At 38.3% G+C, this 144179-nt stretch overlaps 8 protein-coding genes and 1 long non-coding RNA gene across 16 annotated transcripts in view; 3 read left to right on the top strand and 6 right to left on the bottom strand.

The window, feature by feature from the left end:
* The window catches only part of LOC139979206 (uncharacterized), a 4361-nt gene extending 1421 nt beyond the window's left edge, over positions 1–2940 (bottom strand). Inside the window, exon 1 of the long non-coding RNA XR_011797114.1 lies at positions 837–2940. This is a non-coding gene — a long non-coding RNA (uncharacterized lncRNA). The remainder of the gene's footprint in view (positions 1–836) is intronic.
* Positions 2941–8374: 5434 nt separating this feature from the next.
* Positions 8375–11347, top strand: LOC139979186 (uncharacterized). Of its 3 annotated transcripts, none has more exons than XM_071989936.1 (4): positions 8375–8537; positions 9024–9305; positions 9543–9806; positions 11260–11347. In XM_071989936.1, the coding sequence occupies exons 1-3, from the start codon at positions 8406–8408 to the stop codon at positions 9621–9623; spliced, it is 495 nt and encodes a 164-aa protein (XP_071846037.1). In that variant the 5' UTR covers positions 8375–8405; the 3' UTR covers positions 9624–9806; positions 11260–11347. The 3 variants fall into 3 exon arrangements, with proteins under 3 accessions (XP_071846037.1, XP_071846028.1, XP_071846046.1); XM_071989927.1 differs by lacking the exon at positions 11260–11347 and adding an exon at positions 10763–10995; XM_071989945.1 differs by lacking the exon at positions 11260–11347 and adding an exon at positions 10763–10995 and having other exon boundaries at positions 9024–9269.
* An 8159-nt stretch (positions 11348–19506) lies between these two features.
* LOC139979178 (sulfotransferase 2A1-like) lies at positions 19507–29827 on the top strand. Its single transcript, XM_071989914.1, has 6 exons — positions 19507–19860; positions 22227–22453; positions 23195–23324; positions 25380–25474; positions 26198–26390; positions 29691–29827. Exons 1-6 carry the CDS (start codon positions 19647–19649, stop codon positions 29801–29803), a joined length of 972 nt encoding a protein of 323 aa, XP_071846015.1. The 5' UTR covers positions 19507–19646; the 3' UTR covers positions 29804–29827.
* Positions 29828–29965: 138 nt separating this feature from the next.
* Positions 29966–35330, bottom strand: LOC139979200 (NADH dehydrogenase [ubiquinone] 1 alpha subcomplex subunit 7-like). Its single transcript, XM_071989958.1, has 4 exons — positions 35190–35330; positions 32960–33012; positions 31655–31804; positions 29966–31252 (listed from the first exon to the last, which is right to left on the bottom strand). The coding sequence occupies exons 1-4, from the start codon at positions 35238–35240 to the stop codon at positions 31159–31161; spliced, it is 348 nt and encodes a 115-aa protein (XP_071846059.1). The 5' UTR covers positions 35241–35330; the 3' UTR covers positions 29966–31158.
* A 4873-nt stretch (positions 35331–40203) lies between these two features.
* On the bottom strand, positions 40204–80608 carry LOC139979136 (ribitol-5-phosphate transferase FKTN-like). Of its 2 annotated transcripts, XM_071989838.1 has the most exons (9): positions 80438–80608; positions 71355–71508; positions 69795–69854; positions 56451–56642; positions 48732–49024; positions 45838–46100; positions 44746–44879; positions 42286–42410; positions 40204–41049 (listed from the first exon to the last, which is right to left on the bottom strand). In XM_071989838.1, the coding sequence occupies exons 2-9, from the start codon at positions 71463–71465 to the stop codon at positions 40812–40814; spliced, it is 1416 nt and encodes a 471-aa protein (XP_071845939.1). In that variant the 5' UTR covers positions 71466–71508; positions 80438–80608; the 3' UTR covers positions 40204–40811. The 2 variants fall into 2 exon arrangements, with proteins under 2 accessions (XP_071845939.1, XP_071845947.1); XM_071989846.1 differs by lacking the exon at positions 40204–41049 and having other exon boundaries at positions 44751–44879.
* Positions 80609–91274: 10666 nt separating this feature from the next.
* Positions 91275–99534, bottom strand: LOC139972928 (dehydrogenase/reductase SDR family member 4-like). Of its 2 annotated transcripts, XM_071979252.1 has the most exons (11): positions 99434–99531; positions 98629–98751; positions 98034–98098; positions 97229–97406; positions 96277–96354; positions 96036–96059; positions 95480–95550; positions 94840–94903; positions 93549–93683; positions 93031–93104; positions 91275–92317 (listed from the first exon to the last, which is right to left on the bottom strand). In XM_071979252.1, the coding sequence occupies exons 3-11, from the start codon at positions 98087–98089 to the stop codon at positions 92197–92199; spliced, it is 801 nt and encodes a 266-aa protein (XP_071835353.1). In that variant the 5' UTR covers positions 98090–98098; positions 98629–98751; positions 99434–99531; the 3' UTR covers positions 91275–92196. The 2 variants fall into 2 exon arrangements, with proteins under 2 accessions (XP_071835353.1, XP_071835346.1); XM_071979245.1 differs by lacking the exon at positions 98629–98751 and having other exon boundaries at positions 99434–99534.
* A 9977-nt stretch (positions 99535–109511) lies between these two features.
* Positions 109512–117224, bottom strand: LOC139979149 (sialate:O-sulfotransferase 1-like). Its single transcript, XM_071989857.1, has 6 exons — positions 116837–117224; positions 115404–115576; positions 114667–114847; positions 112312–112488; positions 111106–111321; positions 109512–110616 (listed from the first exon to the last, which is right to left on the bottom strand). Exons 1-6 carry the CDS (start codon positions 117045–117047, stop codon positions 110243–110245), a joined length of 1332 nt encoding a protein of 443 aa, XP_071845958.1. The 5' UTR covers positions 117048–117224; the 3' UTR covers positions 109512–110242.
* A 5002-nt stretch (positions 117225–122226) lies between these two features.
* Positions 122227–136444, bottom strand: LOC139979168 (uncharacterized). Of its 2 annotated transcripts, none has more exons than XM_071989893.1 (2): positions 136197–136444; positions 122227–125859 (listed from the first exon to the last, which is right to left on the bottom strand). In XM_071989893.1, the coding sequence occupies exons 1-2, from the start codon at positions 136426–136428 to the stop codon at positions 124034–124036; spliced, it is 2058 nt and encodes a 685-aa protein (XP_071845994.1). In that variant the 5' UTR covers positions 136429–136444; the 3' UTR covers positions 122227–124033. The 2 variants fall into 2 exon arrangements, with proteins under 2 accessions (XP_071845994.1, XP_071846003.1); XM_071989902.1 differs by lacking the exon at positions 136197–136444 and adding an exon at positions 130801–131277 and having other exon boundaries at positions 122235–125859.
* Positions 136445–140994: 4550 nt separating this feature from the next.
* Positions 140995–144179, top strand: part of LOC139979210 (uncharacterized) — a 54694-nt gene continuing 51509 nt past the window's right edge. For 2 of the 3 annotated variants that reach the window (XM_071989970.1, XM_071989990.1), the window contains exon 1: positions 140995–141145. The gene's annotated coding sequence lies outside the window, so the exon portion shown is untranslated. Of the gene's footprint in view, positions 141155–144179 lie in introns of all 3 variants that reach the window. The other variant, XM_071989972.1, reaches the window with a different exon arrangement.

The following is a 144179-nucleotide window of genomic DNA, read 5'->3' on the forward strand; positions in this document are numbered from 1 at the left end:
TATTACTGGGGTACCCCTGCCAGTAGACCCCCAAAATGCCCCCCCCCCCCCTCATTGATCTAGGTCAGCTCATGATTTAACCAGTTGAAAACTACTGGAAAATGATTGACAGGAGTCTATATGTAAGGGATGGACGGACTCTGGCAGTGGTGGCCCACCAATATAAAATACTGGAAATGCCCATCCTTACATATGAAGTGATACCTATCATTTTCCTGTAGGTTTCAACTGGTCAAATCATGAGCTCACCTAGGTCAATGAGGGGATGGGCATATTGGGGGTCTACTGGCAGGGGTACCCCACTAATAAAAATTACTGGCAATGCCCATCCCTTGTATCTGAAGTCCTAACCAACATTTTCCAGTAGGTTTCAAGTGGTTACCTCATGAGCTGACCTAGGTCAGCCTTGAGGGGTCAATTATAGATCACTGGCAGGGGTACCCCACCACCAATAATTACTGGCAATGGCCATTTGTTGCTCTTGGGGCCATACCTGACACATTGTTCTTACTTTGATGTGGTTACCAAGAAAGCTGATCTAGGTTAGCTATTAGGTGACTTTAAAATTGCTCTCCCAGCCACATCCACCACAGTCGGTTTGCCAGTCGTCAGGTTTCATATACAGGAATGCATTGTGAACATTGTGATGTACCAGGCAATTGGTTACCTTCCCAGCTAACCAAACCCTCTGGACTCCCGCTCTACAGATCAGTGAAAATTTGACCAAACTTATGAAGCTTGCACGTAAATGTTATACTAGACTGTTTTTTTTTTAAACAGGTTATGAAAAGTATCTTAAATATCATTAAACAGTTGGGTACAATAGTTAAACTCACTCTTCCATCTTTTTTCTTTATGGTACTTGTTCCTTTGCTTTTTGGACTCTTGGATAAACTCTTTTGTTCTGCGAAGGGTACCAATATATCATCTTAAAACATGTCTTTAAGCCATATATAACACAGTTCTCCTCTTCTGTTGTTGCCTCCACACTGGTGTCGTACATCACAGGAAACCTCACCCTTGACTTAGATATTTGGCTTTTCAATTCCTGCTGGAAAAAAGAAACAGCAAAGTATTCATCATTTGAAAAAAAAAATTAAATAAAGTTGTCACCACAAAGTTATGTGAGATTTGCTTCCACTATAGTCTCAAAAAACAATCCCAAAGTTTGAAGCAGACTGTATAAAGCTGAAAATTTGAACGAGAGTGTCATCACCATTGCAACCAGAATCAAATGCCCAGAATACAGAGATAATAAATCATGGGCTAAATCTTTGTTTGTTTTTATGATCTTTAAAAATATAAAATTTTAGAAACAGAAATGCACTGAGCCAACTTATTTATAGGCCTAATCGTTTTTAGTTGTTATTTTGCTTGCTCACATAACAAGCCTGTTTAGACCTAGGCTAGAGGAGAATCAGTACTTTGTTACACTAAGTTTGTCTTTCGGTCGTTTTGATTTAGTCTTACTAGTAGTACTAAAGTATATAATGGACCGGCGAAGACTAGAGAATACCCAGAGTTTTAGCAACTGCGTTAAACTGTATCATCTGATCTATTATTTACGTCAATGAGTTTCATTCAATCTAGGATCAGAAAGAGAAAACTAATTAATCTTAACCTTTAAACTTTGCTACTAAACAGATATACTTGAATTACAAATAAATGTCAAAAAAACATCATAATCTAAGAATCGATGCATATACATATACATAAACAGAATAATTTGAATTCGCGCAAGTGAACCCTGCACTACATTGGACAGAAAAAAAAAACGTGCAATTAGACCAAACTAAACATACTAAATTTTCCGTTACTTCTACATAAAATATCAATACAAATACAACAACTTACTCTTTTGGCAGTATACTAAAAGCACATGTTATAATAACTTCAGACTATCAAGCTTTCCTGAGAAAAAACGGTTAATACTTCTTACAGTAAGCAAGTCGACCGTGAAGGAATGTCGCAATTGTTTCCTGGGTGTGACCGGAAATTAAATACTAAAAAATGATAAATGAAAAGGTTAAATACAACTGAAGCGTGCATCCTGACTGCTCGCAACATATAATACCGTTGACTATCCAACATAATTTGTTCAGCCTACTGTGACTGTACGTTTGAAGGTCTAGCCTTGCTTATTCAATATCACAAAGCCTACCCATTTAGATTCACATGGGAAATTACAGGAAATCTTTACCAAATGAGTGTAGACTTCAAATAAACTATTGAGCCTTATAGTTCCAGCATTTGTTTGGGAATAAATTAGAAGATTATGTGCCACTGTTCAATCTAGCCCAATACACACATAACACATTGTTAATTGGTGTTTAGAATGCACACTTTAGTGTTGAGAATGCACTGCAGTACCCAGTAGAAGCCTATAGGCTACTCACTGTCATTGCACTTGTGTATTGCGAAACGCCAACGTGACAACGGTAGCGTTACACTAACCATAATACAGTACTAGTGCCAGTGGCCTAACAATTAACTTTAATTTTACCTTCAAGTTAAATGAATAACAGGTAGGCCGATGATGCAGTTAATACCTCCATTCTTCTATAGACCTTCTTGGGTGATTTACGGTTGAAAGTTGCTTAGAGTGATCGTATGAAACTATGCCAAGTCCAGCAAGCTGCCGTTGCCTCTCGGTTTCCAAATTGAAGTGAATCGGATTGGGTTAAAATACATTAGTCCGTCGACACCGACTAAGCTACGATTATGGCGTAAATCGGGTGTCCGTGTCGTTCTTAGTCCATGGGTTAAAATACCTTAGTCCGTCGCCACCGACTAAGCTGCGATTATGTATTCCTTAGTCAGTGTAAACTGACTAAGAAGCAGCGATGAAACGAAGATTTTTGCTAGTTCGTGTGCATTGACTAACGTTACAAACTAATTTAACGTTAGTCCGTGGCAATATTGACTAGTTTATTTTTTCAGTGTAGACTTTGCAAGGGAGTGAACTTAATCCAGAAAATGCATTTTTAAGTTGTTGAGGACCCCTGACATGGCTAACTCAACCATATCATGCATGGACTCCTTAACTTGAAACCCATAAACAAAGGATGCAGTATTTGTATTTCCCTATAGTTAAGAATAAAGAAAAAGACATAGGACTGGCAAGAGAAGGCAGGGCTAGTTCACAAGAAATCCTGTCCTCAACAGGAACAGAGAGAGCACGTGAGTATATAGTGTTTAGTTGTTATGAATAATGACACGATGTTCTTGATTCATGAAGATTAATTGCCGGTTTATTTCTTACTCGTATGTGGGTAGCACTGCCATCTTGGAGAGGGCGTACTTCAAGAATACATATCATAAATACATATCATCTCACATGAAGAATGTCATTACTATAACTGAACGCAACAGAGTACCAGATCTGGGCATCTAGATCGGGTACCAAATATAAATAAAGTCTCGACGGCCCATGTTATAACTGCAACGCTTGTAACATTCATTAAGGATCAACATTTTCACGCACACTTGCAGAAGGGACACAAATATCAAGTATGGGTTACCTCTATCATCATTCGTTCTGCACACATCAAGAATAAAGTACAATAACCTATAATATAAAGGAAGATGAAAATAAGAAGCCGAATCGAGGGCTTATACAGTAATGTGACATAACTCGGTATGCAATGCGCTATACGGAACGGCTAAATGGGGGGGGGGGGAGTGGGGGGAAAGTCCGGCCAATATTTTTTCCACTTTATATTACATTTAACTTATACTTGCAGGAAGTAGATCGATTTTTAGTGAAGAAATCATAGTGAAACAAAATAATAATTATAATAATACTACGATCTTTCAATAGGCTAGTGATATTTGTCATATACATGTTTTTTTAATTGATTGTCATAACCTTGAGATTATATTAATTTTGGAAAGTATATCGCACAGATCGAGATGCTCCAAAAGACAATTGTGAAAGAAACCCTTTCTTCTAACCTCCTTTTGTCAGGATTTTCAGACTGAAAAACAACTCATCAGAATTCATGAACAGCAAAATATATATTTTGAGGATCAATAAAACTCCAAAAAGAAACAGAGCATAGAGAAATAATTTTAGAAAGGTCTCAGTGTAGCCTACTTCTCAATATGACTTGTATTCATTTGTTTATTTGTGTCTAAAAATGAGCATCAACATATACGCGATTGATCAGAAACCTATTCACCAATCAGAAGTGAAGAATCTGTACAACAGCCGCAGTACCAGTTCGTGCTTAATTAGCCTTTATCATGGGTACTGTAGTAGAACGCCCTATATATGCTCAAATACAGTTACGCAATCCTCGAAGGGTGTTTGTGCTATATATATAGAATGCCTGAGTATGAGTACAATTCCACGAGGGGGCTGCCGGCAAGGGCGGCGGAAGCACTTTTAATCTGGGGGGGGGGGGCAGCGACATCAAAGGGCACTTTGCAGAAATTCGATTGGACTGATGCAGCCTAGTACCCTTTATAACTCTTATTGTATTATCTTATTTGCGTATACACATCACTCCATCAACGCACCCCCCCCCCCCTTCAAGGAAAATATGCATACTAGCACTGCAATATCCAACGTGCAAATTGGGAAACAAGGAACAAGTTTTCTTTTGAGACCAAATGAGGTGAAATCATGCTAGTTGATAATGTAGGAATCTTCCGAATTAGAGTTTATTTCTTGTTAATATCCTTAAAATAAAAATCCATTCGAAATAGCTTTGAGTTTGATCCACGGAAATTTATTAAAAGTCGAGACGTAGCCAGGATTTGCAAAGTTGTATGCACGACTATCTGAGCGGAGCGCCACCATCAGTTGGCGCGGAGCGTGTAAGAAAAAATTTGGTTTTATAAACCCCTCAGATGGCCTGAAACGGCCCTTCCCGAGTGTTCATTCTGGTTCCCTGGCCTCTTGCTAACTTGAGACACCTCAATTTTTATGTAGAAAAAGGGCACATTTTTGACCTGAGGAAAAGTGGGGGGCACCTGCCCCCTGTGCCCCCCCCCCCGGTTCCGCCGCCCTTGGCTGCCGGGACTGCGAATAGCAATAATAATGTCACTATACGAGTAAGTGCACGGACTCACTACGAATCTGGTATCATATAATTATGTATCCACAAGTTATATCATGATAATATTTATCTCATCATTTCCAATCTGATCTATAATATAAATACGAATGAACAGCTAACAAATAAGCAGATATTTAATGTATATAGTCTAACAACTTAACATAAACTATACCATCACGACATCTCGCCTGTTCTTACTGTGTCACACTTAAGAATTGACAAACAAAGAAAGTGAACCTCCCCCCCCCCTCCCCCCCCACACCCGCACTTTATATCCACACGGAACCAGGCTACTAGAAAAAATTAGGCAGGAGATTATACAACAAACGATTGGAATGCTACTTAGGTAACAAATAAGTTTTGCGACAATTAGTTTTAATGTTAGCAATGGTAAATACAGACTTGGGAAGGGTCCAGTCAAAGAGTTCCAGATCTTAGAGGTTCCAGATCTTAGAGTTCCAGATCTTAGAGGTTCCAGATCTTAGAGTTCCAGATCTTAGAGGTTCCTGATCTTAGAGTTCCTGATCTTAGAGTTCCAGATCTTAGAACAGATCTTGAAACAGATATAACGCTGAATAGAATTCAAACGATTTACAGGAATGCTGAAAGAATCGTTGAATGTAATAATGTAGTTGTGCACAGACTACCGATTGAACAGGAAAGAGGTTAAAAAACGACGTTACAAAAATGGAACTGTGTTATAACATTATGTGTGCATGGGTACGGGCTTGTTACGCATACGATTGCCTGCGCTATTCACTGATCTAAATTTGCCACCGAGGTCACGTGATTAATCGGGGTCCCAGTAAACCCCACTGAAACCTCGGTAATGCCAGCGCCCTCAAAATAAAGTCTATGAGCGATATCGCCTTTAAAGGTTACAATTTGATGACTGTTGATGTGATCAATATCATTGAGGTTGTTAAGTTAAACGTAAAGAGGACTTCTAAAAGACAAAGTATATATGCATAGTGATCTAACAAACAGAACTTAACCTATGCCGCCATAGTGTGGCCTGTCAAGTTTAGTTATAATGTCATATTTTCACCAAATTTCTTTCTTTCGTTACGGTACTTAATTAATAAAGTTGACGCATACGCTTGAAACAGTTGACATTGCAATCAATAAATATCACCATCGTTATTGCTTCTGCACTTTTTACTGTCATTCAATCATATGCTGCTGTGTGTGCTGATTGATATATCCAAGTATGGATGCAGTCAAACTGGTCATGTTTTTCATCTTCGTGGTGATTATTTCAGTCGACATCTCATCAGCGGGTAGTATGTCACTTTAAAATATATTGTTTTATTTTTTTAATATAAAATGTGCAGAAAAAAAGTAGCCATATTCGTTATTCAATGATGTGTGCGTTTCTTAAGCAAACAATATTGTATATGTAAACGTGATGATTAGAACGCGGGATCATGAATGAAGATCGCTAACGTTTTCTAACAATTGTCTTCCCAAATATTATTAAGGGAAAAGTGTTTCTATGTATTCTATACGATAAGCTGATTCGAGGAGTAAAATAACACACGGAAATTAATTCAGTTGTTGATTCATTTCATGAACCTAAGACACTTTAAAGACAAAGAAAAAAAAGATCAATACACAAGATGATTCTCCCGTATTATTTGTCTCTTATATTAAACTTGATTAAACAAAAAAAAGAGCTTTGTCTTGACACTGACTATTTCAGTTATAATATCATCCTCTTTATTGCATTATATTTCTTCTCTTTCTATGTGTAGTATCTCTTTATACAACACCTAATTGTATTCTGGTCATTTGATTGGTCAATTGCTCGTTGATTGCATGCAAAATCCGCTCTGTTCCACTCTATGAAATAGAACCATGTGTAATACTTTTTTTGATAGCACTTTTTTTTTCAATGGTAAGAGAGCAGAGAAAGCTGTCTGTTCGAAACAATCTGTTGCATGAGTGCATTTTACATCCAATTATATCCAAATTTGAAGGTTTCCATTCGTGCAATAGTGCAAATATTTCATTCGTTGAAAGATGTAATTTGTTCCATTCAACGAGGCGCAGCCGAGTTGAATGGAACATTCCATCTTTCAACTCGTGAAATATTTGCACTATTGCACTCATAACCATTCATTATTTGTATATTATAATTAAAACATAGGCTAAAATTAACTACACAAGCAAAAATTTTAAAGTTAACAAAGATATCAAAGGGATTTTCTTATATTCTCTACTATTGATTTATGTGACTTTGAAGCCCAATTTCCAAGTACTTCGACAGAAGGTATATTATATCCTGTAATGTATAGGCTTAGTGTTTTGTCCTTGGCAGCACTAATTCACTCAGTTGTACTAATCTATTAAATCTTGATTAGTATTTGCCACTGCAGGGGACCAGCGATTAATGTTACAAAGATTAGAATATGTTATGATCAATCTCTTAATTAAACAGATATATGTTTTTCTGCTATTTCGAGTTCTCATTTTGACCAAATAATATATTAAATATTTAAAACTTGTGGGGTTTTTTTTGTGTTGAATTGTGCTAAATAGGATGTATTTGCTTTACCATTTGACGGTGGAGAGATAAATGAAATCCTCCAATCTACAACATGTTATTAAAGTACTCCAAATTTTCAACAGGCATAATTTTGTTTCGCAAATGAAGAAAAACACTAATTTCGCTTTAACAACTCTAATTGAAAAAAATTGCTTAATAACCTGCTAAGTAGCTATAGGGTATTGACTGCCTATAGATCTCAAAGTTAGTAATAAATAAATGACTTCTATTTAAGTAACGTTGTTGTGATTATGTTATAGGTTTAAGGAGAGATGTGACAACGTCACCTATACTGAGGAAAGCGAAACGACCTCTGACCTTACCATTACACCAGGTATTAAATAATGATTTTGATTTTCAACTGATATCACATCGATATAAACAGCATAAGCCATACATTGTCACAGGATTACCAGATTTCATGATCAAACAGCTGCCGTGATTTGACAATTCTTGTTTCTTTCAGACATCGATTCGTGCCCACCTAATCAAGTACTAAGTACCTGTAAATGTATGTATGCATGTATATGTGATCTTCCCGCAAGCAGGAACTCGCGAAAGAAGCAATGGAGGCTTGTAGACTCGCAAGCTGACCGAAGCCAATCTCTCGGCACACATCCATTTAACGTCCATGTCAGGAAGTTGTTATTGAACAACACCCTTGCCAGACGACACACATTGCTGTCGGCGGGGAATCGAACCGGGGATCTCATGACTGGGAGACGCCGGCGTTAACCACTACGCTATACACTCCGCCTAAATGTGAGGGCTCTTGTGCTAATTCGTCCTGCAGAATGGCATGTACTGATATTACAACATGTGTGTGTCCTACTGGTTATTTGATGCTAAATGATGATTGCGTTCCACTTCAAGAGTGTGGATGTTACATGGGCCATGGACAAACAGGGAACGAAACAGTCTTACCGGTGAGAAATTGCACAAATTTATTGTATTGATCATTTGTATCGTATAAAAGAAATTGTTCCTGCATGTTAACCTCAACTTTAAGTTAATGACAATCAAGGGTATAGTAAAGTGTTTGCCAAATTGACTACAAAAATCAGAACCATGGTTATACTTTTATAGATATTTTGTGAGAGCTGAACTGCACAAAAAAACTGCACAAAATAACATCATACAGAGTTCTGATTGGTCTAGTTATCTCGTAGTTTTAGTTTTTTATGCATTCATTGTTTGTATTCTGTAAACGTGCGAGAACGATTGTATGATTTGGGGGGGTTTTTTTTAACCATTCATTTTTACTTCAAACGTGGATGTATAATAAAAACGAATAGTCCTTCACGATCATTATTACACTCTATACTGTTACTACTTTACCCTTATTTTACTATAAAGTAACTGTTAGCGCCTATGTGTCACCAAAAAGTACAGTATTTTTCTTAATTTTTCAGGAAGGAGAAATTTACACCTCTCCAAGTTGTGATAAAATATGTCTTTGCAAAAACGATTACCTCACATGTAATGTCTCCGAAGGTTGTGATCCTAACGAAGATTGTGAATATTGGAACGGTATACCTCAATGTTATGGTCGTCAGGGAAACCAATATTCTGATTGTTCGCAAGTCTTTACTGACGGTAAAGAAGAGAGCGGTGTGTATGAAGTCAAGCCTAATAATTGGACTGGCCCCCCGTTTGAGGTTTACTGCGATATGTCCAATGGAGGAGGCTGGACGGTAAGTCGGGCACACATATTTAGATTGTGACATAGGTAAATTGTCAGCTCTAGGTAATTTATTATTATTACTATTCTTATTTTTATTTTTAAAATGACATTCTTTTAGTGGGAAAAGGGGAGTAAATGATGTTTATATAAAGTGACATGATGAAAATGAAGTGTTTTTTTTTTTTACGTTATAGTCTGCTCGTTAAACGTGTTGATCTTTCTCTGTATATGATCTGTACATTTCCAGGTAATCCAACGACGAATGGATGACGCTCAAGATTTTAATCTGTATTGGAGTGACTACAAAGAGGGCTTTGGTAACCTATAAGGGAGAACTTCTGGCTTGGAAACGAGAAGATCTACAGCTTGACAAATCAAAGACGATACGAGCTGCGCATCGACTTGAGTAATGTTGCCAGCGAGACATTCTATGCCGTATACGATTCCTTTTATATTTCCGACGAATCACAAGAATATACTCTACGGCTTGGAGCATACTCTGGAGATGCAGGTATGTGTCAAAACAAGTTCTCTATTAGCGAACATGCTCCCATGACAGATTTGGTAGTGAGCCTAACGGTTTGGTACTAACTTGACCGTTTTTTTTTATTCTATAAAGAAAAGACATACTGGAAGGCTAATTAAAGTGCTTCATATATAGTTTGAGGATCTTATGAAGCGTTGTGGGCGGACAATGTAACTATACGTAATCCCTGAAGTCTCCGCAAATAATCATACGTGTCTATTATTATTGTACACTATTGCTCACCATGATTCCTTTGAACAGTTCTTTCACGATCATATATGTTAATGTAGATTTATTAGATCTGAATGACGTACATATGTGCAGTTTACTCCTTACTTTAACAACTTGCTTCATGATCAACAACCTCCTTCTACCCTTCCATAGTAATCAAATAGAACACCCCCCAACCCCCCCCCCCCCTCTTATCATGCAGTAATCTTGTACTGTATTAACACAATTTAAAAGAAGAAAGACGGTACGTTACTGTTCTTACTTGCCTAACCAACATACCAGTATATGAAAAAATGTTACCATGGTAATTGGCTAGGTTAATTTACTTTCCACGACTTAATAATCTCGACCATTACATTTTCTTTTCTTTTGTTCATATCAAGTTTGATTGTGCCTCTAATATCTTTGCCTATATTTACAACTGGTTTGAAATTTATCCTGGATTAACTGAACTGAACTGAAAGTCACGATCCTTTGGAGACCTCTCATATAACCAGCACAACTTGCTACCATTGTATATATATATATATATATATATATATATATATATATATATATATATATATATATATATATATATATATATATACATGTAGTCATTTATGTCATTCTAGCCGCAAATATACCTTTGTCATTTTCTCTCCTCTTGTTATGTCATTCTAGCCGCAAATATACCTTTGTCATTTTCTCTCCTCTTGTTGCTGTCATAGGTGACGCATTATCCTACCATAAAAACTACCCGTTCAGCACAAGAGACAATGACAATGATGAAACAGACGACGATTACATGAGCTCGTTTTATAATAATGTAGCTGCTCTAACTCAAGGTGGATGGTGGCACAGAACTAACTTTCAAGAGTCCGGTTTCAGCTCTCTTAACAGCCCCGGTTGGGTTGTTGTGCATGTGTGGGCTACTGGTCCAGGACTCAGTAACCAAATCAATTTTTCCGACATGAAAATCCGGGCAATCGTTTAATTAATCGAAACACAAAAGATCATGAATTGCATGAGTATATATATATATACATCAGACCCTTTTTGGTATTATATGTTCGCTAAATCCTTAAATTGATTAAAACTGTGGGGCTGGCTTTGTAAGTTTTGACATTCATATATCATAATTGTGGTAGTTTTAAGTTTCTTCACAGAAATATAAAGTGATCGTTTATAGCAATTTATGGTAATAATCTTTGATTTATTTATGCAGTTGAGAACACACGGGGATCGGTCAATTTCGCTGACATCTCTACTATATTCCGGTATTTCATGGAGGGCGTATGGAAAGCCGTTTTAACATTTAATAAGGAATTTCAGATATCTCGAAATAATTTCAGATATCTCAAATTAAATTACGGATATCTCAAATTTATTTAAGATATCTACAAATAATTGCAGATATCTGAAATTCAATTGCAGATATCTCGAATTCAATTTTAGATATCTGAAATAGAATTTCAGATATCTCGAATGCAATAACAGATATCTCGAATACAATTTCAGATATCTGAAAATTCCCAATTAAATGTTAAAATGGCTTTCCATACGTGCCATTTTAACATTTAATCGGGAATTTCTGAATATGCATTTCAGATATCTGGAATTCAATTGCAGATATCTCGAATTCAAATTTCAGATATCTCGAGAATTAGAATTGCAGATATCTTGAATTCAATTTCAGATATCTCGAATTCAATTTCAGATATCTCGAATTCAATTTCAGATATCTGAAATAGAATTTCAGATATCTCGAATTCAATTTCAGATATCTGAATTAGAATTTCATATATCTCGAAATCTATTTTAGATATCTCGAATTCAATTTCCGATATCTGAAATAAATTTCAGATATCTCGAATTAAATTTAAGATATCTCGAATTAAATTTTATCTTGAAGATATCTTGAATTAAACTTCAGATATCTCGAATTCAATTTCAGATATCTCGAATTCAATTTCAGATATCTCGAATTCAATTTCAGGTATCTCGAATTCAATTTCGGATATCTCGAATTCAATTTCAGATATCTGAATTAGAATTTCAGATATCTCGAAATCTATTTTAGATATCTCGAATTCAATTTCCGATATCTGAAATAAAATTTCAGATATCTCGAATTAAATTTAAGATATCAAAAATTCCCGATTAAATGTTATAATGGCTTTCCATAAAGGCGTTTCTTTTTTACCTTATACTTCTTTATTTAGAATCTGTACACACAGTTTAACTAAATAATAATGTTTAGTTTGTTGATATTGCTATTTGTCTTGCTTTTGATTGTCTTTTGTTTGTTCTTGTGTGTGTGTTTTTTGGTGTGGGTTCTAAACATGTATAATGATTTGATTGGTTTCTATACAGGCGCGTCAGCCAAGGAGGGGTGGGGCGAAGGGGGAGACTGCCCCCTCTTTGAGCATATTTCTTCTATTATTTTTATAATATCGCTAGCAATTTCAAAATAGAAAATGCTTAGATGCAACTTACAAGGCCTGGGAAGTGCCATTTCCAGCCATCTGGGAGGTATTTTTGGCCTAAATTGTCTTGTACGCTTCGCGCCAATACATGGTGGCGCTACGCTTATATAGTTTGCATACAGGGCTTCGTCCCTCCCTTGGGCAAAGTCCTCGTAGCGAATGTTTCTATATGCGTCAATTATAAATAAGTATAATGTATAATTGTATTCAGGCGCGTATCAAGGATTTTCTAACCCGGGGGGCGCGAATTACTATCTAAGCGGAGCGCCACCATCAGTTGGCGCGCAGCGTACAAGAAAATTTCTGGTTTTGATACCCCCCAGATCACCGGAAATAGCACTTCTCGGGCTTGAAAATGAGCAACCAGATGTACACTTTTGCCTGAGAACCAAGTGTTTCCCAAAAGTTTTTTCCATCCATAACCTTTTTGCAGATTGTCACCAGTCACACATCATGTTCGACCTCATTGCATATCCTATGGATCATTGCTTTTGCAGGTGATTCTACGTCACGGCCACAATATCCGAAAGCCCCACTTTTCAAGGTTTTAAGCCCATTATTTGGTGAGAATTTGAAAATTCACATTTCTCGTGAATAAAATCACTTGAAAACATACCCATAATGTTGCACAAAATTCAATCTATGGACAATATAGAAAAACCTCCTTGAATCCCTAACAGACAGGTCAAAGTTGCACGAGTAGAGGAAAGTATGATGGAGAATGTTGGTGAGGAAATTTTGGAAAATACCGACACAGTTAATTTATTGGTGTAGAAATATTGCAACCTCTTATAATGGCTACTATAAAACTTGGTTGAAGGAAATGAAAAATAGCAGATATTTCCGATATCTGGTATATCGAAACCGAACACTACTCACATAGGCGTAGGTCCCGTAGGAGGCGGTGGCTGCAGCCCCCTCCCCCCCCCCCCCCCCGCAACCAAATTTTTCCCCATCTTTTTCGGGCACCTACTGAAAGAAAAATAAATAGCAATGAATAGGTTAAAAATGATCTCCTTGGTAATTAAAATAAAGTTGTAAGCTTGGCCGATATTACTACTGTAAAAGAGAGTTTTGACATAAATGGATCTGTATGATTTTTCTCCATCTACATAAGACATTTGGTTGTTTACATAGCATCAGTATACTGTGCAACTTTGATGGACCGTGCGGTACACGATGCTATATGCACTGTAATGACCTATGCTTGCTTATATGATATTGGCATTGATATGTTGAACGCGCGCTTCTTGCGCGAAAAATTTTGGCTTTTTTTTCGGGCAAGTCATTACAGCCCCCAAATCCAATTGGGCTCCTACGCCTTTAACTACACACATAGACAGTTTTTGAGGCTGTTCATCGTGGAACATGCATTTCAATGCTCACTGATATGATGTTTTATCTGCTCTTTGCTTTACAAATTCGAACAGGCGTGTAGCGAGTAATTGCCAAGGGAGGGGCGAAGCCTGTAGGCAAACTATCTAAGGGAAGCGCCACCATGAGTTGGCGCGAAGCGTACAAGAAAACTTTTGGCCGAAAATGCCTCCCAGATCGCTGGAAATGACACTTCCCAGGCCTTGTAAGTTGCATCTAAGCATTGTCTATTTTGAAATTACTAGCGATGTCATAAAGAAAATTTGCTCGGGGGGGGGGCGGTCGCCCCCTTCCCGAAATGCGTCATGTACCCGGACGACTCGGTCGAGTTCAAGACCAGCTACAGTTGGTTCCATATAGCACAATTGTTTACAATTGTTTAAGGCGTCCATACACACACACACGCGTTATGATAGACCATATATAGTATTTATATAGATACATTAGTGAGAGAGGAAAAATGGAAACGTCAAAAATGGAGTTGTCGGTGTAAGGGGTAGGGCGAGGCGCACACCCCCTCCGTAATCCTTGATCTGTCACTGGCTACCCTGTGTATATTATAGCGCTCCTATAAGTTTAAATTGATGGCGACGTCGTGCTTCTAAGTGCAGACCTATATGTTACTGCTAATCCATTTTGCTTTATCTTTTATTTATTGCTTTGTCATTTACGAATGATTTGTAATGTACTTGTTTAATATACAGAATCCACATTTTTTAAATGTCATTATAAGCTTAAATATAAACATTATTACAACGACAAAAAAAACATATTTATTGGTTTTCATACAATTAAAATATGAATTCATAACAAAGAAAAACGAAGTTGGAAAAGGAAAAAGAAATATGCAGCGTTGGTAATACTTATGCAGGGAGTAGTAAGTTTGCGAAATACTCGACTCTGCCACTTCGCGTTTAAAGTTTCCTGTTTTCGGTCCTTAATTGAGCTGATGGTTGACAAAAAAAAGGTACCTCAGGTTCCAGTATGAATAGGCTATACTCGATGAAAATGAAGGTCGTTTACAGTACTCAATATTCAATTTCTCCCTTTTCTGAGTGAAGTGGAATTATGAAATTGCGGGGAAAAATCTGCTTGTTACGCTGGCTAAAGTTTCACTGAAATATATGTCATTTTATTTTACAAACTCAAACTGTATATGATTCTTTTTTATCGATGTTGATCCACATGGGTGTATAACCAGAGCACAGAAGCCAACCGTCGATCACTAGAGCCTTGAAACAAGAGGCCATTTTGGAGCAACGGACAAAACTATTGCCTTTATCGACATGGGGAGGAAATCGGCACCTGCGGAACCTTAAACCTGTCGCACATTCTGCGCCTAACAATCGTGTATGGCTGTTGTGCCCGCTGCTGCTGTAGTCAGCCTTGTCACCGTTACCGATCGATTCCATGAGTAACTTGTCACACCTACGTCACACCCAAGTGTGTCCAATTCAAACAGTCACTGCTACTGGGACACAACAGTGCGTATAACAACGTGTCTCCTGCAGCGACTTCCAATAGGGACAAACAGCCACAAACCAGTGCATGCAACTATCTTAAAGAAGACTTGAAGACTCGCCCCAAACCGCGTGCCACGCTCTGAAAAAAGTTAACTTTCCATTGCTTGCAAATGACGTTTTCTTCTTGTCGCTACAAAATGCAGACAGTAATGAAATGTGATATCTTTTATCTAGACCTGAGATGTCCACGCTGCTATGTACACTGCTTTGTGGGTATTGACCGTAGCTGTATATATTGACTGTATACTAGTGTCTAATTACCGACCTTAGCAAGCTGTGTGTGTATTTTCTGGGTTCGATGGTGGTGTCTAACACTTCTGTTACACCTCACATGAAACTAGGTCAGATTACCGGCATGAGACGTTTCTTTGTGCGCGAGTCTTCACAACCTTTAATATATGCGATCTCGTATGTCACCGATTTATACATCACCTGAATAAAGCGAGACGATGGAGATAAACTACCATGCCTGAGGACACAACTCGACATGACAGGACTCGAACCAACTATCCTAAAATCACAAGTCCATTGCCTTAGCCGATTTACCACGCCGCATTACTCATTTATGTTGCGCCATCATCATCTGTTGTCAGATTGTTATCAGTGCAATTTACATAGGCTTCGTGTCTGTGTATGTACTTCATCAATTTCATAAACGTTGGTTGTTTGATTTTTTTCCTTTTTTGCGTTCCATAAGTTTACCACGCCGCTGGGAGTGACTGTGCATGTCGTAAATGTGTCCTCTGAACCTATCAGCTCTATATGGATACATGGGGCGACTGCATAATACTAGTTAGATGATTAGTGGATACAAAGATTTTGACTGCTACTACCAGGGAGTTGTTATAACAACTCCCTGCTACTATGCAGGGTATTAATCTGTATGACAGAAATCTTTAAATTTTTTTTTTCACAGATATAATGAAATATTTTATTGTTGCGTTGTCAAATGTTTGGTGCTTTATGCTTATTTTTAACATTCGCTGCCCAACGTTGTTGAACTGAAGTATTTTAGTTAGCTTCTCCCCCCTCCCCCACCCCCCCAAAAAAAGGAAAAAAAGCAGGATTTTGCTTTAACTGTCGAAATTGGTACGAGAAGATGGTGGACAATTCAACGCAATATGCAGGTGCGTATCCAGGGGGGGCGTTGGGGGGCGCGCCCCCCGGGTAAGGAAAAGAGGAGAGAAAAAAAGAGAAGAAAAAAGGGAAAAGGAGGGGGAAAAAGAAAAGGAGGAGAGGAAGGAAGGGAAAAGAAAAAGAAAAAAGAGAGAAAAAGGAGAAAAGGAGGGAGTAGAAGATAGCCAAGACCTCGGGAACAGAAAGAGGAACAGTCGTAGTTAAAGCGCTGATCCCTATTATATACACAGGGTAGCCAGTGACAGATCAAGGATTACGGAGGGGGTGTGCGCCTCACCCTACCCATTACACCGACAACTCCATTTTTGACGTTTCCATTTTTCCTCTCTCACTAATGTATCTATATAAATACTATATATGGTCTATCATAACGCGTGTGTGTGTGTATGGACGCCTTAAACAATTGTACAATTGGCAATATGGAACCAACTGTGGCTGGTCTTGAACTCGACCGAGTCGTCGGGGAACATGACGCATTTCGGGAAGGGGGCGACCGCCCCCCCCCCGAGCAAATTTTCTTTATGACATCGCTAGTAATTTCAAAATAGACAATGCTTAGATGCAACTTACAAGGCCTGGGAAGTGTCATTTCCAGCGATCTGGGCAGTGGCGGCGGAACCGGGGGGGGGGGGGCTTGGGGGGGGCTCAGCCCCCCATGAAAAAGTTGAGGGGGCAAATGCATGATAAGCCCCCCCCCCCCAATATTTACCAAGGCTCCGAAACGTGCATCTGCCCATTTTTCAATGCATACTTGTCGATCTGTCCGATGCACACGTATACTATATAGGTGTAATAATTTTAGTAAATGCTGGGGGGGGGACTCTCGGCCCGTCCCCTTGCTATAGACCACATTGTCACCCCAACCGCGTCTTCACGCCCCGTGAAAAGTGGAAGCAGTGAGTGTGAGTACCGGTGAGGGCAACACAACTTCGTCCTAGGCCAATGATTTGCCTCATTTCAGCCAGTTCTCCAACATCCCCTGAAGGATATATCCTTCTAATGGTAGCACATTTCCCATGGATATATCCTTCAGGGACATTCCCTTCTAATTGATGTATCTTTCGTAGGGTATATCCTTCTAAAGTGCCTTAAGTGTGATAACAAAAACACAATATTAGCATTTCACATGTACTGTATAGGGTACATGCATTCGTGACAGTGCTTGGTTCATAGAAATTTGTTGGCAACTGCACATGGTTTTGGAATTACCCATTTGTTTACATTAAGAAATGCTTTCTGGTTTTTCTTATGACATTTATTTAATTCAAGGGCGTAGGAACCGGGGGGCTGGGGGGCGCCAGCCCCCCCCCAGTGAAAAATATGGGGGGCGGAAGTATCGTTCCGCCCCCCCGCTCCGCAAGTCAGAAAACCCCTTTTTCATTTCCAAATGAGAAAAAAATCTCATTTGAAGCACCAAATTGCATCTAAGGCCAGGTGAAAATGTAAAATTCTTTACAAAATGGAGTGGGTGTCGAAGTGTGCTATATTGCACCAAATTGCATCTGAGGCCACCTGGAAATGCAAAAAAATTCCAAAGGGGAGGGGGACACCCCCTCCCCTTAGACCCCTCCCCCAGGCCGGCCATCAGTCTTCAGCCCCCCCCCCCCCTCCACTCAAAAGTACCTTCCTACGCCACTGATTTAATTATTGCATTTAACTGCAAGTAGTAATTTACTACACTCAAAAACGTCAAGTACACTACGAGTAATAGCTACTCTCTTAAAACACAATCGAATATACAAATTACAATGTTTTTACAGATTTTTTTTATAAATATTTATATTTATACTGGAAATAAATAAATGAAATAAAAATGAAATTACGTGCAATCTGAGAAATTGCAGGCTTGAGACCCATATTTTTGGGCTAGGTATTCGCAGCATAAAGCACTCGGGAAGTGCCGTTTCCGGCCATCTGGGGGTTTGAAAAACCCAAAAATTTTCTTGTACGCTCCGCGCCAACCGATGGTGGCGCTCCGCTTAGATAGTCTCCACACATTGGCCCCCCCAAAAATTTTCCCGTTCCGCCGCGTCTGGATCTGAGAGGCATTTACGGCCAACTTTTTCTTGTACGCTTCGCGCCAACTCATGGTGGCGCTTCGCTTAGATAGTTTGCCTACAGGCTTCGCCCCTCCCTTGGCAATTACTCGCTACACGCCTGTTCGAATTTGTAACGCAAAGAGCAGATATAACATCATATCAGTGAGCATTGAAATGCATGTTCCACGATGGATAGCCTCAAAATCTGTCTATGTGTGTAGTCAAAGGCGTAGGAGCCCAATTGGATTAAGGGTTGAAGGAGGTTTTTCTATATTGGTTGTCCATAGATTGAATTTTGTGCAACATTATGGGTATGTTTTCAAGTGATTTTATTCACGAGAAATGTGAATTTTCAACAAACAATGGGCTTAAAACCTTGAAAAGTGGGGCTTTCGGATATTGTGGGCCGTGACGTAGAATCACCTACAAAAGCAATGATCCATAGGACATGCAATGAGGTCGAACATGATGTGTGACTGGTGACAATCTTCAAAAAGGTTATGGATGGAAAAAAACTTTTGGGAAATACATGGTTCTCAGGCAAAAGTGTACATCTTGTTGGTCATTTTCAAGCCCGAGAAGTGCCATTTCCGGTGATCTGGGGGCATCAAAACCAGAAATTTTCTTGTACGCTCCGCGCCAACCAATGGTGGCGCTCCGCTTAGATAGTAATTCGCGCCCCCCGGGTTAGAAAATCCTGGATACGCGCCTGATATGCATGTGGATAAAATCAAAAATTCACCTTACGTCACAATAAGTTGGAAATCGATCCAGATAAGTAGTGTAAACTGAACCTTTAAACGTTACCGACCGATAACGTCATATTTGTGAACAAGTAAACCTTGAACTGTATCAAATCTAAAGTTCCTGCAAACAAACCAAGGAGCAAAGTTTAAAACGTGATTTACTGACAATCAAAATACGGGCTAGTGCTATTGTGCTCGATCTGTACTCTGTGTCAATGTAATTCGGAAAATGTAATCGACGCGGTTCTGTCTGTGTTAGATTGATTTGCGAGTCAACTGAAATAACGTGTTTGCCTAGTCTACTAAAATGGTGGTCAGATATTCATTAGAGGAACAAAATGAAATGCAGAGGGAAATTTCCAAAATGTTCGGTGTTCCCGAGCCGCTGCAGAATATCAGTGAGATGCACGAGTATGAAGGAGTGAGGTTTAGCGGTTTTGTACCTGCGAAGAGTCTTGAGATCATTAGAGACTGGGAGACGAGAGACGATGACATATTCATCACCACGTATCCTAAAAGTGGTAGGCTATGTTTACACTACAACCAGTGTACTGTATTGTACTACATTTACATATTGTATATATTATTGTATATTTTATATTTATATATATATATATATATATATATATATATATATATATATATATATATATATATATATATAAGGGTTAATCAACGGTCTAGCGTGCGTTACTCAAAGGATTAATGCACGATCGGGGGATAATGCAAGCGATGCACGAGGGCGGAGCGTAGCGGAGCCCGGGTGCATCCAGCGATAGCATTAACACCCGGAGTGCATTAATCATGTGAGTAACGCACGCTAGACCGTTGATTAACCCCGTTCCTTCATACACTACCATTTGTGTGGAGGGAAAATCATAAAACAAAACATTTTTGGTTACATATAACCAAAGATTTATTAAAGTGATGCCCCGTAAGTCGAATTAACGATTAACAACCAGCATAACAATGTACATGTGCAATTATAAAGTAATACTGAACGATAGTGAATAATTATAAAGGAAACGTCTTTGAAAGGCTGTCATTCATAAAAGATGAACCATAATAACATTTTAACTAATGTTTGGCAATATTGCGGCCATAATACTATTTTTGAAAGGTCTCAATAACAAGGAACTACAAACAATTACTAGTTGGCTTCATCATATCAATACCCTACAACTTCTGGTTCCCATAGCAACCATTCTAGGGACAAACATGTACGTATGGTATACAGTCATACGATAACATTCATCCGCCGGTAATTTTACCGTGCGTTACTCACAGGATTAACAACGGTCAGCTGACCTGAATGGACCAATAGGATTTAGGAATATTTACTAAGTATGAATGAATATATTTATATATATATATATATATATATATATATATATATATATATATATATATATATATATATATATATATATATATATATATATATTGATTGATTGTCTGTGTGTTATAGTACACACATTCGTATACTCCAATCAGTGTATTATATATATAGATATATAAAAAAAAACAGCCTTATAACGGTATTAAGTATTTGTCTAGTCGGCGACAGGTATATTAACATATCTCGCTAGTATGGATTCGGGAGATGCAAACTTGCAATAGTGTCCCCTATAATCAAGCGGTGACCAGCAAGTTACCGATGACTACATCCAAAATTCCGACATCGACACCGTTTGGTCCAGTTTCACTGATTTTATCAGAAAATATATGGATAATAATATTATTATATATAACTGTAAAGTTATATATAATAATGGATGACTGAAAACCTGAGAAAGGAATGAAACAAAAAACGTAAGTTTAATGATAAGGCTCGTAGAACTGGAGACTTCGTTAATTAGGATAAATTCAAAGAGATCATACGTAAAATGACAGATCGTAAAAAAAAACTTCTCAGAAAACTATATCCGTGATATTTCCGACACCCTTGCAACTAATAACACCAAACCATTCTGGCGATATATAAAACCCACCTGCCGAGAGGCTTTTGATGTTAGTCCTCTCCAGAGCACCGGTCGCCTTGCCTCAAATGCAAATGAAAGAGTCGCGAGGTCCTTAATACCCAATTCTGCTCAGTTTTTTACTAAAGAAAATCCGCAAGACCTACCAACAATAAACCGAAGACCATTATATGCCCTATATTACTGTCACTAGTCATAGCTAGCATCGAGAAACTTCTGAAGGAACTTAAGATCCATAAAGCAACTGGCCCGATAACATATCCCGACCGTACGGATTTTGAAGGCATGCTCTTCAGATACAATGGCGCCAAGTCTATCTCCACTATAGAACAATCCCGCAGGACTGGCGTACAGCAAATGTGCCACCCATAGTCAAGATATATAGGGGACCGATCAAAACCGTCAAATTACCATAATCCAGTTACGCTTACTAGTAATAGTATGATAGGCTGCAAGCAACTGGAGCCGCATATTATTGTCAGTAACATAGTACGGCTCATTTTGATCCTTATGCCATACTGGATCATGTGAAAAACAACATGGCTTTAGACGTGTAGTAGTATAGATCTTGTGAAACCCAACTGGCGGTTCTGGTAATCAGCTGCTGGACAACATTATCAAATCCGGGAAGAGAAGGACACACGTCAACAACCCTATGGGCGATATGTGTGGACATCGATCAAGATCAAGATATAGTACAACTAATCGAACAACAGTAGCTCAGATACAAAATACATGCACCCACCAATCCCCCAAAAGACAGTGTGTCTATAATAAAATTGTCTTCACTCAAAAGTGTGAGAGGACCGTTAACTGTGAATATTACCAAGTGCAGATTAAATGAAGCGGGCAGTAAGTTTATTTTTTAACAAGATTGTAATATCAGTAATCTTTGTTCCATATATCAGGTACCCACTGGATGTGGGAAATAGCTCTGCTGGTATTAGCAAAGGGACGTGCAGATGATATCGACAGGATGAAGATGTTTGGGACTGGAGTAGAATTTCTCTTTCCGCCTGAAATGACGACACCATCTCATGAGATATTTGCGGAGGTGGAGTCTCCAAGGGTCATGATTACCCATCTACCCTGGCAATTCTTGCCCAAACAACTAACAGAGGGCAAGAAAGGGAGGGTAAGTTCAAATGAATAAATTGCTCATGAAAATGTTCGCAGCTGCGCATATGTATCAAGCCCCTTAAGCAAACAATCTAAATACAAATTTTCCTAACATAAACTTTAGATTTTTATTTTTTTTAAAACACTCTCTTTAAGAATGTCACATGCACATTACAAGTCCCCTTGTTATCCCAAGGTTCTGTTGTCTATTGTCATGTGTTTTAAATTATTAAATATCTATTCATATGATTTATCATACGTATTGTGTATGACAATGCCAAATAGTAATCACCATCACTGCCACAATCACCACCACCATCACCATCATCGTCGTCGTTGTCACGATCATCGTTATCGTAATTAACATCATCATCATCACCATTATCATCCTCACCAGTATCACCATCATCGCCACAAACACCACCATCGCCACCACTACCATCATCGTCGTCGTTGTCACCATCATCGGTATCGTTATTAGGATTATCATCATCATCATTTTCATCATCACCACTACCACCATTATCATCATCATCGTCGTCGTCACCAACATCATCACCATCATCATCAGCATCGTCATCATCACCACCACCATCATCATCATCATCATCATCGTCATCATCACCACCATCATCATCATCATCATCATCATCATCATCATCATCATCATCATCATCATCATCATCATCATCATCATTACCATCATCAACACAGCAATCGTTTCTTGACGAGGATAAATATTACTGTCTTTTTCCAGATCCTCTACGTCATGAGAAATCCTAAGGATACCTTAGCGTCCTTGAGCCGGTTTATTCTTGCACCCATGGGTCCAGTTAAAGACCAGAGGATGTGGAAGTTTTTCTTCAATATGTTCTTGTCCGGCGAGAGTAAGTTTCAGAATAAAAGACCATGCGATGTGGCCCGCTGTATTAATGGTCGGTCGTTCTAGCTCCATCAAGTTCAAATGTGTCACGTGACTTTGTATCCATAGAAACCCCTATGTTGTACTAGTATATACTGTGCCAAGGCAACCTACACTTCGATTTCGTCGTGTTTCTACAACCTTGTCTACCAAATAATTAGCCCTGAAAGGGTCTTCACCTCCGACTATATGGAAGTAATATAATCGTAAACAGTCCATATCATTATTATTTTATTAGTTGTGTTGAATTCTTTCAGCCTGAAAGTAGCGTTGTTCAAGGGCGTAGGAACCGGGGGGCTGGGGGCGCCAGCCCCCCCAGTGAAAAATGTGGAGGGGCGGAAGTATCATTCCGCCCCCCCCCCGGTTCGCAAGTCAGAAAACCCCTTTTTCATTTCCAAATGAGAAAAAAAATCTCATTTGGAGCACCAAATTGCATCTAAGGCCAGGTGAAAATACAAAATTAAGTTTACAAAATGGAGTGGGTGTTGAAGTGTGCTATATTGCACCAAACTGCATCTGAGGCCACCTGGAAATGCAAAAAAGTCCAAAGGGGAGGGGGACACCCCCTCCCCTTAGACCCCTCCCCCAGGCCGGGCATCAGTCTTCAGCCCCCCATTCAAAAGTACCTTCCTACGCCACTGGCGTTGTTATAACCTCTGAAACACTCTTACAGGTTCCGAAGACAACATTGTTAATGGAAGAGCCCCTTTATTTCCACGAATAAATTCTTTTTCATTTTTAACAGTTAACTCGTACCGTTTAACAGTTACTTACTTAGCGGACATATTGTCTAATAAGTACCACTCAAACTAAAAACATATATCATTTTCCAAATATGTATGTATCAATGCAAGAACCCCTCCCCCCCCCCCCTCCCCCTTACAAAAGAAATTAAAGAAAGTACGAATGAAAACCTAATATACAGATATTTAAATTCGGGAACACTATATAAGGATCCTATCTAGGTAACTAACTTGTAGTACTTCGTAGCCAACTTCTTCGTTCAGGTTAGCGTCCGACCGTATATGGGTTCATCATATATTACAATGGTTACACTGGCACTGCTTACAGTGAAAACTAAGACAAAATAATTTCCAATTTCCACTTGTGTGTCAAATTATAAAGTGAATCTGAAATATATGATTCCATCATTAATTGTGTCATACCAAAAAAAAAAACACCCCATATAGAGTTCAATACGATAACTCAGCGAATTTGTAATATAAAGAGTCAGCTGCAAAATTCACAGAACTAAGCTATAACCTGGTTTTGAATTTTTGAGCAACGTGGGCCTACCTACCTTATGTATAATTCATAAGTACTCTAGTCCATCACGTGACTAGCAACTGACAATATTTTCAACATTATAGAGTGCACCACCTCCGCCGCATACTGTAAATTATACTATGTATGTTGTGAAAATAATAAAAGCTTGATCATTTTCAACAAAATTAAGGGAAATGATTTTAGGTCTACAGACGTTATATGAAATTTCTTGAAAATACATGTGCTTTGTAAGTTGCCGCAAGAATTGCAACATTTCGCATTTAAACATCCTTAATTAAAAGCGTCCCTTCTCCTCCCCTTATGCCCCCCCCCCCCTAGGGCCAACGGCACATAACTTCAACAAATCAAACCAAACCTAAACACATTTTTGTGCGTGCATAATGTGGGCTCTATACCCTAAAACTTTTGCTGTGTAAATAACGAGATGTGTCACATTTAAGATCTAAAAGCATGTTGGCATGCAGGTCAAATTTCTTGAACATTAAATGTTCTCTGTATACGTTGCAAAAGATCGCACTATTTCGAATTTCTCATAGTGAAGAGGGAAGGGGAATGGGAAGCCCCTCCAATTACACCCATCCCCAGGGACGCCAGCCCATAAGTTCAAATCTTACCCCTCCCTAATTGTCCATAACTGTCTGTTGTATATTGTCGCCGATTACTTTTCTAAGAAAGTTTAACTTTTTGTTATTTAAAAGGTACTTAAAAGAGTGCAATAATGTTTCCCTTTTAGTGAGTCACGGAAGTTGGTTCGACCACGTACATACCTACTGGACACATAGAGAACAAGAGAATGTTTTCTTCACCTCATACGAAAAGCTAAAGCTGGTGAGTTGACATTGATTTATCAAGATCGAATTTTCGAAATTAATTAAAGGCTGTATAATTCTAAAGGAGAAGCAAGCCCACCCCCCCCCCTCCCCCCCCCATCATCTTACCCATTTATATCAGAGATGCTTACGATGAAAAATCTTCCACTCACTAGCACACATTGAAAGTTATCTAGGTATTTGTTAAACTAATGCGCTGTAGAATTTCATAGGTCTAAGCTATATCTGCCGTTAGTTTCCGAGTTGCGTATTCTGTACCAAATCCCTGCGGTGTTCTTTTGTTGTTGTTTGTTTTAACTCTATCACAAAACGCGATTTGTAAGTTAAATGTTTCCGGTGTTCATATTGGAAATTGTGAAACTTTTTTTAAGACAAAACTATTGTAAACTGTTAATTAATTGTTAGTTCATTTTAGTTAATAAATTGAAATCCATATATCATGTCATGTCCCTTATTCAAGATGTGGTTGATTGAATGATACCTATTTTGACTGGCCAATTTTACCCGTGCTAACGTCTATGATGTTATCGTGGCAGAGGTTCCTCAAAAACTTTTCTATCCTATCACAATGTTCTTGTTGATTACAAACCGGACGGACGGCAGTATCAAAAAGAATATGTTGTGTGAATAAAGTCATCGTTTGAAATCAGTTGTGTTATTTACGTGATCCGTATATGTTTCATATATAAACTTCACACGTTATCTTCGCTGATGAATACAGGATTTTCAGTCCGTCGCTAGACCACTGTCAAAGTTTCTTCTTGGTGAAGAACTAGACGAGGATTCTCTCAGGCGGTTAGAGGAGAATGCAAGTATGAAAGGGATGAAGAAAAGTTATGACGATATAGAGAAACAGAGAGCCGATGGTGTCATGATTACAAAGGCTATGGGGCGGAGTTCTTTTATACAGAAAGGTATGAAATGTGAAATGTATTACATTCTTGTTATTGTTGTTGACAAAATATCGTTATGTATCATATAGCTACGTCGATTTATTAACGTCAATGTCCAGATATTCAGTGTTAAAGGTATATTTTTATTTCTCTTAAATTAATATAGGTCCCCGGTTCCCGGGGAGACATAAGGTCCCCGGTTCGAGTCACTCCCAGATTAATGTATGTCGTCCAGTTGGACGTTAAATATGAATGTAAGAGACTGACTTCGGTCAGCTTGCGGCTTTGATAAGCCAATGAGGCTTCTTCGCGAGTTCCTGCTTGCAGGAGGATCTAATAAACATACATAATACAAACATATAACAGGTGCGTATCCAGGGGGGGGCGCGCGCCCCCCGGGTAAGAAAAAGAGGAGAGAAAAAAAAGAGAAGAAAAAAGGAAAAAAGAGGGGAAAAAAGAGGAGGAGGAGAGGAAGGAAGGGAAAAGAAAAAGAAAAAAAGAGAGAAAAAGGAGAAAAGGAGGGAGTAAAAGAAAAACGCGAAGACACCGGGAAGAGAAAGAGGAACAGTGACATCATTACATTGAAGGGTAGCCAGTGACGGATCAATGATTTCGTAAAAGTGTGACTCACCCTACCCCTTACACCGACAACTCCATTTTTTGACGTTTCCATTTTCCTCTCTCACTAATGATCTATATATACATACTATATATGGTCTATCAAAACGCGTGTGTAGAATTGTGCTATGAAACCAACTGTGGCTGGTCTCGAACTCGACCGTGTCGTCGGGGAGCATGACGCATTTTGGAATGGGGGCGACCGCCCGCCCCCCCCCCCATTCAGCATTTTGTTTTAAATGATATCGCTAAGTAATTTCAAAATAGAAAGGGCTTAGAGGCAACTTACAAGGCCTGGGAAGTATCATTTCCAGCGATCTGGGAGACATTTTCGGCCAAAATTTGCTTGTACGCTTCGCGCTAACAAATGGTCCTGGGTAGTGCCATTTCCAGCGATCTGGGAGTCATTTTCGGCCAAAATTTTCTTGTACGCTTCGCGCCAACCTATCGTGGCGCTACGCTTAGATAATTTGCCTACAGGCTTCGCCCCTCCCTTGGCAAATTCCTCGCTACGCGCCTGTTCGAATTTGTAACGCAAACAGCAGATATCACATCATATCAGTGAGCATGAAAATGGCGTTCCAGGATGAAAAGCCTCAAAACTGTCCGACTTGCCTGAAAAAATAACCAAAAATTTTCGCGCGCAGAGCGCGCATTCAACGTCTTCATGTCAATATCATATAAGCAAGCGTCGGTTATTACATCGCATGCCATCGTGTACCGTACGGTCCGTTCAAATTGCGCAGTACACCGCGGGATGCTAATGTAAACAACGACATGTCTCATGTAGATGTATAAAAAGCATGGAGGTCCAATTATGTCAAAACTCTTTTTTAAATTAGTAATGGCGAATTAGGGGCTGCACCCCCGCCGCGCAGTGGCGGAGCGTCCATACGGTCAGGGGGCGGATGCCCCCCCCCCCCCCCTGACGGACTCAAATGGACTGCTGGCGGCTTTTTCAGCTCTTTACCACTTTTTACTTATTCTAGATTGACTTTTTTATTGCGCTCTCATCTACTTATTGACATTTGTCACATTTTCTTGGTGTAATTTGGCGATGACACCTTATTCTTCGTTTATCTGCATATTAGCCAGGCCCGGAAAGGGTCATTTTCGGCGATCTAGGGAGTATCTTTACTCAAAAATTTTATGTACGCTACGCGCCAACCAGTGGTGGCGCTCCGCTTAGATAGTGTCGAAAGCGCCCCAACAGACCATTCTCGCCACTCCTGACCAATACCCCTTGCTCCGCCACTGCCGCCGCGCCTCCCACGCCTATGTGTGAAGTGTTCGGTTTCGGAAATATCTGCTATTTTTTCATTTCCTTCAACCAAGTTTTATAATAGCCGTTATAACAGATTTTAATATTTCTACATCAATAAATTAACTGTGTCGGAATTTTCGAAAATTTCTGACCAACATTCTGCATCACACTTCCCTCTACTCGTGCAATTTTGACCGGTCTGTTAGAGGTTGAAGGAAGTTTTTCTATATTGGTTGTCCATAGATGAAATTTTGTACAACATTATAGGTATGTTTTCAAGTGAGTTTATTCACGAGAAATGTGAATTTTCAAATTCTCAACAAATATGGGGCTTAAAACCTTGAAAAGTGGGGCTGACGGGTATTGTGGGCCGCGAAGTAGAATCACCTACAAAAGCAAAGACCCACAACAGATGCGATCAGGTCGAACATGATGTGTGCCGGGTTGACAATCTCCAAAAAGGTTATGGATGGAAAAAAAACTATTAGGAAATACTTGGTTCTCAGGCAAAAAGTGTACATCTGGTTGGTCATTTCAAGCCCGAGAAGTGCCGTTTCCGGTGATCTGGAGGGTTTCAAAACAAGAAATTTTCTTGTACGCTGCGCGCCAACCGATGGTGGCGCTCCGCTTAGATAGTAATTGGCGCCCCCCGGGTTTGAAAATCCTGGATACGCGCCTGTATAAGGATGTTACTTGTGTGTGAAATCAGTTCGCATGCAGGGGACAACTATATGTGAATGTTTCCCATTTCAACTTTATATTAAGAAATGCAGATACACTACGTAACCAAGATGGAATAGCAACTGCAATATACGTCTTCTTCAACCATGAGTTTTGATATGGTTGACGACGGTCCATGCGAATCATCAGTGAACGTTGCCTACTGTGACGTCATGCTTTCGTCACTTATATCGGGTCACTGCTTTGTGAACTCAAACGATATGGCAACCGATGGGATCCCGTAGGTTACTAGACAGGGGAAGGGGTGGAGGGGGTATTGATTGACTACTTTCAAATCCTTTTTCAACTATCACTTGTGCGCATGATCATAGCGCATGATCAACCATATGCATAGCGGAATTGAATTTAGTCGTATCAGTCCGCACCTGTAAAGTTTTGTATATACTGATGCGCATATATACGGTGCAAAAGTGTTAAGTGCACACGTTAACGTATGAAAGAATACAAATGATATATATATATATGTATCGAAATGCGTATAAAATGGATGTGTGTAAAACTTCAATACCTATAATAGGCCTATGAATGAGTGTGTATAGGAATTCATATGCTTGCATAGGCTATGGATATGCGTATGAATGGTCGGTATGCATGGGTGTAACCCTTGCATGCAATCATCAACATGGGTGACAACACTGAGTTCAAATGTAAAATCTCAAACTTGTTGTATTTGTTTTCGTTCTGTCTTTTAATTCAAGGTGTCATTGGATCCTGGAAGAATGTCTTCTCGGTTGCAGAGAACGAGTTGTTTGATGAGGTTTGCCAGGAAAATATGGCGGACTGGGAGTTTAAGCCTGTTTACGAGGGATAATGATGTTGATGGTAGTTGTTTCCGATCGTGTATATACAACTTGACAACATTTCGAGCAACCAGTCTCACGTGCGCAGTTTACTAGGAAGGCTACTTATTGGTATAATAAGATGTTGTCTTGTTTTATTGACAGACGAAATAAATGTAGCACGTCATCGAAAAACAGGTGGTGGGCAGATATCTCTATTAGTGTTGATCGTTTGATCATTTTGACATATAAACATGATAAGTATGATGTATCACAACTTTGTAAAGCATATATAGTGTTTGAATGCTAACATTTGTGAAACAATGGATGAACACAACACATATGACCGCACTGAGGAGCCAACGGCATCAAACGGTCTAGCTTTAACTAAGGCAAAATTCCAGACATTTAACAAGCTACGATATTCCTGAGCAGTAGGCCTATATATGTTTATACTCCAAACTACGTTAGAGACATAAATGAGACAATAAACACAAATGGAGGAGATATGGAGTGGAAGAGAGTGTGTACCTGTCATCAACCACCTTCAACACGAACTTCTTCAGACAGTTTCTGCTGAAACTCCTTTCAACTTTCAAATTCAATTCAAACTCCAGGAGATTCTGATACCAACGTGCACACCATCTCTTAGAAGAGAGTATTTATTCTAGCGACTTGATCGTATCAGGAGGGAAATGGTATAACAGTTAGGCTGTGCTTCTTTCAATTATTCTTTAATTGTAGTAGAGTGAAGTCTTGCTCACACTTGTTCAACCCTAATGACAATGTGGTCAGACCCAAGGTCAGATCAGGGGACCAGAGAAGTAATGGATAAAGAGTAAACTATATACTCATATGGCAGACTTCAAAAGGGCACCACCCCCCCCCCCCCCAGTGACATCATTATTTCCATGGCCTGACCTGCTTCCTAAAGCCACTGGTCACACTGTCTGGATCCCTATAAATTAATTCTTACATTGCAATATTTTTTTACTTCAATCTATGAACAAGACTCACAAGAGTAAAGTAACAAACTTGAAAGTTTAAGGAAAAAAAGAAGCAGTTCACACTTAAAAACAAACACAAACACAGCAACATTGATACCTATTTATAGCAGCACTTTTTATTAAATCTTATATTATTCACAACAATAGAAAAAAATCTTTCTCTATTCACCACAGTCATTCAGATATTTTTTGCACACAAAACTCATACAGTAGTGCTTTCAGTTTTGCACAGACAAATTTCATGACTTCTAGGTAGGCTCTTTTAGTTTTTCCCTATAGAGAAAATGAGGGAAGCTGTTTTGAAGGAGATACCGTTTCATGAGCCATTGGGTTTATTAGGATAATGATGTTCCTTCGAACAGCATCCAGTTGGGTTTTTCTCACAAGTAAGGTTCATCTGTGGATAATTTCCACTGCCTCATACTGCCGGGGGTTACTGGTTTTCTTCCTTCACTTGCAACGGCATCCGATTCACTGGAGGAATGAAATAATAGATAAAACGATGTCATTATTCTATAAATAAGTGGTGATCCTTCAATAAATAGGAATGGGAAAAATTCTTCATTTCAGGTAATTTCAGGTACATGTATACTAAAAACAATCTACATAGTTGATATACAAAGCAACAGAAAATGAAAAAATGCCTCAAATAGAAAGGAACATCTTTTTGGGATGGAGAAAGTTAAATGGACTGGAAAAGTCAGCTACAAGTGACATAGTTTGTCTTACAGGACAGAGATGCTTTCTGATGAAAATGTCTCTCCTTAAAAAGTGAAAACCACATCCAGATAGCATGCTATCAGTTAGAAATTCAAAAAGTCCTTTTGCAGCCATTAACTTCTTCAAGCTTTCTTTAACTTTGTACAATATTCATACCTTCCTTCTTTGGAGGGTTCCTTTAACAATTTTGTCGGTGAGTAGACTACAGTAGGTGGTCCGACTTCTCTTCGGCCATCCCGAGCAAAGTAATAATTTGCTGCCAGCTTGTGAGACACTCCATCTGGTAAGTTTGGTTCTGGTATTGTCCTAGAAATTGCACAACAAATAGCGACTTGAGAAATGTTAACTACAACTTGAACCGATAGACAACTTGATCCGTCGGTGATAAACAGACAAGAATTTAGTTTACACCTTAGACCTCTGTATGCAATCTCAATTTCCTTATCTTTTGAAACTCAGATCAAGAGCTCTGGTTTGATTTCTGGTGTTCCACGTGGCATGTATTCACAAAATACTTAAATGAGAACATTACTTTCCAGTCCCTCCCCCCCCCCTCCCCCAACCTCCAAAGAGATCTACAACGACAGTGTATTTTACACATCATTAGAGGCAATGACTCAAATACTTGACCTTCATTATTTCATTTTAAGAGGTCTTACAGCAAAAAGTTTTTCTAAATGACATGAACAAAAACAAAGATTATTGAGGCACTACGACAGGTTCCGTTGCCATCTGTATGTGCCTGAGGTGTGTTTACGTGATACTCAATTATACGGTAAAGAAATACCAAGTACTGTCCCTATGGGCGTAACAAAATATAATTAACTAAAATTTGCAGTCATGTTGAACAGCTTGCAGTTTAATATGACTGTGTGAAATCACCTTTGTGGAATTTATGTTTCTCTTACAGTTATTGGTAAATATGTGGGATTATATTATTTTTTTATAGTAACTTTATACTGAACCGTTTCCCCCTGGTCACATGACCCTGCCTCCCACCCCCCACCCCCCCCCACAAGCTCAATCTGGCCTTGCACATGATGTCAGTTCTGAGGGGTTTAAAGGCCTTTCAGGGACAATTTATCCAAAATAACATTCCAATATCTTATGCAAAATGGTCAAATTCAAACATGCATATATATATAGCAGTTTTTGTGCACAGGGACCATAGTATTTTATGAGAGAACAATATCAGAGCCCTCAAAATTGCTACACAAAACTAAAGTTGATCATTAAATCATTCCCTGCATTTAGATAAGGGATCAAAGTCAATGACATTTTAGCTGTACAGTAGCTGTTCTGTCAAACAGTAAAATCCAAACCTTGAAAGAAAGAAGAATTCTTCAGCTGATCAACCTGCCATATACTGTATCTTCACACAACTTGGGTATATATTCCCACAATTTAGCAACACTTGGGAACTGGTTTATATGTTAGAAAATTTAACAGTCGTCTACAAACCTTGAAGAAATGTCTGGCACAGTTCTGTTATTAAGTTTTGCTTGAAGATTTCTCTGTGAAATATGAAAATGATAAAATTAATAAAATCAGATTTTAAAATAACACGTCTTTTAATTTTATAGTTGTTATGTAATTTAGTTCAATGATGGTTGATGAATAAGAATATATATGCTTGCAGCAGTTTTCTTCACATTATCTTAGTTTGATCAATTACTATGACGTTGAAATGACAAGAAAACTTGGGAAAACCCTCAGGGCCTATTTTCAGATTAAGGATATTGTTTTATCAAAGTTGAACTTGTATCACAGAAAATGGCAGCACAAGAAAATAGCAGACAGTTTCGATTAAATAAAAAAGAAATGAAAGATGAAATTCACCAAATATGTTAACTTTAAAGCCAACCACAAAAATACCTGTGTCCAGATGGCAATGTGGCTCTCACAACTACCAACTCCAATGGTTTTACAGTGAGACACACAGTTTATGCAGCGTCTAAGAGAAGGATCTCCAAATTTCATGTGCGAAAGTCTTAAGCCATTACAACAACCAAATCATGTTAACATTGGGTTGTGGATCATTTTCATGTGATGAAATAAATGATGGGAGACTTGTGAATTCTCTTTTATGCAGTGCAGAGTGCACTTCTACCTGCAGGCAGTGGCCGAATGTCAAAAGCAATTGGTGGGGCTTATTCGCAGGGCAGCCCTGCGAATAGCCGGACACAAGTTTCTTATTCACTGGGCAGCCCTGCGAACAGCCGGATACAGACACCTTATTTGCAGGGCTGCCCTGCCAACAGCCGGACACATACACCCTATTTGCAGGGCTGCCCTGCGAATAGCCAGACACAAGAATCTTATTTGCAGGGCTGGCCTGCGAATAGCCAGACACATACACCTTATTCACAGGGCAGCCTTAGACTGGGTTAACGGGCTCAGTCACTTTTGGGGCTATTCAAATTTGCTTTTGGGCACCAGCTATCTTTTGGAGAGTCTTAATTGAGAGCCCCTATATTTTGAGGAATTAATTGGCCTTTGGGATTCCTATCTTAATGCTGTTAGGATTGGTTTTGGGAGCCTAGGGCCTTAAGATTGAACCAGTCTAGCATTAGTACTGCCAACATAAAAAATGTCATCCCTCATTTTCACCTTTGTTTTTGCAGAGTGACTGCTCATTTGCATGTAAAGGTGTGGGAGGGGGGGGGGGGGAGTGTCACACCCTTGACCATATTGGCTTTCAGGCAATGTTGGCTTTTGGGGAATCCCAAGATAAGCTCCCTTAAAATAAGCTTTTAAAATTGAACTGCTGGGGTTCCAAAAATTAGCTTATGAAGTGACTAAGACTATTTGGGCCCAAAAGGTTGGCTTTTTCAAGGCCCCTAAACTGACTGGTATCAATAGCAAAACCTAATAATAAACCTATTTTCAAAATCGTCACAGCCCTGCGAATAAGGTGTCTGTGTACGTTATTCGCCGGGCTGCCCTGCGAATGTTCACTTCGAAAGCAATGAGTATTGACTTCAAGCCAAACAGTCAATGGTTTCACAATTTGATAATCTCCACTTTGTAAATTACAGGCAACAATCATCTGTTGTTGCATTTCATATTTTATTAGGATGTTTTCTTTCCATGAGAAGGGAAAGTGGTGGCAGGTCTGAGACGATCTTTGCTTTGACAAAGTGGCTATTGTTACGACTAGTCGTAAGAATAATTCCCGACTACGCATGCGCAGTTGCTATTTTCATGACCAGGAGTACTATTTTTACGACGAGGAGAAACATTAATCTCCGGTTAGGGTTAGGGTAAGGGTTAGGATTGAGGTTTAGGGTTATGTTTAGGGTTAGGGTTACCCCTACTACATGCGCAGTTGCTTTATTTACTTGACTGCGCTTGAATTTGCCTTTGTCGTAAGAATAGTTTAAAAATAATTGTTACGACTCGTCGTAAGAATAGCCACGGCCTTGCTTTGATCCTTTGACAATAAATCATAATTTTGCAATAGTCTAGTTTACAGTTCGGCATACAAACTAAGTTAACAACATACTGCACTGTACACCTATGATCTAGCCTAGGATTAGGCCTACAACTTGGCGAAGCCTAGGCCTATGGTAAGTGCTAATACAATAGGCAACACATTGAGCTGACAAAATGAGTGTAGCCTGTAAATGTACGTAAGACATACCTCTGAAGAAAGTAGACATGTAATCAAGTAAGCAACGATTAAACTTACCCCAACGAGGAAGTTCCGAAGATTTTGTATGAATTTCGTCGCGGTCGCCATCGTCTATTCTGAAAGCTACACTTTGCAGGGTGACCAGAATTTTGACAAAATATGCTAACGATTTTCGTGTTGTAGAACTTGCCAAGGAAAATGTCTAAAAGTAATGAACGCCAAATGGAACATGATGGCAATTTGGACTGCCAACAATGAGCCATAAAAAAATTTAAAAATACGCAGCATATGTGGAATACCTTCACGTCGTGTTTCTTCTCTTTGTGTCTAAATCGTAGAATTTAACTATTATCAAGAATAGTTCATTCTTTTATGTGTGGTTGATGTATCTGCTTTCTTTTATAAAGATCATGTGAATAAGAGCCAGATATGCAGGGTTCATTTAAGATTAGCCTATCCCAAGGCCGGATTAAGATTATGGTATGTTTGTTGGGTCAGTAAAGGTGGACAAAATTTTGCTCACGACCCGACCAAGACCCAACAGTCGGTCCTCGTCCTGACCAAATCAGGCATATCAAACATGTTTGATATTCGTTGTGGCATGGAAGAGTCGTGAAATAAGGTGACGACTACAGAAAGTCAAAATGGCTGCCCCCATATGGAACTGATGAGCAAGAGATTAAACTGTTGGGTTACGTCGAGTCGGGCTAGTGTGCAGCTAACCAACAAGTGCGACGCCGACGTGACTAAGTGGCCAGGACTATCTCCAACTCATTCCCAACAAGTAGTCCAGAAGAGTCGCTTGGGTCGGTGCAAATTGCGCCAGCCTTTAGGCATATTGATGAACACGATTGGTCTATTTTGTCTAATACACAAACCAGATATTAGGTCAATTCATCAGACTCACAAGGAAAACATGAGCATTTTATGGGCTCAAATAACAGAGTTAAGTAAGTAAGTTTTCAATCCAATACAAATTTGTCAAGGACAAGTTGTGTTGAATGTAATGCAAGCATGCTCTGTTGTTAAAGAGCAGTGAAAACAAACATGTTTTGATTGAGTTATTAGTATTTTTATGAAAAAATGAATTAAACAATAACATTTAGAACCCGACATCGCATTGCAGAGATTGAGCATACCTTCTAAAATAGTTGCAGAAACATTTATCAATTTATCAATTTACAATTTATCAATTTATCAATTTATCAATTTACAATTTATCAATATGGAGCTACAATTTATCAATATGGATATTCTGCCTTAATTCACCCTTTAATCTGTTGAACTTCATAATAAAAATTGGCTGTCATAACTGAAATTAAGTGCACAAGGGGTCAAATATTCAACAATAAAAGTCAAATTGAAAAACAGATTGAAAAAAATATATTAAAAAAAAAAACAAATAAATTTAAACAAATAAAAAAAATTAAAACAAAAATCAATTTTTGTATGAACAAAGACAGACAAAAACAAATTGAAACAAAACAGTAAACAAGACAAATAAAAAGAAACAAGAAAGATGTAGACAATAGACCATTATCAGTCTGTAACATAATTTATTATTCCTTTTGATAACAGAAAAGACATTGCATGCAATAAATCGTGCATTAAATTAAATTTTCAATTTGGCAAGATGAATACACCAATTATACTCCAAACTGTGCAGACCATGTGTGAAATAATAATGCACTGCCTCACGATCTTGGTTAAAAACTGCTCACCTAACTCCCCCCCCCCCCCCCATCCTGTCCGTACCTTTCCCTCTATCCTTCAGCATTGGAAAGATTGAGAACCACAGTATGACTTTAGACAGATTTTCCACAAATGGATTTTGAATTCCCAAGCCCCAAAAGATGAAAATTGTTGGAAAAAAACAACAACCTCAAATTTACCTTTATACAACTCTTTCAATCAGTTAATTTATCAGATATACAATGATTATAGTATCATACAGTTTATGGTATCATAAAATATTTGAGCTGACAAAGTGGTTAGTTACAGAATACTCTCTAGATTAGACTGTGGCTTACATTCATTATTACAATCTCTTCAGATACCAGCTAGAACATAACCATCAGAAGAACCAGTAGCTTGAAAACTTTTACAGCTTTTTTAGTAACTCAAAATAATGAGTAATGTTACAAAGTGTTATCATACCATCATATCTGTTCTTTCGGTGGAGCGTAATTGCACATATCACGTTCGGGGCAGGAGCCAGCACATGATTCTTTTGATAATCGCGATTGCACTCAAACGTTGTATACGTAAGGAAATTCCATGAGAAAAGTGACGAGCGAGAATGTTGTAATAAACAAATCCTGTCTCGTAAAAGCATCTGAAAGACCAATCGAGCTATGTTAATCCTTCAGAATAGTAGAGAAACGGCTTTTGATTATAACAAAATACAATTTTAAATTTAAGTTCTTTGCATTTAATAGGGTTGTAAATTTGTGTCACTCATAACAAAAAGATTTCATGTTGGTAAAGTGGTAAATTGTTAAAATAAAAAGATAAAAAATAAAAAAAGACAAGATGGTGATTAATATAGACATAAACCAATTGTTCAAAATTTAGGATGAAAACATCAGGGCTCTCTGATATGTATTTAATGGAGATTCCAGATTAATTCCTCTTTCTGATAGATATTTTTGAGCTTGAAAAATTGTAATGCAAACAAAAAACGAGTCAAACTGTTGCACCTGCTGTGGATTTATGGGCTCAGTTCCTGGACCCCAGCATAAGCCCTTGAATTCTGCCCCTCCCCCACCTCCCAATTAGTAATGGTCACCTAAACCTTACAGTTGTAATTATGTAAGAACTTGTCTCAGAAATGTGAATGTGATATTGATCTACATTAGTTTGTAGCACAAAAGACCATAAACAGATGCTTGGAATCCATGAGAATCCAGACCGTATCTTATCAAACGAGACATCGCTAACCAGTCCAGACCACCTGGAGTTCTCAATGGGCAGCCCCAGTGCCAACCTGAAGTTGCAAAGAGGATTGCAATCCCAACGCCTGAACAAAATCTGCCCAGAATTTCCATGGATGGGAACGACGGTCCTTACGGATTAGCAACCGACCGGCCTACCTGGCATATTTGTCGATCGATATATCAATCGATCAATCAGAAACATTTACATAGCGATCTAGGTACAGTGAGATTTTGTTTCTTTCTGGCACCTTACTTTGCTCCAACCTTAGTAACAACTACAGATTTTATGACAATTTTTATTTGAATTATGCAAGAACAAAGAAAAAGCAATTTTCTATTTCCTTCTCTGGTGTTAAAATTTGGAATTCATTGGATAACACTATAAAATCTGCTGTTACATTAAGTTTGTTTAAAAAAAGACTTAAAAACAATTTCCTGACAGCCTATGATGATGATTGTTCAAATTAAGTTATACACCGTCTCTTTCTCTCTATGCCACAACATCTGTGTTTTTTTTAGTGCTTTCTGTTAACTTTGCATTTAATATTGCCATCACAAATTTGCCTTCACTGTAATACATAAAACAGATATATAACTAGGGAAAGTATTTATAAGCATTTTGCTTCTTTTTTCTCCATTTCCATTTAATCTTGATTTATCTACATATATGTCCATTCAACGAATGTTGTCTCTATTTGTATTGTGCTTTCTGTGAGCTTAAAAATGTTACGTTCAACATTCTTGTATTTAATTGATGATGGAAATAAATGATGTCAATGTCAATGTGTTTCTCTTTGGCCTGTGTAGCAAAAAGGATTTGAGGACCCTTGGTCTAGACTTCACAGCAGCCTGCATCATCTAGTCCCATGGAAGTTTCACACTAACAATGCCCACATGATATCTATATTATTATCGAGTGTGCTTAAAGTATTCAGTTTTATTTAAAGGTGTAGCAGTCATTTATTTTGGTAACAAATGCCATTTTTCCACAAGTAGAAGTAACTTTATAGAGTTTTGCACAGGAAAATTGCAAAACTATCCTTCATCTGCGGATTATAGCAAAATACAGTCAACAAACGTGACCTTATAACACTTGTTTTTATCTAGCAATTTGGTGTCACTTTAATAACATTGAAACAGACCACCAGTCTAGAATTAAGTATTGAATACAGCAAAAAAACTGGGATGTGGCCGAGGAGAGGCCGAGGAGGAAGATAGGGAGCTGACAGGGTAGACTTACCCTCATCCCAGCGCAGCTTTCTCATACTGAGAAAAACTAATCACAAGGAATGATTACACTTAAAATGCAAAATAACAGAGAGTGAAAAAAGGAGTGGTGCGCAATATCATTAAAGGTACTCCCTCTGTGGGAGGATGTAGCTAGGGAATAGACGACCCCTCATAGCCCCCACCCCCATTTTAACCCCCCTCCACCATTACCTTCTTTCTCTGGTCTGGATCAAATCTCCTAATATTTGAAAGTGAATCATATCAGTGTTGACCTGTATAAATCTCTGTGTACAATATTACAATAATATGACAAAATAAAGTATTTACTGTACTTTATATATTTTGCTTCCCCATGCCATCACCTACCAATAACCGTTCAAACATTTCACAATCCTACAAAAGGCCCCATTTCAAAGAGGGGCATTTAAAAAAAACAAGAACACAATTTAAAAGGACTCATTCCTCTCGGTATTCACCTGGTGACTTAATTAAACGACTTCAATCGAGTGAAAGAGAATCAAGACAGAGATGTGATATTTCGAAATTGTTTCCAGAGAAGAAACACAAAGATTGATCCCAGTTGGCAACAATTTAATCAAACCATTAACCATAATAATCCTAGCTGGATTTTTCAAATGTCAAAACTAATTATGGCAAGACCGAACCTCTTTTGCTACAATGACTACAAAATCATTTCAAATTCTTAAAGATTAGTGCAAGTTGTCATTTACAATGGCCAACAAACATTGGGGAAGAGTGGAGGGAATTATAAAAATATTGACTGTGTCAAGCTCTTTAAATTTTGGTTAAAGTTGTCATTTACACCGGACAACAAACATGGGGTGTGGTAAAGGGTGGGTAGGGAGGGAGGGGGGGAGGGAGGGAATTAAAGGGAAAATAAACTGTGGGGAGAAAAGTAAAATGGAAGTACCAAGATGGCTGTAAATGTTTGCAGCATGAGTAGGTTTAATCCTGCATCATTTAAATTATCACTTTTTAGTAACAATTTTGTTGTCGTTTTTTGGGGGGTTTTTTCAACTGCTTTTTAATGGCTTTTTGACATGCAGTAAATGCCTATCTACATTAAGATCCATTTATAAAAAAATATTTGTCACCAATTTAGGCAAGTTTGGCAACCAAAACAATTTATCTCTCACTCATTATGAAGTGCTCTTGAGAATTAAACATTCGTATAATTTCCTCCTTGGCTGTCAGTGTTTAGGATGGAAACCAACCATGTTTTCAACCATTGTTTGGTGTAAAAAAAAATCATTGGCACGGTGTAATAAACAAAGTTCATGATTACCACTTTTTTTCGCTACAAATGGGCAGTTTAATCGCTCTTGTGAATGGACTTTTCCAAATACTTCATCGGTTCTCTTCTCTTTTTGCTTCATTTCAGCAAATCAACGATATTTTCAATCGTTTCTAATACTCGGTGTGATAATCGTTCCTTCTCTTCATACTCCATTTTCCCCGCAAATCTTTACATCTAGTGGATTCGGTAAAAATCTTAACTTTCTTCTACCTCGATAATTTCAAAGACTTGCATGACTTCCGGCCATTCTTCTTTCGGCCACTGACCGTTGGGTATGACATTGGGGGGGCTACTCTTCCAGTTCCAGCTGGTCACCTTGGTGTTCCAAGACTTTCCGTAGTTGGCTTCCACGTACGACAGAGTTTGGCAAGGCACTCTTACTTTGATTCTGACAAACTCAGTCCAGCAGAGATCGAACCATGGAAAAATGTATCTGAAAAAAAAATCCGTAGAAAGTATTTCAGATAGCTATATGCAGGGATTTGCCCAGGATTTCCTGAGTGCCGCGTATACTGATCGCCGTCCTGGGAGAGAGGTCTAAGGAAGAGGGGGTGACCCACTCCTCTTTGAGAAATTTTTCGATTTTTGAAAGTGCTCAGATGCCAAATGCTGGCACTTGTATAGCTTTTTAAGCACATACACAAGTACTAGTTTTGCTAACAATTTGCATTTTTAAATTTTTTTTTAGTGAAATATATTACGTACCTGGTAAAAGATTTTACAAGGGACCGATTGAGAGCTGTAAGTCATGTTTCTCTCATGCGTAACTGATGCATTATTAGTCTGTATGATTTTGGCATAGGCTAGGCCCAATTTATGTTGAATATATTGTTAGGATTGTCGGGATTTTAGATGAAAATAGTGCTGGGCGCGATTCACAATTTTTAAGACAGTGCTGGGCGGGGCCGCCCAGTGCCGCCCAGTGTGGGCACATCCCTGTATATGAAAAGGATTGAGCATAACATACCCCACCCATAAAAGTATTAAATTGTTTAACAACTAGTCCAAAGACAAAGGGATTCCATTATTCCAAACACAACAACTAAACTCAACTCAATCCAACTTGAATGAAGCCCCGAAGCGTTTGTGATATCAAGGCCAAACGATTTGGCCGTGGGAGGGGAAAGAGGGAGGCTAAACATATTTTGAAATAATACAGCTCTATTAGAAAATGAATGACTTTTAAGCAGAATTTTGCACTCAACTTGAAAGGTTCTTCCAATGTAATATTTAGCAGCTCTCTCTAAACTGTTCATCTGTCCTTTCTAATAATCCGGAAATTTCCATGTATTTGCGTCATATTATTTTTGTTGGACTCATATTGGATTATCATTATTGAGGTAAATTTTTCGCTCACTTTGCTATTTTTGAGAATAAAGAGATAAGAACAATGTCTTAGACCAATTTCAACATTTCTGTGTAATATATGCAAATGCATTCGATTTTGGGTGTCAACCAAATTAGCCATACAGTTGACGATAATCGCTTGGTTTTATAAAACTGCTGACCGAAAACATAAAACTTCTTTGCTTTAGAAGCTATTCAGTTAAACATGGAGCCATATCTATCCTCCATTAACAGCCTCCCTTCCCTCAAACAAAGCAGCCCCCTCCCTCCTCCCAATTTCCCCTGCAGTTATGATGCGTCTCCACCTTGTCAACCCTCTTACTTGTATTTCTCTCCGGTGCTTGTGTCCGATCCGCCATTCCATAGAGTATTACCTTCTTCATAGAAAAAGAATATATCCAATTTGAGTTGATCTTTCACAAACGAAAGTTCGTAGCTATCACTCCTCTGAGGAACACAAAAGGCAGAGAGAAAATTGTATCAATTTTTATAGTTTCATAAAATTTATGACTACACTTTATAAAGACTAACATTATTTTTAGGTTCATAGGAAGTTTATCTTGAAAAAGAAATCATGCAGATATATATGCTTAAGTCTCACTAATAAACATATCAATAGTTCACACTGGCCTTTTTTTTTAATTCTGACTTCCTTGTCAATAACAAATTCCTCTGTTTATGTCTCATCCAGTTAGAATATTTTCTGAAATTGCAATTTTACCAATTTTCTTTCTTTTATAGTTCAAATATACAGTTAGTTCATCTTCCATCTACTGATTGCATAATCAGGTACAATTAATTAATAAACTTTCAACTGAAACCCAGGTCTTGTCACATTAGAGCATAAATGATTGCATGGTAACACTGTGATGCAGTTTCTGAAACTCTTGAAACACAAAATATTAAAAGTTGATCGTAGTTTTCATAGTTTCAAAAGGTGATACTCTGAATCTGTATTCATTTCACCAAAAGTCTTGCTTCTCTGAAACAGAATTATTTTTGTTCCGAAGGGGTGTACCTGTACAGGTTTTTAATGGCAGCAACACGACATGTAACCCCGCCTAACTTTGCAGATAAGACGTCTCGTAAGAGCTGTTATTGTTAACATGTAAAATTAGGCTCATTACCAGACAATTGTATCATTCTGGAAAAGTAGAAATTCATACTTTGTGTCCCTCATATTCATATTCTGGTATAATTGCCCGAGTACTTATTGCCCGAGTACTTATTGCCCGAGTACATATTGCCCGAGTTCTTATTGCCCGAGTACTTATTGCCCGAGTACTTATTGCCCGAGTACTTATTGCCCGAGTACGTATTGCCCGAGTACTTATTGCCCGAGTATTTATTGCCCGAGTACTTATTGCCCGAGTACTTATTGCCTGAGTAGTCTTAATCATACATTCGTACTCATACTCCTACTCGGTGCATTTTGGAAATATTGTAGCGATACTTAGAGCAAGAGGACCAACTTGTACTCACATTTTAATAAAGCCTTGTACTCATACAGTATTTGTCCTCATAACAAGGGAATTCTACTCTACTATATTAACTGACACTGTTGTACACATACTCACGTCACACTTGTTGGACATACTAACACTTTTGTACATTCTCACATCACACTGCTGTCCACATACTCACTCTGTTGCACACATATTACACTGTTGTTCACATACTCACACTGATGTACACATACTCACATCACACGGCTGTACACATACTCACACTTTTGTACACATACTCACACTGTTGTGTACATACTCACATCACACAGCTGTACACATACTCACTCTGTTGTACACATACTCACACTGTTGTTCACATACTCACACCACTGTACACATACTCACATCACACTGTTGTACACATACTCACACTACTTGTACATACTCACATGACACTGCTTTGCACATGTACTCTCACTGTCTGCCTTCAATGCACTTTATTACAATGAGTTACAACAGAAAGAACGAATTGTGACAGAACCTACTAGGCTCGTATAATTTCTAGTACTTATTGAGATGTACCACGACCAACTGCTTTAAATTGGCTCGACATTATTAGACGTGCTACTGTATATCCTGACTCATAAATGTAAACCATCCTCCACTTTAGTGTTTAGCCAAATTTACTAAAAGCGTTTTGACAATTATTGGCTAAATCAGCTTCATGAAATCGGAGACACAATCAAGGGGGGCGAAAAAAGGGCTCTAGCACCGTAAAGCGAAGGCCTGCAAGTCCTCACAAGTTGTCACGATTGCTACGAGGTCATGTTCAACTCTCCAAAAAACAACAAAATTTATGTACATGAAATGAGCACCTTGAAATCACAATCTTTAATATGAAGTATCACGTAACTGTGTGAACTGCAGCATATGTCTCGGAACAATTTTTTCTTGGTGAAAAACACGTTGTGAGAGAAGCCTGTTCGTCTTACCAAAAAAAAAAACAATTCATTCCAGTTAGGTAAGTAGAAGATGCAAATAAACTGCTTTGTATCTGTTTTAGAGTTAAATGACAGCAAATGATGTAATGATGACAAAACTGAATTAACATATATATACCACTAATTATCTTCTTTTTTTGTTTTTTTTATTATTTAATATTGCATTTTATTAGTACTAGTTACTGACAACCACAGTGTAGTTTTCAAAAGAGCCAATCCAAAATATCGGATGAAAAACAAAGAAAAGAAACGTTTGACAACTAAAGAGAGAGGAGGAAAAAATTGAAAAATTAAGGATAGAAAATGAATGGGAAAAGTAGTAAAATTTCTTACCTTACCAAACTGATGTACCAGCATCAGTCCAGCCATCTCCATTGCCGGTATCAGACGGACGCTATAGTCTTCTATTTTCATCCCAAAATCTACATCTAAACTATGGCCAATGATACGACATTCTCTGAACCAGCCTGAGGAAGAAGTCAAATAAAACAAATCCTTAAATGACCGCAAAATTGCACTAAAGTGATCTAGAAACCAGCTGTTGTCATGGAAATGATTATAGGGAGCAGTTAATCATTCCAGAACCCTTCGGGGTGTGGGGGTGGGGTGGGGGAGTAAAAGTTTATTCAGGTTAATTGACATACATGTGTAGATTTAAAATGGATACACTGGAGATGCAGGCTGGTGAAATTGGTATGAATGAATATATTTGATAAAAAGTCAATACATTTAGAATAACTGTTTGGAACAACCTACAGTAAATAGGTGCAAAAACAGTCTATGATGTTAAATATGTACAAGAAATCCGATATAACAACATTATCCCACTGACTTCTCTGCTGACAACAAAATTTGTAAGCGTTAACTACGGTAGATCATAGATGTGAACTACGATTCACTTCCGCCCATTCTGCCGATAAATTCAAAGTATTAAAGTGATACAGTCAAACAAATATGTTTTACACACTCAGAAACAATGCTACAATTTCAATGGCATATATGCTGAAGACAAACTCAGCCCTTCTTTATGAAAATAAAAATAAAAATAAAATAATATAAAACTGTTAGCAAACTGCTCATCCACTAAAGTGCCTGTGTAAGAGAATGTGTAAAAGTTAGAGGGCCTGAAGTTTCCATCCTAGCAGGATCTTCTTCAGAGGGGGCTTCAATCTTCTCTATGAAAGAGACATAACTGATAACAGACCACATATCTACTGCAAAGCCTGTGCAGGTAAATTAGAAGGCCTGACGTTTCAAACTGCCGTGCTCTGAAGAAGCTCCCGCTACGCTACACTCATTAAATAGGACGACATTTAATGTGAAGAACTCTACACTTATCATCTCAATGTGAATACAAGAGAAATAAGTAAGAACAAAAAAAAGGACACATTTACTTGCATTTTTTTCTCCTCCTTTCATACTTACTGAGACAAGTGCCACTGCTAAGCCAAAACGGAATCCCTAACTCGTCTAAGACTGCCGCCCCTGCTATCAGGATGTCTTTCGCATTAGATCGAAATCTCTCGCCGACCACGTCGCCGTCGTCATAGTGACGCGTGACAAATTTCGCAGCTCTCTCGTAATTGCACTCCAGGAATGTAGAATGTTGGATCTGATTTAGAAACTTCTTGGGATACTTAGGGACCATAAAGTAGACGTTATCCACCTTGACCTCGGCAAATTCCATTCTGCATATAAACATGAGATGTAAAAGACAAATTGTGAATATATCGCCAGGGTATCCTGTTACTTTATGAATTCTACTTATACAATATACGTCGGTGGAATTTGTTGTCATGAATTGTAGTGATAACGATGGGGACTGTCCCTTTGCTTCACGTCCGCATACATACTTAGACGTACAGTACTTGACATTTTTCTTCTCTTTTTTTTTTCCACTTATAGAGTTAACTGTGTCCTTGAGAAAATTCATCTTCCAGTCATTTCCTTTCCCCCTACCCCCCCCCCCTCCCCCACCCAATTTTTTGAATATTTATGCATATCAAATTCCACCTAAAGAATATGGTTCTTCAATATTAGTGAAATCAGCCAATGCCTATAAACCTAATTTGTACATGATCGGTCAGGACTAAACATTGCAATTATTGCCGTGAGGCAAATAAGGCTTCTTTCTTGCATAGTAAAAGCTGACTTCTGTGAAAATTAGGTTAAAAATGTATAAAAACAAAAGCCAGCTGCACAGCAGACAGCCAGTATTATTTATCTACAGGAGAGACTGCTCCTCATAAACATTGAAAAATCTCCATTGAATTAATAGTTCTATTTTGTCCTTTGAGAAGCTGGTCATCTGCTTTGTCCTTCTTCCTTGTTTAATTATTTTTTTTTAAATCCGTAATTTTTTATTCTTTGTTATCTGTGGGAAGTTGTTTTTCCAGCCTTTTCTGTTACGTTTGTTAAATTTTATGATTCTATCCAACTCTCTCTTTTTTTTGTCTACCTTTTCTTTTATTTTCTATTTCATTATTTTTTGTTTTTAAGTTAAAATCAGATGGTTTGTATATTGACTTTTCCCTTTTTCCTCACTCGACCCACTTTAAGGATGTTCCTTCCCTCTCCGTGAAATCTGCCGATACTTAACCTAATTTCTGCATAAAGTCAGTCAGATCTGACATTAATAAGGTTTCCTGCTTGCAGAACAAACAGCATAATTGAGTTCATACCTTGCTTAGGTGAAATTGTTAGGATGTGAAATGGTTACAATACAAACGTATAAAACATGCCCAGTTTGTGGAAGACATACGTATAACACTTTCTCCTTTTTTTTAAGGGGGAGGGGGGGTGGGGGGGTTTAGGTTCACCAAGTTTATTTAGTAAACCACAATGTTACAGTGGCTATTTCTGATGTACACTACAGCGTGAACTGACAGTTAAAATGTATTTCCACAGGTATCTATTATTCATGTGATGTTGAGGTACTGTACCAATACATGTAGTAATCGATACAAGCCATTTTGGTGAATTATTTCTCCATCTGTCTCAAGCTGTCAAACGAAGGAAACTGTATGTCCACATCCAACTGAGTCTAACAGTCTGTTGAAGCGTGGTGGTCCAATTGGCTAATGCGTCGGACTTTCAATCCAAGGATTTCTGGTTCGATTCATGCCTAGTTCATTACGTTTGTGTCCTTGAGCAAGATGCTTTATCTCACTTGCCTCTCTCCACCCAGGGGTTCAATGGGGTACCTGTGAGGTAACTTGTCATTGGGCGCAGTATATAACTGCTGCCGACTGGAGGGATTGTCTCTGGGATAGGTTATCATTGACCAGGGGTAATATAACGTCTGTAAAGCGCTTTGAGACCTATCGCTGGTGTAAAGCGCTATATAAAAAGCAAATATTATTAAATATTATTATTACACAGTATGCCAGGTTGGCATTGGAAGTATGATGCTACATGATACAGTACAGTACTGGGCTGAAATTATAAAGCCTTCGTACTTGGTGTGTCTCTAGCATGCTTGGGTTCGAGTTTTGCAGCGGTCCCGAAATTTTAGTAGAGGGATTGGCCTGCTGTTCACGAGGTACCTTGTGAGAGCCATCCTTCAGACTGGATACAGGTCGCATTGAACAAGGTCCTCTCTTTGTTTTGTGAACGAGCTCTGTGCCCTTTGTGGAGTTGAAGGTCCATATGATGTTTCAAATCGGTTTTTATGTGAATGCGAATTCGGCAGAGGTATAAAGACAATACAAATAGGAACCTATTTAACAACAATAAACAACAAAGGAGATTCGGAGGTGATTATAGTTCATAGGTTGTGTAGACAGGGAGGGTGGGGGAGTGTGGGGGTGTTTAATTGATACCATTGTGACTTACTTATCATATGCACCTTCCCCTCTGTTCCCATAAAGTTTCTGGTCATGACTCCACTGTTTGGGGATGGTGGGGGAGTGGGGCAGTAGGGGGGTTTAATTGATACCATTGTGACTTACTTATCATATGCACCTTCCCCTCTGTTCCCATAAGTTTCTGGTCATGACTCCACTGTTTGGGGATGGTGGGGGAGTGGGGCAGTAGGGGGGTTTAATTGATACCATTGTGACTTACTTATCATATGCACCTTCCCCTCTGTTCCCATAAAGTTTCTGGTCATGACTCCACTGTTTGGGGAGGGTGGGGGAGGGTGGGGGAGTGTGGGGTGGTTCAATTGATACCATTGTGACTTACTTATCATATGCACCTTCCCCTCTGTTCCCCTAAAGTTTCTGGTAATGACTCCACTGTTTGGGGATGGTGGGGGAGTGGGGGGAGTGGGGGGAGTGGGAGGAGTGGGGGGGTTAATTAATACCATTGTGACTTACTTATCATATGCACCTTCCCCTCTGTTCCCATAAAGTTTCTGGTCATGACTCCACTGTTTGGTCATCCAGCTTCCCGTCTGACTGACCTGGGACCAATCAATCTTCCCGTGCCAGAAGTAACTGTCGTTCCGTAGGTAAAAGACGACCAGCTGAATCAGGTAGTCTTTGTACACGAAGAAATGATGGTATGGAATGTCATGCCTCTTACTTATCCTCATGGGTAGAACCCTCGGATCTCGACCAATCACCTCAAAATGGCTGAATCCAGCTTCTTTGGCACCCTCCAAGAAATTCTGGGTCAACGAAAATCATCACAAATAGAAATCAATGCATGCAAGACAGAGCTCTACAGTGCTCATGTTCAATTTTCAGGACATTTTAATCAAACTTCCCATGAAAGTAATTACTTCAAAAAAGTCAGCGCCTATGTGCCAACAAAGATAACATCCAGCCTTATATATTTTTTTTTTAATAGCAGCTGAAAGTTAAACAATAAACAATTTTAATGACATTGTCCGATATGAAACATTTTCCTCACGCAGAGAGACACTTTTCCACATATCAATATAACTCAAATTATAGTGAGTTGGAAATCCAGAACAGTGAAAAAACTTCCAGCCTAATGAAATGGAGGTAAACGACAAAGGCAAATGAATATACATATAGTTGAAATTGCGGTGAGATTAAAATCCAGAACAGTGTAAAAACTTCCAGCCTCCACCAGGATTCGAACCGGGGCCTCCCGCTTTATATGCAGACACCCCAACCACTAGGCTATAGAAGTATGTCCAGAGGTTCGAAACCGGTAAGGAAGGTCGTAATTTCACTGTAGGCATCTGTCACCTGTATCAAACAATTTACTCGTTCTGTTTTTGGTGACATTTTAGCCTTACTCCAGAGATCAAACATAATGCTAACCAACCAAAGTTGACAGACAAATTAATGAAGCTATTAAATGAGAGCCTGGTTGTGGTAAAGTTTAAGTTTGCTCTAATATTTACAAATATTGGCAAAATGCAACATGACTTCATGTCTATATCTTTAGTGGTGAAATAGTTAATGAAAGCCCAACAAAATAGAACATAGCAGACAAAGTTGATTATCTTTTCTTAGATATTTGATGTTGGTTTCAAGACGATAATCTTTGATGGATATACAGTATTACATTTGGAAGGTATGGAATGCCTCATATTTAAGATATGATAACCCCAAGGGTAGCAGCTGCTGTTTAAGACTAAAATGTTTAATACAATAACCTATTGCTTTTTCTTTCTAATAATCAAGAAAAAAAATGTCAACTTGTAACATGCTGTGATGCATACTGTACTGTGTATCTCAGTTGTCTGTTTCATCAAAACAAAATGACTTGTATCTCCCTTGCAGAGCAGATGAATATTTAGTTTGTTTCAACCAATCATGTTCATGTATTTGTACCAGGCAAATGCGTGATACAGTATGTACTGTAAATGACCTGAAATCAATTTTCTGCAAAAAGTTGGGTATCACTGGATGTTTGACAGAAGGAAAATTAAGTACAGTTTTCACAGACTGTGTGACAATAAGTGTGAATGTCTACATAAACACTGTATATTATAATGTATGAGCACTCGATGAAGATGCAGGATTGGCCTAAAACATCAGATGTCATGTACAGTAGTATGGGAAGATTGACAGTCTGTTACCTCAGGTGACAAAGAGTGTTTATCCAGAAGCAACTTCATTTCAGTTAATACGATCTTAAAGGAGAGAATTTAATACAGATATTAGGACAGCATCTTGTGAACAAGTGATTCAGGTTCCACGTGCAAATAAGTTGCACCAGAAATCATGTGGATGCATGTAGCATACTGTGCTGTATATGCTCTGTTAAATAGCTTGACATCGGATATTAGGCGCTATAGAACATTTCTTGATTGACTGTCTGACTGTCCGACTGACTGACTAGGTGACTGACTGACTGATTGTCTGACTAACTGACTGTCTGACTGATGGACTGACTGACTGACTGACTGACTGACTGACTAACTAGCTATATGACTGACTGTCTGGCTGACTGACTGACTATGTGACTGTCTGACTGACTGTCTGACTGACTGACTGTCTGACTGACTGATAGACTGACTGAATGTCTGACTGTCTGACTAACTAGCTATGTGACTGACTGACTGTCTGTCTGTCTGACTGACTATGTGACTGTCTGTCTGTCTGACTGATTGACTATGTGACTGTCTGACTGACTGACTGTCTGACTGACTGATGGACTGACTGACTGACTGACTGTCTGATGGACTGACTGACTGACTGACTGACTGTCTGATGGACTGACTGACTGACTATGTGACTGTCTGTCTGACTGACTGACTGACTAACTGTCTGACTGACTGACTGTCTGATTGGCTGACTGACTGACTGATTGGCTGACTGACTGATTGGCTGACTGACTGACTGACTGTCTAAACTGATGGACTGACTGACTGACTGTCTGATGGACTGACTGACTGACTGACTGTCTGGCTGACTGACTATGTGACTGTCTGTCTGACTGACTGCCCTGACTGACTGTCTGACTGACTATCAGTTGTTATTCTCACTTTTTCTGACATTTACAATAAATTAAAGTGATTATAATCTTGTTTTTAATCAACCATACATAGCTGCTGTGTGATGTCAAGTTCCAAACATACTTGTAACAAACATCACATAATTTGTAAACTGTTTTTTCTTCTTCTTTCTGTTTTGCAGTTGTCTATTTTGATTTTTGAATTCTTAAAGAATGGCAAGCGTGTATCCAGAAATGGAAAGTGTGGTGAATGAAGGGGGTGAACAGAATGTAAGAGTGAATAAATAGTTTAATCAACATCATTCCGTTGGAAAAACTGTGGCAAATATGACTACAAGTCGCCTCTCCTCCTTTTGCTAAAATCATGATGTATACCCCCAATTAATTGATTTCTTAGTTTTGTAAATGTGGTACAGATTTCTTGAAATTTTGAGGACTATTAAATGAACCCATCTTGTTGTCTACATGGGAAAAGGAATCAAAATTATATTATATTAATGCCAGTACTAACAGTACATGTCACACTACACTGTGCAGCATGACCCACTCTTCATAACTAAGTACTTTACTTTAATGATGAACATTTAACACTTATCAGCTGTAAACTGAACACTGAACACTGTAAACTGAACACCGTGGAGTGTTATCTCAGTGGTTAACGCCGGTACCTTTCAATCATAAGGTCCCCGGTTCGAGTCACTCCAAGATTAATATATGTTGTCCAGTTACAGAGTTGTTGACAATTTAATAACAATTCATTATCATGGACGATAATATGAATGTAAGAGACTGACTTCGGTCAGCTTGCGGCTTTGATTTAAGCCAATGAGGCTTCTTCGCGAGTTCCTGCTTGCAGGAGGATCTAATATACATACATACATACTATATATCAGCGAAGAGGAGCAACCTGAGCAGCGACATGATGGTTTATGCATGCAGTGTGCGCTTTAATTCCTCTCCTCTCTGATGGCCAATAAATCATACAAATCTATGTATGCATCACCTACTGTCGCTGAGAAAGAATTGCAACAAACTGACATAAAACACAGGTTTAGATCACACTCTAGCTAGCTGACAAATCTCTGATGCCTGGAATACTTCAGTTCGTCAGCAGGAAGAAAAAAAACAATACCTATCCTGTAACATATAATGGTCATTAAAGAGACAATTATACAGTGACGTCTGACATCCTACAGTGTATCGACTATTTCTCTGCAGATTGGCTGGGAGATCTACCGTAGATATGGAATAGATCTGAGTCTATAATCAGTGCCCTAACTACTGTATATATGGTGTATACAGTAGCTGGGCTGGGAGATCTACCGTAGATATGGAAAAGATCTGAGTCTATAATCAGTGCCCTAACTATATATGGTGTATACAGTAGCTGGGCTGGGAGATCTACCGTAGATATGGAATAGATCTGAGTCTATAATCAGTGCCCTAACTATATACGGTGTATACAGTAGCTGGGCTGGGAGATCTACCGTAGATATGGAAAAGATCTGAGTCTATAATCAGTGCCCTAACTATATATGGTGTATACAGTAGCTGGGCTGGGAGATCTACCGTAGATATGGAAAAGATCTGAGTCTATAATCAGTGCCCTAACTATATACGGTGTATACAGTAGCTGGGCTGGGAGATCTACCGTAGATATGGAATAGATCTGAGTCTATAATCAGTGCCCTAACTATATACGGTATACAGTAGCTGGGCTGGGAGATCTACCGTAGATATGGAAAAGATCTGAGTCTATAATCAGTGCCCTTACTATATATGGTGTATACAGTAGCTGGGCTGGGAGATCTACCGTAGATATGGAATAGATCTAAGTCTATAATCAGTGCCCTAACTATATATGGTGTATACAGTAGCTGGGCTGGGAGATCTACCGTAGATATGGAAAAGATCTGAGTCTATAATCAGTGCCCTAACTATATACTGTACGGTGTATACAGTAGCTGGGCTGGGAGATCTACCGTAGATATGGAAAAGATCTGAGTCCATAATCAGTGCCCTAACTATATACGGTGTATACAGTAGCTGGGCTGGGAGATCTACTGTAGATATGGAACAGATCTGAGTCTATAATCAATGCCCTAACTATATACTGTACGGTGTATACAGTAGCTGGGCTGGGAGATCTACCGTAGATATGGAAAAGATCTGAGTCCATAATCAATGCCCTAACTATATACGGTGTATACAGTAGCTGGGCTGGGAGATCTACCATAGATATGGAACAGATCTGAGTCTATAATAAGTGCCCTAACTATATACTGTACGGTGTATACAGTAGCTGGGCTGGGAGATCTACCGTAGATATGGAAAAGGTCTGAGTCTATAATCAGTGCCCTAACTATATACGGTGTATACAGTAGCTGGGCTGGGAGATCTACCGTAGATATGGAAAAGATCTGAGTCTATAATCAGTGCCCTAACTATATACGGTGTATACAGTAGCTGGGCTGGGAGATCTACCGTAGATATGGAAAAGATCTGAGTCTATAATCAATGCCCTAACTATATACGGTGTATACAGTAGCTGGGCTGGGAGATCTAGTACCGTAGATATGGAAAAGATCTGAGTCTATAATCAGTGCCCTAACTATATACGGTGTATACAGTAGCTGGGCTGGGAGATCTACCGTAGATATGGAAAAGATCTGAGTCTATAATCAATGCCCTAACTATATACTGTACGGTGTATACAGTAGCTGGGCTGGGAGATCTACCGTAGATATGGAAAAGATCTGAGTCTACAATCAATGCCCTAACTATATACGGTGTATACAGTAGCTGGGCTGGGAGATCTACCGTAGATATGGAAAAGATCTGAGTCTACAATCAATGCCCTAACTATATATGGTGTATACAGTAGCTGGGCTGGGAGATCTACCGTAGATATGGAAAAGATCTGAGCTCATAATCAGTGCCCTAACTACATGTACAGTGTATACAGTAGCACAGTAAACCAGTTCAACTATATGTTAAATGACAAAATGCATTTGTGTTAATAATAGTTACAGTACAAACTATAAATCAATGATATAGTTGACATGAATGTAGTGAGGGGCTGGATGAGGTTGCAACGGATTGAGCTGGATCTCAGATTCCGATCACTCCTGTTTTCAGAATTGGACTTGGATTTGGATGGTTTGGACTCGACTACAACGCTGCTGTTCGATCAGTTGTAAACTACTATTAATGTAAGACACTATGTTGATCTAAACTTTTTAAAAAAACATGATAGAAATAAAATATAATCGAAAGAAAAGGTAATCGCAATAAAACATAATCGAAATATAGAAACTACTATATACAAACTGAGATCAAAATTGATCAAACTACGACACTTAGAGAATTAGAGTCGATCTGGATTTTTGTCACCAAAATTGTAAACGAAGACATGTTTGTTTCTAAATCTTTTGTGAGTTAAAATTGCCATCCAGACATCTTTATAGCATCTGCATTAATTAATTTAATGCAGAAAGACCAGGTCAAATTTGAAGAGAAATTTATGTTTATCCATCATTTCAAATGATATTTGACTAGCCTCATTGTGCAATTTTCTATTCTCTCAGGATATTATTGACAGATTAGAGCACATTATGTGCTGATGATCTATTAATGTGGGACAGAATTAGTCCTAATCAAGACCTTATTTAATTCTCTCATTTTAGGCCTAACTAATTACTAAACAGCAAGCCAGCAACAAGAGAAAATTGTATGGATGCAGAGCAGCTTGCAGGAAAACCTAAATTGCACTGATTACAAAACGGCAGGATGGCCACAAGTGAAAATTTGTGATATGCACACAATGGGACACTCGTACCTAGACAATCTGTGACAATCTTATCCTGATAACCGAAGATATGGCAATTACAATAGCTCACTAAAAACAGATTTTGACCGTACTGCCCCCTTGACAACAAAGTGAGAGGAAAAGTAACTTGGTTGTTGAAGATGTTCATTGACTGTGAAGTATCTTCACAACTGGACAACTATGGTAAATATACATATTAGAGTGTCCGCATATAAAGCAGGAGGCCCGGGTTCGAATCCTGGTGGAGGCTGGAAGTTTCTTCACTGTTCTGGATTTTTCGACTCACTACGATATATTCATTGCCTTTGTCGTTTACCTCCATTTCATTAACAAAGTCTGTTCAAAGTATCTCCTTTGAGATCCGGCTTCAGGAATCACAAATGATTTCGAGATGGTTAGCATCATGTTTGATCTCTAGAGTAAGGCAAAATATGTCACCAAAAACAGAACCCAGACAGGAGGGGTCTGTTTTCAAAAGGTTACCAGTTCACTCTAGACAGGGAGGAGCCAGAGTGCTGAGGTTGTGGGGGGACAGGTAAGTGAGGTGCAGTTATGCCGTGTTCTTTATTTACCATACGATGCTAAGTAGTTTCTTATTCCATTTCTCCAGACAACCAAATAACAAAATATTTTATTATCCTCCATTTCATTCCCGATGAAATGTCATAACGTCTAAACTTATCCATCTCTGAAAGTGTTTTGGAATTTAACGTTATACAATTTATACTGTAGGTTACATCTGGTCGTACAGTACCTTTCACCAAGACATTAAGTCATGTAATATATTCACACATTTATATAACTGATACCTCACAATCTAACTATATGAGAGGAATCTCTGTCATTACAACCCCCGGACCCCTCCGAACTAAAGAGTTACAGAGTGCATAATTGTGCAAATGATGACATTTTCATGTCCCATCGAGTTTTCTGTATCATTTTATAACGTTTTATTCCATTCTCAAGCCCTCTTCAGAGTCGTTGCCTCATTTCGTCGTTTTCTGGCGCAATTTTACTGATTAAAGTGACAGATTACATTTTAAGGCAACTTCCCTTTCCTTTAATGGGGCGAGTAAATTATACCACCCACCGAGATTCGGCAGATTCAGTGCAAGATATATGCTCCTTTAAGCCTCCATCTTTTTGTGTCATTAAGACCTAAAATTTCCAGCAAACTCACCACAATAATTACTGTATAGACATAAATAAATGCAGTATCTGTATCCATTATCGCGGCGGTGATAAACTACTCTGCTACAGTGGCACATTAACAGGGTAATGTGACTGATACATTTGTCACTAAACTGTATGTACAGTAACAGTAACTTACCTTGGAGATGTCAACGTGTGAGATTACGCCAAACTGTGACGCGGTTGCATTGTTACACAGCAGCGTGCAATACTTATTTAAGACCGGGCTAACATCCCTCAGCTCCAAGATTGATTTTAATAACTTGGAATCGATCAAAAAGCCAGAAATGTGGAATCTGATGAGTAGATTGGAGAATTTTGACAGCGCTTCCTGCAAGAAAATGTAAAAGAAACGAATAAATTTGATGGGAGATAAATTAAATTAGAAATTCTATCGAATAAATGTGACCGTATGTAGGTATACATAAAAGGAAAGAACTATGCACCGTACACTGAAACGTTAGTATAGTAACTAGTATTAGGAGAGGAAGGTATTCATTTCTGGGTGGTGACAGATGTGTACAGTTGCACTTGAAGATACAAGTATAAGACAACAGAGTTGACCTGATAAATGGTAAAAGGCACACCAAAAAGGGGAGTAGGGGGTGGGGGAGGGAGGGGGTGTGAATGAAGAAAAACAAACGTATAGTTTGAAACTATTTAAACAATTTAAAGAAAAGGAATGTCTGGTTAAAATTTATAATGAGTACTGCATCTATCGGTAAGAACTATGCGTTACATTTATATATTTATATGTAGAATTAAAACTTGACATAGTCCCAAGATACAGTAACATACACACAAAACGCTAAATTTCCACATAATTAATTAATAATATCCCAATAACAGTGCTGAACATGGTTTACCACAGATCTGCAGTGCGTACTGAACACACTGAAATGTCAGAAGGTAGTTACAAGACAAGTAGCAGGTAACCACTGCATTTAGAAAAACATTTTTTTGGATCCCGTGGATGAAATAAAGGTTTCCAGGACCAGAGGCTGTAAAAGCAACCCCTGGTTCACTGTGCTACGGAACCGCAGGGGCCACTTGAGTGTAACTAAGTGCCTCTTGAGAGTAACCAGGGGGGGGGGGGGGGGATTATTTAGCATTCTTAGTATTGTAATAGGTTGTTTATCAATTTGAACATGCTCCTTTCAATGTACAGCACAGAACTATTATACAGTACTGATTTCGCTTAACTCCCGTTAAAATTCGTTAAAAGGAAAATAACCGAATTTCCACGTTTTGTCATCGAAATTCCCCGATTTTTATCGAAATTCCACGAATTTTAACGATTGGTTATTTCGGTCATTTCCTTCGTGGAATTTTCAACGATACGTTGAAATTCTTTTTTAAACGAAATAGAAGGTCAATGTGTGGTTACGAGAAACGTCGGAAAACGAGCAACTTCGTTTATTAGTATTGATTAGACTTTAGAACAGTCGTTTGAAGGCAGGAATTTTCTCAAGAACATTCCTGTACTTACTGAGTAGTGACACTCAAAGAAACATGTAGTGAAACTGACGGGGGACGTTTTCTAACTGTGAACCCCAAACACAGTGACATAAGTCTTAACTTCGCCAGGACGTAAGAGAGGTTGCAGTCAAAGCTATGTACCACGAGGCACCCTTCCAGATAAATTATGAGTGCTGTTTAACCATTTAAATAACAATGAATGGACATATAAACTTGGTTTACTTGCAGATTACGAAAAATAGTTATTTTTTAGAGATGTAAATTTGGTTTTTTATTAGAGTTGGAGTATGAAACTTTGTTTCTGAGCGAAAACATGTAACTTGAAGCAAAATAAAGATGCCCCGCCCATTCTGCGAGGACGCTTCCATTTTTCGAAAAGGCGTTTTCTCTTTTTATTTTTTCTATTTTGTTTACTTTTAAACATGAAAATTATTTTAAAATATGTAAAGAACTTAGTAATGTACTGCAAACTATCTATAAAAACAAAAAAACGATGTTTTAGGCATGAATAATGTGTTTAATATAACTAAAGTAGTAGGCCAATAGTCATGAGCTCATGATGATAGTGTCGTCAATTCGTTTTCTCAGTTTATATTTGCGACATATCACCCGTGTACATCGATCAATGGCATGGTGAAAACCCCGTGTGAAAATATGTTGACCCCAAAAGACGCAAATGGCCGTTCTAGAAAGTACCGTCATAACATTAACAACACAAGGCCAGTTTGCTCTCTCAGGTCCGCACGTGTACAGCCATTTTTTCACACATGATATTATGCTGTGCATGCATTGCGGGCGCGATTGCGGCAAACATAAAAGAAAATGAATGAAACTGAAAAACTTACGATATTTTTTCACAAATATTGATGCTTAGATAAGTGCTTCCTCACAATCAACGAGCCGCCCTAAAATTCGCTCCGCTTACGGAAAAACTTCTATATATATAACAAATGGAAAAACCCGAGTTTTTACACACATAATTCCAACTGACATTGGTCACAGAACATAAGTAGGTCATTGACATTCGAACTTGGCAACTTGCCCAAGTTCATCGCACCATGGGAACGACACAACACATTGAACATGATGTTATATTCTCCCGCCATCTGGACGCCGAGTGTAATATGTTAATTATGAATGGTACTGCGCAGCGTGGTTAAATCTTAACCTATTGCGACACAAATTTTGGGAAGCTGTTGTTTGAAGTAACTTTTGTATCAAATGTAAGGTACTGTATCATGTATGTGACCAGGGGCGTAGCGAAGGGTTTTTTGTTGTTGGGGGGGGGGGGGTGTGGAGAATTTGATTTGCCGACGGATCTGGAAGTGGTGACTGAAATGGGGGAGGGGTCTAAGGGGACACCCCCTCCCCTTTGGAAAATTTTTAGTTTTGAAACGTCCTTAGATGCAATCTGGTGCATATTTTAAGTCAAATTTGACTTGCCGACGGATCTGGAAGTGGTGACTGAAATGGGGGAGGGGTCTAAGGGGAGGGGGACGGCGGGAAACGGCGTTTAAACGTTTAACCGACCGGCAGGGGATACGGTGAAACGGTTAGCGAAATATCTGATAGGTCACACCCTTATTTAAACACACACAACAAAACGCCCTTATTCAATGAAAATATACTGAAAACCATATCGCAAAAACACAAAATCGCTTATAACTCGAAAACGGAAGGAGACATCGACTTTTGTCGGCTGTATAGGGATTTCCTAAACCGAATTTTGATGCGCTCTATCCACCTGTGTCATTTATGAGCTTCTCTGACGTAAGCTGCAGTACGTAATTTCTCTGTACCAGTTCCGCGAAATTTATTTACGCAGTAAACATCGTTCATTATGTTTTCTTTCACAACGAATATTCAAAGTTGTGCTCCACACGCTTCACAGATATTGTTTTATGTCGTTCATTTTTCAATTCTACTTTAAAATTACATTTTCGAACGATGCATTGCATGCCTTATCAAGCATTCCTGATTAGTAAAACTAAGGAAGGATATTCAAATATATATTATTTTCATTTGACATGATTTTATGAGTTGTTCCACTTGAAAAACGATGATAAAACCGAAAAACAAAACATTTACTTCTCATGTGACGCATACCGGGAGACTCATAAAAACTCCCCCTACTCATTAAAATAAACTTATACATGCCGTCAGGCCAGTTGAAAGCCCTTCCCAGTAATGTTTGATCAGCTCTTCCCAATATACAATACTCAAATAAGCAATGAAAATATATTCATTTTCCACAGAAATCTACCCAACGTGGGCCCCAAGACACTGCTTTATTTTCTTAGTAGTCATGGAAACAATTGTTTGCAACTCTCTTGCTGGCCAGGTGTTTTCAAGTTTTATTAATAGCACGACTTTTGATTGGTTCATTCAAGATAAACTTTCTATCCCTGCTGGATTGTTCTACTTATATATATATGAATGAATATTTGGTTTTCAATTAACTAAGTAACAGATAACATCCATTCCATTACGAACAGTAGGGGTAAAATAATGTTTGCTTCTAGAGGCAGCCAGCCATGAAGGTTCTGCGGTGCTAAACCCCCCACGAAGATAAATACTATGCTAATTTACATAAGGTAGGCGTGAATTTGACAAAGCCAAGTTTATGATTGGACGAAGCCTTTCAAAAAAGTTTGGTGGTGGGGATATCCAGGGTAGGGAATGCACATGTAAGCAGCATACTACAGGTGGCCCAGACCCAGGCTGCGACCTTACCAGGGCAGTCCATCTGCTTTCGCGGGCAACTTACAGTAACGGGTTAGGGGGAAATAAGTTTTTTTTTTTTTTTTTTTGCGTGCATTGAAGTCGGGGGAGATTTTTTGGACGGAATGCGCTCTCAGAAAAGTTTGAAAGTGAGTGCGGTTCTGTAGTAAACGGTACCGTAGTACGTCAAGTAACACAGGAATTTTTTGGAAATAAAGATCTCTTTGATATCCAGCTACGACTGTTTCATTGTTGATATTTTTTTCTTGTTTTTTTCTGACACTGCGTTCCTTGGTGAGTTAACTTAAACTTATCCTAGTTTAATACTAGCCTATAACTTAAGAGTCAAAGAATGTGCTTGCTACGATCGACCAAGACTAGTTTTTATTATCCTAGCCAAATCATTTTTCAAACACCTAGTACAGAACTTACTCCGTCTTATATACAATCACACTTTTGCAACGTTTGTAATATTCCTCGGCAACTTCTGGTAGAGTCTGAAAACGGCTGTAGTTACACTAAGGATTCAACGCAAGTCACAACCTTGATATGTCTAGAATTGCCTTTGCGGTTTTTGATCGCGATAACTTTCGTGGAAATTTCGTTGAAACTTCGTTGACAACCGTGCCCGCAGTAGTCTAAATCTTGTCAACGAAATTAACCGAATTTCAACCTTTTTTATCGATTTTTAACTTTTGTTATCGATCGTTGATTTTTTTTCAACGGGAGTTAAGCGAAATCAGTACTGTATATCAACACAGTTTGTAGGTATGATTTATTTTCCTTCAATGGCAAAACATTTGCATCTGTGATGGGTTGATGGGCTAAGTAAAGGTGCTAACTTAGAAGTAATATGGATCGTAGCATATGTTTTCAGAGATTTACCAGAAGACCAGCTGCTGTAGCAATATTCTTTGGCGCCATTAGCCAATGGCACCTGCTTTAAATTGCAACCGTGATCAAACCACAGAATATATTGGTTTGCTAATATAAATAGCCATAAAAAACAATGGCTGACCTTTTCAGCAGCTGGCAACAATAATGTATGTAGTTACAATCAGGTTGTTCTATATATATATATATATATATATATATATATAAATATATATATATATATATATATATATATATAGAGTTGGTTGGTTGGCGTCTATCTTGGCGCAAAGTGCTCTATGTCCAGTGAACAGAGCGGAATATGTGTTGATACTAGTTGAGACTAGTGGAACACTAGTAGTTGTAACTCGGAGTTTCACGCGTTTTAGCGATCGTCAGACAACTGATAGTTTCAAGTTATGCTCCATGAATATATAGGTTCCTCGTTGGGATTACCGGGGATTATAGGGTTGTTGGTTTTTTGTTCTTCTGCCAGCGTATTCTCTTTTGCGTCCGTTCTGTTGGTGGGTTTGTTCGACTTTCTTTGGTGTTCAGCTGTTGGTGTATTCTCTTTTGCGTCCGTTCTGTTGGTGGGGTTTTTTGCCTTTCTTCGGTGTTCGCTCCTTAGTTGTGTGTGGTTCCCTTGACTGTGTTTGGTGGTTGGACTGTAGTTGTTTATGTAGAACTTGTTTTCGTGGCGGCACTTCGATATGAGCTCTGGGCGTTTGTTATATATACCAACAGGACAGAAAGATCTGTTTTACTGTAGGCCCAACCCTACTGTTATTTCAAATAATAAAATTTTCTTTCAAATTCCCATTTTTCGTCGAAAAACACCTATTACTTACTTAATATGTTAGAATGCATAGATCTACGTAACGGAGAGAAATTAATTTAAGAAATTTGATCAAATTTCAAGTTTGAAGGTTTAAGAATGAAACAACGTTTCGTCATGTTTGGCGTCCTCCTGAATCATGGACCACAATAACGAAGTAAATCTTGTCACTCGAATTGTTAATCTTCCCATTTAATGACCAGATACACACATGTCCCACAACAGTATCAGTCGGGCACTGGGGGCATGTAAAATAACCATTATGCTAGTTGTGTGTACAACACGAGTCACAGTTCTGAGTCGTTTCACTGCATCACCTTAGCATGTACTTTTCCACTGTACACCGCAATCACATGCTTCTCAACTGTTGTAATTTAAATAGCAGTGAGTGTGTATATGTACCTGTAAATCATTATTCACCTCAGAGGGGTAGCCACTTTCTTCTTTTTTACTCCTCTCTCTGTCAGGCAAATTTTAACCATCTGATATGCTAACGACCTCTCAATAATGAAGAAGTGTCACCTCTAAGATTGAAAGTAATGAGTAAATTGGAAAGAGCAACTGCCTGGAGACTCTGGGGATGTTCACAGAATCCTGGCAGACTAATTGGTATGTAAGAGGAGCGAGCTTCCTAGGGCAAGTGTGAGATAGGATGGAGTACTGTCTTCCGCAAACAGCTACATTACATATTATGGATGCCTACCTTAATAACATCACAACAAAAGGGTGAATGAATTTTAAAAAAAAAATCTACAGGGCTCTAGGGGGACCTTAAAGATTGAATTTTATTCTTGTGTGATATCCTGACGGTACATAACATCCTTTTCATTCCTGCACACGTCGACTGGAAATTATGATGTGTTCTTCAATTAAATAACCGTATTGATCTGAATTAACCATGTATGACGTATTTAATCGATTTCAATACTTAAATTTCGGAGAGTGGGATAAAAGAAATCAAACAGAAAAGTCATTAAGTCACAGATCTATATACCTGTATATATATATATTTTTTTTTAAATATATATGAACTCTGTAGATGTGATTTACAGAATAGAATGTACATGGAAGTTTATCTCACATAGGGATTTTAATCGACAATATTTTAAGGAAACAACTTCTTGCATAACTTGTGTGTGATCATTAATAAGTATATTAATAAGTGATCATTAATAAGTGTGGAGTGTAGCTCATTGGTTAACGCCGGTGCCTTCCAATCATAAGGTCCCCGGTTCGAGTCACTCCAAGATTGATGTATGTCTTCCAGTTACAGAGTTGTTGACAATTCATAATCATGGACGTTAAATATGAATCTAAGAGACTGACTTCCGTCAGCTTGCAGCTTTGATTTAAACCAATGAGGCTTCTTCGCGAGTTCCTGCTTGCAGGAGGATCTAAATGTATACATATACTCATGATCACAGAATATCATTCATGTATTCAAGCTCTATTCATTATGTGGACCAGTAATCGCTCTTACCTAGTAAAATGTCGCAGGCAGCTGTCAGCATGCACTATCCCGACTGCATGCGTGACCTGACTCAACTTGACCTTTGTGACCTCTGACACATACGGTACAGTTGTCTTAAGCTTGCCGCACACTGCCCCGACTGATCGACAAGTTAACGACCCGACTCAACTTGACCGTCGTGACCTAGTTTTCCATTGTCTCTTTTTTCTTCTATGACAATTGGTACCTCAAACAACAATTTATCAAACTGTGTATCTTGGATAAATCTGATTCCAATTTGGACTTTAACTAACTAAATTATCTGTTGACAATTTTGAACGACATTAGTAAGGATGATTCAAGCAATTAAGCAATTGCAGTATGTCAGTGAGGAAGAGATCTTTACAAAATGGAAATAAGATTAAATTCACCATGAACGTTTTCGGATCATTATTTTTCCCACGTTTCTAGCGTATCTGCTGACAATACTACCATAACAAGTTACATTGCAAGGCTCATCTTAAGGGTCTGTGTACCTGCACGCAACTGACAGTTGTATAAATTTTACAGTTAAAGAAGGAATTCTCTACCACAATGCATCACTGCCGATATTATTTTGCAAAGTTAGCGACATTAAGTTACCAAGTGCTGCGTGCTGATAAATTATTCCTGTAACTTCAGTTCAGAGCTTCCGAGTGTACCATGACACATTCCTGAGACAGCTACAGTTGTACTATTCTCTCAAGTAAATATTTTTCTTGTATACACTATTCTGTCCATAAGGCATACAGTAATAGACTCTCCTCATATATTCTAGTGGAATGAATGCCGAGTGGCACCGTACAGCTGTCTAATTTCGAGTGTGTTTCAGTCCGGAGAGACCGGTAAATGCGGTAATGTTACATCGTAGCACACTTTATTTTGCACAGACAAAGAATATCAATTTATACTGTCCTAAGGCAAACTTATGTCAAAGAAACAAACAAAAAAGAAGGAAGGAAGGAAGCAAGCAACATTACAAGGATTTGCTTGAATATGGCATTAAATCTCAGAGAATTAGACAGAATTGCTGTACTCAGGCCAAGTTGCAGTACCACAATATCAGGAGTGTTAGCTCAGTGGTTAACGCCGGTGCCTTCCAATCATAAGGTCCCCGGTTCGAGTCACTCCAAGATTAATGTACTGTATGTCGAATTGTTGACAATTGACAATTCATAATCATGGACATTAAATATGAATGTAAGAGACTGACTTCGGTCAGCTTGCAGCTTTGATAAGCCAATGATGGCTTCTTCGCAAGTTCCTGCTTGCAGGAGAATCTAAAATACATTCATAAATACATACATACAATTGTCATATACAGTGGCAGATCCCAGAAGCTCTCAATATCATACTGTACATACTGTATGTACTGTGCACAATGCTGAAAGAAACCTTAAAGCAAGGATTGTGATTGCTGAAGCATTGTGGAAAAAAAAATCTGAAGTTATTTTAATATCAAATTTCGGGCCATCAGAACGTTTTGAACTGTCCGGACTTATCTGACTGTACATATAAAGATACAATACACAATTTACTATTAAAGCGTAAAACACCACTTTCATCTACCAGATGGGATTGAGGTCTCATGTGGTTTTACCGCATACACTACAATGATACATGGTGTTTTAAGTCAGGACCGGTTTCACAAAGTTATATTCAAAGGCAGTGTTCACACTTCATATTGAAGTTCTTGTAGTAAAGTGAGTCCTGTCCATTCTGCCTGTCAAATTCCGAGCGGCTTGATGATATGTAACAGGGATTACAGTGCTTCCTGCTAACATACAGTACTGTTAGGGCTTGGTATTAATTACTGACTAAATGTTGAAGGGATTTTTTATTGGTAGTCCATTGCGTACATGGAAAATAAAACTCCATAATTTTTTCATCGCCTCAGTCCTAGTTTGGGGATTTTTCATCCAATGATTCAGGAGAAGTGAATTTTTGAACCTCGCGCCAACTTTATCTTATATATTTTGAACAGTGGAGAATGATGAGCGACTAGCTGTGACGTCATTGCAGCACTTCGTTTCAGGGGCTGCAGGGACGCTATCATTGGCAAGCTACACTTAACAGTGGCAAAGAAATTTCAACTTTTTGAAAGTAAAATAGCGATTTAGATGGAAATTTCTCGGTTAAGTTGATAGTTTGCAATCTTTTAAAGAGCTAAAACGTTCAAGAATTCCCTAACTCGGTTTTCTCCATAATATGTTGTTTAGATATTTGTTATTTGAGCAATTCTTTTAATCTGAAGCCGCACGCAAAGTCTGTTCACATTCCTGTGTATCGTATCAAGGCCAATCTAAGAGTGAGATCGGAATCGATTCTGATCAATGTGCCACACTGACGTCACGTCTCGACGTAAGTCAGTGTTAGATTCGAATTTACTTGCAGGACGGGCCAACATTTCAAGCACTCTATCACGCAAACTAAAATTCATCACAGGGCAAGGCTTAGGGCGATATGACCGAAAATGACTGGATCCCATTTTTTACTAAACAATTCCTTAAATGGATAAACTTTCCAATGGACAGCTTCAAAATGATAAATTGAGAATCTACATATCACAACATACAGTCTGCCTCTGGACAAAAATGCCAAAAAACCAATAACCACAGAGCCAATTATTAAACAGAACTTGACAGATTTTATGTGAAACTGCACACAATATTTCCAAGTTTTGACCGATGTCAAGGGAGATTGCACTGTTGATGTTGACCTACGTAGATACAGTACATGTCAAGTGCAAAGTTCATCCAACTCACAGTTATCCTTTTACAAGGTATTCAATCTTTGACCTCTACATGACCTCTATTTGACCTTTTAACCTTCACATGGAATGCCAACTGGTGTCTTGTACTCACTAAGGGATCAATATATATGATAACAAGTTCATGAAATTCATCCAAGCTTCACTTTTCTGATTGTTGCCATTTCAGCGGTTGAGCGGAGCTGACCTCCAATGACCTTTGAATGCCACATTTTAAATACTCTCTCATGCTGTTATGGATCATTGTGTCACGGACTACAATCAACAAATTATGCACAACTGGTACTAACTACAGAATCCCTAAACCCAAAAAGTTCATCTAATGTTAGAATCTTCTCATAGTTCTGTGTCATGACAGAAATGGCTATATTTTTGACCCGGTATGTGGCCGATGTACTGTTAACAATGTGGTCATATTGTAAAATAACAAACCACATTCTACTGTACACTGTATATATCAGTTCACATCTATTTATGTCGGGCTACTAAACACATATCTTACGGAACATTTTCTTTATCAGGATATTTGAAGAACATTTTAGGGTGAGCTGTACGAGTACCAAATATCTCAACAGATATGATCGCATTCTGAGCTTTCTCACAAGTTTCCAAAGAGTTATTCTTGTAATGAAGACCTCAATGAGTATTCATGAGTTTACATGAGTTATCTTACAGCAAAAATCTGTTTAAAGTCACTATATTATTTGTACAAATGATCACTGACGTTTTGTTTACAATCCAGGATGAAATTTCAAAACATCATTCATCATCCTACAGTATGTACTCTGTGAGCCGTTCCTTCCATACTAAATCATTTAATCGCATTAGAGAGAATAACAACTTACATACTCTACGCAAGTTGCTGGATTTCATCACTAAATCATCACACGACTGTACAAAATTATCATATTTTGAACTATAATTCACAACAGGAGACAGGTCGCCCTTTCCAGGAAAAAACCTACACTAATTTATCGGTAAGATTGGAGTTTGGTCCAAAAATTGATTGCGAAAAAAAAAAAATCAAAAATTTAATTTGTTAAATTAAATTAAAAATTCTACGGCTTGAAAAACACTTCCTCTGACGGAATATTTCTCAACATTTTGTAATACGGAGGAACCCATAGTTTTGCGCTATCCGACAAAACGTGTGGAGTCCTCTCTGTAAATGCAGGGACAAGCCAATTGAAAGTCAGCAATACACACAAGTGTATCATCCATTCCTACAACAGCATATCTCAGCAAAACTTGCAGCACACATAAAGCACCTTACATGCAAATTGTGAAGTTTGCAAACTGTATTTTTACAAAGTGTATTATTACACAGAAATTTCATCACTTTTAAATTTTTTAATTTATCAAATGGGGTACAAACTCAGACATTCAGAGAATGACCATCTGTAAATATTTAGCGGCACTTCTGAGGATTCGACTTGAAATCGACTTTATGACAGTTCGGCTGAACCCTAAGAGAAACCGACCAAAATTACGTTCTCAAGTTTCACTTCTTACGATTTTCTAACGATACCATCAAACTGATTTACATAAATGTTGTTTAACTAAAGGTTTGTGTCACGTAGTATTAACCAAAAGTGAAAGTAATTTTGCCACTTGGACAAAAATATCCCAATTTGTCTAAAGTGCAGCTCTGGAGTGCAAGGTTTTTAAGGGTGAACTTTAATGTGCAATTACCGACACAGTCTTGCGGGATTTGTTGTTTTATTATAAACCAAAAGACTAAAATTCAATCACGGAAATCCAACCTGAATCTGAAGTGTCTCCGCAAGTCGCACTTTGCCTTTCGTCTGCAATTTTCAAAAACACTACCAACCATTAGCCAAGAAACATTTCGATCTTACTCGATTACATTAATATAAAAAAAGAGACACTCGATTGCATTCAAAAGCACTCGATTATTATCCCAGCAAAGTAAGTCTAAGCTCAAGTCAAATCAAGTCAAGTCAAATCAAAGACTACATTCGATCATGTAGACAGTTTGTCAGCCCCGATAATTCTTCTTAATACAGCTCTGTATTAATTGCATGCAATAGACATGCTGGAGAAACACTTCTTTATTTACTGATATAGTGAAATAAATATATATTGAACATGGTCATTATGGGATTTTAGAATCCAAGTAAAAAAAAAAGGAAATTTTACATTTAACTTAACAAACTTAATAATCCCTAGCTCTTCAATTTTTTTTTTTTTGGGGGGGGGGGTTGGGGGTACTACAGTACTGTGTGAGTAAATAATCACACTTGTAATCATGGGGAGATACTATACCTTTTGCCAACAAATTTGACCCATTTTCAGAGATCCATAGAATGTAAAATTCAAAAAGAAACATTGGTATCCTTCTTTGTGTACAAAACAGTCAAAATCTAAACATTAATCAGATGCATGGTTAGTCTGTCCAAGATCATATCTTTTTGTCAATTTATGTCACAATCAGGCACAAGAAATATGCTTTAACTCTAATTGTAGACTAATTATTAAAAATACAAACAACAGAACCACTGAAAACAGTACCATTATGACAGTTAACTGTTAGGTAGATGGAAAAGAGTGTGAAAGTACAGAGGTGACAGGTGAGAAATCAAAATCATCTGTTGAAGCTGAAAATCATCTGCTAAACGCTGCAAAATATGGACGATTGGTTTACTTACAGCCAAGGTACAAGAATATGTCAACAGCTCTTGAGAGAGAATGAGAATGAGATACCTTGGGTTGATCAGAGGTGACCTATCAGTGTGGGAGGTTGGTGTCAAAGGTTACCAGCTCACTGAATGAGAATGAGATACTGTGGGTTGATCAGAGGTGACTGATCACCCTGGGAGGTCGGTGTCAAAGGTTACCAGGTCACTGAATGAGAATGAGATACTGTGGGTTGATCAGGGGTGACTGATCACCTTGGGAGGCCGGTGTCAAAGATAACCAGGTCACTGAATGAGAATGAGATACTGTGGGTTGATCAGCAGTGACTGATCACCCTGGGATGTGGGTGTTAAAGGTTACCAGGTCACTGAATGAGAATGATATACTGTGGGTTGATCAGAGCTGACCTATCAATATGGAAGTTCAGTGTCAAAAATTACCATGTCACTGAATGAGAATAAGGTACTGTGGGTTGATCTGAGCTGCATGGTAAATGTGGGTGGTCAGTGTCAAAGGTTACAAGGTCACTCTAGACACAGTACAGCAAGTGAGCAGGTGCTGTGAGGAGACAGGTAAGTGTGGAGCACACAAATAAAAATCTCTTGTGAAAAGAAGAAGAGAGATTCTTGAGAGAAGTCATAAAGCGGTCAACACTCACAAACTGGTAGCTCTGTTTCTTTGCCATCAGCGCTGCTTGGTAACTCTTGGTAACGTCTCCCTAAAATCAACAAAAAGATCAACAATACTGTACTTCAAAGTGCAAAAAAACCACATACTGTATAAACAGATATATGACAGAGAGACCAAGTTGTACATTAAGTACTGCACACAATACAGTGGATACAGTTTTACTATTTTAAGTATAGCAGTTCAGTAGCTTTTTCCCTGCAAGGCAATAAAGAAAAAAAAAGGAGCCACTGATCTGCTTTTTAATCTGGAAAAGTTAAAATTCCAGACTTACTTGGTTTTTTCGCTCCAGGCCATTGAACTACAAAAAAAACAGGAGTCATTACATGACTACTGGACGTAACCAACCTGTGGACCCCACTGTGTTAGAGTGGTTGCTCTTTCATTTAAAAAAGAAAAGAATTAAGAGTTAATGTAGATTTTAAAAAAAGAAATATTTCTTTCTTTTGGCAGTGGAAGCAATCAAGATGAGATTGAAAGATTCCGGTTCCTAACACCAAAACTTACAACCGCAAGCACGAAGAGAAACATATGTGCAATAAACTTAGGTAACTCTAACCCTGGTTCAATAGCTTCTGTTTTTGTTTGCCCTTGAAGGCAAAATATAAAGGCAGAAATTGTGTTTGCAACCTGGAAAGAAGGAAATATTCCAGCTGACTTCTTTGAGGCATCAATTACGTGTGTTTGAATGACGGCAACATGAGCCATTAAATATTCATAAAGGGGCCAATGTGTGATTCCACTCTGTTACAATTTTCGGTGTCCTCATAGCATCATAAAGAAAATACAGTACTTTTTAAGGTTTGACATTTCAAATCTATGTCAATTTAATAAGGATAAGAATGGATTTGGTTTGAGTTCTGCCAGGGATGGGAGAAGGTATTGAGACTTACAAAGATTCCTAAAAAACCAAAACTCACAGTCAGTAGTGAATTAAGATTCTAGAAAAGATATATCACAAAATCAATACAGTTTGAAAATTGAAATTGTTTGTTCTAAAGGCAATGCTTCGATTTCTGTGATGAAGTCAATACTTAGAAACATTGGTCCCTGAAGTCTTGAGCCGTTTTTAGAGATAACCTAACAATTGCCTCGGTTAAAACTTAAAAGTACTTAACAGCACCAAAGTGTTGACTTTTAAACCAAAAAATAAAAACACATAAACAAAGGGAATTTAACTACATAATTAACCCTTTTGATGGTCACATAGCCAAACAATCTGTTTCATACCCATCTGTGTCCTGGATGCTACAGAAACTATATCCTCCTGGGTTCTAGGATTAGGGAATGGTTTGGTATGACAGCTGGTCTTTGGTAGCAAAATGGTTTTTTTGGTTGAGTCATTCATCATACCCACTTATCATATAAAGGTAAATATGCTGGTAGTATAAATTTCTTCCATTCACAATGTAAGCTGAATGTATGACAATTAGTTACATATAAAAATATATATACAGTATATAGATATCTCTTAATATATACAAGTACAAAAGAATGGAAAACTAAGCACTGTAGTGGTACAGTAACAAACCTCGTATCTGCCAAAGAGTGGAATGAGATTCAGTTGTATCAGTAGGAAGACCAGACTGAATGTGAGCAAGGTCCCTAAAATGCAGGAAGGAGACCTACGATTCAATCTCATGGCACATTAGTATCACCTCTATCCTTCCATGGCAAGCCATCGTCTGTACATATGATAGGACAAAACAAATTAAGTGTGATCAGTACGGCTCTGGCAAAATACAATATGCTTCAAAATAATTTCATAATTATAGTGCGAAGTTATATATTACTATATTGCACACTGTTTTCAAGTAATCTCTGGTGTATGGCCAGGGAATAATTTAAGTATTCACATGTTGTGTAGTATTTTTCAGGTTTATAATTTTTATTTCTCATAAGATATACTGAAAATAGTACAGTTATGCTTCAGTATACAAACACTATATTTGCCTTTGTGTAGCAATTTGGCCATATTTACTTCGCTCCTTGCTTACTTATCTTCCCGCAACCTTACTACAAGTTACTACAAGTTACTACAAGTTTGGATGAAAGCCATCGACGAGGCCTTAGATGGTCATCCAAAATTTACTTGTGAGTTCAAGTAGTAAAATTTTTGGTAACTGGGGGTACCTTGTAGTAACTTGTAGTAAGGTTGTGGCTAGACAAGTAAGCGTGGAGCGAAGTAAATATCCAACCCAGTAAGTTTTGGAGTTTATTATGCATCTAGATAAATAGGCCCATTGTAGCTTTATACAAAAGAGATACCTGATCAATTATTCACTCATGCCATTGGTTTTCAGGGATGTTTAACAATCTGGGGAATTGTGAATGAATGGTACTGTAATAATCTTGTAAAAAGTCACAATTAAGCAAAAAGACCTAACATGTACAGTACCACACAATATGCTATCATATATACTGTACATACATAGCACTACAAAATATCATAAATACACAGCACTACAAAATATCATAAATACACAGCACAACATAATATCATACATGTACACAGCACTACTGTACATAATATCATACATACACAGTATGCTATATATATTATCATACATTCACAGTATGCTATAAACTGTCATACATACACAGTATATATGCTATAGTATCATACATTCACAGTATGCTATATTATCATACAGTACATACACAGTATGCTATCATACACGTACAGATCGCTACATACTGTACACATATGCTACATACCATCATAAATTACACAACTTATCATACAAACACAGTATGCTAATATAATACATGTACACAGCATGATACATATCATGTAACAAATTCTACAATATTCTCTGTTACCAGCTCTGCATATTTACCAACTGTTTCAGTAAGTTACCTGCATGTATAACTAAATGTGAATTCTGACACAAAGGATACAACTCAACTATATGTACATAAGGAGATAATTTAGTGTTTAAAGTATTTAGTCTCATATAAAATACTATGGCTTCTGTGTACAAAACATACATCTTTGCACATGAACAGCTAATTGCCCATTTCTTGCATAGCACTTTGTGATGCGAGACTGGACACAATATTCTCTGCACTGTTCTCTATCATTTAATACTCACAACAGCTGTTACATTATAATAAAACTACATATACTGTATGTCTAGTAGACATGTCTGTACAGTATGTATCTGCTCTGCAAACCTTCACAAATCGCACTACTGACCGCATGTACTGTATGCACGAAAACATAGCATCTCTCACAACGAGCTGTAAAACACCTGTAGCAAATTGCATACAGTACCAAAAACATTTTAGCATTTTGCTTTGCAATTATATACCAAATATTTCATGTACAAATTCACTGTTTCCACTTTTAAGTGCCATTTCTTTCTACTCTGGGTCCCCTAATAAATTTATGGAAGGAAACCAAAAATACTCTGTTTTCACGTACTGTAACTTGAGTCATAAATTTGCCAATTTATGACTCAAGTTACAATACGAAAATTTGCCAAGTTCATCCTTGAAACCTTTGTCCACAAGGTCATCTGTAATGAATCCACTATATTTTGGGCCGCGTGGACGGGTCAGATTACGCTGGTGAAGTGAAATCAGTTCCATCAATGTCCTTCCATGAAACATAATTCATATCAGGAGATGGATGGTCCAGGAGGGGCCCACTGAAGGATTACATAACAATACTGATTACTCACAAACATCCTCTTCATGCATTGCCTTTTAAGTTTTCAAGGGCAAACCGTGGGCTGAACATCAGTCCCAATTCTTAAAGTACTAGTACGGAAACCTAGCCAATTTGCCCCATATTCAGTAAATTTGTTGTGTGTGATAATCTCACTCAAAATCTGTTTTTTGAAAAGCTGTTGTTGGTTCCGAGATATATTTGAAGTTTTAATAAATCTGGAAACTCAGGAAACGTGTGCAACCTATGACGTGGAGTGTGGCACTCATCAAAATTACTTAATTTAGCTCTGAATGGATTAACCCTTAATTACAAGCCCACATACTGTATATCATTTGAATAATGTGATGTTCTCCTTTTCAAAGAAGATCAATAAAATACTTCAAAAAATTGCCTTAGAGGCCAAAAACCTGCGTTCAGTGTCTTTGTAACGAATGTTTTAAAATCAAAGAAAAATCATAAATAAACTGGCATTAAGAAAAGACTTGTAAAATGATTAATCTTTGAAGGATTTTTGTGGGAGTTGCAGCTATTTTCATGATGCCTAGTGGAGTGATTAGGACAATGTTGTTTATACAGTAGGTGTCCGTAGACCTTTAAATGCAAAGTAGGACAATTACAGGATGGGAAAAAACATCTGGACAAAAGACCTCATGTCAGGATTTCAAGCAAACAGTGCTGGTGCTAGTACTGTTGGTTTCAAAGAGATGGATCATGTACAGTAACCTAACATTACATGAGCGAGCGTTGTTACAGAAGTTACAGGACTTGAAAATAGGTTGTTAACCATAAATCCTCAACATCCTTGGAGTCATGACTTTCTCTATCACAAAGAACAGAAATTGCACTCCAGTTAATATGCATTTTACCAGTAAGCATAAATGTTCTCTATATAATTAAGTATGAAGTTAACTTTATACTTAAAGTACCATAGATCTTATGCAACTACTGTACATTATATAGAAATATAAAGCAACCATGCATGGGATGTGAATCAAGAAGTAATTACATGCAATTAAAATCATGAAAATATATTGAGCAAATATGAACATATTTATTTGTTCAATGCTTGATTCAGTGCTTCAGTGCTTGATCAACAATCCTATAGAATTCACCAGAAGTCACAAAACATGGCATACGGTGGTTCGTTCTATGGGCAAAATTTCGAGAAAAACTGGCTGCAGAACTACCTGTACTTTGAAATGGTAGATATGTAAGGGGCAATTCCATGAGAAAGTGGACATGATACCCAAAAAATTAAAAGTGTGTGACAATAGTAAATTTGGTGTCAAATGAAAGCTAAGAGTCCATATTTTCCAGAATCAGGTTCAGAAATGCAATTTTCATGCATTTTGGAATGAAAATATATGGATAATTGAATATTCATCAGTTGATACAGAAAATTGGATGATTGGTGATAAAAACTATTGGTCACTGCTAATTGATAGGGAGTATATAAATGATATCAGCCACTACCATGTGAGAGTATAGATCATGGAAAACTGAATGGATAATATTTTCGCCCCTTTTCTTCATTGGTTCCGCTTCAGTGGCCTTCGGTATTTTCGCCATTTGAAATGTCCTTCCGTTACCGAAAATATCACTTGTTTTAGTTTTTCAGGAAAAGTTGCAGCATGATTAAAATGAATGTTCATCTTCAAAGCAAGTTTAGATTGGCCAATAAAATGAAATAATTAGTTTCACCCTGGTCCTCTTCGTTTGTTCATTATGATTGATTAAAACCTGTCTTTCCGTTACCATTTTGGTAACGGAAGGACAGTAACGGAATGACAATTTTTTTTCCAGTCAGATAATTGAGTCATTTGCCAATGATTAAAAGTAAATATCATTGCATGCATACATATATATTGTATACAGCATCCTGTGGGAGTTGTTGACTCTGAGAGTGATGTTTATATCTACTAAGGTGGTGTGATTGTATAATCTATTGTTGACTGTCTGGACGCTTTCTAGTCACTTCGCCCAACAACCATTTCGCCCAACTGCCATTTCGCCCAACCAGCCTGGTCATTTCGCCCAACCAGCCTGGTCATTTCGCCCAACCAGCATGGTCATTTCGCCCAACCAGCATGGTCATTTCGCCCAACCAGCATGGTCATTTCGCCCAACCTTATTTTTACTAATATTCAGTCAGAATAATATTACTTTTTGTATTCCACTAGTTCAATTTGATTTTTTGTGGGTTAGGTTACTTCGTAATAGGTAAATAAAAAAGTGAGGTCCGCTTGATATCGATCGGAGTCTGAGCAGTTATTTCGGGTACAATGGGAGGATTACACTACTTTAGGCGTTTACGCATACAATGGAAGTTATATTATTATATAAACACATATGTAGGCCTAATCAATTTAACCACGACTTCAAGTTTCGTTAATACTCGGTTCGTATCCCGTAATGTTAACAATTCCCGAACGTTTACTATCAAACCTAACCCCTAAAACGATGATCCATCCTCAAGATTCCTTAATATTCGGTTTGTATCCTGTAACGTTAAAAATTCCCGAACGTTTCCTTACTAAAGTTATACAAAGTAAAGGACTTCAAGTTTCCTTAATATTCCTTAATATTCGAACGTTTACTATCAAACCTAACCCCCAACACACTGATCGATCCTCAAGTTTCCTTAATATTCGGTTCGTATCCTGTAACGTTAACAATTCCCGAACGTTTCCTTTTGAAGTATCATATTTAATCAAGCATGGGCGAAATGACCAGGCTGGTTGGGCGAAATGACCAGGCTGGTTGGGCAAAATGACCAGGCTGGTTGGGCGAAATGACCAGGCTGGTTGGGCGAAATGACCAGGCTGGTTGGGCGAAATGGTAAGGTTGGGCGAAATGGCAGTTGGGCGAAATGGTTGTTGGGCGAAGTGTCCTGCTTCCGTCTGGACTAGGGCAGCCAACACTTCTTTTCATGTCTCAATGCTAAATGTGTACAGTTTAGCGTTGAACTTGCCACAGTTTATCCACTTCTTCACATAGACTGATGGGGTCCAAGCTTTTTAGTGCCCCTGAATCCCCTACAGTTCAACGACCAACACAGTGTGGGGACTTCATTCTTGTAGAATATGTGGGGGAAAATGAAGTCAGCAAATCATACAAGTTTGTAGCACTTGTCACAGAAGTTCATGAAAAGGAAGTGTTTGTGACCCATCTCCACAAGGGTGATAAGGAAGGCAAAGTGTATGTTGCAAGGGATCTCACAGACAAATATGGAGTGGTCACGGAGGATCAAATTGTGAAGCTGCTACTGTCACCATTCATGGACAACAGGGAGAGATACATTTTCAGTGACGCTATCCCAGAGGGGAATTAGGTTGTCCAGAGTATCACTGATTAACGTTGCATGCTTATGCATGAAGATTGTGTGATTGTTTGTTCCTTTAGATATATAATTACTTCTCATTAATTATTCCAAAAGTAGGATTTCAGCTTCAGTTGACTAATATTTTAGATTAAATTTTGTTGAGTAAATTGATACACTGTAGTTGCCTCGACTTTTTCGGATTCACTTTTTCAAAATTCAGGTATTGATACTGTTAAAAGTAAACGTTATAATTTGTTTGTACTTTCAGATACAATCACTTCCCATTAATTAGCAGGTGATTATTCCTTAAGTAGTAGGACTTCAGCTTCAGTTGATTATCATTTTAGAATAAATTCAGTTGAATATAGTGATAGTTGCTTCAACTTTTTAAGTTTCGCTTTTTCAGTTATTGACATACAGTTAATTAACATAATGTGGTTAGTTAATAATTATAAATAACTTCCATATTTTTGCTTTGGATGGTCAATACATAGTTATAGTTCACATTGGAATGTTGGTTCTGACAATTTTATTATTGTGTCAACATGTGATATACTCTTCTTTGCACACTGTAACTGAGTGGACATATTTTCCTTCCGTTACCGTCCTTCCGTTACCAAATTTAACTTTAATTAGCACAATATTTCTAGAAAACCAAAGCAACAATTTCAGAATTGAAAGTGGTACAGTATAGGAAACAGTATTGGGATAACATTTCTCATGTCTAAAATAATATTACTCCATAGAATTCACAGAGTTTTACAATAAACTCAAGACGTGTGAAAACCCTTGTCCGTTTGCTGTCCTTCCGTTACCGACCTCATTAATATTCATATTTCAAAAATGGGAAGGGTTTGTGTAAAAAAAAATATGTGGAAATTGAAGTACGTAGTTATAGCTAGTCAATGATGACAATTATTTGTTGTAATTAATGGGGATATTCATGATATACTTGTTCAAATGTCAGAAAATTAGTCCCAATGTCCTTCCGTTACCATGGAATTGCCCTAAGGAAAAGCAAGTTGAAATTGATCGCAGTTTTCTCGGTTTGAGACGGTAACAGTGCTAAGATGCAACCAACCACTGTAGGAGCAGCAGATGGGAAAGTGCATGATAAAGTTGGTTGAGAGAGCAAACAAATTTAATTTCCGACTGGCTCGAGTCCCAGCCTTTTTTTCTCTATTTTTTGGGGGGGGAGGAAAGGAGGGGAGGAGATGCTTACTCTCGATTCATGAAATTTCAATCCCTAATATTATTTATCTTCCAGATCAATGATTGTGGCGATCTTCATTAGATTTGACTTGTAAACTGTATGTAGTACAAGCTTTCATTTTCTAGTATACATGTACGTATTATCGGAATGTAAGCTATTTGAAAGAAAGTTTGAAGATTTTGGGGGACTCATGTTCCCCCTATCCCTATTTCCCACCAGTGGCTACGGCCCTGGTGAGGCAAATAAGCACCAGTAAAATCCTCATTTATAACTGATCATTAGTAGAATTATAAGCACAGTATTAGTTCTTATTCAACCCAATCGTTGGGAGATTTAAATGACTTACAGTGCAAAACTGTACTGGAAAATAAAAACCACCTGAAATTCCTAAGCTATCACACAGTCAAATTAACTGCAATGTTGAAACTTGTATGCATTAAAGGCATTGAAGACTCGCGCACAGAGAAATGTCCCATGCCGGTAATCTGACCTAGTGTCGAATGAGGTGTAACAGAAGTGTTAGACACCACCATCGATCCCAAAAAATACACACACAGCTTGCTTGCTAATTAGACACTAGTGCACAGTCAATTCATGCAGCTATGGTCAATACCCACAACACAGTGTACATAGCAGCGATGGACATCTCAGGTCTAGATCAAAGATAACAAGGTATCACGTTTTATTACTGTCTGCATTTTGTAGCGACACGAAAAAAACTTCACTTGCAAGCAACGGAACTTTTTCAGATTGCGGCACAGGGTTTGGGGCGAGTGTTCAATGCCTTTAGAGTGCCACTTTCTAGTTTGAGTCTTCAAGGCTTTGGCAAACTAAACAGAGAAACAGGTCCAAAGCTGTTAACACTACCGACCTAGGTACTCATCCATAGGTGTGTCAATTACCCTTTAGGTGTATCACCCCTTACCGTCACTTGATATTTGACGCCAGTTTATCTCAGTCTATGAGTACTTGACACTGTTTGCCAGAACTACTTTCATGGCAGAATTTGCTAGTCAGTGTAACCTGGCTTGTGTTGTTAAGATCTACTACTTGTCCACAATGGCCATCAAGCTGTACACATATATTAGTTTAGTTATTTATACGTTGCATATAATACTCATGGCAGCTCTCTACTGAATTGGTTTTCCTTTCATAGATAAAATATAAAACAGTTAGTGCTTATGAATTACTGTCTTGATAAAGAGCTTGCCTACATCTTGTTTTTCTTTTCACATTATAGTGTCCTACTCACATGAATCCAGTTTGATCACAGTAGGCCTATGTCGTTATAGGAAATGTGTGTAGAATGAAAGAAAAAATGCTAGTTCACCTCTAGGTGTTGTTTATTGCAGTGCTGTAAATACTTTTTTTTCAATAAAACTAAAGATGCCATGCTGTATATACATGTATGCATAGGCCCTACTTATTTATTTTCCTCCTCCCATATTTGCTTCATCTAGGCCTATGTAAATAATATAGTATAGTCAGTATTGCGAAGTTCGCCATACTGCGAAGTTCGGGCACCCTAAGAAATACATGATTTTCACCATGAAAACCTACAGGAAGAGCCAAATTTCACCAAAAAGTACGAAGCTACAGTTATTTTCTCTCCAAAATGACCTGTGTGCAAGAAATTACTTACATATTTGTCAATAAAATGACGAAGATCTATGAAGTCTGTTATAATTACTGAAAGAGCAACAGCGCCACCAATTTTTACCAGCGCCACACTGTAGGTTGCGTGGCCGAAATTCGCAATACTCTAGCAAGAAATACCAGTTCCACAATCACGAAGAATCTTCTTGGAAAACAACGTGAAAACAGTTTGCAGGAAAGAAAGTTTGGCCGTGTATCGTACTATAACAAAATTCTCCCACCATATGAAGTATATTTTCAAATGATTTATACCAGAAGATTTAGTTTTGGGGTGTTTTAAGTCTTAAGTGGGCGAACTTCGAAGTCACCATCCTACATGTACATGCTCCTTACAGTATTTATCTGGCCTCCAGATGAATAGTATGGGAATATTTCCTTTTATAACGGCAACAGGTGGTATATTACGAGTCATACTGATTGCCTTATGTTAGAATGTTAGTGACATAAATTCATCCTGCTGGATAGAGAGAGGGGGAAAGAGGTACAACAGGACACATTCCCTTATTCTCCAGGCAACTATGTGAATAGTTAAGACACCGCTCCTTATATCGGTTGATGTGGGGTTACCAAGAAGGCCTATTCTTCATTCCGACGGCTGCGGGTGAATAAAATGGTGCCTTTTCACACACTGCTTAGTTTTATTTTGGTGTCGCGAAACTCACTGCTGTACACAGTGAAGCATAGGCTAAAACAGTAACGATAAAACGGTATAGGCCTAACTCCCAAACTACACAACATTTTACTCACCTCAAATTATAGCACAATCCATGATCGGTGCTCAGGATTTTGAAGGAGATAAGAAAGATCGATTGGCGGTAACTTCATGGAATTAAAAGAACACGGAACACAGTGAATGACACAAAGAATAATACAGTTTAGTAAAACTAGAGATAGCCCAAAGGCCTGGTGGACTGCTGTTGCTAACTACAGACAGTTCCGTCACACGTACGTAACTACTGATGACATGATGAATGGTAAACACGAATTTTGTTACCGATGTGAAGTTAGTTACTTATTCCGCGTTCCTGGATCCTGCGATGTTTACGAACCTTTCCTAGAAGATTTGTAGTAGTTTGAAAGATCATAACGTTGGTCCATAAATTGGAAACCTCATGTTGTTTTCTTTCGAAATTTCCACTTACTTTTCTAGATCACGCCGACTTTTCGTCTACAAATTTCGGCATTTGTTTTACTTATTTAGAGGTTTTTTGAGCTTTCTCCATTTAAAAATCCAGCCTTTCACAGACCTCAAAATTGTGACCATTTACAAAATAATTTAATCAACTTCCTTAGTTCTTATCTCAAAGTTTTGACCATAACCTCGTAATTACGTAACTGTTTCCCTCGAAATTTCGACTTTTCATAGAAAACTGTTGACACTTTTATGTCAAAGGTATAAGTTTTTCATCAAAAGTCCAAATATCTACGTGGTAAAATTCCAAGTGATCACGTGGTTTATCTTTAAATTTCTACTTCATACCGGCTTTTTCACCGAAATTGTGATTTTTTGTAACGAAATTTCCACGAAAGTCAGTATTTCGGTTGCGTTAATATTTTTGTCTCTTTATGTTTAAAATTTTGAGAAAAAGTTGAAACTTCGACGGATAATAGGATATGTCAAATGAAAATAATAATTGCCTTATACACCTCTGTTTGATATTGCATTGTCACTCTTATTTGTTTATCATTAAACTGGAGTTTAATCAAACATCGTGGATAATTATCAGTTGATTGCCACTTTCACAGATCGGATACACAAAGTGTCGTGCAATATGCTAGTCTGGTCAGGTGGAAAGTTGCATACGGTTACGGAGTGTATCATTCTTAAAAATGAAACACAAGCAGCATATGTAAGGCAACAGTTTGTATTAATTCTGAGCATTTATCCATTCCATATAGGCGTATCACATTTCAGACAACACATAGATTAATTCTCGTACTTGCAATTGATTCAAATACTTTTGTGAAATTAACAAGAAACAGAGACACGTACCTGTATGACTAACCGTGTATTATAAGGCACGGATAGGTATTTTTCGCAGACACTGGAATTAACTCTAGTCCATATGTACAGAATACGTAAGAAGCTATAGGTCTATGCGGTACGTGGCGCTGTCGGGTAGAGCACTGAGTTAAGAGAATATGACGATCCGGCTTCCGGACTTTTGGCTTTTCTGCCAGACTCCTCCGCATGTTTAACTAAGCTGAGAAGTATATATACCTAACATTATTTAAGAGTGAGTCTTCGAATGCCGGTGGCTAACGACGTTGGTCACTCATATAGGTAGAGGTCGCTATTCAAGAAGACCCGTAAGCTTACCACATAAACAGGAGAAACGTTTCTTCCTTTTACGGTCTTCTGTAATCCAGCTATGCTACCTAAAAGTGACACCAGGCGCGTAGCCAGGAATTTGCCAAGGGAGAGGCGAAATGTAGGCAAACTATCTGAGCCGTAGACACGGCATTGCAAACTACCAGAGCCGTATATAGAGAAACTATCTAAGCGTAGCGCCACCATAATTGACTGAAAATGCCTCCCAGATCGCTGGAAATGGCACTTCCAAGGCCTTGTAAGTTGCATCTTAGCATTTTCTCTTTTGAAATTACTAGAGGCTGCCCCCTTCGCCCCCCCCCCTCCCCTTGGCTACGAGCCTGAGTGACACGCAGGCTTTCAATCGTCCTTTTGGCTAAGATTTATTGCGTTCCCCTTCTGAAGTGGAAGCGTGATACCTACCTGACGATGATCACTAAGTCACGAACCCGATACACACAGTAACTACTATGAGAACTACACGAGAACACAGTAACTACTATGAATGTACCACAGTAAAAAGGGAATCGTGCTATAAATCGGTATCATGTGCTGTCAGTAAGAACTGAGGATATGTGTAACCCCAACAAATCCAGCTTGATGCCTTTTGGGGGGATTACACATAATATACTCAGACCTTACTGTAATCCTACACTCTAAAAAAGTTGGTCATTTTTTTTGCCCAACTTTTAACCAACGCTGGGGAAGTATGTATCCAACCAACTGTTGAGCATTTTTTGCCCAATTGCCGCTGGGTAATGTTTTTACTCATAGTTGGGCATATTATTTTACCCAAAAATAGTAATTAAGAAATTACCCAACTGGCCTGTTGGGCAATGTTTATCATTTGTTGGCGAAATATTGAATACGAATATCATATGGTTGGGTATCCTTTACTACTAATTGGGCAACATAGGGCTATTTATTGGTCGATATTTCGACATTATTTAAGCAGTTTTTCTCCCTTTATTGGGTAATGGATAGTTAATCAATATATTCATAATGATCAATACAGGTATTTCACGGTTTTTTACTGACTATACACAAAAATGTTGAATGATATAAATTAAAATAGGTGGGATGAACATGGAAGGTTGGATGATTGTGAACAAGTATAGCATACACCAAACCAAAAAGACAGATCTAACAACACAGTGTATTGTAGAATGATTTATTGAACATCTACTTTCTTGAAGCAGCATATCAAAACAAATTTAAAGCAGATAAAACAGATTAAAATCATAAAGAAAAAATACACTTATCACATCCCACTTTGCTATTGTAGCATGCAACTATTGTCAATCAATTGTCATAGTAACATGTAACTGTCATCCACCCATTGCTATTATAGCATGCTACTCACGTCCACCCATTGCTATTGTAACATGCTACTCTCATCCACCCATTGCTACTGTAGCATGCTATTTTTGTCTACCCATTGCTATTGTAACATGCTACTCTCATCCACCCATTGCTACTGTAGCATGCTATTTTTATCTACCCATTGCTATTGTAACATGCTACTCTCTTCCACCCACTGCTATATTGTAGCATGCTACTCTCATCCACCCATTGCTACTGTAGCATGCTATTTTTGTCTACCCATTGCTATTGTAACATGCTACTCACGTCCACCCATTGCTATATTGTAGCATGCTACTCTCATCCACCCATTGCTACTGTAGCATGCTACTCTCACCCACCCATTGCTATTGTAGCATGCTACTCTCATCCACCCATTGCTACTGTAGCATGCTACTCTCATCCACCCATTGCTATTGTAGCATACTTCTCTCGTTCACCCATTGCTTCTCCTGTCATTGTTTATCAAAATGTGTTTATTTTTACACTGTGCCTGGTTAGTTCTCAAATTCAAGAAATATATGAGCAGGGAAGCATTACCAACCCATGTAATCAACAGTTTAAGGATCATGAATCAGAAACTGCTATGGGCGCAGGATCATAAATCAGAAACTGTTTTGGCGCAAGTCTAGATAAGCTTTAAAAGATGACCAAAGGCTGATTCCCATATTAAATCTTCTATCAGTAATAGAAAACTAATCCAAATGAGACAGCACAGGTGGAAACACATATCTTATGTTTCAACATTTAATTACATTTTAGTTTTGTTGGAACGAGACTGGTTAGCTAACACCAGATCATTGTGATGCTAAACCAAAGCTATGGGTACCATCATGTCATGTTAGTACTCTATGCACAGGTTTTCCGAAATATTAACTGATTTTGTAAGACATTACTGTGATGGTGTTAATGAATATAATCTATTAAAACAAATTATTTTTGGCTGATTCAGTATGAAATAAAAATGGCAAACACTTAAACATGAATGATGAAACCAAGTTAACTGATACTGTAATTCACCAAATTCCTTGAACGCCAAGCCATGAAAGCTAAGTAATAGAACAATGGAAGTTAAGAAAAATCATCTGTAATTTTACACAGTATTTACACTTTAAATTTGTTCTATCAAGATGTAATGCATGATATAAATACAATGAATAGTTAGGAATAAAAGAACTACTTTGAATCTGATGCGATGAATGCACGCAGATTTCGAATGGAACTTGTGATGCTTGCCTCAGTGAAGTCATAGATCACAACCTGCAAAAACTGCCATGCAATCTTACACGTTGGTTGATATTTAATGTCAAATATGTACATGGCCTTAAAGCATACGTCAATAGCTTTCATGAGTGACTGCTGAGGGAGTGCATTCCGTTCTATGATGACATAAGTTTGTGATGGAGTTATCCGACTTCCCCTGCACACAACATATGGCTGTGGGGTTTCTGTTGCTTTGAGGGTCTTTACATATTGGTCTATGTCAAACACTTCCTATGGAAAGAAAGAAAAATGCAATATTTTAAGAAGTGTAGTTATCTACAATTTCATGAAATGACACAAATTTAAAAAACATGAAGCTATGAATATATATATATATATATATATATATATATATATATATATATATATATTTATATATATATATATATATAAAATATAAATATAAATGAGCAGTCTTCAACAATTTTGAGATCCCTCTAAGCTCCCCATTTTACTGGAGCTGTCAAGAAAACTTTCAAAAATTTTACCCAGTGACCTCAAATAACATTTGAACCCCCCCCCCCCAGAAAAAAAGGAAGACTTCTTTTACTGAATATGGTTGATATACACATCAAATATGAGACCTGTCTGAGCTTCCCAGTCTGAGTTATTTGAGTCACTATTTCAAACCTGCTGTTTGAGCCCTGCATTCAAATGGGGATGTAGAAAAACTTACTGTTGCACATCAATGAAGCAGTTTACTGAATCATTTGCTGAGTTGTGACCCTTTCTACCCTTTCCACTCCTTCCACTTCTGAATATGATAGCTAACAGGGAAAAGGCCAGATTCTTTGTTTCTTCTGTGAAGATAAAAACAGTTAAACTGTTAATTATTCACCCCTTAAAACTGGCTAGTTAAATTTCTGCAGAATACAAAATATAATATTTAGGCACCCTTTAAAATTTCTGTTTATGAGAATCACTTCCATTGTTAAACTTTCATTATAGTAATGAGAGAAGCAGTATACATTCTAACCTTTGGTAACGTTAAACATCCAAGTTTCCAAATATTCATTACGTGAAAATTTTTGTATAGTCTCTAGAAAAGGCACTTTGCAGATTTTGACCTCCAGCTGGTGACCTATTTCTATTAACAGGAATAAATTAAGGATAACAACCTCACAAGATATGATCATATATCAATACACAATGGTGCATGTGCATGGACAGATTCACAGAGACACAGTCTGATAAAGGGTTGTCACTGACATGCATGTGCCATTTACATTGCCTGATTGATGTAAAGATGGAAATATTGCCTTGCCGATGTAAGAGTACCACAGACTTGGAGTCCCCCTAAAACTTAACCCAATGTTAGACTTCATTATTAACCATTTAAAAGGTTTTTCCAATTGTCCAACAATAAAAAGGCTCTATTCCTTGATTTTTGAACAGCAATCACCAATCACTAATTTGATGGACCAACAAGTCAACATATGTCTGTTTGTTTTGTATATTTAGGCTTACCCTTTGTGAGGTCATCAAGTTTAGTATTCTGCATACCTAGGACCTCCCTCCAATTTAGCTGTTGGCTGTATAAAATAACTTTTCTTGCCACCTTCTCCCATCTTTGATAGAGTTTGTTTGATCTTGATGGATACAGCAATGCAAAGTCTTGCTCAATCTAAAATGAAAATGAAATAGTTTTTTTAAGTCACCAGTGGAACATGACTCTTTTTGGGAACAGCTGCATGCTATACATGGAAAGACTCACACATTAAAAAGCTTAGAAAATAGTTACTGTGGAACCCAATTATTTGTGGATTAAATGATAACTTATGATAATTATTTCAGACCTTTAACAGCCAAACAACATACATAAAGTAACCCAGGGTAACGATGGTTTCATGAGAACAAACTATCAGTGAACACTGTTTGGCATTCTGCTTTACTATTCCCCCTCAATGTGTAAGAACATAGATTACCTGCAGATTTTACATACACAACTTTCATTTAAGCCTTACAAAAACAAATCAAATTTGTCTATAGCCAGCTGTCTTTAAAGATAAAAAAATATATGAAAATGCCTAACTTGGCTGGAATGAGTGTCAGGTGCAATCATATTAATCATTAAAAAAAAAGCAAAGTATTTAATAGAATTTTACCATTCCTGGGTCCAACAATCACGGAAACTCAGCAATGGTGGTGTTAACACTCCCCAGACTTTCTTTCATTCTCTTTTGGCGGTAGAAAGCTGTTTTCCCCATGAAAACAGTAACTTGGTCTTCAGGTTCCTTGTTGTATTTAAGCCATTGATTCATCATAACAAGTTCTTCTTCATTTTCAGGTGCTACTGGTGCTGAGAAATGAATTGTAAAGTAACTTCTATGTAATTGTTTTTGCTTTGTGCGGGCTTATTGCACTTTAATACTCTTGTATGCTGACTGCATGAACTGGATAGGCTTGTTAATGCTGTTATATACAACTTTAGGTATTCATCTGGATGATGTTACTCAATATGTAATATGTACCTACAGTACCACTATCCTGCAAAAGATGATAGAAATCTATCCTACTAAAACTGAGAAAGGATAATTTAAGTCATGCCTCATTGTTACTATTCTTGTTATAGCTACCCCAAGAAACAGGCAGACTTCACTCACCACAAGGCATCTGTTGTAATCAATCCATTATAATTGTTATAGAGATATAGTCTTTACAAGCTTTTGTAGCCACATAATGTATTAATCATTAGCACACATTTACCTTGACTGCAAACAACTTTGACTCTGCTTTTATTGGCAATGCCATGTACATGCTTGAGGTGGAAAAAAAGTTTCTTGTTGCCTCCTTCTATAGTCCTAAGGCATTTGAAACAGGTGCATGACATCTTTAGACTTACCTCTTCTCGCCGACCCTTTAAAAATGTCAGTCTCAGTCCGACTTTAGGAATCAATTCTTTTATACTTAATTCATCCAACAAGGCGAATGCAGTCACATCAATTCCATTTTCTGTTGAGAAAAAAAAGAAGAAAAAAAATGAACCACAACTTAGCATTGGCAGCAGAGTTTGAAAGCTTCGGGAGTCATAATCATTTGACTGTATAGGACTGGATTTTGATGGATGCTGCCCTATTGGAAGGTTTTGCTTTCAAATTTTAACTTTGAAGTCAGTTTTGAAGGAAGTTCCATATACTATTAGCACATGTTAATTTGTTTGTGGTATTGGGCAATTTATTTTTCTGGTCTAACCTGCAAAGCATCCTCAGTGATAACACTTGTCACAGTTTGCAGCTTTAATTTATTTGCAGGAACATCCCTTAAAATTAATTTATATTGTATATATTCATTATTACGACTGACTGAACAGTGCCCTAACCCCCCCCCCCCCTTTTATGACAGTGGTTGCAACATTAATAAATACAACCATGCACAATTGTGACAACAATTAAATTCATTGCCATCAAGGTATATGAGATGCATGGCTTGACATAACCCACAGCTGAAAGAAGCTGCGCCATCATGCCCTATATATTTTGCCATTAGTGCCCCATCTTACAGTGTTGTACATTGTAAACTTGTATTACACTTAGCCTTGCACTATAAAGTACAGTGCCTAAGTCTGTTGGCTCAGCCGAGCACTGAACATTTTCACCCAGCACTATATCAAAAATCGCCAATTACGCTGTTCACTATATCCATCTGGTGCAAGGAAAACTTCAAATATCTAACCTATATTACTCAATTACTGATAGAAATTTTGGAATTCTACACTTAAAATGTTGTGTTTAGTATTAAATCAATCTTACGTTCTAAATTATTGTGGTAGTTTGCATCGTTAAAGCATCCGTTCATATATAGTTAACCTACATAGGCTTAGCTTATTATCGTTGGCGAGCTTTGCATGTGACCTACTGTACGTACCGTTAGTTAATGGATCTGAATACTGCATTTGTCATTATATGCAAGCGATTTGCCTCATTGAAGCTAGCGGCCACTAAGTTCAAGCGCAGACAGTACTCTGATGCATATATAGCCCAATATCAATGATGAAATGATGAATGCTGTTACAGTGTTAGTGGCTGCTCTTAGTCTTAATGGCTGCTAGCTTCAAGCAAGTAAGCAGTTAACTGGTGCACATATAGTGATCACTAAACTAACGTGGCCCTATTCCTATGCCCATAGCCTACAGGATTTGTTCTCAATCTTACCATTTTTTTTTTAAGTTACAATGTATTGGCTAGGGTAATACAGGCTTAAACTACGTTAAGTGGTTATGTTTGAAGTAAATATTCAAAGACATCGTCAGTTTTAAGGGCTCCAAAAGTAGCATAATCTGGTATCTGATACTGAGCAAATTTAATTTGACTTCCATCCCCCTACTCACGTTGAGTTTGACTCGAGTTGACATTTCCCCTCGTTTTGACCCTTCCCCAATCTGTCACTAGAATAACAACCAGTCCGCTAATTCTAAATTTAAAAATTCCTGGGCACAACCCTAGGTTACTAGACCTAACGTCAGACGGTAGGGTTTGCTTGGTAGCTTAATTTGTACAAATTCGATTGAGCAAATTTGGCATAGCCTAACGTTAAACCTGTGCTAGTTGGCCAGTAGCATATAGGCTAAGTACGTAGGCTAGAAAAGTACTACGTACACTACTCCTACTATCTAGGCCTACGTACCCTAGCGCTTGGAACTTGTACATTAATGAATTTCATGCACGGTTATCTGGTGTCAAGTTAGGTCCCAATGTCTTTCGTCAATATTAACATCAATACAATTCCAATTCGATCGTTGCAGCTACTAGTAGTAGTATAACAATATTAAATATAGCCAAAAGCTAGGCCTAATCTGGACCTAGGCTACACTAGTTAAGTTACGTTTGACCTATCGAGTAACGTTACTCATTATGCTTTTCGACCTTACCTGACGCTATCTCTTTGTATACCAATATTTACATCATTTTCATATCAACATAATATAGGTTTGTAATTTTGTTAGCCTGCTCTTCAATAGTACATTCTTACCTTGAAACTTGTCTATCAGCTCTTCAACCCCCCATTTTTGTAGGATTTCTTCGATAGGCCTGCCAATCTTCTATATTTTCATCTACACTCGTCATGTACACTGTATGTATGAGCTATGCGATGATACGTAACGTACGGTGTTTGTCCATGCAAACACACACAAATGTATAGGCAAAACGTTCATTTTTTCGTCGCAGATGTGCGCGTCGCCCCAGTCAGTACCAGTGACTTTCGATTTGGCGGGACGCTTACCAAATGTTGGGTATATTTCATTCACTTTGCACAGCGGTTTACTAAATTCTGTTTTACTATAAGTTGGTCAACACATAGAGCAGGGATTTTGCCCAATATTGTTAAAGAACTCCCCAACCGAGCATTTGCCCAGAAAATATTACCCATCTTTTTAAGAGTGTAATGCTACCGATGTATCAGATTTATCAGCACGATCCAGTTTTTACTGTTGTGTGCATGAAGCCTGAAAATTTACAGAAGTTACTGTAATCTCTGTGTGAATCGAAGTTGAGTCACAATCTCGATGCACTGGAGGGACTGGGGTTGAGCAGGGAGTTGTTCCATAACAACTCCCTGGGTTGAGCTAGTGGTTTATTCAGTCGTTGATTGGTTTCATAATCAAGGTTCTTTCCTGGGTGATTTTTCTTAAAAATTGTATTAAATCCGAGAAGGGGTGACAATCAGTCGGCGATGCATTTAAAACAACAGTATATAGGATATACCACAGAAGATGGAAGCGGAAACAGCTTTCTAAATCTATGAAAACGTTATTTCTTGTTGCCTCTTGTGGGTTCAGTGCGAGAAAATTCTATCAAATCTTATTCAGGGTGAGGTGGCATTTATGTGTGATAACATGCATCGTACAGTGCAAACCCGTAGCCAGGAATTATGAGAGAGAGAGACACAGACGATCTAAGGAGGTACTGAATACTTGTGTCCTTTACCTTTGGAAATTTTATTCAGAAAATGCAAAGATTTTTCCAAAAAGGCCAACAATTAATTCCATACGATAACAGTTAATACTTGCAGTACACAAATGTAGGACACCGCTCCCTAAGACGGTCATCAGACAACATTTGGTCCTCGCCCCCTCCCCCCCCCCCTCCCCAACACCACCACGACCAATTTCGATATCCGGCCTACGGGCCTGGGATAGTGTACCGACATGGGGTACACTTACCTTTCTGAAAGCGTTATTTATTTGGATAGTTCACACAGAAGTAATGAATGTGACGAAAATAGTACTTGCCGAGGGCGATCAGTATATGCAAAAACTGTGTTCGCCACATCAGAAAGTTCTCAAATACCTTTAACAAATATTCAGATGAAAGAGATATTAGAAATGACAATAGGCCTAGATCAATCAATGCATCATGACAGAACACTTAACAGCGATTACACAAATATATATATATATATATATATATATATATATATATATATATATATATATATATATATATTTGTGTAATCGCTGTTAAGTTAGATCAATCAATGCATCATGACAGGACACTTAACAGCGATTACACAAATATATATATATATAAATATATATATATAAATATATATATATAAATATATATATATATATATATATATATATATATATATATATATATATATATATATATATATATATATATATATATATATATATATATGGGTTAAAATTTCGATGTCAATATACTTTAAACCAAAATATACTTCCCCGCGACGATCATGTGCACTTCATACCTAGCAACCCGACATCAAAAAACTTTCATTAATGATTTTCAGAGAATAATACCCAAATTGTTCTTATTTTATTGTTTACATATTTTTACATCAAAAAAGAAGTCTATAAAATACTGACTAATTACAATTTATTTACAAGCCGTTAAAGTTGTCAATTGGACTTCTTGCCCTATTGTAAGTTTACAATTACATTTTACATAGATTTTTAAGCTGTTCCGGAGGCCGTAAGGTCAGTAACGGCTCTTTGGGTTCAGACAGAACAATTTCAAACAACGCACGAAATTTATCGAGATGTTTCCCTAAGTCTATACACATATCATACACTGCACGAGTCAGCATATACTCGCCGTACTGCATCCACGTGCATTTGTGGTATATGTCAGCAAAAATGCCAATACGAATGTTATATATAATGAGCATAGGATAGACACTATATCTTCTGTTCATGTAAACTGAAGGACATAAAACTAAGGTTTGATCGAGTCAGTTATTATTCCATAATATTTAAATACTAGCACCACAAAAGTTTACATATGTATTCAAGGATTTTAGTTGTTTTTTTTTCTACTCGACGTCATTTCCACCGCCCCACCCATTTTCTTCTCACAATCATATTTTGTCATGCACTTTTCAAAAATCCTTATACTTTCTGAAAAATACTCTCTTAGTATAGCCCTTAAATATGTACGTGAGTTTTGCATTGCATTTAATTTCGAGAGAGAAAAAAAATGTTTTACCGAATTTTGTCAAATATATTTACAACTTTATGTCATAAAGAAGCAACGTTTGTCAGAAATACAATTCTTATGTCTATTTACACACATCTTGTAAAAATTGCCTGATGAATTTCAGAATTTCAGAACGCTCTTAACAGGGGAAATCCTCCTCCAGCAATGAGGATTTGTCCATTGATGTAGGAAGCATCACTTGAGAGCAAGAAAGCTGCCACAGATGCAATCTCTTCTGGTTCTCCAAGTCTATACAAAACAATTATAAGAGGAAACATATTCATCAGGAAAACACAACTTTAACGATATATGCATTATGAAATGAAAACACAAAATAAAGCTTCGATATATATGTAAGATGGTATAGACATTATATTGAAATCGAAATGCTTCAGTGACCTTTTCCCTTTTTCTCTGGGCTACAAAAATATATCGTGAAAAATGTATAGGTGTCGGGAAGCCGAGTTGAAGGGCATGCACTTCGGCCCACACCTCCTCCCCCCCCCCCCCCCACACCCCCAATTCAGAAAAGGGACACTAACTTAGAGGATGCTGAACTAAGTTTTTTATTATGATTTCCGGACTATAATTCTCTTGCTCGTTGGCCCATCTCTTCCAGAAACATGGATTCAAACGAATATTGTTTTCATATCAAAAGGACATAGAGTGAGAAGAGAATGATGGGAAATCAGACGAAGCGGTTGTGGAAGATGGAATTACGCCCCTCCCCAACCCCTCTCCCATCCAACACCGTCTCTGGTGGCTTTATATAATTTACAAAATAACTATTAACAATATTGTGTGTATAACTGTTCGTGATTATAACGTATATATTGTTATTGATACATTTGTTGTTATGTTAAGTTCTTATTTATCGTACATCGATATTATATAAGGACTACTCTGATTTTCTATAATCTTCTTCTTCCTTTTGTTTTAATTTTAATGAAGATAAAATTTACCGAGAGGCAGCATCGACTCCAAGTTTAATTCCGGTGATGTCAGCATATTTCTTGAAATGGCCACTTCCTAATCCCTATGAAGATACGAAAATACAGTGAGTGATCAATACATTAAAACAAATTTTACGACATTTATGATTCCAATATAGGCCTACTTAACATATGTCATATACAAGCATTTCATCTATTTATAATGTAAAAAAGGAATCTCAAGAAACATATGAAAATGAATTTCCACTCAAGTGGCGACACGGCTATGCAACAATTTTTTTTTTTTTTTTTGCAGGCTGCAAGAAAAAAAAACAGTCAGTCTTCCAACGGTTGCAATAACAACAGCCTTATAGACTAATGTATTTGTCGTTGTGTGTAATTGGTGCATGTTATGTGTGGGATGAGAGGACGTAAAACAACGTTGTTATTGCATAAAGTATACTCTATAGATATCGTATGCTATAGTGTGCGACAGCTGTATACATGTACAATATTTTCAGAAATCCAAAATGAAAGACTTCACCTACCCCTTGTAAAAATGGTGTTTTGATGAGACCGGGTGCAACACAGTTTATTCTGATATTTCGGTTGAACAAGTCACGGGCTACGTGCTGCGTCACTGATATCAAACACAGTTTGCTGACGCAGTACAAGAGAATGTTCTGGATTTAAAACGAAAACAACAACAACAAAAATCATGAGATTGAATTACCAGTTAGTAATAATGTATTGTAGGTACTTGATTCGATCTGACACAAAGTGAAATATGGAATGTTATGATTGCTATGATATAGTTTTAATACTGCAAGCAAGACTTGACACATGTCGTTTTACTTATGCATGTTTTTCTAACTGCATGAATAAAATATTAGAATTCATTAAATTCCAAAATGCGATTGGGTTCCCAGTTTGTACGGAACAGTTTATTGTATATATAGCTGTTCCTTGTCAATCTTATGGGAATTGGAAATACGCTTGTGTGTAACGTAACCTATAAAGCAGAACTACACAGCGTTACTTGAACACGAACATGCTAGACTTGTCAAAAGTCGTTTCTCTTCCTGACCACATGAAATAAGTTGTTTTACATTCTCCTACCATGATTCCGCATTCATTTCCTACCATGATTCCGCATTCATTTCCTACACGTTGAAACAGTGTAATAAAGTAACATGAGTCGATCTGATAAAACTAGTGGAAATCGATATGGAATTTTAGCAAATGCATGGAATGAGCAGTAAGCTTGACTCAAGTCGTTTCTGCGCATGAACGTGTCGATTAAGTTTTGTCATCGTTGGCAATCATGCTTTAGTGTCGTGTATCAAATAGCATATACGTATAATATTTATATATAAGCAGTCTCACCAGTCTGTTTTCAATAATCGAAATGGCAATATAAATAACATTTTTGACAGCCACAAAAAGGAATAACAGCATGATTTATGTAAGAAAATGTGGAAAGCTCTTTGGCGATAAGGTTTCATTCCGATATATTAAAAGTTGCACTTATAGTATACTGTGTCTTGTGACAAGTTGATATTTAGTATAAAAAATTATAAACATTATAACTCACTGGTTGATATAGTAAATGGGAATGAAACACTTATCTTAACAACTTGAGTTATTTTATTTGCATGAATTGCTGATTTAGTAAAAACGAAGTATCCGGACACTGTGGGTTGAATTGTATACACCACAGTTATGCGGTATATAACTAAGGGAGGCTAGGGATATTGATGTTTGTCATAATGAACATAATTTTAAAGTTGTATGGTATGGAGTTACCCTTGTAACTATTTGCAAAGATACATGACTTACCTTTGTAACTATTTGCACAGATTCATAAGCTGCAGCCGTTGCATTTGTAAGAATAGAACCACCTCTGAAATAGGACAGGGGAAAAAATCAAGACATGTGTTCTGATGTGTTTGTTTTTACTTTATTTATTTATTTTTGTAGTAAAACAATCAGATATTGCCGCGTTAACGTCATCGCCATGTGCTTTAATTAAATGTATTGGAGATATTCAATAATCGTGTATACTTAGTGAATGAATAGTCATATATACCAAAAAAAGACAAACTGCCCGCCCATCATGATTCGTTATACATATTGTTATAAACATAAATTGATGTATCCCGTTACTGACATGATACAACCAGGGAGCTGCTAGAGTCAAGCTCCCTGATGCAACTGCACCGTGGACCTACAGGTGTCCTGGTTGTCAACACATTTTATTGGTTTAAAAATGTTGTTACTGTTTTGCTAACACTAATTCACCGCTGCATTAAATGTGCCGTATACCGATATATTTTAATTAACATGTCCGATTTCTTCTGAAAATATGCATAAATCATAATTTATATCTGTTAATACCGTACTTTCTCACAGGCATTTAAACTTGTGAAAACAAGAAGAATTTTGGATAGAAAAAAACCACTAAGAATGTATCACTTACCTTTTTGAATCGAACGCTGGCAGACATTCTTGAATGAACTGGAAATTGGCTTTGACGTTAAGGGCGAATGCCTAAAAATGAATGGAGGAAAAGTTAATTGAATCGCCATGGTAACAAGATCTCGAAAACAAATATTTAAAATATTTAAGCTGCCATACGCAGATTTTTCTTCAGCATTGAAATATTGTATTCCTTTATTTGTTTAATAAAGTATCAACCTTCCCCAATCCGTCAATGATTTTGAAAAACGACTAGTGTAAAAAAAAAAAAACTTAGTCTCTAATCAGTCAACTTTTTGGATAGTGTCAGAATATTCTGCAGCTTCGTTAAATTTACAAGCTGTCCTTTATGTAGTGTGTAAGGGTCATTAGTATACCACCCTACACCCACCCGACCCTCACCCCGACCCCACCCGACCCCACCCCACCCGACCCCACCAGACCCCACCCGACAGTATATGCCCTAATATGGTGTAAGTTATCCATGAATTAAACCATGTTTAAGATATCTGTACGGCGATGCCGTTTTAATTACTCTTTTTGTCCATTTAACTTACGTTATGAAATTCCTTCTCTGTTACCTGGGAATTTATGAAAAGGAAAATAAAAATAAATATAAATATAATAACAAGTTATCCAAATTCTAAAAGTAGAGTTGAAGATGATTAATGAAGTTTATGGGGTACATGGGGAATCATATACGTGTCTTGTTTAATTCTAATCAATTTACATAGGTTATAGTTATGATGATTAGCGATTTATTTTTAATTTGTAATTTAAGTTTTAATTTATACTTACATCAAGAAGTGATCCGTTGTGTGGGCTTGACCCTGCACTAAGGAAGACACAGTCCAGCTGACCATATTTATCTAAAGCCTGAAAGAGAATATAACATAATTATATGCATATGTATTAACAGCATTACTTTGTTGGTTACATGATTAAGTTCTGTGTATATCATTTCATTTCTTAGATACATATGCATGGTTAAAGACAAAAGTTGCAATCTTATTTGGTTCAGCCGCTGAATTTGGTGAACTTACTTTTCTCTACATGTCGTAAACATCTTGTGATAGTAACTATGTTACAAAACGTAAGCAAAGCAATTGTGCCAAATATCTGAGGTGTATCTGGATAATACGGAATGGCGTCCTGAGGGGAAAGGTCTCCAACCAATACACCAGCTGCTCGCCGCCGCGATTTTCTGCTGCTGTAAACTGGCAAGTTTTGACTGAAGGTATCATTCGGGGAGGTGGGAAGAGAGCGTGCATTAGCTTATTCCCGTAGTAGTGGTCCTGGTTTTCTTTCCCCACAGAATGCAAAACATCCCGACTGACGATCGGAGGTGGAGAACCCCCCACCATCCAACCCCCACCCAACCCACCCCCCACCCAACCCCTAGTAGTAGTGTTCCTGGTCTTCTTTCCCCAAAAAATGCAAAATATCCCGGGTAGAGAACACTCTCCACCATCCAACCCACGACCAACCCACCCACCCAACCCCAACCAACCCGTAGTAGTGGTCCTTTTGTTCTTTCCCCACAGAACACAAAAAATACCGACTGACGATCGGAGGTGGGGAAACACGGCCCACTTTCCAACCCCCGAAACACCCCACCCCCCCCCCCCCAACCAACCCCAACCCATTCCTTGTGCACTCCACTGGAACTCAGAGCTTCCAGTTGAACGTTTGTGTTTTTGCCAGCTCAAATACACAAAACATATATTAGCATGAATACACAGAAACTTACGAATTTGATTAATTTTTTTCGATCTGCCATCACTCCTTGGTCACTTGCGATTCCTGCTACCTCTATTCCTTCGTCTTTAAGTGTTTTGACAGCTGCCTGGACGTTGACCTCTTTCCGGCTGCTCACTATAACTTTACATCCTTCCAGACCAAGGCGTTTCGCAGACGCCAAACCAATCCTGTGGCAGATGCAAATACTTTCAATGGTGGTTCAAGGTCGCATGGTCGGCGGGAAAGGGTTCGATCTTGGGGTAGGGGTGCAACAGTGAGGGGTAGTGGGACATGTGACTTTGATTTAGGGGGCTAAAGTTATCTCGAAACTTTCGAGCAAAATAGATTCTCTGTGCACTTCTTATACTACAATTTTTTTTCCATGAATGAATGGCACTTTTTAAGTATATTTTGTTTCTGAATGTTCCATAGTTATTCACTTTTGAATTACAATTTTATTTACTTCAAGTAGATGAAAAGGGCACCTATAACATATCAAGAGGCCACCTTTTAATAACGAAAATGGCAATGAGGAGATATTTGCTAAGAAACGTAGGGACTTCTTATTTAAGAAAAGGAACACTTCTTGGGGGTAGTCTAAAAAGTTATAGGGGTAGACCCCATTTTAGGGTGCACAAACCCAAAGACTTATTGTCCACCCGCATACCACCCGATTAGTGCAAGATTGTGTTTCGAATTTTTTTGTCTGTTTGGTCTTTCATGAGAAAGGCCAACTTTGGCCCGCGGGCCATCTATTAAGAACTGCTGGCCTGTTAAGACTACAAAATGCAGGTCAGCATGTAATGTCAACTCACCCGCTTGTAGATCCAGTCAGAATTGCTACCTTTCCTGCGAATCTTTCGAGTGGCATTTTGATTTACTGAAGGAGAACAACAAGGTTAAAGGTTACATATGGGTAACTCTTCAAGTACTGATAAATAATACTTGAATGGGAAATTGAGGGCAGCATTGTCAGTCAGAGGGGAAATGTTCAGTAGGGGGATTTTTTTTCTTCAAAATTCCAAAGTAATTATATTATTAGCAAAAACCTTGCTTTTAGACTATAGTCCTACTGTATGTAGTCTAAATATGCCACATAACGCATCCCTTGACGTCTGTAAACTGTGAACTTTTCCAGAGGACAACCCCCAGACCACACAACCCAAACCCCCACCCCAACCCAGACCGTCCAACCCCCCCCCCCATAAATACCCGTTAAATGAGAGTCGCATTCAACGTGCAGCCAGATCCCTCTTTCGTAACATGTTTTACCGCACGCGTATACAGTCCGTCCATAAAGATTCATGCCCCTACCAGCCGAAAGAAAACTTGAATGCGCCCCCACCCCTCCCCCCTAACCACCACCGGTCACTGGGAGACAGTGAATTAGATTCAAAATATCAATCTTACCTTCGGCAAGGGGAGCTGATAAATCTCTGATGTCACATATGATCATGAATCGATGACTATCTAATACTGTCTCGTGTATGAATTGAACAGCCACAATAAACGACCAATTGATATCTCCTTCTCCTAAGAGAAATTATAGTTCTTTAGCAGGTTTTCCTAACTTAATCCTCCCACCCCCCCCTTTCCCAAGAACCCCTGTAGATGTCAAATCGTGTCTCCAAAAGTTGGGGGCTCGTGGAAAACTCTGACATCTTACGAAGCACTGTTATTAATTTATTATACTATAACACGCATAACAGTGCTTCGTAAAAGATCAAGTTCATAGTGTAATATTGCAATGAAAGTTATTTATCACATGCACGGTACGGTACTACTATGGCAACATATGCGTATGGGACGCGAAAAGAGTTTGTCGATAGGTACGACTTTTGTACATTATTACAGTATACTGTGATATATGATATATCAGATTTTAGTTCAACAAAAAGTACTCTAGGTTTGACTTTCAGATACGTCTCACGAACCCCCTGGGACAGACTCACGCACCCCCTGGGGGTTCATGCACCCCAGTTAGTTTATTGATTTGACACAATCACATATCAATTTATAGAAGTCATTATCATCGTCATTTAATAAGATTGTTGGACTCCGTATATAACTGTAAAGCGGTTTCATAGACTAAACGTTATTTCAAATAGCCGACTGAACTTGAATCGATCAAAGTAAAAGAGTTTTTGTTCTTTCAATTGTTTTATTTATAAATATTTCATAATAAAAAGTTACAAGAAAGAAATGGTTTACTTACGGTTTCTTGCACTTAGAGATACGAAATTACGATGTAAGATGGTTATGCCTTACGTACAGCTGTACAGTGACATCAAACTACGACGTTCTCAGATTTTGGTAAGATAATAAATGAATGATAGTCAACTAGAATCGCTTTATATTATCTCTGTGGTCAATGTGTGGACAAAACTTTGTTTGAAGAGCTAAACTTAGACCACTTTACTTAATCCGGTCTGTTAGGTCACACATGGTGTTCAGTGCGCTTAACTGTAAAGCTTAAAGTGATATAAATTCATATCAGAGACAATGGTGCTATGAGGGCACAAGGGGCACGTGCCCCCACCCCCACCCCCCCCCCAGATATGTAAAACGAAACCCTAAAAACAGTGTTACTTTTCATAAATTAAAAGTACACTATTTTGTTTGGTAACACAATAATGAACCCTTTTCCTCCATTTTGTACGTAAAAAGTGCCAATATTAGAATTTGGTATATATAGCATACAGATCATAGTATAGGCTAATTCCATTTATATAGCAATCTCGTCTTTGTATTAGTGAGTTATTGGAAAAGCATAAACCGCACTTGCTAAAGTCAATTTTCACGTACTGACAATTTAAAGTACTTTCTTTTTTTACCTGCAGTTTATATTGCTGAAACAGCAGTTTATATTTGCTCACCACGATTGTATAGCTAAATCTTCACATTTTAGTCAATATTGAGAATATATAGGCTACCTGGTAATTATTGAAGCACGAATTATTGAAGCAGAAGCTTGCATTCATATCTTGACGATTATTGCATATACCCTCAACGCGGAGGAATTCCAATGAATTAATTAAACTAGAACACATACATCATAACTGTGATACACCCCCATGCAGAAGCATGTGTTTTATCAAGGGAGAAGTATGTCTTTAGAAGCAGGGACGTAGCCAGACATTTGAAAAGGTGGGGGGGGGGGGAGGAGCAGAATTTCCAAAGGGGCACTGTTCACATAGAAAGCATTATTAGAGCCGTGGTTTTACAAAGAAAAATTTTGCCCTAAATGCCTACCACACGTTGCAGGAAATAAACAATAATAAGAGTACTGTATTGAGTAGCAGATTTTTAGAGGAAAGATTAAAGGGTCGCTTAGCTTCCTTCAACCTGAAGAGAGGACCTGCAACAATTTTTCCTGCTTTGCGTTAAATTTTATTTTTCCGGGTACTTAAATGGGTGGGGGGGGGGTGCTTGCGTCCACTGCCCCCACCCCGACTACATTCCTGTCCAGAAGTGTATTTAATGTCATGTTAACATCTTATATAAATATATATATATATATATATATATATATATATATATATATATATATATATATTTATATTTATATTTATATATATATATATATATATATGTATATATATATATATATATATATATATATATATATATATATATATATATATATATATATATATATATATATATATATATATATATATATACATATATATATATGTCATGCTGTGTTGTGTTCCTTTAAATGGTCAACCATATAACGGTATGCTTCTCTTGAATAGGCCTTAAAAGGCAAAAACTAAATGGATAATTGATACCAAAGTCCATAGGTAAGTTTACTTGTTTAACGGACTTGTCCAGAGCTTATCGCTTGTTTTAAGTTTTAAGGAGACAAATTTAGAATCCTTGTTTCTATTTCTGAAAAGTGAATAACAAAACACTTGTGTGTCATCTTAACGAATTGTCTGTATTTGTGATAAGGAGTTAAAAAGTTGTGGGTAATTGAACGGCTGACTATGGAATGCAATAACTTAAAATGGTTACTTTATGTGTAAATCAGTGCCGTGCGCAAGGGGGGGGGGCTGGGTGTCGGAGGGGGGTGTTGGCTTACAAGGGGTCATCCCTCACCTCCATCGTTATTAGTGGCAAAAACGTTCAGTAGGAGTTTTTTCAACACTATTTATTAGCACAACTTTGCGTTAAAAACAAAACAAAAATACTTGGCGTTAAGTCCTGATTTATGGTCAAATATGCTTCAGAATGCACTTGTGGCGTCTAAAGTATTTAGGGGGAGGGGTGGACCCAAGATCTTCATACAAGGCTTCAAAGACCCCACAACTATGCTATGTGTTTTTCTTTATCCGCCTACAGCACGCTAATAAGGTTCAATCCCCCTACAGTAGGGGAAGTTTGGATTTTCCCCTTGCCCCTCCCTCGCCCCCCCACCCAACTCCCGCGCGGACCTTTGAAATGTCTGTGACCGTCAACGATATTAACATGTTTGGGATATGTAAAGAGATGAGTCCAACAAATTAATCCGGCTGATTTTTTCGATAAGTTTCCTTCAAGCTGTTATCGGGATGTTTATACCGTTTGTGTACCAAAAATAAACATGAAAAAATCAAGAGCGCTGTCGAAGAAGTTCAACTACTAAAATATCAGTTATTTCTTCCTTAATCTTGCTGTTTCTAAACAGGGCGTAGCCAGGTTTATGGTGTGGGTGGGGGGTGGGGATCGCCATTCTGGGGGAAGTGTAAAAGGGGAGGAGGTGTCCCCCTTTTGAAAAATTTTGTTTTGCGAAAAGGTCTTAGATACAAAATGGTGCTATCATTTCCATTTTTTGGTTTCGATGAAATCGTAACCTATGCATTCATGCAGGCGGAGAGTGTGTGTATGTGTGTATGTATGTATGTATGTATGTATGTATGTGTGTGTGTGTGTGTGTGACGCCTGGCTTGTAAACACGGTATCTCAAATAGGGAAGCTTGGACCAATCTAATATTTGGTGTATATGAGTACCACATTGAGTAGATGTGCCCTATTTTTTGTGTTGCCTGTGAGGGTCACCAAAGGTCAGTTAGAGGCCAAAAACCAAAATATTAAAACAAGCAATAACTCCCATTGACAGGATCCGACATGGTTGATATTTTGGGACCAGTTGTGAATGGGGTAAGGGATCATTTCAAAACATAACGGTCATGTGATCCAAGGTCAACAAAGGTCAATCAGGGGTCAAAAACTAGTATTTTTGCAATAACTTGAGAACCAAATGTCCGTGAAGGTTGGGAGTTGCGCTATTGTAATCAGGGAGTCGACCCGCATCTATGTGACCTTTGACCTCAGGTTGACCTCCGGTGACCTTTATCAGTTTTTTGGGTTATTTGAATTTTCGTGGCCATAATCGGATCTCAAAGGTACCTTCCGATCAAAATGGTCCATAGTTGACCCCTGTGCGACCTTCGTGTGCGAAGTTATCAGAGGTCAATGTTTTTGTTTTTTAATAAGTACAGTTAGGATGGTCGTACAGACTTGTCATGTTGCTTTTTGGAATCAGCGTGTCAAACTACATCTGATTGCGAGGTCGAAAGGTCAAAGGTCAAATCTTAAAAAATATGCTCATTTTAGGAGATACGGGGCAAAACAAAATAGAACAAAGATAAGTTTAAAAAATTGTTGACATATGATAGAGCTTTTTGTGCTGAATATAGGAAACCAACTCCCGCTTCAATCGGACACCCAGTTCTCAAGTTATGAGGGGCCAAAGGTTGGTTTTGATACATTTCTAGCAATAACATTATGTGTGTACCTTGTAGGCCAAACAAATTTTAGGACAGAGTGCACCTCATCAAGAGAAACATTTTTGATAAAAACCATCAGGTCATCCAAGGTCATTCAAGGTTGATTATGTGCAAAAAACTCCCAACTTATGCTAATTTTTGCAACATCTTCTAGTCACGAAGTCTGACATGGCTGGTAAATTAGGATAAGTTGTGAATGGAGTAGGGACACATTTTCAAAAATAACCGTGATGTTATCCAAGGTCACCAAAGGTCATTTATGGGTCAAAATGTGTTTTTTACCCTCAATAACTTGTGAAACTACCACTGACAGGGTCCGACATGGTTGATATTTTGGGACTAGTTGTGAATGGGGTAAGGGATCATTTCAAAACATAACGGTAATATGATCCAAGGTCAACAAAGGTCAATTAGGGGTAAAAACTAGTATTTTTGCAATAACGTTAGAACCAAATGTCCCTCAAGGTTGGGATTTTAGGACAGAGTGCACATCATCAAGGGAAAAATTTTTGATAAAAACCATTAGGTCATTCAAGGTCATTCAAGGTTGAGTATGTGCAAAAAACTCCCAACTTATGCTAATTTTTGCAACAACTTCTAGTCACGAAGTCTGACATGGCTGGTATATTAGGACAAGTTGTGAATGGAGTAGGGACACATTTTCAAAAATAACCGTGATGTGATCCAAGGTCACCAAAGGTCATTTATGGGTCAAAATGTGTTTTTTACCCTCAATAACTTGTGAAACTACCATTGACGGGTCCGACATGGTTGATATTTTGGGACTAGTTGTGAATGGGGTAAGGGATCATTTCAAAACATAACGGTAATATGGTCCAAGGTCAACAAAGGTCAATTAGGGGTCAAAAACTAGTATTTTTGCAATAACGTTAGAACCAAATGTCCATCAAGGTTGGGATTTTAGGACAGAGTGCACATCATCAAGAGAAACATTTTTGGTAAAAACCATTAGGTCATCCAGGGTCATTCAAGGTTGATTATGTGCAAAAAACTCCCAACTTATGCTAATTTTTGCAACAACTTCTAGTCACGAAGTCTGACATGGCTGGTATATTAGGACAAGTTGTGAATGAAGTAGGGACACATTTTCCAAAATAACCGTGATGTGATCCAAGGTCACCAAAGGTCATTTATGGGTCAAAATGTGTTTTTTCCCGATAACTTGTGAAACTACCACTGACAGGGTTGAGAGTTACGCTATTGTAATACAATGGTCGAACTGCATTTGGGTGACCTTTGACCTCAGGTTGACCTCCAGTGACCTGTATTAGCTTCTTTCAAGTTGATTCTTTGAAGTTTCGTGGGCATATTCCAATCTAACTTGTCCATAAGTGGACTCCTCTGCAACCCTAATGTGCGAAGTTATTAAGAGATTTGGTTTGGTTTTGTAATACTTGGTGTGTGGATTCATAACATTGAGTTCAAGAACCCTATTGCTTTTGATGGAGGTGTGTATAACCACGTACAGTAGACTGACCTGTGTTAGCATGTCATAGTGTTATTGTAACAGCTAGTTCTGGTTATACTAACAAGCAGAAGTCTAGTGCATTAAAGTCATCGAAACCTCAATGCATTTTGCATTCTGGTTTAAACTACATTCGTGTACCAAACATTTTTTTGGGGGGTACACAAACGTTAACAATATGAGGGGAAAAAACGAGAGAATAATGTGGTCGAAAACCATCCGATAATATCACATATGTTTTAGGTAACCGTTCATTACATTCAATTTCGTGGTTTACCCCCCCCCCCCTACCCCCGCACGTATCGCACATATTCTTGAGGTGACTTGTCATTACATTCTCTTTGGTAGTTGACATTCTCCCCCCCCCCCTCATCATCGGCCCCATCCCCCAGGTTCGAGTACATTTAGATTTTGTGTTCCCTTTGATTTTTCACCATCGCCCGATGCGTCCAAAAAAACCCACCCCAAACCCCGCTGGCGACGCCACTGCTTCTAAACTTGAATTATATTACAAATGAATGCATCATAAATTGATTGCACACATGTTTTTTAGTATTGTATTATGCTTAACAACTCCTTCAGTGAAAGTCAGTGAAAACTTATCCTAAGTCAAAATGGAGTGAACTTGCAATAAAGGAAATTGATACATATTTTGTCAATTTTTATCGGTGATAATATTATCTGTTTTCTCCAGATTCTCCTTTTGGTACAAAATATAATAACCATAGCAACATATTGTTGGAATTGAAATGTGTTCCACCACGATATATACCTATATTATACCTTCTATACATTAACAGGCATGTGACAGATCACATATAAATCTAGCATGCATGCAAAGTTATCGACATTTTAGAAGAGTTTAATTTTTTTTTCATACCTTTATTTGCAAACCTTAAACGAGCTACATTAGAACTTAACGAGTTATGGTTGTTTTTGTAAGTTAAGCATTACTTGGTTGTTGAGACTAAAGAAGTGTTTCGCGCCATAAATATGTATGACTACGATAATCAAGAAAGATGCTTGTGTTTAAATCAGCAACCGCTTTTCATTAATTGCATATCTTTAAATTAGATCGATTGGGCGAGAAAACAAATCTCAAAATGGAATGGAATGGTTAATTGAGTATGCTTATAAGCTATATCATTATGTGACAAAATATATATATGAGAGTTTGTGATAGCTTACTTTAAGGAGAAGCAAATACATCCAACATTATCAGTTTATGTGGTAGAGATCACCATATATACATGTGCAGTGGCGGCGCCAATGGGGGGCTTGGGGGTGCTTTAGCCACCCCTCTGAAGTAGTCAGCCCCCCCCCCATTAGCCCCCCCAACTGAAATAGGCAAAAAAAAAACTCATTGAAACAATATAGCCTACCCAAATTTTGTCAGCCATAACGCAGTGCTACAATGGTCAATGGAAATTTTGATGAATTTTTCACATGATAATAGTCAGTGACTCAGTTGTGGTGCAGGAAGCCTTGTTTTGGTGACTGATAAAAACAATTCAGAATCCAGCTTTATCCGCCAGGTGTTACTCACAAAAAAATGCATATTTTTGGAGAAATTTTCAGGTGACAAAAGCCTCGCTAAATGCCACCATTTTGCATGTAGGCCTTTCCAGGATAGGGAAAAATTTCACCCCCTCCCCTTATACCCCTCCCCCAGGACGGCGATCACTCAATCTTGTAAGCCACCCCAAAAGATGGCTCAGCCCCCCCCCCCCTTAGCCTCCCCAACTAAAAATTCCTGGCGCCGCCACTGTACATGTGTGATGAATTAACGACTCAGAAGCAGTCTATCGAAGAACCACGATACTTGCTTGGTATGGGAGATATCGTGTTATCAATATATGTGATCTCATAGTGCACAGTAGATGCAAGGTTGAACCTTCCCCGAACCCTTTGTTTTATTTTCATATCTGTAAATGGCTGTAAACATTATAGGTCTATTGACACTAAAACCAGTACTCAAATCTGAGTTGTCCGTATAGAACACACTTGTTTACACATGTTAAGGTTCCTCTAACCCTCGTTCCCTTTCTCCACCCCTCACCCCCACCCCAATCCCACAACCCCCTCCCTCACCCCAATCCCACAACCCCCTCCCTCACCCCAAACCGACACTATCCAAAGCGCAGGCTTATACACTTATCTGATTTGCAGATTGACAGAAAATGGTTATGGAAAAATGACACAGATCTTCCAGAAAATGTTTATACAGTTCAAGCATGGTTGTTACGTCACAGATACACTTTGCTGCATGACATTCTGGATAGGACAACATACCCATGATGCACTGCGAAACTGTGGAATGCCAATGCATGTTTCAAACCTATACAGGTGTTGAAACGCGCCTCCAAAGACTTCGAAACAAAATGCTATTTGTCATCAAAGCATCACCATACATACCCAATGGTTAAAACTAACATTGTTTTGGTCCACGTTCCATGCCTAATGTCGGTTTATTTACCCAAAATGTGGGAAAGGGTTGGACTTCAGTATACTAATTAATCTCTCTCGGATCAGGGCGCATCGCCGGTCGGTATATTCCACTATTACGAGAGGGGTGCTACCTGTTTGGGTAAAATCTAAAACAGTCGTTGTATGTCGTTCTCAAATTATTTTGAGAATGACACTTCACAACCCTAACCTAGTTTAATTTAATGAATTAATATTATTGATATTATTTTTAACCCCTATAACCTATGCCAACCTTTTACCATGGAGTTACACTTGACGTCAGGCTATTATTGAATGGTATAGTCCAAAATAAAACAGACCGGCGACGAGTAAGACTTGATCCCAAACTGCACTACACCCAGGCTGACTTCTCCAAATCCTGTTTGCGATCATCACAGTTATGGTATAACATATAATATTATGCAGATAAATTGCTTGAGTCTATTCAGTCACTGTAAAGCACTTTCGTGCACAGGATTTCAAAGGTGTAGGGGCCGGAGGACCAAATTCAATATTTCCTTCGAGTTAGATGGATGGACACCACGTATAAAACAAAAGTTCAAGGACCACAATGCAGCACCTTTACTTTATCAATACTTCGCTTCGGGCCCTCCCATAAAGATTCAGATCCGTCTGGGAATTTTGGAGTTTATTATTATTTTTAAGCAAAATATTGCTCTTAGAGCTACTTATATAAACCTAATTTATAGACGACATATGCATCAGGTGACATCCCTATGTTCCGACGTCTCTATGTTCCGACGTCTCTATGTTCCGACAATTTGTTTGGACTCTAATTTTTTTTGACCATAATTTGTTCGGAACCAATTTTTTTTTGGAGTCTAAATCTTTTTGGTCCCCCATTTTTCGGTCCAAATTTTTTGGGGGGACTTAATTTTTTGGGACCCAAATTTTTGGGACCGAATTTTTTTTGGGGGGGACTCCTTTTTTTTGGACCAATATTTTCTTGACCTACCTTTTTTTGGGGACACAATTTTTTGGACGCACCAAATTTTTTTCACGAAATTTAATTGTTTGTACTCAAATTTTTTGGGACCAAAATCAGTTTGGTCCAAGAAAAATTGGGTCCGAAAAAAGTTGGTCCGAAAACATGTTGGTCAAAAATTTTGGTCCAAAAAAAATTGAGTACGAAAAAATTTCGGTAAAAAAAATTAGAGTCCCAAAAAATTGTCGGAACATAGAGATGTCGGAACATAGAGACGTCGGAACATAGAGACGTCGGAACATAGAGATGTAACCATGCATCAGAATCACGTCTGTGTTTTTTTTTTATAGCCGAAGAGAACCCCCTGAACCACTACACGGGAGTCGACGCCAGTAACCCCAGTGCAACACCAGTTCCTTTATAAAAAATCCTTAGACCTCTGGCCCTGTCATAGAGGTTCATGCTGAGAAAGAGGCCTTTGTAACATTCTAGACAGTCAAGAATAATATGAAATGAACGTCACAACCTTGCTCTTACTGCTTAATTAAAATTTGTGGAGGTAGGGATTACATTGGTTCAATAGCTATTTTCTCGTAACGTCCTATCCATAAGCAAATAGGTAGCCCATGTACAGTCGGGTGTTGAGTTGCTGTGCATTTTGTGGGTTCTTTGCTTGATAACGTGCAACCCCTAGCCTATCTTTAATTGTCTGATATCATACAGAATTTAGCTTTTCTCTCGATTCGTGTAACCTTTAGACTTATTTGGATTTGGATTGTGTCGCTTAAAGATAAGAAATCAATGTTAACTCACTCTGCGACTCAATGCTCCACAGGAAACAAAATATTGATCTTTTTTATTCAATAAGGAATTACGCTTTAGAGGATGGCATAATGAAGTAACGGGTCTACGTGACCATTTAATTGGCAATGTTTATGCTATCTTCCTATGCTATCTTCCTATATATATGCTCGTGGCGAAGCTACATTGGTTTCTATAGTAACTAATGTGGCTTTTTACTAGTTCTGTATACCCATGCACGTGTTTTTGTTAGTATAGGATACATCGGAGGTCGTTTCGTTTGCATTCGTTGTCCAAGTTCTCGATTTTGTTTTTTCTATGAAGATACACTTTATTGCCTACTCTAATCAGGGAGCTGCTACGGTTAGAGTTGCTCTAATGAAGTAAATCAAGTGTATAGGAGACGGAGATTTTCATTTCGTTAATATATCAGAAATGACTAAAACACGGTATATGATGAAGGTCTTTATAGTTAGACTATAAGGACATGTTACATATAGGCTTTATGAAAAATACAAATACTTAAAACGTTCTTACTCCTTAATCTTCAATTAATTGCGTAATTAGCGAGAGACAGAAGACGATACATAATTTAATTTTTTTTATAAGTATATTATTTTGAGAAAAAAAAATACTGTATGAGATATTTGAGTAAATTGCTCTTAACTAGGGAACAAACACAAATTGTTGCATTTATTTATAGCCAGCACATGATTGATTCCAAGGACAACTCATGTCTTATTATCAATAGTAATTCCAGAACACTTGTAACGGCACCCACCCCCACCCCAACCCCATCCTAACCCCCACCCCACCCCAGAGACCAGCCTGCTCTTTCCCATCCCGATCTACACTCGTCCGACCATTTGAGTGGCCAGCGAAGTTATGCTGTCTGTTACAATTGATCTATGTTGGCGTCCAATACACGAATATTTACATTAAAAGTGAATACCAAATTTGTAAATACGTCGATATTAATATGAAATATGAAAAATAAATGCTTAATAAGGGACACCATTCCCGAAGCATTAATGTCATGAATTCCTTTGCTACTATTTTAATTATCGTTAGCCTCAAATGAATTATTGAAAAAGCTATGAAATTTCATGGCGTAGATTTAAAAAAATGGAAGTAGTTCAGGCGCGTAGCAAGGAATTTGCCAAGGGAGGGGCGAAACTGTAGGCAAACTATCAGAGCCGTAGATGCGGCATTGTAAACTACCTAAGCGTAGCGCCACCATGTGTTGGCGCGAAGTGTAAAAGAAAATGTTGGCTGAAAATGCCTCCCAGATCGCTGGAAATGGCACTTTCCAGGCCTTGTAAGTTGCATCTTGGCATTTCCTCTTTTGAAATTACTAGCGATACCATAAAAACATTTAAAAACATTAAAAATATGCTCAAGGGGGACGACTGCCCCCTCCCCCGCCCCCCCCCCCCTTGGCTACGCGCCTGAAGTAGTTGCATATGAATGTATCCTCTTACCCCTTTACTCCTCACCAATCTCACTCAAATTATATTCTACATTCATATCAAGTAATCTTCAAAAATTCTCTTAAAGAACGAAATTGGAGATGTAACTCGGGAGAGTCTTCTGTCCGTATTGGGCAAGAGTGGCATTAACCGTTCTGATATGACCTTCGATCCTTTTATGCATCTCATTAGAGAATGGGTCAAAGTTTAAATCTGATCTCTTAGTACCTAGAGAGACTTTGGTAGGTTCCGTCGAAGGGTATTCTTGAACAGCGCACGCTATTCGTCTAACGTTCAACGGCTGGTCGAGAAATTCTAGCATTCTGAGCAGCTGTTTTGTTGAGTCTTCTTGTAAATCTTCGTAGTTTACAACAATCAGTCGTTTGGATCGTCTGATCCAGTTGGTTGCAGTAGCTAACCATTCAAAGGCAGACTTGTCGACAAATGAAGGCCAATCTATATATGAACGAATAACAAACAGACCATCAATGGGAGAATTGAAGCACGATATATCGTTTCAGTTATTCCGATTATTTCCAAAACTTTCTTGGTTTGAACATGTTATTTATGTGGGTTAGAACATTTACGACCGATGAACGTATATATCTCCTCCAAACTGTCCCAGTTAGGCTTAAACATATTTATTAGACCCTATTTGATCGATTTTCTACTCCATCCCTCCATGCCCTCGGATTCGTTCACATATAAACCCGATCATTGACATAGAAGAATGATTGTATGGTATTCATCCTACCTCTCCCACTCTCCTCTTTTCTCTTTTCCTTTTTCCGTCTCCGCACCTCTCCCCTTCATTTCCCTTGCTTTTCTTTTGAGAAGCTGATTTTCCTTTTGAGGCAACATGGTATAAGCTCCCCCACCCCTCGCGACGTAGAAAACCTAACAAAGTAAATTATAACAACAACACTAAGCTAATCTCACTTTTACCTTCGCTCTTCATAAACTCGATAGCTCTTCTCTGCCTGTCGACGTCCGAGGCATACATATATTTATTGAAGACTTCAGTTACGATGGCTGTATACGGATTTCTTATTAGGAGAATAGCGCCACTAGTGAATACATCTACGTGTCTTACTTTGAAGAGATGTGTCATCTGGCATAATGTTGTTCTAGAATAATACGGTAATTGGTCACCCAAAAATGCTGTAATAAGACAGATTAATATAACGTGAATTTTATAAATGAGTTTTATAATTGGACAGACGACAGAATAAACAGGGAAATGTCACAAACTTAAAGAAGCCTAACTGCATTGGTTGTCCCCCTCCCCCTATCTCTCCCCTTACCCCTCACCTTACCCCTACCCCTCCCCTAACTTGGGAATGAAATATGTTCACTGGAGGATACTAATATTCATCACCGTAGGCCTATACATATAATGGGGATAGAAATCTGTGAAGGAAACGTGGTAGATCTGTAGACAGTTGGTATAGTTGGCAGTTCACTAAAAATAATATAAGAATGATGTTATCATTAGGGTCTTTTATCAGGACACCAACAGGACCAACAATTTAGAAGCTATTAACAAACGCTGCTATAATTTTAAAAAATATGAAGGAATCATCGTTTTCTTAGAAGTGGCTAAACCGTTTCGTTGCAAGGCCAACGTGAAGTAAAACGGCGTTTACAATATAAACCGACATAACTTATATATGTATGTATATATATATAGTTCTATATATATATAGTTCTATATATATATAGTTCTATATATATATAGTTCTATATATATAGTTCTATATATAGAACTATATATAACTATGTATATATATAGAACTATATAGTTCTATATATATATATATACATATATATATATGTATACTATATAACTATATATATATATATATATATATATAAATATATATATATATGAGGCTATATATGGAGGCTGAAAGTTTTTTCACTGTTCTTGATTTTCCAACTCATTAAGATTTTCATTTACATATATATATATATATATATATATATATATATATATATGTGTGTGTGTGTGTGTGTGTGTGTGTGTGTAGTTTTATATATATATTTACATATATACATATATATATACATGGCTGCAACCAGTGACTACGTCTATTATAGTTGACATTTTGTAAGAGTTAACTGTGAGAAATAGCATACTAAACATCATACCTTCTGATCTGACTGCTATTTGCCCTTCTGTCTTTGAAGCAACACTTCCAGTATAGATACCAGTTGAGCGTTCCAAGAGTCGCCTAGTCCAGGCATTTCCAGATCCAGGGAAACTTGCCAAAGCAATCAGTGGCATGGAATTCTTCGGCCTCAATGACATTTCGGAACATCTAGTATCTACGTCAGAAATTGTAAGGAAATTAATCCATTCAAAAAAAAAGAAGTAGGTCGAAACAACTATGATCCATAATTTGGGCATTTTAACCCCTTTTATTTACATTCACACATTCTGTTATTAGTAACATTCATCCACTGCAAGTTTTACTGGAACTCTCCGAGGACAGACAATACGGGACATAACCATTGTCAGACAGGCGCGTGGCCAGGAATTCGCCATGAGAGGGGCGAACCTGTGGGTTCAGAGCCGTGGATTCTGCGTTGAAGACATAGGTTGGCGCTACGCGTACAAGAAAATTGTGGCTGAAAATGCCTCCCAGATCGCTAGAAATGGCACTTCCCAGGCCTTATAAGTTGCATCTAAGCTTGAAATTACTAGCGATATCATAAAAACATACAATAAAATATGCTCAAAGGGGGCGGTCGCCCCATTCTCCCCACCCTCCACCTTGGCTACGCGCCTGTTGTCAGAAAAACGTCCATTTCCAGCATCCGCTAGAATGGTGACAATGAGGCAGGGGTAGGGGGGACGTTATAAGGCTATAGGCAGTGGCGTCGCCAAGGGGGGCCAGGGGGCACGTGCCCCCCCCCCCTGGAAAACCTAGTGCCCCCCCCCTGAGTGCCCCCCATCTGAGATTTGGGTTGGTAAAAAAATATATTGTTATATTCAACTCCCATCATCTGAGTTGGTTTTTCATAAGGACAAAGAAGCACAGTAATTCGTATTTTCTTCAAATGAGCTGCGAAAAAATGAACAAGTTTATCCTTGAACGTCGGGTATCGAAGTCGTAACCCGCGCCATCACAACAGGTGTCGATATTTACATTGAATGTGTCAGTGCTCACGCCATACCAGCGGATATACAAGTCCGCTTCGCGAGCTACATGACTGTGAGAAGGGAGGGTACTGCAATATGTTGCCTTGGTCTGAGGTTGACAGGTTAGGAGCTGACGAAATGTGAGGGTCCGCAGGCACCATACTTGCCTATATTTGTGGACCCATATATTAACCCTGTTGTGTAGGGGGTGCAGAGGTCATTTGAGGTCAGATGCTTGTAGGAACAAATGGCGAATGTTCACACCTGCATACTGAGCCATACTCTGTGTGTGATCAAACTTTGGATTGCATGGTGAGATCCCTGATAGGAGCCAATAACGATGCTGGAACCTGTTACTTCTTAATAGATAATGGGCGAAAACGAGAAGGACAAGAAAGGAGTCGGGGTCATGCACACATTAATTAAACAAATGCAGGTTCTATTGATAGGGTTAGGCATAATATCGACAGCATGTGGTTCATATCCTCTGCAAAATTCTGCGCCTTGTTAAAATCATTACCTCAAAAATAGCAATTTCTGGAGATATCTTCAGATCGAATTTAGCATCAAATGTGGCAGCATTTTGCATCTAGCCCATCCTCCGTATGCGAAAATTTTCCAAAGGGGAGGGGGGGGCAGTGGCGGCGGAACCGGGGGGGCCCCTTACTACACTCAAAAACGTCTTTGCGAGTACACTACGAGTAATAGCTACTCTCTTAAAACACCATCAAATATACAAATTACAATGTTTTTACAGACTTTTACGTGCAATCTGAGAAATTGCAGGCTTGAGACCCATATTTTAGGGCTAGGTATTCGCAGCATAAAACACTCGGGAAGTGCCGTTTCCGGCCATCTGGGGGTTTGAAAAACTCAAAATTTTCTTGTACGCTCCGCGCCAACCGATGGTGGCGCTCCGCTTAGATAGTCTCTACACATTAGCCCCCCCCCCAATAATTTTCCCGTTCCGCCGCGCCTGGAGGGGCACCCCTCCCCTTAGACCCCTCCCCATGACATTGATCCGTATCCACCTAAGTGCCCCCCCATCAAATGCTGGTGCCCCCCCTGTGCCCCCCCCCCCAGACTGAAAAGTCTGGTGACGCCACTGGCTATAGGGTTTATAATACTTTCCCTTATTATATCCTCTCTGGTATTATTTCAATCACTGGAATTATTTATAAATCATATAAACGTTTACATTTCTAATCAAATTTGTTAACATTCGTAGTGCAGGCATACATTACCAAATCAATGAACACATAGAGAGAGAGGGGCCAGGAAGGGGTCCATGGTCCCGCACTGAGTTACATAACGAGTGAATCCAAGCCCCTGTAAGGGTTATATTTCATTGTTACCCTTACCCAAAACTCTTGTTCTGTAGAGCGAGAAGACTTTTAAAGTCCCGCCACAGTGGTACAACGGATTCCCGGAACAAGGAGCATCACACATGGTGGTAGGCAAATATCGCAGATTTCTAACAGGTCCAGTAAATATGACACAGTGGCACTTAGATCCATGGAGAAGGCCCGCGTACGTATGTCCCTATAAATAAAAAATGAGTGAAGGAGTGTTAGCTCAGTGGTTAACGCCGGTGCCTTTCAATCATAAGGTCCCCAGTTCGGGTCACTCCCAGATTAATGTCTGTCGTCCAATTACAGAGTTGTTGACAATTAACAATTCATAATCATGGACGTTAAATATGAAGGCAAGAGGCTGACTTCGGTCAGCTTGCGGTTATGATAAGCCAATGAGGCTTCTTCGCGAATTCCTGCTTGCAGGAGGATCTAATATACATACATAATACATACAATTCGACTTACATAAATTCCTGTCGTGTCGCAAGACTTTTAAAGTTATGCATACAGTTATAAATATGGGTAATGAATATGCAAATTGTACCAATACTGTTGACCTTTGACTGATTTCCTGTAGAACCGGATGTCGAGATTCGCATATATTCCTTCGTTCAGATAAATTTGTAAATACTTTTAGTAGTTTCACATCGTGAGTGAACCTTGAGTGTGAGTAGTTCCGTGGTGACCATTTTAGCCGATTAAAGAATTATTGGTGTGAAGAAGACCCTTAAATGTATTTATACCTTTTTATTACATTTGGTAAGACATCTCTCGACAGTCATCTTTGGGCTGATTTCTTCGAATACAATCGTTAAGTTGGTTCCAATGTAGTTAAATAAATTGATACATCCTCGATATGTACCCGGGGCAGCTGAGAAATTAGACCACGTTTGGAATGTTTGACCAAATGCACCACCTATTGAAGAAGAAAAAATGACCATAAATAATAAAATAGCCAGTCTGGTGGGTGACCATATATACAGGACGATCAATATTCCTAGTCTTGCATGTGGAATGCAGGACCCTGCTATACGCAGATGTGTATCACCGCTGTACAAAAACAGACAGTGACGTCAGTTATTTGTACAACATCTTACAGTGAGTGAATAGTAACATATAGCAGCATTTAATTTCCCAGTGCCATTTTATTCCGGAACTTCCTAGTGTCCTTACGATAAAGTAAGGATTCCCATACTCAAGATGGATCCTAACCGAATGGTAACATATATAATCTAACAATAATTCCTTTTCGTAAATATTTAATATATAATATATTGATCCTAATAATATCAAGACCTCTATCGCTATTTTTTCCCCTTTTCTTTTGGAAGCTTCATTATATACATTGCCTACAAGGTTCAATAGTAGAATCAAAATACTATGAGACTTTGATCCACTTCTAAGAGAAACGTCCTGAGGTTTATCACCGTAAGACTATTTACGAATACATTAAGATTATACTTATACTATACCAATATGCACCACCTTGCACCAAAGTCATTTGCTAGCGCCGATATAAAGTTAATACCCAGATTCTTTCAATCTTAAGGTCAAGCAAATACTGTAGTGACCGAGCAGTAACAGAACAAACTAAAACACATGCAACCAACAAAGAATGACACAAGACAAGTTGACAGCTTGGATGCTGGAGGAGCTCTGGTTTGTATTATCCTCTTGTAACATCATCTCCAACATACATAACAAATTAACACTCACATAAACCAACACCCTAGTATAATACAATCCTATTGGTAGGTGGAAGACCACTGACCACTCCCACTTGGTCATTCCATCTCTCACAAACATCTACACCTGTATAACATGTGATATCACACCAGAGTGTGTGCACCTGGGTACTCTCCAATTGACCTGGCTATAACAACTTCCAAACATAACTCAAATTACAGTGTAAACAATAGACAGAATACCAACAATGCCATAGATGGCTATCCTCAGTGGACTAGAACAAACAGTGACCAGAACAGTCTAATAAATGCCAGCAAGTACAAAAGACTGGCCAAAGATAGGATAAATAAGCTAGGACCCTACAATACAACACCAAAAGGTAGCTTTTAAAGATGAGATTCTCAAGTATTTTCAAGCCTAACTGAAAATATTATCCATATATATATATATATATATATATATATATATATATATAGGCCTATATACTTACCGGACACCAGTTCACCGTAGTACTGCTGGCTCCCTTCTCCGGCATGTGCATGTCCCTCCTGAAGCAACCGGTTGGTCCTCCTCAAATACCCCTTGCGATCTACATTTTTCCTTATCTCGGCGAGGAAAAAAATCGGCACGACGAGAGACAGGCTAAATAAAGAAAGACATCCCGCCAACAAGTTACCACTGATTCTATTGGTGTTTACCATATTGCCTGTCACGCATAATATGTCCTGCAAGTAGATTTCATAACGTATGTGCTTAGTTTGAGTCAAGAGTCAAGTATTTAACACTATGTACTCTCCGAAATACCTTTATCTAAACACTATATGGTATACGGCCTTGCCCCTTGACTGAGTGGACTGTGCATGGCCCTAATCAAGCTTTAACCGGGAAAGGTGGATCCAGATAAAAGGACGTCAAACACTAAGGATCGACAAAACGGTATTTGAATGGATGATGGGTGAAGAAAACAAAAATCAATAACATTCAGAATAGGAATAGTAACTAAGGCTTAGGGAACAGTCTATGGCTCTGACGTCACTCTCCAATCTGGAAATCGTTCGCACCACATCCTCCCTTTATTACAATTCAATTTGGTTTCCAGACAAAGGGAGTACACGACAAAGGGAATTTTATAGGGGGATTAAACGCATTAACATTTTAAGGTGATGTTACACAGATAACATTAACTGACCTACCGATTTTACTGAACAATATAATCCTGTCCGAGCTGATTGTCGTTATCTCTCAGTTATTAACACATAGTTATGTCACCATGGAGATATGATACTGTCATATCAGACCTTCTGTGATCAGAAATTGAAGGCGTATTACGTACGTTGTTGAAGTTGAAAGCGTAACAAGCTGTTGGTTAGGCCTCATCTGAAGTATGCTGTGCAGGCTTGTAACCCATGTTTTGCCATGGATAAGGAAATACTCGTAATGGTTTAGGGGGGGCTACTAGGATGATTAAAGAGTGTTCCTTATGATAGGCGGTTGCAACTGTTTAATCTCACTACACTGGAGCTTAGGAGGTTACGTGGTGACTTGATTCAGGTTTTCAAGATTGTGTATGGTTTTGACAATTTATCCTTCACTAACTTGTTCATGGTTGCTAATAGTAGTTGTACCAGAGGTCACTGTCTTAAACTCCAAAAGTCACAAAGGAGGATTATTATTCGGCATAACTTTTTTTCTAATAGGGTTGTGAATGAGTGGAAGGGTTTGTCTGAGAAAGTTGTACTTGCAAGTAGTGTGAATGGGTTGAAGATTGCTTTGGACAAGCACTTTAAGCATTGTAATCGGGTCTGAGTGTTTGTGTCTTCAGTTCTTTCTCTCTCCTATAGGGTTCTTGATGGGGACTGAGTGTCCCTCCTGATCACTTTTTCTACTAAATTTAACTAAATTATTGCGTAACACAACGCTAATATTTATGACATTAAAAAATCCTTGTCCAATTTTTCAAACCCTCATGCATTTAATGCCTTATGGCAAAAGTATGATTTTTATGAAGTTTTAGTGATATTTTGCATCTGACAACAACACAATGATTTATCATTTTACTGTGACAATTTGATTTGTAAATGTTGTTATTTTTCTTGATTACATTGTAAATTATTTCTTCATATTTCAATGATACTACTGCGACAAATGTGTTTTATTTCGATGAAATTCTGGATACTGATGATATTGGTAGCTCAGCAAAGATTTCTAAATGTATCACATATCAAGGGATTTACCACATATCAAGTTTATTACGTAATCACATATCCAGGCTAGATCAGCAAGAAGATAATGATAGAAAAGTAAATATAATGGAAGATTAGCTACCATGCTGATGTATGTATGTGTGTATGCGAGTGTGTGTATGTATCTATGTATTTTAGATCTTCCTGCAAGCAGGAACTCGCGAAGAAGCCATCATTGGCTTATCAAAGCCATAAGCTGACCAAAGTCAGTCTCTTAGATTCATATTTTAACGTCCATGATTATGAATTGTCAATTGTCAACAACTCTGTAACTGGACGACATATACATTAATCTTGGAGTGACTCGAACCGGGGACCTTATGATTGAAAGGCACCGGCGTTAACCACTGTCTGGTTGTCTTGATAGTCTTGTTAAGACCCTATATGGTGGCATACTCCTATTAGAGTCTATATCAATCCGCTCGATTGTTCTCCTTCAGGAAAAGTGCCAAAAAGCAGCAGGAGAACATCTTTTGTGACCTGTTATCAATCATAATCTAGTTTTTTGTGGCTTTCATGTTGAAGAGCATGAATGGAAGCTTACATGTGGTGAAAAAATTGGGTCAATTGAGGCAATTGTAGACCCCTTTAGGCTTCCCAGGAGCAGCGTAGGAAATTTGTTTACCACTGAGTGAAGAGGTTTGTTTACAAGTGACGAAAACTTCCGGCTCGGATAGCAAAAAATTTTCACGGTCAAGGTACGGAAAATTGATGGTGCCATGAAAGGCCAACTTGTCAGCTATCCGGTGATGGGTAGCGTTAAGCTAGTGAAAACTTCTATCTAGACTTAGAGACCACATTACTTTTGTGATTTAGTGTGTAAGTCAATGGGGCTTTTAATGGGCGTATGCTACCATATAGTATGAACAGTTATAGTGTACCTTCTTTTTCAAGAAGGAATTTTGCCCGCAGCTATTGCTATACTGCCCAGAGAACGCCCGCGGCAACGCTTTCGATATATACTCCTCGGGCATGTCAAAAACAGTGGGCAAGCACATTCGTGGTAGGCAGAAACGGACTCTGAGGCGCATATATAGTTGCGCGCGAGAAAAAGAGTTTTACAAACGACTTGGCCAAGTCTACCATGATGACATTACAGACCACTAACTTTGATTCACTTCCCGTATTAAAAGGAAGGGTGTCTTCAGTCAAAAATAGGTTAACATTCAATCACAGATATATCAAATTAGGGACAAGATATTGATGTGGGGTTTTAAACTTATATTATGAAATATATTTCTCTTTTTCGTTTCTCAACAAGGAAAACTATGGAGTCACTTTTACTGACCTTCCAAGATTACTACTCAAAAATGTATATTACATGCCAATGTATATTACGAGTAAAGTCCCTGGGATAAATCTTACGGCACGATGTATGAATTAAGCGTATCTAAGCGTAGCGCCACCATGCGTTGGCGCGAAGCGCACAAGAAAATATTGGCTGAAAATGCCTCCCAGATCGCTGGAAAACTTCCCAAGCCTTGTAAATTGCATCTAAGCATTTTCTATTTTGAAATTACTAGCGATATCATAAAAAAAATATATGCTCAAGGAGGGGGCGGTCGCCCCCTTCGCCCCCCCCCCCACCTACTTGGCTACGCGCCTGGTCACATATCCGTAGTCAATGCATGCTAAGTTCTTCAATACCTCCCTTATTTACGTTCGGGGAAACATTTCATACTGTAGTTTGATTTTTGCTCCATTATCTGCCATCGGAATATCCCTTTAACTTTTAACATATGTTGCTAGCAGTTTCACGACATTAATGCTTGCATGTACAATATTAACCACCACACATCCTCCGGTCTGGTTAAGTATGGTCAACCACTATCATTCCTAAGAAGAAACGACATTCTTTTGACCATCGGTTTTCATTTAGGGGATAAATACGAAGGGAACCGGTCTTAAATTTGATTTGAGACCGATGATGACGTCATCGAGGAGGCTGAGCGGACCGAGGCGATAGCCGAGGTCCGCTGCCCTTCTCGATGACGTCATCAGAGGTCTCAAATCAAATTTAAGACCGGGTACCCTCGTTTTTATCCCCATTCATAAATGACCCTCACAAATGTTAGAAAACCGCATTTTTTCGCAAATTTTTGCTGATCTGTATTTAATTCTCCTAATGCCTCCCTTGATCTTTTTCCAGAATGACGTAATAGTAACCTCATTGTAAAACAGCATTTTCTTCCGACGAACATTAAGAGTGAAAAAAATACGAATGAAGCAGTGTCGTTTGGTCTTAAATTTTTGTACTTTTATCCATTCAAACACTAAAAAATGGAGGCAAATGCAAATTAAATAAGTACAGATGAACAAATTTCTAAAGATAACATTGTAAAACGTTTTTTTGACCTATCAGGTCAAATTGCGCAATAAACAGATGCTGAGTTGTGTGTGTTCTGGAAAGTCCGTAAACACTACAACACAGTTAGGATAGCAACGTTGCTTGTTGCTAACAATCTTTTGAGTAGAACTCGTCTATCCCTGGTCGGTACATGAACCGTTCAAATAAACGTTTACTGGACCTGAGAATGAGCAGTTTTTGAAGAGGTTCCGAGCTCCATTGTTCGACAGGTGTTTTTGTAGTAACCGCAGTGTTATTGCGAGTCTGAAAGATCGTTAGGCCTAGTCCCTGGTCAGTAATGTCATTACTGCTAGTAGTAGTAGTGCTAACGTTATTGTTAGGCTTAGCAACAAGGTTTCTACTGTTACTAGTGTCAACATTGGACGCTTTACGCTTCGGTTCTTCGTTGAAGCACCTCGATAAGGGTGCTGACATTGACTCTAGCCCAAAATTAAGCTCAAAATGAATCCCTAAGTCATTCATGTTACTCGAAGTATTTAGCTGGATGATTTAAGAAGTACGTACAGTGTGTATTGAGACTCTGTGTGTGTGAAAACATATACAGTACTACTGCTGTAACTGATTGAAAGTAGGCTATATATACTGTACAGTGTTCTTTGCAATTTGGAAAATTTCTTTGCCCATAAACATATTTGCATATACTCATTGCATGTCTTCATTTCTTTTAATTATGACGTCATGATTGCCACGGCAACAAACCAGTGTTTGTCTAACATTTCGATCCTGAAGCAATTCTCCTCTCTATACACTCGACCAGTCTCGAATCGCATTCGAGACTGGTCCAGTATACAGGAAGTTTGTTTAGGCATTTATGAATGCAAAGTAACTTATGTTATAAATCATAAGCGTATGATTGCGACGTAGGAGGGGGGGGGGGAGAGTCTGAGCGGACCAGGAGCCTATGCCACTATCCCGAACCTCTTTTTTTAATCCTAGGAATGCAGTCCACGACGTTATTCGATCGTTCAGCTAGCGAACGGACAGCCAGACAATCAATTCATTATTGCTTGAATCTTTTTTTTTTTTTCTTTCTTTTTTTAAGGATATTTAGTAGAAATTCCCTATAATTCGATAAAGTTTTGAAATTATACTGGACATGAAACAGACGAACTACCAAGATATATTCCATGCCAATGAGAAAATTTGACATTATTTAAGAAACTCGTCGAACTTTGGGGATAAGAAGTCGAAATTGCGAGGAAAAATATATAAAAAAAAATAAAACAAATTTCGTCATAGAAAAAAAAAGTCATAAATCTTGAGATAAATTACTCGTAACATTCTGATAAATCAACATTTTTATTTTAAAAATATATATGTAAATTAAAAGAAGTAAAATCAAGGAAAAAGAGAAGATAGTACCTTGGGGGATGGGGAGGGGGGGTGAGATGTTAAGCTTAATTCCGGTGTACGAAAGTCTATGTTTTGAGAATGTCGTCGTAACATGACAGAATAAGGACAGATTTAAAGTTAACGAGACGACATAGCTGAATACAGACACTTCCCCTTGAAGTGCTCAATGCAGTTCCAAACTTAATATCGGAAAATTGTGTTATTTTGAAATTTGAGACTATAGTATTCTCATTTTTTGAAATAAAAAAAACTTCACTAGTAAACAGATTTTAGTACCAAGATTTCCAAAAGCGTTACAAATCAGGATTTTTCAAGGATTTTCTAGTGACAAATATTTCTGAAACTTATATTGAAAAGAAAAATATTCCAAACTGCTAGTTGGAAATCGCCATCTTAATATTTTGCTCCTAACTCGATATGTGATTGATTGAATGTAACCTATTTTGACTGGGTAAACCCTCAACTATACTGAAAGAAGTTGGATCACAGTGGGGGATATGTGATGGCATCTGGGGATATGTTCTCCCGCTAGCTTTACTCAGGATATTATTTCCACCCACGCCTCCCTTAAAAAAAATTGATTTATAATTGTAACCTGACATATCATTAACTGGTAGGTCGCGTGGTCAAACTGATTGATAGTACAAGTTCAGTTTGTTCATACCGTTTTAATTTTGAATAAATTTGACATCATTTGAATCTAAATATCATTTGCATATTTATAATATGTGTGTATGTATGTATATGGGTGTGTGTGTGTATGTATGTATTTTTAGATCCTCCTGCGAGCAGAAACTCGCAAAGAAGCCATCATTTGGCTTATCATAACCGCAAGCTGACCAATGTCAGTCTCTTAGATTCATATTAGACGTCCACGATTATGAATTGTAAATTGTCAACAACTCTGTAACTGGACGAAATATACATTAATCTTGGAGTGACTCGAACTCGGGACCTTATGATTGAAAGGCACCGGCGTTAACCACTGAGCTAACACTCCTACAGTGGTGCGCGCATGGGACGTGGTGGAATGAGGGGAAATCCGACCCCCCCCCCCCCCGCATCCCGGACTGATTTAGATATAGGGGCCGAAATCATATAGAAAGACCTTGTAGAGGCGAATCAAGTATTTTATAAGTATGGGTGCTGCCCTGGAATCATTGAAGCCGTGTACCCCAGAGAGAAGTAAATAATTTATAGACGCCAAGTGATCCATACTGGTGCATAGTTAGACCACAACTTCTGAGCTATATTAGAAGCTGGAACGCAAGGTTATGCTTATAAATACTTCATGTGAGCATCAAAGGGAGAGGCAATGTAACCTGTATATAAGTAATAGATCCTCGACTGAACCATTTTCCTCGGACTGAATCATTGCCGCACGCCCGACTGGCGAGGAGAGTTTGGGATCACCCCCCCCCCCATCCCTCTACCCTTTATTTCATTTTAAACTTCATACAAACACTCCACTTAATAAAATTTAAAATGTATTTAAAATGTAAAAAATATATTCGATTTATATTATAACAAAATATTTAAAATGAATGCTAGTTTATGTATTTATGTACATCACCCCACCCCACATCCCCTCCCAACCCAATCATCCTTTCCATCCAAGAAAATTGCTCAAAAACTACAACAAGCAAAAGCAACATTGCTCATACAGAACGCAATTATGTTCAACACATTGCAATATGGCTGACAAAAATTGCGAAGTACTATACTACTGATTGGATAAGCAAGTGTCGTGAAGAAACTTGTTTAATAGTGACATTATTTGCGCTCTTGTTATGGACATGACTTGAGTTTGATTGAGTCCTAAGGGCAAAGATGTTAATACTCCTGCTTTCAATATGACAGAGATACTGCGATGGGAGTAATGTACAGCTATGGGCAACTGTGAGGGATCTGGCCGTCTCATCTGGAATTCTTTGGATGTACTATTGCAACTGAATGGCACCTGAAATACGGTTTCGACTTGCTCTACTAAACTAAAAATGTCTACTAATCCATCTGACAAAAACTGAGCAAAACATAACATATCTGACACGTGAGGTTTACCTACAGCTATAAAAGTTGGATTGGACTGCCACTCGACTTCACCCATCAATCTCGCCACACGAGTATAATCGTTGCTGGTGCCATATACTAACGCTGGAACAATGCCTTCATAGATGGTAAATGAATCCTTGAAAGGTGGCGAGCAAGCTGGAAACTGAAATGGTAGCACGTCAAAGTCGGACATCCAACCCCCGCCCACAGTAGCCATGGCGACGTATCTCAAAAAGCAAGACATTTCGTATTCTTTTCTATTTATTGTTGGTAACTGTTCAAATTTCGCTCGAAGACTCAGGTAATCTGGGTGTGTCTTCGCGTCCTCTTCGCTAAGTATACGAGGATTCCAACCGGCCAATGTCCACGATTCTGTCCATATTTGTAAGATTGCCGCCTGTATAATGCGCTCTTCTTCAGCGATCGCATTAATCTTTTGGAAGTAAGTATAAATGACACAATTCGTATTATTAGAGGAGGTAATATCGTCGCTGTGGTAGCCTTTGCGGTCTGCGCGCATCTTGTGTGTAATATCGTCCCTTTGGCGTCTTGTAGTACATTCTTGATAGCGCGATGCGAGCGTATCCGGCGTTAAGTCTAACTCTGGGTTTTGCAGCTCCGAACTATCGTGAAGATTCATCGAGTAACCTAAAACACAAAAATCGATCGCGTAAAGATTGGTCAACTTTGCCCAACTAGCTGGGTTGTAGTGTTTAGAACAATCGAGCTGAATCATTTCAGATTGCAAAGAAGATGTGTCCATATTTATTCTGCTGCCGAGGTCAAGGATACTCTGGTTCCAACTTTCAAAGACTAAGAGTTGATCCATATCAAATTTTCCCGAGGAACGGAAAAGCATACCGACTTGTGTTTGAAGATGTTCGTTACTTTCAATGTGAACATCTCCGCCGGGAAAAAGAGATCTTTCCATGAAAGCTTCAAATGACGACGAGGTGACGTCATCAAAGAAAAAGCCCGCCAAATTATTATCAGTTTTATGGTCAATCCACTCTTGAGATAAAACTTTCCAAACGGAGTGCAGTCGTGAACACGGATGACGGACTACGGCGAATTTGTAAAAATCTTGAAAGGCAATCGCGTCAAATTCGTCGATTTTATGGTATCCTCCTAAGGGATGTCCCCCCGTCACTCGTCTTTGATCGTCAAAAAGATATGACGTTTCGATGACGTCGCCACCGGCGAGAGGGATATGAATAAACAACAGTTGGTGCTCTTCTGAGATTTGACTATATTTGGGTGCAATGGGGTATTGGAGGATAGATTTCGATGATCCTTTCTTGCAATATGGATGACCGGCTAGTTTATCAAATCCTGGACCGCAAACCCACGCGTTAGAATTGTCATTACGACATACTTGAGAGGGTGGATTATCTGCGTCACCTTTTTTAATGACCTCTAACGACCAGCCGTTTGGACAGTTTGCCATTAGCAAACCACCGGTACTCGTGGTTTCCACTTGATGATCGGCAACAGTATCTGTGCAATAAAAAACAAATCATAACATCAACCTCAAATTAATATGATAAATATTAGTTAAAAATAATAGTCACTGGTGTTTTTAAAAAATTTCAGAAAATAAGAGAGAAATCATTGTATATATATTTGCCTGCACGATCACAGAATATCATTGGAGGAATCGGAACAACTAGCGGTACAATGTACCGTAAAAAGGGGTAACTTTGGCTGGTTTTAGGCTTATTTGTCGAATAAATAAAGAGTATAATAATAAAAAAAAACACGTTTCTTATGTTAAAAATGAACATTGGCATTCTTAGATATTTATATAGATCAAATTTGATGTAAATATGTGGTGTTCTTAAAACTTATGTGATAAGTAAACCCCAAAAAATGATTTTTACATTTGGGGCAACTTTGGCAGGTATATACAGTACTAAATCAATAGTATAAAAAAAATAAAAAAATATTCAATCAATTTTTTGGACATTGAGGGGGCTGGGATTCGAAGAAAAACTCTCAAAACCAAAAATAATACTTAGAGCGGCAATGGGAGCTTGCACAATATTTATGCAAATTAGCACATTATTTCCTAATTTCAATTGTTTACAAATTATTTCAAATAGTATCTATCATAATAATCATGTTGGCAAAATGTTCTACCCTTTATACCCCCAAACATCACACGAAATCACAATATTGAAACACTGTCGAAAATAGAGGGCAGTCGGTCAATTTAATAAAACCCCTTAACTGCCAATATTACCCCGGGTGCCAACGTTACCCCGTTTTACGGTAACACGCCGGATTATCTTGTAATATTAATATGGGGGTTGGGCGGGCGGATGGAGGAGGGGATCGGAATCTGAAGGCAAGTACTTTTGTGAACACTGTTTTTTTTTTTTTTTTTTTTTTTTGTAACCCGCTAAAAATTGGTTGATATTCATCACATCGCGTAAACGTAAACTAACTTATGTAATTACATTTACTATAAAATTGTATTTTATCTGGGAGGCATTTTCGGCCAAACTTTTCTTTTACGCTTCGCGCCAACACATAGTGGCGATACGCTTAGACAGTTTGCCGACAGGCTTCGCTCTCCCCTTGGCAATTTCCTCGCTATACGCGCCTACTAAGCGTATATGGACATGACGGTGTTACGATACGTGAGTATATATCACGGGTATAGCAAGCCATGTGGGACAAACACCGCATAATATATCAGCGTATTAATTGGAATTTATACGCGTATATTATTAGCCAATCATATGGCTTAAATATATCCGCATATTAATTCGAATATATACACGTATTAATTCGAATATAGACACGTATTAATTCGAATATATACACGTATTAAATAGAATACATATGGGGATTAAATCCAATTTATGCACGGATTAATTCGAATGTACACGAAAACACACTTCCGCTCTTGCTGTGTAAATATATCAACGATAAATATTTTGGCGGGCTTGCGAGATCGCTTCAAAAAGCGAAACTATACGCATGTACAACACATGTATATTCAATTAATACGCGTATATATTCGAATTAATACGCGGATATATTATGCGGTGTTTGTCCCACATGGCTTGCCATACACGGGCCTCTTGGAAGTGTATCTCTACTACACAAGATCAGGGCTTGGGATGTTAAGTATACAATACCGATTACGACGTACATTGTGTTTCTGCCATTATTTGGCATCTATAAACCTCTTTCAACAATCGTAATGTAGCGGTTGATTGATCAGGGATTCTGTTATGTAATTTGAGAGAAACGGTTATTCTAAAAGCGAATTCCATCCGCCGTCGGACTGTCTTTACTATATAGAACAGCATGATTGGTATTCTGGCGAAGAGATGCCTGATAGATAAACAAGTTGGATTATCAACCTGTTTTTCTTTTCCAAAGAGGAAATCTGCTAAAGTGCAAGCCAGGATAAAGTGCGTAGGTTTATTCATCTCAAAATTCCTATCGTTAAAGAACCTTCATTTCTAATTTTGGGCTCCCACAGTCTGTGTACTAGCTATACCCCCTCGCCTTCTACAATTTATTCGTCTACTTTGGGTGATAATTTAGGCACCCGGCATCCACCCCCCCCCCCCTACTTCTTCTACGTCTCTCTTCCTCTCTCTCTCGCTTGCTACACGGCCGAATGTCCCCATATACATAACGTCTTTTTAATGTGGGTCTTACCTAACCAGTAAGTTCACTATCACCTTATAACACCTATAGGAGAGTTAGCTCAGTGGTTTCCGCCGGTGCCTTTTTTTTTTCATACCTTTATTTGCAAACCTTAAAAGAGCTACATTAGAACATATAACGAATTATGGTTGTCTTTATAAGTAAAGCATTACTGTCTTGGTTGTTGAGACTAAAGAAGTGTTTCGCGCAAAAATCTGTATGACTACGATCATCAAGGAAGATGCATTTGTTAAATCAGCAACCGCTAGTCGATCATTAATATCTTTAAAAACTTTTAGGAGTGTTAGCTCAGTGGTTACCGCCGGTGCCTTTCACTCATACGGTCCCCGGTTCGAGTCACTCCAAGATTAATGTATGTCATCCAGTTACAGAGTTGTTGACAATTGACAATTCATAATCATGGACGTTAAATATGAATGTAAGAGACTGACTTCGGTCAGATTGCGACTTTGATAAGCCAATGAGGCTTCTTCGCGAGTTCCTGATTGCAAGAGGATCTAAAATACATGCCATTAAGTTTTTAAAGACCATGGCGACTTTGGAGGAACAAGATCGCATCAAATACCTTTATCAATTTGTTTATCTCAATTGCTTGACAGTATTATGACGAAAATGTGTTCAACACCTCACATTATTTGGAAAATGTTATAAGTCGTACGTATCTTCCAAAAGACCAGCTGCTGTAGAATTTAATATTCCGTATATTATCCGAGGATTTTGTTCTTATAAGCCATTGAAAAGCAATTAATTCTCGTTAAGCCACTGGTCAAGATGGATTCAGTGCCTTTGTTCTCAAATACTCTGTCGAATAGATCGTTGGTAGCTTGACTCATATAATTCTAAACAACACCTATTAGATGTCATGTATATTCCCTACGAAATGGGGAAAAAAAGCGAAAGTTAGGTCAATCTTCAAAAATAATTCCAAGCTTAACATCTCAAACTATAGACCCATATCCATTCTATACCGGTATTACCAGATTATCAGACTTGAGAAAATACAACTTTCACAAAGTACCTTGAAAACTTACTACGAATTGCCCAGTCTGGTTTTAGAGAGAATCATTCATGCGAAACTACCCTCATTAAGATTATTGATAAATGGATGGAAACTAACGACAATGGATACAGTATAGAGCCGTCTTTGTTCAACTTCGAAAAGTCTTTGATCTTGCTATAGGCCTAATCACAAATATCTTGTAACAAATGTGACATATGTATGGCTTTTCCGCGATAACACACTCAAATGGTTCGGAACATACCTTATACAGAAAGGGTGCAAAGTATACGTACATAGACAAAGTTTCTTCTTTTTACCGAATATTCATAGTTTAATTCACCGTTTGAACTGGGATTATAGGACTTCGCATACAAAAGTTACGGTGCCAAATAGCCCCCACAGTGCGGAAAAACTAGGGTTTCCAACAGTGGCGGAGCTAGGGATATTGGTCAGGAGGGGCGAGAATGGTCTGTATAGGGCAATTTCGACATTATCTAAGCGGAGCGCCACCGCCGGTTGGCGCGTAGCGTATACAGAATTTTTCTGAGTAAAGATACTCCCTAGATCGCCAGAAATGACCCTTTCCGGCCTTGCTAATTTGCAGATAAACGAAGAATAAATAGGTGTCATCGCGAAATTACACCAACAAAATGTGACAAATGTCAATATAGGTAGATGAGAGCGCAATAAAAAAGTCAATAATCGCGAATGAGTAAAAAGTGGTAAAGAGCTGAAAAGGGCGCCAGCAGTCCATTTGAGTCCGTCAGGGGGCATCGCCCCCCCCCCCCCCCCCGACTGTATGGACGCTCCGCCACTGGTTTCCAAGTGTACTCTCATTGAAAATGTCCTAAAAAAAAAAATTTCATTTAAAATTGGCGTAAGGTTACCGAAATATATGGATTAAGGCATACACCACCTGAAAGCTAACCGTTTAAGCTTTCAAAATATGGATGGTCCAATATGATTGACTAAATACACATGAGAAGATACAGGTCAAAACACACACAAAATGGCTCTTGCGCTACACAGTTAAAGACCCTCACGGAGTGCCATGAGCGCTATGTTCCGTTATGCAATGGAAGTGGCCTCTGCAGGGTGCCACAACAGGGTTCAATTCTTGGGCCATTACTATTTCGCATCTTTCTTAGTTTAGTTTAGTTTAAAAATGTAAAAAAAAAGGATCAGGAGGGACACTTAAGTCCCCATCAAGGACTCTATAGAGAGAGAGAAAAAACTGAAGACACAAACACTCAGACCCGATTAGAATGCTTAACCTTGTCCAAAGCATTCTTAAACCCATTGACACCTCTTGCAAGTACAACTTTCTCTTAATGACACAGTGGCCCTAAGCCTACACCACTGTCTTGTATAGGCATGTACGCGGATGACACAACATTATATTTATTCGATACTAATATTCAGGAACTAAACATGAAGATACGGAGGAAGATGTTTCTAACATAAAAAGAGTGGTGTATAAACAAAACCAATGGTAATGAATTCAGTAATGAATGTTAACGAAACGATGTTAATATCTTCAAAGCTCAAATTTTCATAAAGCCCACAGTCGCATCATTTTTTTTCTACTTCGTTTTCCTTCATCTTTATATTCTGTTGCTTTTTCTTTCTTGCTTTAGTTTTTGGCTATTTGTTTACCTTAGTTTTACTTTTATGGGCATCGGGGGGAGATTAGCATTCTAGCTAACCGAGTTTTACCCTTCTGTCAAAAGTTAAATAAATATATAAATTACCTGCAACGACTGTTAGTTCACTGGCACTTATCATTCTTGTTATGCTATTCAGTTTAGCGTGTTTTTCTTGGCGATTAATTTTCCCTCCATGCAAGAAGGAACCTTCGTGGTTAAGAGGCAATAATGTTGGTCGTTCCAAGATTGTTAGGTAGAGAACACCGCAGAGGAACAACAAACACAAAAACAAATCCTTGAGATCAATACTATGGTGATATAGTCTTGCCATCTCGGAATGTTCTAGTATGTAATTAACTTTTAACACGAAGTATAGGTCAGTTTGACTTCTGAACGTTTTGGAAAGGCAGTCCAACGAGGAGTTGTGAATCGTAACTAATTCTCAACGAATTCTCCAGTCCAGCGTGTGTTAGTCCCCTCTACATAAGGATTCCTTTCGGCATTATACTGGTCTGGTCTGCATCTGAAGTTTATGCACAGCAAACCACCTGTATACGCGCAATTTAACGACGCACCCCTTTGTTGACACGAAACACTCATTTATCCGTATTAAATGATGCATGGAAGTATCTTATCACAGTACTTGTATCGGCACATTCAAAAGAGCTATCTGTTTTGAGTAGGAGTTTTGCGATGGGACTTTTTGTAGATTAAGTCTCCATACGACCATACACAAAGAAAGCAAATCCGACCCTCTTCAAGGATTTATAGCGGTATACGTGTAGCCCACTGTACTACGATTATTGAATAAAACATTAGAAGGGTTAATCTGGGTTTTTTTCTTATTATTATTCCTTTTGCAATGGTTTATCATCATTTTATTTTAATGCTTCGACGTCGAAGAAGATCAAATATACGTTTACTGTTGGTGTAAACTAGTAAGGGGGATTGCAAGTGGTTTGAAAACATCTGTTTATTCCCTAGCAACCTTGGCATGTGACGAAGTGAGTATGTACTAAGTCGATGGAAATATCGCCTATAAATAATAATGGTCTCATGCATGCGTGGTAACAACATTCGATAAAACAGAGCCTTTTTCAGTGTATGTGTCAATACTGGAAACAGTGTGAATTCATGTTTACCAAAAATGAATCATCTAACGATGCTTGGTTGTCAAAACATTATATCAATATAAAATTGTAGATATTTTCTGGGGGCGGGAGTGGGGGGTTGGAGGTAGTCTAGAAGAATCTCGCGATCCACTTATGGTGCTGATCATTATAATCAAACACTTTAACTGGGACATTCTCAGTCCCCCCCCCATCCCACCCCAGTCCCCTTACATCGTGGATGGTGATACCTGGCAAGTGACACAAGGTAAGAAAAACTTAAGAAATGTACCACATTCAAAAACACTTATAGGAAACGCCTATATAGGTTAAACTTATGGATGGTAGATTCTGAATTCGGAGGATTGAGTGACGGAGTGGAGTCTCTGTGTGTCGGTTATAGGTAGATGAGGAAAGTGCAGAAGTAGACTAGAGACAGGTAAGTATCGTCGATTTCAAGGATAGATCAAATATTTGTATAATATATAGGAAAGAAGAGCTGCCACGATGATACCATAGACCCATTCTACTATATGAATTACATGAATAAGTGGCAGAATTAAGCCAATCGAAATATAGGTAACCGCCAGATTGAGATGGTACTTCCAACTAACAGAGTAGAATATGTTGATGTATGTTATGATTATGATTATGTTTATGTTATGATGTATGTTATGATAGAGTAGAATATTTCTGTGCTTAAATAACAGAAGTGGTGACAGGGACGTAGCTAAGGCATGATGATTGGATGGGGAGGTGGGGGGGGGGTAGTGGCTGAAAATCCAACTAGATGGGTTTTGAAGCCAGAAAATTCCGACTGCTGTCTTGTACCCCTCCCCCCCCCACCCTCGCGATACTCATCAACGATACGGTCAGTGTCAGTCGGACACCCAATCTTTCGCGACTGCACTTTTGTTCTGAACTATTTTCGATATATTTGTATACCCACTGGCACTCATTTCACAAACTTATTAGCCCCCTCCCCCTCCCCCACACCACCCCAGCCAAATATTTTTGTGAAAATTCGTTCAATATGCTGATAACTTTTCGGGCACCTACTGAAAGAAAGATAATATGCAATGTGTTTTTCAGTGGTTAAACTTATATTAGTATTACTTTTAATATTGTAACGACTTCCCCAATAATTATAACCAATATGGAAGGGTAATAAGACGGAAAATGATTGTATGTTATTGGCATGCGATGTAAAAACCGATGCATGCCTATATGATATGCACATTATCATGTGGAACGCTCGAAAAATTTTGGTTATATTTTTCGGGCAAGTCGTTACAGCACCCCCCCCCCCCCCCCACCCATTCAAATTGGGCTCCTACGCATATATGACGGTAGTTCTATTAGGCATTCTTTTTTTGGAGTATTCAAAATCATACGAAGTTTTGTACGGTGAAGTATAAGAATCGCGAGATATATTGGCAAGGAAAACGTGGTAAATATCACTGATTAAAGGTCAATTTTGACTGAAATATTTCAACTTTTAGGTCATGCACAATCACAGGAATAAATGAATAGGCCTAGATAAACTAAAGTGCGACAGTTGGATATTCCAAATATCGTCCATGAGGCAATGCCTGTATACGAAATATCCTAAATCAGTGACGTAGGCAGTTTTTAAAATATGTTAGGGGGGCGGAAAACCGGTGGAGTTTGAGCTGTTGAGTCACCACAAGTAACTTAGTTTTGTAGATGTATGCTACGGTGGCCGAGGTGGTACCTTGAAAGTATCAACTATTTGATATCAAAATTTCGCCTTTTTTCTAAACTGTACGAATGTCAGTTTTTCATCGAAAATTTCCCCTTTCGTGTCAAAAGTTTAGAGAAAAACAGCTAAAAAGTAGAGTCATGAGTTACATGAGTTTATCAGTTGCCTGATTGCCTGGTTCCGCGGTTGCTCACTCCTTACCAATTATCCAACTCATGGGCGCAGATCAGTCTTGGATAATGGTGGGGGACGCGTGTCTGTTCTCTGATACTATAAGCGGTGCGCGACCATAATATGTTGGCGCGTTGCGTACAATACATTTTTGGCAAATATACCTCACACATGGGCGGCGATCCTGGGGGGGATGGGGGGATATATCCCCCCATGAAAATGGGTGGAGGGGATGTAATACACCATATCCCCCCACCAAATGCCAGGGATAAGAATATTTTCATGCCTACATTTATGCATCATCGTGAATGTACGGCTCTTTTTTATCTTCATTTCTCGCCTACCATAAACGCAGTGCGATCTTTTCAAGTAAAGCGTCTTTATAAAGCAAGAATAGTTGACTGTAGGCTTCATTGGCCATATAACAACAAAATGTATAATTGCGCCCACGGTATTGATGTAGTACATATATGCACCCTCATAGTATTCATATCATCGAGGTAAATGAATCTGGAAGATTCATGTCAATTGGGCGCGCGTACCATGCATGGAGGGTCATGTGATGTGTTCCAGGGTGGTACCAAACTGATATTTCTCTGTAGTAGTTCGAAAATAGTGTTAGTGACTTCGTGAAAGATTTGCACCAAGACGGATCGAACATGGGAAGTAACGGCGTAAGAAGGTACTGGTACTTCAGGCCTACGAAATAGTGCTAATATGCTACCGGTAACGTTAGACATGCTGGCACAGAACAAGTACAGATCCTCTCTTTATTTCTATGGTACAGATACATTGGGCTTGCAGCGGGAAATGTCGATGTCTGAATTGTATTTCAAGGGTGAGCGTTTGGTGCTGTGGGGCAAAGTTTAGTTCAGTGCAGCCACGGAATTCTCCATGGAACAGAGCCTAATGCTGCTCAGCCGGAATATAGCTATCACGTTAGGCTACAGGCACGGTTATTGCTAGGTAACGGGTGTCGTCTGCTGCTCTAAGCACGCATACACATTTACGTACTAGTTGGGTGAAATCATCATGCGTAATGGGGAGAGTAAAATATTAGTACCGTCCTGGAACACATCACATGACCCTCCATGCATGGTACGCGCGTTCGCGCGTATTTACTGTGTGATAGTTTCTCCAGATTCATTTACAGGTACCTCGATGATTCATATAGGCCCTATAGTAGGCCTACACACGTACATGTTCCCTCGAACAGCTGAGAATCTCATATTACCAGGGTAATGCTTAATACACGTTTCACCTGGATGCCCTAGCAATCGGTACCTAGGAATGTAACTATGTGTAATTGTGTATTGCATGTGTATAGGCCTATAATAGCCTGCATGAGGCCATTTTCTTCATCGAATAATATAAAAGAGATCTCGAACATTCTAACGTAGCGCCTGAAACAAGATTGACAGGGGCAATTTTCCCAAAATAACACCCGAAATTAAACAAAAAGTATTTTGGATCCTGATTATGAGATATTTCGGATATGATATCCTTATTTTAAAGTTGGGTATATGCCGCTTGGAAACCTCGGTAAGTGCCGTTTCCGGCCATCTAGAGGGTTTGTAAATCCCAAAATTTTCTTGTACGCTTCGCGCAAACTCATGGTGGCGCTACGCTTAGATAGTCAACAAGGTCATATCCCCCCCCCCCCCCACTCGGAAATACGGATCGCCGCCCATGACCTCACAGATCGACGGAAATAACACTTTCCAGACCCAATGATCCTCACAAACCTCCTTAAGTTTTAGATTTCATGGCTTAGAAATTTAGTTTGGGGAAATACATGGGCGTGTGCAGAAAAAAAAAAAAAAATAAGAGGACAACTAATCCAAGTAGACTTTTGTATACGATGGGTCTGGGGTCCTCTCCCAGAAAACAATTATAGACTGCCGCAAATGCGATTTCCGTCCTATATTAAACAACTGTGGATAAATATAATAATATGAGAACTAGTGATAAATTAAGTTACATCCACTTATATGAATGCTGCTCCTACATGCCCGTAAATATTCATCTTAGAAAGCTCATAGGTCTCACAGTACCATCACTACCATGAAACCTCAACTCAAACTAAAAGTTTAATACAATTTGAAATGCAGCATTTGGTCAAGAAAAATTGGTGGGGACACGGTATATCATGTCCCCACCACTGAAAAAGTTGGTGGGGAAGCGTCCCGCTGTCCCCCACCATGATATGCGCCCATGATCCAACTGAATGGGTTAGCATTATACCGTGAATTGCATCCCTTCTTGAAAAAGTGAGGGGACAGAAATATATACATATATCCCTAGTTTCCATAATGGAGGGGGGGTGACAGTGTCCCTCCCACCCCACACGTTCCAACGCTTAAGCAAGTTCCAACGCTTAAGCAAGTACCAACATCACATTCTTTATTATCGATAAGTCAACATTTCATTCACTTAGTTGATATACTTGAGCTAGCACCCTAACAACTCCCTGCTTGGATAAAGGTTAATTATTTTACCTGTAGAAAAAACATCACCATCTCTTGTCATGTGTACTATTCCCTGAGTTCTGTCACGATTTCCATGGTGATAACTCTTCCCAGGAGGTGATGAGGAAATTAGCAAGGTGTCTCGTTGCCTCAGTGGCGGTTTAATTGAATTCCAGACTGCAAAATAGATACCACCGCATAAGAACATACTCTTTAAAGCGAAATTAAGTAACGACCGGTTTCTTACAGTAAAATTTTCCATCCCAAAAGTTTCGCAAACTGTGTGTCCGCGTTCCAAACGTCTATAGTATACATGCAGAGTATGCGTGGTCGTTGTTACAATATTTCCACAGACACGACTGATGCATGTTTACTCTCCACAGAATAAGAGAAAAAACAAAGAAAAAGAGAAGCCTTATGCGGATAAAGTAACATTGGTGTCCATTCCGAACTTCTAAAGGTCTTGTATATTTTAAGCAGAAAACCAAATGGAGCATCTCCGGGTATGTTTACTCCCAAACCTAAAAGCCCTGAGTCACTTGTCAAGTGTGTGTAGGAGGACAAACCTGCAAAGAATTACAGCTTCTTTACATGAAAATGAAAAGGAGAAAACAAACAAGCAAAAGAAAGAAGAGGCAGTCACTTTGAATAACACTGTGAAAGGCTGATGAGCAAAAGGAAAACTGGCAAAAAGAAAGGAACTGGCATATGGAGGTTACAGCATACACGCAGTATAGCACTGTACAGTTTGTCATTAGTCAGGTGGAGTGAGCGAGGCTATATACTCCCCAACCGTCGTCCATGGTAACTGGCCCACCATAAACAGTATGTATATATATGTATTGGATGTATTTTAGATCCTCCTGCAAGCAGGTACTCGCGAAGAAGCCTCATTGGCTATATCAAAGCCGCAAGCTGACCGAAGCCAGTCTCTTACATTCATATTTAACGTCCATGATTATGAATTGTCAATTATCAACAACTCTGTAACTGGACGACAATCTTGGAGTGACTCGAACTGGGGACCTTATGATTGGAAGGCACATGCATACTTTGGAAGGCACATGCATACTATGACACATGCATACTGTGGTAATAACGTCCCCTTTCCTAAGGCCCTCTATACGCCGCTAGATTATTAACAAGCGAATTATGGTCACACCTCCAAATCTTTGAGGCCCCTGAACTTCCCTGAAGTATGCCCAGGCTAACCATTTCCCCTCTAACCCTACCCTCCTTCCTCCAATTGTATATATGTCTTCATCACACACACCATTCAAATGTGTTGGCAGGCTAACACGGTATTTGGACTGTTAAATCAATTGCATGGTCATATGCCATGGAAGATACCACGCCTTGTACACATCTGAGAATGCAAGTAAGGGTTTATGATATTCTTCTCCCTCTGAGAGGTAAAATACTGACCCCCGGGAGGCGTCTGTTTGGAACGCCATGTTAACATTTATTCAATAGTTTAGAGATATCTTCAATTTAATTCGACATGTATCTGCAATTAATTTCAGATATCTCGAATTAAATTGAAGATATCTCGAATTATTTCAGATATCTCCAATTCAATTTGAGATATCCTGCAGTAATTGCATTTTCGATATCTTGAATTTTCTTTAAGATATCAAACTGATTTTTTTAAGATATCAAGAAATAAATTAAAGATATGTAAAATGGAAAAACAATTTAGGATATCTCGAAGTGAATTCGAGATATCCAAAATTGAATTCGAGATATCAAGAAAAGAATTCGAGATATCCAAAATTGAATTCGAGATATTCAAAATTGAATTCGAGATATCAAGAATTCGAATTAGAGATATCAAGAATTCAAACTGTATAGCTTTAACAAGAAGAGCGAATCTAAATCGGCAAATACATTGCAGGAAAACGAGGCATTATCAAATTCGGTGGCTACTACTACTAGTACTAGATTGGTCTAGGCTACTAATACTAGGCTAGGCCTTATGGGTATAACCCTAACTAGTAGTTCTTCGATTCCATTCTACTTATACGTACCAACCTACATGCGTATTGCAGACTGGCACGGTAGCGGGTCTTTCATTCAGTGCCTCCATTTAATCAAAGCCCCATTTATTTAGATGGACCACATAAACTATCGATGGGCTAAGCAGATAAATAAATGGTTTTCCTGCCCTCCACCATGCATTAGCAAATTTTCTTGATTTTCTTTCTTATCCGTCACATTTCTAGAATTCCAGCTGATGAATTTCCTTTGATTTCCTTAAGGTTTCCGTAATTTCACCTATATCAACAAGTTTTTGAAATATACCTTCACTCATCTATTTTCCTCACAATCAGAAATTAATATCATTGAAAGTGAAAGTACTGCTAAGACTACTTATTCGCGTTAGTGCAATTAAGTAACCTTCGTAGCAGGTGTGGATATGTACATATTACATATGCAGCTAACCGGTGCAGTAGTAATATAAACGTCCGCCGTGCGGGCAAGCAGTTAAGAGGTCTTAAGAAGTCACATGTACCGGAAACTGAATTTCGGATATCTCGAATTCGAATTCTTGATATCTCTAATTCAATTTTGGATATCTCTAATTGTATTGCCGATATCTCTCATTCAATTTTGGATATCTCTAATTGTATTGCCGATATCTCTCATTCAATTTTGGATATCTCTAAATCGAATTCTTTATATCCCGAATGCAATTTCTGATATCTTAAATATGTATAAATAATTGATATCTGGAAATGAAATTAGAGATATATGAAAATAATTAGAGATATCCAAAAATTAATGAGAGATATCTGTAATTGTTGAATCAATGTTAAAATGGCGTTCCATTCGTCCGCGTTTCATAGCGGTTGGCGGATGAACGTCGAACGAAAGAACTATGCGGGTGTGAAACGCCGCGTTGAATATTTACAAATCAAGTAGTTATTGTAGTGCTCGTACGCGCTTCAATGTTGGCATTACTGGCCTGGTTAACGATACCTACATGACTGGACGTTGAAACTTAAAGTTTCATATAAGCTCTGTACATTTGCAGAGGCTAGCTGCGTAGCCAACTTATTCTGAGCCTGTCACGGCGCTCACAAGCGCCCTCACTTTGTAGGTACCTACATGACTTTACTCCCTGGTGTGTTGTCCGCGCAAAAAATAACACCATGAACAACCGAAAAGTTCTTCCTAACAATGCAAGCAGTCCACGTGTACGGTAGGCCATACGGGAAATAATTGCTGATTTAATGTCCGTATGAACTAAAAATATTACCGGTAATAATTCTATTTAATACCGGCATTAATTCTCAGCCAATCACCATGTAGCTTCATATGCGGTATTCAATAGAATTAATACCGGCATTAAATATAATTAATACCGGCATTAAATATAATTAATACCGGCATTAAATATAATTAATACCGGCGTTAAATAGACCAATCACATTAGCGAATTTTGAAGCTGTTATCATGCATGCTATGAGCGAGTGTTGCTGTAGCGTGAAAGCAGCGCAGTTATTTCTGCTGTATAAAGCAATGGCACGCATGATAGACAAAGTACAACAGGTGCGTGATTTTCGTCGAGAAGCGAAGAATACCTGTAGGTTATTGACAAATTTTGACTCCCAATCCCACACAATCCGATGTTTGTTCGCAATGCTTTGAACCGGTTTGTTAATCTTCGATGAGCATAACGCTATGCTGAGCTTCGAAGACTCCTGAATCCGGATTTATATGGTACATATACGATTTATGCGGTACATAATTCGGATTTATGCGGTACATAAATACGATTAATGTACCGCATAATAAGCATCGAGATGCGCTTATACCTGATTGGTCGATTTATGTCCGACATAATTCGTATTTACGTGGTACATAACTCGGATTTATGTCGGACATAATTCAGCAATTATGTCGGACATAACTCAGCAATTATTTCCCATGCGGCCTATACCATACACGTGCATTACAATACTGTCAATACTGCGTCTTTGCAGGCAAATACAGTTCTAGTTAAAAATAGTACCACTATGGTCAGAGCACTTGTGCCAGTCTGTGTGTATTTGCGGAAGTGATGAACAACCGAAAAGTTTTTCCTAACAATGCAAGCAGTCCACATGCACTACAATATAGTCAATACTGCATCATTGCAGGCAAATACAGTTCTAGTTAAAAATAGTACCACTATGAGTCAGTACTCGTCTCCCTCAAAGCCTCCTAGCCTTGATTACGCCTTCCTTGTGTGGAAAATAATGTCTTTATTTATTAGTCTTAACTCGAATGGATTCATATCCCAATTCATACTTGGTGAATTAAAGATATCAGTTAACAACGCTATAATGACAAAGCAAAAAATGTTTAACTATACAGACGTCATGATACTTGCGGTTACCTGTGCTCGTCACTTCCGCATATACACACAGACTGGCACAAGAGCTCTGACCACAGCGGCTTCAGCTGGAAGGGGGAGGGCTGTGTTGTTCCCCCTCCCGCAGATGGGTTAATTAACTCGCACGGCACTCTAGTAACCAGGGTTCCTAACCTAAGCCCCCCCCCCCCCCCCCCACACACACACACCCTCACATCATCACCCAGCTAATGAAGTCAAGCGGTTCTAGGGGGATTTCATTTAGTATCAAACTTTATTGATTTATCGTGAGTCTCATGCTGTAAGTTTTCTGTAATTTTGCTCTAGCGCCGATACAGATGCCCAATAGAGGGTTATATACCACACAAATTTGGGTTGTAAACTTCAACTTTATGAAGTTGCTGATTGGTTAAATTCACCCTTGCGTAACTAAGACGTCGTCTGCAGTCAGTTCCGCACTGATCAAGATCTGTACAACATATATTGTACAAAAACAATGACACTGAATTTAGCGAGTACGTACGTACACACACATTACTTTCATTTTCCATCATTGCTACAACTATGCTAAAGCGGAAACAGAAGGAAAACGTACTTATGTTTGAAGTAAACTTTCGAATTGGTATGACATGTATGACATGATTACTTTTATAACTTCGATGTTATGATGTTATTTTCTAAATAGCTTTTCTGTCTTCTATGAAACGTTAGAATTATCAAGCGTTTGTAACATTTCAAAATTAAGCTTAGCCTAGCCCTAGGCCTAACTGTTAGTGTTAGGCCTATTTAATTATTAGGGGTAGGACTGTAGGAGACAGAGTAATAGTTAGAACCTACGTTAGACATATGCTATGTCTAGTAAAAGCTTTTCCGAAAAGCCCTAACAACTTAGGTATATGTGCACATGGTGAGGCTATGTTTTGACCTAGTTGACTGCAAATTCTGGACATCTTAGGATAAAGGCCAGCTTAAGCTTGCAGTGCAATTGTTCATTCAATTGTAAACATGCACAATTAGAAACTTCTGAGGCCAAAGTTATGTCTAGAGCCTATATATCCAGAACAGTACAAGCGGTAGGGCAAGGCCTAGTTTGAAAATATTTGTAATGATAAGGAACTTCTCTGAGCAATTGTGTAAATGCAAAGCAATATGAAAAAAATGTCCAGTCTTCACAGACAAACTGACCAATTTGAGAGTATAACTTGAGGTGTGTTAGTAGGTTAGATTTGGCCTCTCCTTTGCTTGATGGTATCACAGGACTGTTTCGAAGAGATCATAACCTAGGTCTGTTGTCACATTTTAAACCAATACTAATAATTAAATATGACCTAATTATGATATTCATGCAAATTATTCTATTCCTTGGAAGAATGGCATTTGTAAGAAAAAACAAGAAAGCAATTTTATGACAAATTGTTATCACTTTGAACACTTTGTGATTGCAAATTAATTGAGACAATCTCCATTTTAATGTGGATGCAGGTTTTAACCCAATAATTCTCTTTGAGTTAAATCATTGACCTGATCTGTCATGTGTGTATGTCATATATGATGAAAAATATGTTGAAAATTAATAATGCATATTTATGATTTGTTACAAAATTTGAGAAGAACTATAAAATCTCAGTGTGTTTGCCAAATTTTAACTTTGACCTTTCCAGCTTAATTACTGCCCTAAAAGCTCAGTGAAAATAACACTGTTCTATGCAATTTTCATATTAATAATCATTATTTATATTGAGTTATCTGTCGTTAAACATTTTGAGCTGAATAAAATTCGCTAGATTTTTTAACGAGTCCGTAGATTCTACAAATTTCAATCAAACTTTGCAAGCATCAATGCACCAATCAAATCTCTGTTTTTTTACAACCGTTAGGCCTGTGTGCAAGCCTATGTTAGGTCCATATTTGAATAGTATCTTTCTTTCAGTCTTACTGATGTAGCTTGCAAAATTGTTTGATTTCCTTTCATTGCAAGGAATTAACAGGTGTTTTCAGACGTTTCCTCTGTGAAATTGGGTAAAATAGTGGACGATAGGCGTATATACAGTGGGTTACATTTGTGCAATGAACATGCTGATATGGGCGGTTGCATAAGGGCAACAGAAAATAAATTTCTTTCCTTCGATTGCGACAGCTTTTCTCCATTAAACCCACCTGGTCAGAGTGCATTTAGAATAAGAAACATTGAATCTGCTTCGGAAGTTTGTTTTCCGAAATTCATCAGCAAACATAGATTGAGACTTTACTAAGCAAGAAGAAACAAGTAAAAAAAAAGAAGAATAAAAATAGTGAAAATCAGACATGAGCAACTTGAACAATATACAGTATTTTATTGACCTGCATAAGTATTGGCAGAATCTCTAATTGTACAGCTGTAAATATTTTCATTTTCTAAAAACTACAAAAGTATGTTAAATTTTGCTTCTATTAAAAAGTCAAATTCAACTTAAATATCCTTTTGAAACTGAATGCATCTTAATAGGAATTACGACGCTTTTAACGAAAGTTGGAACTGATACCTAATTTGCATACGTAATTCAGAACAGGAAACATGAAGGGGAAAAAAATCCTTGAAGTTGTCTATGTGCAGCTCTAACATTGATCTTTCCTGCTTGCTTCAAGTTCACTGTTGTCACAAGACTTAATAGCTTCAAGTGAAGTTATCTTGAAAATGGTATGTAGGAGTTGAATAAACCTTTCACCTGGCTGTCTATAGACGGATTTCTCCTTTTACCGGCCAGAAGATAACATTCCTTTTTTCTATGATTTAATTGTAAGTTACAATACTGTAGTTGTTAAGATTGGACCATAATATAGAGCAGGAACAGGGAATGATTGCATGAGTAGAGGAATCCAGAGGCATGAATGTCATATTAGCGTCTAGAGGCATACGTACATGTCTACGTCGCATACAAACATACATGTATCCTGGTGTTGTAACTATGGGCTAGTACTGGGTGTACCCGAAATCCCATGTGGGTGCGTATTCGGAATTGATGTAATCAAAAGTTGTTGTTATAGATACATGAACTCAAGTTTGAAATATCATGATCATGTCCACTTCTGTTGCTAGATCATTGCCAGCAGATCAAATAACAATGACCACCTGATGAAGCCATGCATGTGCAGCCAAACAGTATAGGCTTACTGTATGTACTTACAAAATTGCTACTAAATGACTAATGTAAATGTAATGTACCGTTAATGTTCAGGAAGATCAAAGATTCATCCAGAGTTGGGAATAAACATCATAATACTCATATACTTACTGACTGATGTATAATGTGTTTATAGTTACTTGTGCTACAAACATAATAATATATATCTACATTAGTATAAATGTTTCAATTGGTGAAGTAGGATCTGTTGTTGCCCCTGAAAGTAGAGTTCAAATCATATATCCTGTTCATTGTGTTGTAACCACAGTAATACAATAGAACTGAATTGCATACTTCACAATACAGGCTAGCATTTTTGTGAAGTACTTAGACTGCATAAAAGGGGATTTTTGGTAGAAAAACTCCAAACCAAAAGCCTGGAATTTAATAATGTGTGTCTTTTTTTTGGCTATGTACATTTTCGTGCAAAATAATTACAGGTGGCTTATAAGGTACTGTAGTGTGGAACAGATTTACCCAATAAGCTTGCTATGT

The sequence above is a fragment of the Apostichopus japonicus genome, chromosome 2, assembly GCF_037975245.1.
Source record: "Apostichopus japonicus isolate 1M-3 chromosome 2, ASM3797524v1, whole genome shotgun sequence".
Classification (NCBI taxonomy): domain Eukaryota; kingdom Metazoa; phylum Echinodermata; class Holothuroidea; order Aspidochirotida; family Stichopodidae; genus Apostichopus; species Apostichopus japonicus.

What these genes read in the sequence shown, in the direction of transcription:
- LOC139979186 (XM_071989936.1), top strand. Translation starts at nt 8,406, where the DNA reads ATGGCATGTACTGATATTACAACATGTGTGTGTCCTACTGGTTATTTG. An exon ending in GGAACGAAACAGTCTTACCG is followed by an intron (nt 8,538 to 9,023) that starts GTGAGAAATTGC and finishes TTAATTTTTCAG; the next exon opens with GAAGGAGAAATTTACACCTC. An exon ending in CCAATGGAGGAGGCTGGACG is followed by an intron (nt 9,306 to 9,542) that starts GTAAGTCGGGCA and finishes GTACATTTCCAG; the next exon opens with GTAATCCAACGACGAATGGA.
- LOC139979178 (XM_071989914.1), top strand. Translation starts at nt 19,647, where the DNA reads ATGGTGGTCAGATATTCATTAGAGGAACAAAATGAAATGCAGAGGGAA. An exon ending in CAGAGGGCAAGAAAGGGAGG is followed by an intron (nt 22,454 to 23,194) that starts GTAAGTTCAAAT and finishes GTCTTTTTCCAG; the next exon opens with ATCCTCTACGTCATGAGAAA. An exon ending in TATGTTCTTGTCCGGCGAGA is followed by an intron (nt 23,325 to 25,379) that starts GTAAGTTTCAGA and finishes TTTCCCTTTTAG; the next exon opens with TGAGTCACGGAAGTTGGTTC.
- LOC139979200 (XM_071989958.1), bottom strand. Translation starts at nt 35,240, where the DNA reads ATGGCGACCGCGACGAAATTCATACAAAATCTTCGGAACTTCCTCGTT. An exon ending in GTGCCAGACATTTCTTCAAG is followed by an intron (nt 31,805 to 32,959) that starts GTTTGTAGACGA and finishes TGCAATTTCTAG; the next exon opens with GACAATACCAGAACCAAACT. An exon ending in GAACCCTCCAAAGAAGGAAG is followed by an intron (nt 31,253 to 31,654) that starts GTATGAATATTG and finishes TCATTCCTCCAG; the next exon opens with TGAATCGGATGCCGTTGCAA.
- LOC139979136 (XM_071989838.1), bottom strand. Translation starts at nt 71,465, where the DNA reads ATGAGATTGAATCGTAGGTCTCCTTCCTGCATTTTAGGGACCTTGCTC. An exon ending in CACTCTTTGGCAGATACGAG is followed by an intron (nt 69,855 to 71,354) that starts GTTTGTTACTGT and finishes TGTTGATTTTAG; the next exon opens with GGAGACGTTACCAAGAGTTA. An exon ending in AGCACCGGAGAGAAATACAA is followed by an intron (nt 41,050 to 42,285) that starts GTAAGAGGGTTG and finishes TTTTTTTTTCAG; the next exon opens with ATACATTTTTCCATGGTTCG.
- LOC139972928 (XM_071979245.1), bottom strand. Translation starts at nt 98,089, where the DNA reads ATGCCACTCGAAAGATTCGCAGGAAAGGTAGCAATTCTGACTGGATCT. An exon ending in CAGAGAAGGAATTTCATAAC is followed by an intron (nt 95,551 to 96,035) that starts GTAAGTTAAATG and finishes ATTCATTTTTAG; the next exon opens with GCATTCGCCCTTAACGTCAA. An exon ending in CTGTGCAAATAGTTACAAAG is followed by an intron (nt 93,684 to 94,839) that starts GTAAGTCATGTA and finishes TTTTAAATCCAG; the next exon opens with AACATTCTCTTGTACTGCGT.
- LOC139979149 (XM_071989857.1), bottom strand. Translation starts at nt 117,047, where the DNA reads ATGGTAAACACCAATAGAATCAGTGGTAACTTGTTGGCGGGATGTCTT. An exon ending in TTACCAAATGTAATAAAAAG is followed by an intron (nt 114,848 to 115,403) that starts GTATAAATACAT and finishes TTTTATTTATAG; the next exon opens with GGACATACGTACGCGGGCCT. An exon ending in AATAGCAGTCAGATCAGAAG is followed by an intron (nt 111,322 to 112,311) that starts GTATGATGTTTA and finishes GTCTTATTACAG; the next exon opens with CATTTTTGGGTGACCAATTA.
- LOC139979168 (XM_071989893.1), bottom strand. Translation starts at nt 136,428, where the DNA reads ATGGAAAATTTTACTGTAAGAAACCGGTCGTTACTTAATTTCGCTTTA. An exon ending in TGGTGATGTTTTTTCTACAG is followed by an intron (nt 125,860 to 136,196) that starts GTAAAATAATTA and finishes TTTATTGCACAG; the next exon opens with ATACTGTTGCCGATCATCAA.